Source organism: Lates calcarifer, linkage group LG10, assembly GCF_001640805.2.
Source record: "Lates calcarifer isolate ASB-BC8 linkage group LG10, TLL_Latcal_v3, whole genome shotgun sequence".
In the NCBI taxonomy this organism is placed as follows: domain Eukaryota; kingdom Metazoa; phylum Chordata; class Actinopteri; family Centropomidae; genus Lates; species Lates calcarifer.
This window is the reverse complement of record NC_066842.1, coordinates 4,952,544-5,081,196: the sequence shown is the minus strand read 5'-3', so window position 1 is coordinate 5,081,196 and position 128,653 is coordinate 4,952,544. Positions and strand designations below refer to the sequence as shown.

General features: G+C 40.8%; 8 protein-coding genes and 1 long non-coding RNA gene across 15 annotated transcripts; 2 read left to right on the top strand and 7 right to left on the bottom strand.

Moving 5' to 3' along the window:
- The first annotated feature begins 15,911 nt into the window (after positions 1-15,911).
- Positions 15,912-31,793, top strand: acanb (aggrecan b). Of its 2 annotated transcripts, none has more exons than XM_051073173.1 (19): positions 15,912-16,027; positions 21,684-21,762; positions 22,310-22,693; positions 22,778-22,952; positions 23,260-23,387; positions 23,488-23,781; positions 23,897-24,151; positions 24,463-24,637; positions 24,794-24,921; positions 25,041-25,334; positions 25,585-25,695; positions 25,882-25,983; positions 26,341-27,411; positions 27,504-27,617; positions 27,752-27,910; positions 28,261-28,343; positions 28,504-28,648; positions 28,793-28,975; positions 29,392-31,793. In XM_051073173.1, exons 2-19 carry the CDS (start codon positions 21,690-21,692, stop codon positions 29,481-29,483), a joined length of 3,966 nt encoding a protein of 1,321 aa, XP_050929130.1. In that variant the 5' UTR covers positions 15,912-16,027; positions 21,684-21,689; the 3' UTR covers positions 29,484-31,793. The 2 variants fall into 2 exon arrangements, with proteins under 2 accessions (XP_050929130.1, XP_018541174.1); XM_018685658.2 differs by having other exon boundaries at positions 26,320-27,411.
- Positions 26,870-33,088, bottom strand: LOC108889284 (uncharacterized). The gene is made up of 4 exons (XR_001961952.2): positions 32,989-33,088; positions 30,409-30,487; positions 29,321-29,489; positions 26,870-27,010 (listed from the first exon to the last, which is right to left on the bottom strand). It is a non-coding gene; the product is annotated as an uncharacterized LOC108889284 (long non-coding RNA).
- Positions 33,089-33,902: 814 nt separating this feature from the next.
- hapln3 (hyaluronan and proteoglycan link protein 3) lies at positions 33,903-39,993 on the bottom strand. Its single transcript, XM_018685696.2, has 5 exons — positions 39,836-39,993; positions 38,828-38,983; positions 36,504-36,902; positions 35,722-36,024; positions 33,903-35,636 (listed from the first exon to the last, which is right to left on the bottom strand). Exons 2-5 carry the CDS (start codon positions 38,970-38,972, stop codon positions 35,350-35,352), a joined length of 1,134 nt encoding a protein of 377 aa, XP_018541212.1. The 5' UTR covers positions 38,973-38,983; positions 39,836-39,993; the 3' UTR covers positions 33,903-35,349.
- Positions 39,994-46,683: 6,690 nt separating this feature from the next.
- On the bottom strand, positions 46,684-71,554 carry LOC108889304 (lactadherin). 4 transcript variants are annotated; one of them, XM_018685691.2, is made up of 11 exons: positions 71,341-71,554; positions 61,839-61,961; positions 61,406-61,537; positions 60,449-60,481; positions 54,439-54,552; positions 53,732-53,913; positions 53,477-53,632; positions 53,079-53,223; positions 51,060-51,262; positions 50,815-50,970; positions 46,684-49,837 (listed from the first exon to the last, which is right to left on the bottom strand). In XM_018685691.2, the coding sequence occupies exons 1-11, from the start codon at positions 71,408-71,410 to the stop codon at positions 49,694-49,696; spliced, it is 1,458 nt and encodes a 485-aa protein (XP_018541207.1). In that variant the 5' UTR covers positions 71,411-71,554; the 3' UTR covers positions 46,684-49,693. The 4 variants fall into 4 exon arrangements, with proteins under 4 accessions (XP_018541207.1, XP_018541209.1, XP_018541210.1 ...); XM_018685693.2 differs by having other exon boundaries at positions 51,060-51,244; XM_018685694.2 differs by lacking the exon at positions 60,449-60,481.
- Positions 71,555-76,528: 4,974 nt separating this feature from the next.
- Positions 76,529-86,599, top strand: LOC108889285 (monoacylglycerol lipase ABHD2). Of its 2 annotated transcripts, XM_018685661.2 has the most exons (12): positions 76,529-76,684; positions 76,802-76,898; positions 77,049-77,130; positions 77,748-77,978; positions 78,430-78,605; positions 78,881-79,048; positions 79,642-79,825; positions 79,974-80,066; positions 80,626-80,727; positions 80,832-80,901; positions 81,993-82,077; positions 84,369-86,599. In XM_018685661.2, exons 4-12 carry the CDS (start codon positions 77,767-77,769, stop codon positions 84,593-84,595), a joined length of 1,317 nt encoding a protein of 438 aa, XP_018541177.1. In that variant the 5' UTR covers positions 76,529-76,684; positions 76,802-76,898; positions 77,049-77,130; positions 77,748-77,766; the 3' UTR covers positions 84,596-86,599. The 2 variants fall into 2 exon arrangements, with proteins under 2 accessions (XP_018541177.1, XP_018541176.1); XM_018685660.2 differs by lacking the exon at positions 76,802-76,898 and having other exon boundaries at positions 76,535-76,684.
- rlbp1b (retinaldehyde binding protein 1b) lies at positions 86,357-93,143 on the bottom strand. The gene is made up of 8 exons (XM_018685665.2): positions 92,408-93,143; positions 91,194-91,233; positions 89,916-90,044; positions 89,550-89,754; positions 88,766-88,944; positions 88,475-88,633; positions 88,227-88,337; positions 86,357-87,752 (listed from the first exon to the last, which is right to left on the bottom strand). Exons 2-8 carry the CDS (start codon positions 91,203-91,205, stop codon positions 87,624-87,626), a joined length of 924 nt encoding a protein of 307 aa, XP_018541181.1. The 5' UTR covers positions 91,206-91,233; positions 92,408-93,143; the 3' UTR covers positions 86,357-87,623.
- Positions 93,144-96,070: 2,927 nt separating this feature from the next.
- On the bottom strand, positions 96,071-100,398 carry isg20 (interferon stimulated exonuclease gene). 2 transcript variants are annotated; one of them, XM_018685662.2, is made up of 4 exons: positions 100,289-100,398; positions 98,550-99,220; positions 97,994-98,194; positions 96,071-97,064 (listed from the first exon to the last, which is right to left on the bottom strand). In XM_018685662.2, exons 2-4 carry the CDS (start codon positions 99,189-99,191, stop codon positions 96,864-96,866), a joined length of 1,044 nt encoding a protein of 347 aa, XP_018541178.1. In that variant the 5' UTR covers positions 99,192-99,220; positions 100,289-100,398; the 3' UTR covers positions 96,071-96,863. The 2 variants fall into 2 exon arrangements, with proteins under 2 accessions (XP_018541178.1, XP_018541179.1); XM_018685663.2 differs by lacking the exon at positions 100,289-100,398 and adding an exon at positions 99,335-99,386.
- Positions 100,399-101,301: 903 nt separating this feature from the next.
- On the bottom strand, positions 101,302-108,593 carry pdia3 (protein disulfide isomerase family A, member 3). The gene is made up of 13 exons (XM_018685667.2): positions 108,267-108,593; positions 106,874-106,952; positions 106,641-106,758; positions 106,373-106,480; positions 106,054-106,183; positions 105,773-105,889; positions 104,355-104,480; positions 104,044-104,226; positions 103,629-103,737; positions 102,843-102,971; positions 102,411-102,490; positions 102,004-102,061; positions 101,302-101,918 (listed from the first exon to the last, which is right to left on the bottom strand). The coding sequence occupies exons 1-13, from the start codon at positions 108,398-108,400 to the stop codon at positions 101,796-101,798; spliced, it is 1,494 nt and encodes a 497-aa protein (XP_018541183.1). The 5' UTR covers positions 108,401-108,593; the 3' UTR covers positions 101,302-101,795.
- Positions 108,594-113,889: 5,296 nt separating this feature from the next.
- ckmt1 (creatine kinase, mitochondrial 1) lies at positions 113,890-127,409 on the bottom strand. The gene is made up of 9 exons (XM_018685669.2): positions 127,127-127,409; positions 124,073-124,271; positions 122,360-122,455; positions 122,019-122,240; positions 121,611-121,696; positions 117,904-118,027; positions 116,926-117,060; positions 116,723-116,848; positions 113,890-114,778 (listed from the first exon to the last, which is right to left on the bottom strand). The coding sequence occupies exons 1-9, from the start codon at positions 127,267-127,269 to the stop codon at positions 114,665-114,667; spliced, it is 1,245 nt and encodes a 414-aa protein (XP_018541185.1). The 5' UTR covers positions 127,270-127,409; the 3' UTR covers positions 113,890-114,664.
- Positions 127,410-128,653: the final 1,244 nt, after the last annotated feature.

Here is a 128,653-nt window from a genome sequence, read left to right as displayed (position 1 = left end):
ATGAGTGTCGGGTGCCATGGGCCAGCTACGCTACCCAAAGATAACTCATCATTACTAACCTCTGAGGCGATGACAGGCCGCACTAAACTAAGTGGAAACCCTTCTTGCTGGCCCGGGGTCGAAGAACACTAACAGAGATAAACTCATAAATAAATACCCATAACTGTGGTGAGCTTGAGTTTGTTCAGTCTTTACTACACCAAGGACATGACCTTTACTCTACTGGCAAGGAAAAAATGCTGCAGGATGGGTGGAAACACCTGTATGTAAACACCTCTCACACCAACCGCAATGATTAAAATAACTTTCAGCCATGAACTCAGCTGGTGTCCTGATTGGCTGGAAGGACTAGAACAAACAGTCTTCGCATTAAATTGCACGTGACTCAGCAGCACTGACGGTTCAACTTAAGTTCAAATTCCTCTAACAGCTGATTGCATCTTGCAGGTAGCTAGGGTGTGTACACAAGTTGTGCCACTTTTGCAAAGATGAAGTCTCTGACAAATACAACTAAACAATGGAGCCATATCCATATCAAATACATATGAAACAGATACACAGTCTTTTTGGGTAATACTAATGTTATAATTCCATTGTGTTATACTCGTATTTTGCTAATAGGTGGTTCCTCTATGATCATTACAAGGGCTTGGTACTGGACCCTAATACTTTTTAACCCTCCAACATTCAGTTTTTCTGCTTTTGTTCTCCCTTACAGAACTTTATGGTTGTTAAAATCATCTTACTCCATGAGCTCAAGGTCAAGACATCAGCATGAGAACAGCCTAAATTGGCACTAAAGGCTTTGTAACCCAAAAAAAATCCATGTCATTCCACTCCGTCTGTTCGAATCATATAAAAGCTGTATCAGCTTGTTTCAGTTCTTCATTAAAGGTACATGATGTTCATACTGAGCCAAATATTACAACTAAAGGCTCCATGTTTTTATAGCTGAATCACTAAATCAAATAGAAGTCATGTGCATTCTCTTTAGACACAATCCCCAACATATTTGGTATCTTTGGAAATCTGGGATCTCCACCACTATTTAAATAAAGATGTTGAGTCTGAACATTGTTTGGCTGCACAGTATTAGTTTAAACACAAATGACTAAAGAGTCTGCAGCTTGTTAAAATCTTAGGTATCAGTCAAAATGCATCCATGTAACTGAGAATAAAAAGTAAGTTAGTAATGTTATGCATTTATGAAAAGCATTACTGTCCACCTAAATATTGTGTATATCATATAATATCAGATTTTTGCAACTTTCAAATACCAATGTCAGTATTAATATCAAAGTAAACTTTTATACCCACTGCTAATGATTGCTTTACAAAGTTTCATCTCAAGACACTAAGTGTATAATGAAAGTATGACTTTCATAGTCATGTCCATTAGAGGCCAACATAAGCTGTGCCCACGGCTCAGTGGTGATGTTGTCATTTAGTGGTCGCCAACCGAGGCTAATTAACGTCATAAATGACTTAATGTCCCTTTAACTGAGGATGAGACAAAGGAGACAGACAGGGGAACCAGACAAAAATCATTGTGTGAGACCATCTCCTGCCTGCCGTGTGTATTGTTCTCTCCTAAAAAAAAAAAAAAAACTCTATTCCCCATGAATACATGAGGCAGCTGATTAAAAACATCCCCTGCCGTCACCTGCAGGCCCCTTGTCCACGGATGAGTCACCTCCGTCATCAGTGCAGGGCCGGAGATCAACAACACAACGCCAATAAAAGGATTTTAACCTTTGAGACTGTCTGCGGACTGTCTGAGGAAGCCTGCGTTGTGTTTATGACGGGGAGGAGCTGGTCATTAGATCCTATTCACTATCACCAGTTCCCTGATAAAATGGCAAATGAGAAAAATCAGGCGATTGTTTTTCTGTCAGTTATTGATTCAAACTTTGTGGATGGGCTGAATAAAATAAAGAATTAATGAGTGATATTATGACGTGTATGTTGAAATTTTCCTGTTGGAATGAGGATGATGCTGAATAAATAAGAAGCTTGTTATCTAAAATGAATCTGAAATCAGATTAAATCATTAACAAATCTGTCAATTATTATATCCAATAAAACTTACTGCTGAGGCACACAAAGTTATCAAGATGGGACACTAACATCATCCCTGAAATAAACACCATCACCCCCAGGGGTCAGAAACCATGCTGGTAATGTTATCAGGATACAACAACCAGTGGGACAACAGTTACAGCTGCTTCTACAAGTTTATAAATTCATTATGCGCCGAGCACTCGAGAAATTAGCTTTGTTTGCAAATACAAATTGCCGTCATTACTGAAAACAGAGGCCATAATCGGCTCGCTGGTGTACCGCAGGCTCTGCAGAGCGGCCCCATCACTTATCACTCATCAACGCAAATATTCCTCATGGCAGAAGATGAGGCCTCGGTAAGGTTTACAAGATGATTTATGGAGGGTGGAAAGGAACGTGACTTTATTCTCCTGCCTCTGTGTTTCTGATGAATAACTTTAGTCAAGCGTACAGCTTTCACGGGTTACAATGAAATGAAACTTTAATGGATCCCTTGGGAGAATCTGGGCTGCTGCTGCAGCAGATAATACAAAGATACAGCAGCAACATTACAGATGATAAACTGGATAAATTGGAATATAAACAAGGATATAGTTAATGGGGTGTATATATAAACATGGTGCAGAGTTGACAATTTCCGCACCAGAACATTTTAAGTAGAATTTATGAATGTGAAGAAAAGAATAGATCATACAAATAAATATATGCCCTAAAATAAAGGCTGCACCTTAGTGAGCTTATGCACTGACCATATTACATGGATGTCTGTTATTGAACTTTGTTTTAGATTAACACCATGTGATGTTCAACTTTGCATGTTCTTGTAGTAATTTGATTTATGAAATTTACTTAAATATATATATATATATATTATATATATATATTATATTATATATTTTTTTTTTTTTTTTTTTTTTTTTTTTTTTTCATTTCTTATTTAACTATGGTGTATATAAGTAGCTTTTCATTTAGTCAAGTCAGCAGGATTCACATGAACTGTTTCTTAGCAAAATACCAACTTTTCTACCACTTTGCAACATATTTCTGCCACATCTAATGGTGTTTGTGTTGATGTTGCATTACTGTTTTTATTGTTTCCTTGAATCCTCTGCAAAGCAAGCATTTTTTGAAAGTGCCTCAATGCTTTAAGTATGTTTTCTCTTATTTTATCAGCAGGCACAGGGCCTTTTGCCAGATTATATATAGTTAGATCTGTTCATTGATAAACGTTTAGTTTACTTTTCTGATAATCACTTAGTAACTAAAGCAATATACCAAACATTTCTCTGTTTAGGTTTCATCTATGAGATTCCTGCATTTGTTTGTCTTACGTGATGCTAAACTTAATGTTTAGGGGATTTTTTATTTCAGGAAAATGTGTTGGGCATTTTTTGAGGGTTTATAGACCAAACAACCATTGAAGGAAATAATCAGCAGATTAAACAGATATAATGGTGATTAGAGCTGCAAATCATGATTATTTTATTTATTCAAAAATACCAGTCACAACTTCAGCAGGGCCAAACATGAGGTCTTCAAATGTGTTGTTTTATTTGACGTGAAGTCCAAATACCCAGTGACATATGGCAAAGAAAGGCAGGAAATCCTGTCGTTTTAGGGGTTTGAATCACAAAATATTTGGCATAGGTTCAGCAGTTTGGCTTTAAAAGTTACTAAAACTTTTACTTATAATATAGCTTATAAAAAGAGAAATGAGCAAAAGAGTTTGACATTAAACGATCAGTAAATGATTGGAGGGACTCCCTGAGCAGAAACTTTAAGACATCACCATCAAAATACTGGAGGGAATTTGCTTGGACAATGAGAATGAGATATTTTATTATGCCTTATAAGTGTAGGAAATGTTGCGTCTTAGGTCTGTAATGTATCTCTTTGACATGTTGAAGCAAGCAGGGGTGTAACAATTCTGAAACCGAGACCAACAACCATCCACAACATCATATCGCAATATGGGAAGATGGAACTGTGATACACCACCCTCCGGGTAAATCCATGGATATCAACAACAGAATAAAATGGACATGGAAAGATTAACGTTTACAATCAGAGCTTACACACACACACACACACACACACACACACACACAAAGAAATAAGTTTACCACAAAGTTGGGAAAAAACATTATTTCAATGAAGTCCAAGATTTGCAACAGGTACCCCTCCCCCAGTATCCTTTGATTGTGTTTGGGTCTGTTGCTCATATATGCTGGTTAACTGAACTCATATAACTAATTAAAACATGTATAAAATTATATGGGTGGTAAATCGTAATAACGGAAGCGTTGTTTCATCCCTAGAAAACTCAGTATTGAGATGATGGCAGTTTATGAAGGGGGGAGAGGCACAGTATACTCCCACACTCAGCGGCTATACGCACAATATCTGAACACTTCCTGTCTCATTCATTCTGTAGCATGAGAAAGTAGGCAAATAGGTTTTTGACAACAAACTGATAAGAAATCCGCTGCTCTCTCAGCGGTTCACACAAACTGCACCAGCACCACGCATTACAGGTGTCCGGCAGCCTGTTTTAAGCCACAAAGCGCCTCTCAAATCACTATAAAACACAATGAATGAGTCAGATGGAGGGTTGGTAGTAAAACACGGCTCCTGTGAGAGAAATAACTCGCACAAAAACACGCATAAATAAATCAGTGCGTCGGCCTGCTTACCACACAGACACCACTCCTGACAGACACAGGTGAGTTACAAAACGTTAAAAGCTTGCCTGCTTTTGTGCATTTCCACCTATAAGGGGAAGAAAACCCAGCCAAATCCAACGTTTACCTCCGTCGCAGGACTCACAGCCACGCCGCGAGGAGGAAACACACAAGTCTTCAAATCAACGGGACTTACCGGCGGAAAACAAATGGAAGTCAGTCAGCTGCTCACTTCCTTGTTTCCCTCCTGACTGAACTGGGCTGAAGGGGAGCTGCTGCTGTCTGAGTTTACTTTCTTTTTTTCTTTTTTCTTTTTTCCTCGTGGGCCACAGTAAAGTTGTACGCTACCCGCTAAAGTTCACGTCCGGTCATTACTACTGCTGCCACTGCTGCTGCTGCTGCTAGCTCCCCTGGCTTCCTTCCTTTTCTTTTCTCTTCACCTCTTTTGTTTTTTTTTTTACATAAAGTTTTGGTTTTTCTCTAACGCCGCGTCGTCACTGCCATCTAGCGGCCAAAATGTTGCATTGCAGCACTGCAAGCTTCAAAAAATGCAAAGTTTTTGTGTCATGGATACTTGATGAAAAGAACAATTATGTAAATACATTAATCAGTTAGAGACTCTGTCTTAATCATGTTTAAATGGTTTATTTCTGCAGTAGATGTAAAACTGTGTAGCAAACTAAGAGAGGAAAACAAACACTCAGTTGGCCCACTCAAATAGGAACACCTGGCCAAAACTAACGCAGTCCATGATGAATGAATCATCATCTCAACATAAAACACTTTACATTTGCACTTACCATTAGCGAATACTTTATCCAAACAGACATACAAGTGAGGACAACACTAAAGTAGGAGACAGTAGGAAACCCTAAAGTAAGCACTAAGTACTAAATCTGTTCAATAAGACAAAGTGCAAGGAGATCAGGTGAAGAAGTGTGCAGAAAGAGTTAGTTAGAGGAGTTCTAATGAACTTGTTTTGCAAATTTTATCTGGACACTAACCGGAAATAATGCCATTCGATAAATGTATTTGTGGTAAAAGGTAGGATATTTCACATTGTGTAGTGGATTAAAAGTAAAAAGTTGCAGAAAATTGGACTAATGAGCATTTAGTGTGAAATAGTATTTTGTTATTTCTAAGGTTGTGTTTATGAATTAATCCTAACATCTCTGTGTATCTCATATGCAAGTGATTTTGTCTGTTTCAATAAAGAGGATCATTTATAAACTTGTGTCACAGCTCAGCTGAGGTCTAATTGCTTCCACTTTTCATATCAAGCACTGGTGAGGAGTTCTCCCTGGCTGCAGAGAAACTGTGGCTACTCTTTTGTAAAATAGTTTATAAACAATAAGGAAAGGTTTCTGTACATTACTGTCTGCTTATAACTGAGACAATGTGAAGACAGTCCACAATTTAGACTTAACTTTAAATCAAGCAGAGTCACAATAAAAACTTATGGATGCTGTTGGTGCAATTTTATTTTACAGTCTTTCCCTTGGGTGAAGTATAAAGACTGCAGACTGTAGTCCTCCCACACAAACTCAATATAACTCAGTTCAGGAAAGTAGCAATGGCCTCTATGGCTGGCAGTGGATATGTGAGGGGAAATGCTGTAAAGAGAGCATTGACTATTAGTGTGTTGTGGGCAAAACAGAAATTCATTCTCTTAAATGACAGTAGGCCTGCTATGTGGGAGTTTCTACATAAATATCCTTAAAATGGTGCAGTATATTTGGAGAATCAGAATTCATGCATTCACACTTACATTGTGTGAGGAATATATATAACCTTCATAACCTTGTGAAAACAGCATATGCAGCATATATTCTAGCACTTTGACTTCCTGTTATTTCTTTACTCTGGGTTGCTTGCAAACGTTTGACTTTTTACACGTCCAGCAGATATTACCATTCATTCTGAGCTCTCTTTTTAGATCAGTTTTTGGTCTCCACCAACTCATAAGGGAAAAATCGGCATCTCTATGTTCACCAGTTTGTTGCTAGCTTTGACTGTCTGCTGTTTAGTGCTGCCATCTAGAGGGTTTATTGGAGTCTTTCATTGAAAACAGCTGCCTGCTGTTGCTGAATGAGCTGAAGAACTGCAGTCTGGTGATAATCTGTGGGTTTGTCACTATGACGAACAACTTTAATTTGATCCATTGTTATTATTAAAATATTGATTATAGTCACTTTAAGGCCTCACTCAAATTTCATTTACTATAAGCTTTGCTGCTACAGTGGGTCACTATCGGAAAAAGATGAAACAGGCTCTCAGACTAACTGGTTAACACTAACTTCTGTAGAGGAAGTGATAGACCTAGAGGTACAACATTCCTGTTGCTCTCCACCACTGAAGACAGCTCTTGGCAAGTAAAGGGATTAAGTTTGATGCTGAACATGCCACGTTTCTTCTGGTAAGTAAACAGCTGTTAATGCTAATGTTGGCTATATAGCAACTGCAAATCTCACAAATAGCTTCTTTAAATGAGTCATCATGTGAGCATCTGCTGAACACTTGGTGCATAGAAAGCATCATGTATGAATCAGATTTTTGTCATTGGAAGAATACAACACATACAACCTTTTTATAAGGTGAATTTATTCATCAGCCCTGCTGCCTCACACAGAAACCACACACAGTCATCAGAGGCATGAAACAAGCCTTACATAAATTTCCATAATCCCACAGTTCCCTTTGCTTCCCATTGAGCTGTTCCCAGCATCAGACTGGCTATGGTCGCTGCCAGACAGCCCGGTGTGGCTGATTCTGAGTCTGGCATCCTGTCAAGAAAATGTGGAGTGACTCTCTGTCCCATCATGCAGCAGGACATGAGAAGCTGGTCTGTGCTGCAGTATAAGAAAGTAGTGTTCAGTAAAAACCAGTAACCACCTCTCCCCTCCTTCTCCTCATCTTCTCTCTCTCACCACCTACCCTGCATCCAAAATCTCTTTTTTTAACACTTGGAATTATGTAATGCATTAAAAAAAAAAGAAAAATCTAAATGTTCTCTGAAGCGCTCTGTCCTCACTGATTCAATGGGGACACTATCATTGATGGCCATTTTGGATTTCTAGAGCCTGCTGACAAAGAAGTCTATATCCACTTTAAATCATATTCAGCTTATGTAGAGACAGACAACATTAAACACATAGGTTTGTTAGTAGTCAAATTACTGTAGACACCTATAGAGAGGAAGTAGTTAAAATGTGTCCGCTGTGACCAGCTTAGCTCCTTAGCCAAATAAAAAGTGGGAAACTTTTTCTTCATGTAGTTTCCATGGATGAAAAGTGTGTACAGTCACTAATGATGGATAATGAGGTGAATGGGTTCCTCATGTCTCTCTCTCTCTGTTATACCTTCTCTCGATTTTCTCTTCCTCTACCTGTCTTGCTCACTTTCTCCAAGAGACTTACTGAAAAAGGGGAACATATTTGCTGTTAACATGACTCATAAACTCTGTTGCATTTACTGAAATTGAGATTGATGTTTGTACAAGACTGTGCTGATATTTCTCACCTCAGGTCATGGTGACCGTGGATTACATTTCATTAATGGTTGACGATTAAAAATAGCTGCAGTAATGATAGAGATGCAGGACAATGTGCTTCAGTATTGTCTGCCATTTGTTACAGTGGTCAGAAAGCAAAAACTAATTTTACTGATAAAAACTGCACAAAAATGTATAACTTACATTCTTAAGTACAGTTTTGAAGAAGCTGTACCTTACCTGAGTACAAACATTTGAGATTTCACTGCACCACATTTATATGGCAGCTATAGTTACTATTCAGATTAAGATCAGATTAAGAGAGAAAACTTTTTGTGAGATTATAAAATATGATACCACATTGTTGATTAAACCACCCACAAGTTCACAAAGTACTTAAAAGTTACTCCAGCGTGCATACCTACAACACTAAAATGCTGTTCACAAGTAGATAATATTCGTCAGACCCACCAGCAAACATACCAACAATCAGGAAAACGAATCAAACAATCAAAGTGCACTAAGTGCTAATCATGTTGTTTATCTTGTATTTCTCCCATTTTCATAAAGTATAATGCTGCAATGTATTACTTAGAATAGGTCGCAACAGCTCGGGGTCAAATCCTTTTTTGTGCTTTCTGGCTGAAACGAGAGTGAAACCTGACTTTTCAAGTTGAACAATAGTGACATAGAGAACAGTACAGTGGTAATTTCCTGTTGGATGCAACACCTGCAGCTTTAACTGTAGAACAAATCTTTGATAGAAAAAAAGGCACAGTATATGTTCTTTCGACATGGTGTATATACAGTGTATATTTCCTCTGCAGCTGAGTAAGTCATCAGAATGTATGTCTTCTACATATCATCTACACTGTGATAACACATTAACAGTCCATTAGAGACAATCACAAAATGATGAAAAGACCATCTTCTGTGCATCTTCTATTACATTTTGTCCAGACATGCTCACTAGAACCATCAGTGTGGCTCATATATCCATACATACATTTATATTTAGTGAGTGAGCCCTGATAGCTATAAAGCAGCTATTCACTTCTATGGAGAGGCTGTAAAGAAAAAAAATGCGGCCCTCCCACTTGATAGACTGCAAGAGGCTGTGTCAACACACACACACACACACACACACACTCTATTCCCTTCCTTTAACGGATAGCAGGAGGAGATGTTCAGCCAGGACTGGTTGAAAGAAGGCCTTATGACAGGGAACACACACACAAACATGCACGCACAGTACGTGATGAGCAGTCCTCATTTTCATATCACAACTTGTGTAACAACCATCATGCATAGGGAAAAACTTTATACCAGCACATGTTTTTACATGTATTTGGTGGCTGCAGGATCACAACAGCATCCTGTGATACTATACAGCATGATCTCATTTTAATTCCAGATTAATGCCTGCACAGATCACTTCCTTCTTGACAGAGTTGATGCCATCTTCTGGTCAAGAAGAGAAGTTGCAGGAGTCACTACAAAAAGTTCTTGTTTTATCTTTACAGAATGCACAGTAACAATCAAACCAAATTTAACTAGTTGTGAGAGAACATTGAAACCTAATACCTTTCTTATATAATTTTGTATCCATGGATCTGGACCCTTGTTTCAACATGATATTACACATATTTCCATTTAAGTCAGCATAATACAGACAAACGACAAATGAGAGGAAAGACCTGTGGAAAAGCAGAACAAATGCAGATGTTTCCATATGAACCACAAGGGGTCGATGAATGATTTTACGTGTATGAAAACAATGTGAATCGTATTTTTATGACTTTTACAGTCACCAGATCTCAACCCAGCTGGACACCTGTGGAAGATTTTGGAACCATGTGTTAGATAGTGCACTCTACCACATCATCAAAACCACCAGCCTCATTTGATTAATCACTACTCTGCATTCCTTAGTGTTTAGTATCTCTGGAAAGTTTGGGATCTTTTTTTGAAATTGAAATTCATTTGGGTTTGAACAGTACTTTGGCAAACAAACTGATCTATGTGGGATGAGTCAAACGTCCTGAGGGACTGACAATGAAGATTTGTCTAACTCACAATCACAACAGACAGAGAAAGCTTCATCTGAGTGTATCTGTCGGTCTCATTGTCAAACCTGTCTGCTTACCTCTCTTCTTGTCTGATATTTCTCTCTTGCTGCCAGTATTTATCTACTGACTTATTTGTTTGTTTGTCTAATTGCCTATAATTCGGTCTGTGTGTGTGCAGTGTGTGCAAAATCTGCTAACACAAGTCTTACTCTGTAGGCTTTGGAGGTGTTTTATGTGAGGAGCTTTGATGTACAGACCACAGACATTTATAATATATTCAAATATGAAATATTTGCAAATGCAAATTAGGTGGTTTTGTACAATACATGTGCATATGTGTATTTATACTCAACTGGGTACTGGCTGTATACATTACAGTGGTATATTTATACTTATTCATACCAGTAGCTTCTAAATCAGTAACTTGTAAATCTGTAAGTTGTAAATCTATGTCTTTCCATCTCCTGACTTCCATATTTATAGGTGCTGTCAGGTTATCTTTGACAGATATATGTATATTATATAAGGAGGACTTTGGCCATAGCCATGCTAGCAGCTCTTCAGGGATGCACATTGGAACAGTGGTGGTTTTGAGCTAAATGCTGACACATCTTAGTTTGGTGTGATAGCATGTTAACATTGGCTAAGTAGCACTAAACACAAACCACAGCTGAGGATGATGGACATGTCATTAGTTTTGGACACGTGCAGGAAAAATGACAATTTTAACCCCAAAGATGGAGTTAGAGTTATCCTGCAGGGGTCATGAAGGTTCGTACTAAAGTCCGAAGGACTCATCCTTTGACGGCCATGAATGTCAGCACTAGATTTCAGTTTAATCCATCTTATAGTTGTTGAGATATTTCAGAGGGGGACTAAAGCTGGGGGCAGATTAGCTGACAGACACCAGAAGCACTAAAGCAATGCTACTAGCATAGATTAAAATCGTATATATGCTATGGTTTAGTGTTGTAGTTTGATTCATGTGACCTGAGAGAACAGTCCAGCCTTGAGTCTGAAAACCCATTTGGTTACTGATTAAGTGACTGTCATATGTTTATCTATGTATACTGAATAGTATATGCAAGTGTGTGTGATGTCTTTGTGTATGTGTGTGGGTGGATGCTGTGTATGTGTGCGTGTTTTCCAATGTGTGAAAAGAAACTGCATCAACCCATCAACGGAAACAGACGCCTCAGCCTCAGTCTGGTTTTAGTTGATCCCGTCCGACTCTGTGTCAGCAATATTTCAGCTTGTTTCCAGCGTGCGGCTGCTCATATTTGGCTAATTTGAGCTGGAGAAGAGAGAAAACAAGTGTCTCTGTGTTGACCTCCCTCGTCCGCTCTGAGAGGTCTTTCAGGCAGACTCTCCTGCTGTGTAATGCTTCTAGTTGCAAGTCAAGTCTGAACTCACAGAGACTGTTAATGAGCTGAAACCAGTCACTACAAGCAATGGTTTGGGTGTGTTGATGAAGACATGGATAAACACAGACACACAAATACAGAATAAACTATTTCAGGTGAACATGACTTAACTCAACTCAGGTTAACTCATAAAACAAATGAAGCTAACTCTCTCATTTTTTGGAGGGAAACAAAGGGGTTATTCATGTTCAAACTAGCTGGTTATATTGTATAAACTGGTGGGTAACAGGATATCACAGCCATTTAAAATGTAATATTATTGATTTTGTGAGTCAGCTCTACTCCATATCCATACACACAATCTCTTTACGACCCAGACTGTGAAAACACACTACCTGTCTGTTTCTAGAGACTCCTTGTGTGGCTAAATATATAGTTAGCCCGACACATAAAGCCTATACACTCAACACTATTAACAACCTCGGTGCAATTTCAGGCCAGTGACACTATAACATACTGGAGGGGCTTTTCCTGCTGCACAGACAGAACACAAGACTTGTTCAGTTCTTCAAGCTCCATACGGGTGAGATTTCTTTGTTTTGTGGTCTGACTTTGTTGCAGGAGTGACACTCGTATCAATCACCAAACTGGTGGAGAACCTGCTAATCTTGAATTATACTGGAGTTGATTGATTTCAAAACCAAAACTCTAAAGTACTAACAGCGACCTCTAAAGGCTGTAATGCCTACAATACAAAATTCTCCATAATAAAAGCATACTGATGAACTAGGGCCACACAAGAATTTAAGTTTGTTCTATGGGTTGTGATAGGTCATGAGATAATTTCAGCCCAAAGGATCATGGCAACACACCCGTCAGTTTTTTTTATTTCTTGTGTACCAGAAGAAACTGCCCTAGTGGTGGTGCAAGAAAATGGTAAGGAACTCACACAAAAATGCGCAAGCGTTCATCCCTTACAGATCTGGAATATCCACTGCAAATCTCATGAAAGTACAACCAAAGTGCTGATCAAGAGACAAAAAAAGAGAAGTCCTCTGAGAACTGTGACTGTCTTTACCAGATTTCAGTGGCTCCCTGAACAATAGCTAAAGCAGACATGCTTATAATCCTCAGGCCTTGCTGCTAGCAGGGAAAAAATGCACCTGCACTTGTTAGGTTTGCACTATGAGGATCCCAGAATCACTGAGAAATAACAAGCTGAAATTTTTATATTTTCTTGACGTTCTCAAACCAAAACATATTTACTGTTAGCAGTCAACTTTGTAGTCTTCAAGTATTGATATTTTGTCACTTCCTGCAGTGTTAGAAGTCCCAGTGATTCTACCTGAGAACAAAGATTTGTGCAAACCTATGGCGTTTAGAAATATAAAGGTTTTTCTATTGCACTTTTTTAGGCTGATAATAGCAATAGGTTCATAGCAAATTACCATACTTAACAATGTGAAATTCATACATAGACACAATTTCATTTCTGTAATTTTGACATTTAAATCTGTTTTTTGTAAAGATGAATAACTCTCTTTGTTTCAGAGAAATGTGAGAGTGTAGTCCTTCCATAATGTTTAAAGTGGAAAAAATGGTTACAGTCTTGTAGAAGGAGCCTAGATAGTTTTCCTTTGTCTGACACTCAATTTTTCTGTCATGGAACAGCTGTGGGGTTTGGCTCACCAAGAGTCTTGGCTGTCTTTACCTTGAGAGAGACAAATGCATACTCACAAATCAAGACAAGCCTGTCTGAGATCAGAGCAACAGTAATTATGAGCTACTTTGTGGTTATTGGAGGGATTTTCCTAATAACAAAACTATGAAGGTCACACTTTTCTTTTAAGGTTTGCTTATTAGTACTTGGAGTTTTGACTTATGATACATTTTTAAAGGTGATTAACTGCTTTCCATCGCTTGTAAAAACTACAGGTATATGACACAATTCTTGGGGCTTCCTGCCTAAAGATTTGAGAGGCTTGCACACTTGCAGAGCACCATTTGGAATCCCTGACCCTGCTGGCTTGAACAGTGGGAAACACTTCTTCCTTTTCAGTGAGTCTTGCTGTAAAACTTTTGTTCAACAGCTTTCCAGTGGAGCTCCTCAGCTGCTAACCTTAGAAATCTGTGGTTGTAGAGGCCATATAACTATGAATGTGCAAAAGAATGTTGATAAAAAAAAGGGAATGTGTCACCAGGCAAACTTTTGCTGAGTAAAAAAAGCTGCAACATAAACCTATAAAATAGATGTTTGGAGGCGACGTGGTCTAAAAATGCTCTGGTGACTAACTCTCTGTGCTGCTCTTTCAAATATGTTACCCAGCAACAGCTGATTGACATGAATGATGGTGAGTAAACCTGATGTTTCTATTTCATCTGTGTGCAGCTGCTGAATAAACATGGAGTCTGCAAATAAGCACAAAATTAGAGTAAATCGGCTGTTAATACACTTTCCTTTGAAGATGCAGACGGTTAAGTGTGTGTCAGTGAGTGCACGGAGCACACAGCCAGTATTTACACCTCTGAATAGAGTTTGGTGGGAGACGAACAGGAGATACGCCTTTCCTCAAGCTCAGGCCAACATTAGCATGTTTAACTTTAAACTGAAAGCACACAGACACAAGGGGCAGACACATGTGGCAATATATATATATATGCATATGCAAAGGGCACACACGTGTTCACACAAGTATTCACACAAACATAGCTTTGGCCTTTGAATCAGCTACTTTGCAAACACACAAGTATGCACACAATTACATACACCTCTTGAAATGTTTTGCCTTAAATTTCAACATATTTTTATGCTATTTGAAAGATTTTGAATTGTTTCTTTTAGCATTAAATCACTTTTATATAACACACTTCTTTATCTCATTAAAGATGGAAAACTGCCTTTGTTTCCACCAGTGCATATTAGTAATGTTATCTACAGTATCTATTTATTCACCATAAGCAGCCAAGCTAAGAAACAGCCCAGAATCAATCAATCAAATCCATTTATCTTGCCCAGAACAAATGAAAGTACCACACTTTGTTTGGATAATGCTAAGCTCAAAGGATAGGCAGTACAGCTAAAGGATGGATGGATGATGCAGACAATTTAGCCAAGCAGCTAGCAGTAGTAAGTAGATGTGTGCCAGAGGAGGTGGAGGCAGACAACACGTCCTCAGGTTCTTCACTTTCATCTTGTGTGCTATTTTTGTTTATCGGGACACACTCTTATCCTGCACAGTGTTAGAATAACAAAACCTCACATACACTGAGGGAAGACTCAGCAGACTGATCCATATTCATTCACTACTTTGCACTCCAGTAGCCTGGGCTGAGATATAAAGTTAGTTTTCAGTGATAACATAATGGACTGTTCACAGTCTAGGATAAAAAAAAAACAACCAAATGTCTACAGCCACGTTAGCTGCAATGTTAGTCATACTCACAGTGTCAATGTCATTAGTTTTGCAGTTTTAGTCTTACCAATCTGTATACATCATGACAATCCATCCAGTCATTATGGAGACATTTAACTCTATGCCTCTAGTATGGCTAATAAAAAAGTTACATCCTGTGAGGGCTGAGATGCTCTGCCTCCACCACCAACTGTAATCTATGAGTGCTGAGGAAGTGTCTGACTTTCAGTCGCCTGTAACTGAAAGTCTAGTGAGTGGACCGTTGTGTAAATCCTCCTGTGCTTAAGATCATACACAGCAAGTTCTATTAATCAGTGGTGGTAATGAGTGTGTTGATGAATCATATAAATACAGTATGTGTCAGCCCTGTCTTTGTTGGCCAAGACTGCATGTGTCACACAGTTAAATCACAGAGCTGAGGAGTTAGGTTCTGACCTAAACCATGTGTGTGGATGTGACAACACAACACCTCTACAATCACATGAAGTTTCAACTTTAATTCTATAATTTCATAAAACCAAGTTTCAATGGTTTTATCACTATTTGTCAGGTTATTTTAAACATACATATCTACTCATGAAAGTTTTGGAACTATATTTGTCTGCTGTGTTTATAGTGTCATTGCAGCAATAACCTTCAAACAAACCAATAACTGCAGAAACAATGTGATAATTTGATCCTTTCTTTGGCTTCAGATTTTGTCTGATTCTCATGTTTCAGTTTTGATATTCATGGCTGTTAGTATGACCTCACCAACTGCCTGGAGAGGACCACATCTCTTTCACTCTCTCTCTCTCTCTATCTTCCTCCCTTTCCCTCCCTCTCCCTCTCTCTTTCCAACATCTAAATGTGTGGTAGAGTTTGAATAAAGCTTCTTTCTGCTCTCCTACACAGGCAGGAGCAAGAGGCCCCTGGAGTCGCTGGCACTGGGAGCTTTGGAGCATCAACGGTACGTTTGCAACTCACCACTGGAGTCTCTGACAAGGAATACTGTGAAAGGGTTTTAGGGGATACTCTGACTCTGACTTCATCCTCTGCTCGGGTCACAGGTATTGATTCAGGTACTCAGATGTCAAACCAAAGGTAACTTTTGGAAGTTTCTTTTTCGACATCAAGTCAGCTCTGTTCTTCCGAGAAGTTAACTGTTAACTACCAGAGCTCACAATTGATAAAACGGGTCATAAAAATGTGAATTGATTCTTAGTATTTAAGTCAGTTTTTGTGGTCATTATGTCGTGGGAGTTTTGTGATTCATTTGCTGGAAGGCTGATATGGTTTCTGAGTTTTGCCGAGTTGACTTTCATGAGTTATTTATGGAATCAGCTTCTGCTTTATGGAATCAGTTTTATAACTAACTACTGTCAGTCTGTTGATGTTTAATTTGTTGGTTTAGCACTTGTCCATAGTGATTTCAAAGGTGTCATAATGTGGCTAAAATAAGAGTTTTAACAGCAGAGCAGAAAATTGTTAAAAGTCAATGTGGAGTATGGAAATAAATCATATTTATATGGTCAGTTTGCATTCTGGATTTCTGGCTTCTGTGGATGGAGATGTATGAGACTGCATCTCATTACTAAATCATCAAGTTTACTCTGTACTAGTTTTCTGATGAGCTGATGCCAGTACTCAGTGGACTGTGTCATAAAGTTGCTCTCTTTTCACTCATTTGATCATTTTTACACATTTATTGATCAGTTAGATCAGTGGTTCCCAACACTTATGGTTTATGACACCTTAAAATGAAGCAATGTTCACTAGTCCACAAATTTCGACCACTTTAACCAAAGAGCAAAGGGTTTTGCTTTTTTAAAGGTGTGGCAAGGTCCAATTATCCAGTGATTAAAAGATTATACAAAATAATTTTGTATAGCAAAAATGTGGGTTTATTTGTTTTTTAAATTTAATTCTGCTTTCCTTTTGTGTAATCATCTCACGACCCCTCAGATAAATTATTCAACCCCTTGTGGGGATCCAACAACAATGTAGACCCCAGGCAACTCTCAGACTAAAATACTAAGATGTGCAACAGCCTCACAAATGACTTTATGACTGAGCTGAGTATGATTACAGCTATTTAATGTAAGAATATATTGACAATAATGTTGGATATACAATCAATATATTCTCAAGCTCCGACTTATATGGTTTCCATACTGGAGACCTTAAATGGGCTTAAATCAAGTTTGAATTCTGCGTGGAGCAGCTGAGAGGTACAAAACAGTGTTTGATTTTTGGGAAAACAATGCAATATAAGATGTCAAAGCGTGACGTCCTGTTACTATGGTAACATCAGGCTGTGTGAGCGCATGTTGTGAATTGTAATTCTCAGGTGTTGGAAATGAAAAAACAATCGCCAATGGCTCAGTGGCAAATATCCCCACATTTTTTTTACTGCTATTTCGAATAAACTCAAACTCAAGACCTTAAATAGCCTTATTTAGTTATCGCCATCAGCCTGCTTGTTTATATATTTGATACACTTATTTGACTCATGGGCACATACTGCTGAAGAATGTCTTTGATCTCAGACAGAGTATGAAGGCATGTACTAATGCACTCATAAGCACCTGTGGATATGATTTTTCTCTCCCTCCACCCATCTCACTGTACAAGAGTCTGTGTGTGTTCTCAAACACAGACCTTACAGTATGTGTCAGTACTGACATATGCACACACACTCTCATGCGTTTTCTTTAGCAGGGGCATTGGACGTGCGCTCCCACACATCCCCTCCTGTGATCTATGAGTGTTTGTGTGTGTGTGTGCCTATCAATGTCGACTCTGTTCTGCTGCTCAGGGACTCTAGAGGGTTGGAGGAGAGTGGGTGGAGGGGGAAGGTGGTGAGGTGGTGAAGGGCGGGGGGAGGGGAAGGGGGGGCTGGTGGCCCTCCCCTGGATGCCTGCCTTGTGTTTACCTTGGCAGGATTGCATTCCCCAAGACCCTGCCCCTGTCCCTGTCCGTTGCTGGAACAGACCGAGGCCTTATTGCCCTCCACCTCAGCTGGGAGCGGAACATACCACAGTGGCTGAACAGGGGAGCAGCAGCCACCCCACCGACTGAATGGGCACACTGTGGAGAGGGGGTTGATTGGCTTGACCTGTCCTGGCATGGCTCGCTCGCAAATGCTGATGCACATTATGAAGTGGCCACAGTTTAAATGATGCATTAAAGAGAGCCGAGGATACTGCTCAATGATCGGACAGAAGGCAATAAGGAGGTTTTGGTTGGCGTGGTTAGAGAAATGGGGGAAGGGTTTTGCTGGCGTTCTCTGTGTTCATGCATTATGAGAGTGTGAGCAGAGTGTGATTGCTGGCTCCTTATTGCTGTCTTTATTCATTTTTTGGGAGGCCCACCTTGACTGCAAAAATTTATGGCTCAGTGCTTTCAGGGAAAAGAAAAATGTAGAGTTAATGAATGACCTTTTTCTGATTTAAGCCTTTATCACAAGAACACACAAGAAAAAATACACATTTCAACTTATGTTGCAAAAAGAGTAATTAATACCAGGCTATGAAAGCAGTGTTTCACTGCACTTACTGGTTAAAAGTCTATTGTACCTTGACACCCAGCATCACTGATGGTTGTGGTGGGGTGTGGTCAGAAGGGTGCAGCAAGGTGAACACTTAAATCAGGGGCTTTACACCTTGCTATTGCAGGCCTTGCATCATATTGGTTGATTGTGAGCCTTTTTTAAATACAGTTTCATTTTTGCACAAAGAAAGATAAAGAAAAGAAGGATAATAAGAAAGTGTATATCACTTAAAAAGGCTTCATTCTTGACTCAACATTTTGCACAAACCTTCAACAATCTTCCAAAAATAAATCCATCACTGAAGATGCAGAGATACTGATTTAGCCCAGAAAATCCCACTAAAGAGACATGCTGTAAGACATTGCTTTTATTATTGCAGCACATCCATAGGCAGTGTCTTAAAGGAGAAGTGCAGGGGAGGATTTTGTTGGAAAGTAATTTGGGGAAAACAGAAATGTGGAAAAGTTGGTAAAAATTGAGAATAAGCCCGACATTGTTCAAAAAACCTAAAAAAAAAATCAGGGGTAATCATGGAAAAGTCAGGAATGACTGAGAATAAATGAAATAAGTGAGAAAAGGCAAAAAGTCAGGAATCTCTCCCAAAAGTCGACAATACGAAAAATAACAAAACATAGGTGAGTTACAAAACGTCATTGTGAAGAAGGGTGGACTGAATATCACAGGTTGATAATAAAAGCATAACAGTGTGTGATTATTCTAGGGTGGATTTCTCCATCTGTCTACACATACTGTGTGGTATTTTGTGTTTCCGCCCAAACTGGGCCAACATTCACTCTCAGGCAGATCTTAGACAGCAGGGCAAATATTAGTCCTACTGTACTGCCCTGGATCTGTGGAACTCTGAGAATGTTAGCAGCCCACACACACACACACCCATTCATTTGTAGTACAGACACAGACATGAATAGATCTGTGCAAAGTTATCATGCATTTCTACCATGTGGATATCAGCTTGTATCCATATTATCAGCTTGTCAGTCATTTGCAAAGCACTTTGAGCTGCACCAACCTGTATGAAAGGTGCTATACAAATAAAGTTTGACTGATTGATTGATGTGTGGTAAATACAGTATATGAGATGGTGTTTTTAGTGCTGAACTTGAGGGGCCACTACATTCCTCCTTTGGCCTTTTACCACCAGGCTGTCAACCTCAGTTCAGCCACTGCAAACGCTTTGTGACTGTGAGCTTTAGGTTTATAGATTGTAAATGTCTCTCTGTGGCTGCGGCTGGAATGAACTGGGAGCGCTCTGCAGCCCGTCCCAGGTCTTGTGAACGCAGCACAATGAGGGTTCAGTTGGGACTCGCAACGGTTTCGTATGTTTGACCGTGCTGCACGTCACAGCAATGGAAAGTTGAGAGGAAATAAGCAATGCAGTAATCAGGGTTTGACAGATGTGGGTTTGTGATACTGAAACTCATGTTTTTCGTTTGAAGTCGCTGTTGCTAATAATAAATCAGATTTATGGACAAATTATTCTTGACAGTGTAGGAAATCCCTCAGTGACAGCATTTAGATGATAAGGGCTACATTTTCTTTTTAGGGAGTCATTCCTATGCTTGTAGAGTCCCGTGTTTCCCAGATTTATATGGCACATAATGAGAACATGACTAAGGGTCATATGTTCCCTAGTTCTGCATACATGTTCTCCCAGTGTCCTGGTTCCCCAGCTCTATGTAGAACATAACTGGAACTGAACTTGTTAAAGGGGTTCTCCAGCAGTGCTGTATGGCTCTCAATATAACAGGCCTACGCTTGAGTGAACTTATCAGATGGGTTAGGGTTGAGTTTTTGGTTTTATGTCGCTGTTTTGAAGCACTGTTCCAATAAAAAAAGATCATATTTCTGATTTTTTTTACTTGAACTGGGTCAAATTTGACTTGGACACTCTGTTAATGTGTGTTACTGAAATGGGGGAATATAGGACCCTGGGCTCATTGATACCCTCCCCCTATATTAGCATCTTTTTGATGCTGTACATAGGCACAGTGGTGACTGGAGCTAAATGCTAACAGGTGGTCCTTGACAACATAGCTTAGTAATTTGCTAATTTGCACTAAACATAAAACACAGCTGTGACTGGTGGAAATGTCATTACTTTTTCAGATATTTGGTCATAAAATATATAATTGGACAGACTTTCCTAATGATGCAGATAAAGAAAAGTAAGGGGATCACTACAGTCATTAGGATTCATACTCTGGACACCATAGATATCTGTACGTAACAGCACAGCAATTCATGCAATAGTTTTGAAACTATTTCAGTGACAGACCAGCATCTCTAGAGCCACACAGCTAACATGTCTAAAAAAGGCAAAGGGATTTCAATTTCAGAGCAGGTTTTACTATTTTTGAGAGGCATCCTTAGCATTTCCCTGCATGACACAGACAAAGAGACAAACAAACACACTGTGCACATTCAGAGAAACACTGAAAGGACAGTTAGTAAGCTGGAAAAAAAGTCTCACTTCAATGTTCATTTCTTCATTAGTCTTAACAAATGGAAAAGCATTTGAGATGAATGAATCATACTTCTCCCTTTCTCTGTCTGAACTTATTTTAGCACCAAAGACATTTCCTGTTCCCAGAGACAGAGGGGCTTTCATTTCTCAGTGAGCACGTTCGGCATTTCCAAATGATACTAGAGGTTCTTGACGTCCTATTTCCATTTTAGCTAACGAGGTTGACGTAATAACCGATGCACTGTATATCCTGGATAACGGGGAATATGAATGTAAGGGTACAGGAGTTAAGGAAAAAAACACAGTGGCATACAGAGTTAGAGGAAATTACAACAAATAAAACCACTCATTCAGTCTAACACTTACTTCACTGTTCATTCACTGAGCAGTTCTGGTAAAGAGGATTTAGAAAGTTTGTATAGTTTTACACTCACTGTTTATACTTTGTGGTAATTTTAACCAACTTGTGATCACTAAAGACTAAATATTACTATATAAACATTAAAATGGCTCTCAGCCTGCCTGTCCCTTTTCATAACTGAATATCTTGTCAACTCAAACTTTATTCTACTGTTGTGTATTTTCCAGGTAACGATGACCCCCTTGCTTCTGCTGTGTGTGTCCTTGCCCCTCATAACAGCAACAATATCATTTGAAGATCACGATGGTGAGTGTGCAAAAGTACATCAGCACTAATATTAAGCTGTATCATGCTCATATTCATTAGTCCTGTCTTCTTATCTTGTGTAACCCACTATCTGATCAAAAGAAATTAAATATGCAGCTGATGTATTAGCCAAAGTAGCCTTTCTTTGCCCTTTTGCCCTCATATTTAGAGTTTGCTTCTATCTTTTTTGTCTATTTTTAATCATTTTAATATTGTAAAATTACATTCTTGGACATAAGAGATATAATATTCTCCTGGAAAAGTGATTAACAAGTTTTTGGAGTAAATATTTTCCCTGGCTCCTTTTGTACATGTGCTGATGAGTCTTGAACCTGAACTTAAGCCTAACCTAAGCACTGAACAAGCTCCTGTCCCTTCTGTCACCACCGAAAAACTCTAGCAAAACTTAGTCCATCAAACATTTTACAATGCTATAGTTTGTAGCTCATAAGACTGCAAGAGATTTTGCCAAAACAACAACAACAAATAGAAAACTACAAACAACTACTAACAAAATCAACCTCTTCAAAATCAACCTCTTCCCCAGACTTGGATGGCACATTGCGTGTCAGCATCCCTATGGAGATGCCTCTCCGGCCTCTGCTTGGAGGCAAGGTAGTGGTACCGTGTTACTTCCAGGACAACACCGCCAACGACCCCGGAGCCCCGACCATCGCCCCCCTCTCTCATCGCATCAAATGGTCCTATGTCACCAAGGAGAAAGTCTCCACCATCCTAGTGGCGTCAGAGGGGAAAGTTCAGGTGGACACAGAGTATTTGGACAGAGTGACGATGGTCAACTACCCCCTGGTGCCCACTGATGCCACCATGGAGATAACAGAGCTGAGGTCCAAAGATTCTGGCACCTACCGCTGCGAGGTGATGCTCGGCATCGAGGATAACTACGACTCAGTGGACATCCAGGTTCAGGGTACGCTACAGAAGCATAAACAATGTTATTCAGTAGTTTAATACAAAACAAAACATCACTTTCAATACTTTCTGTATCTCACAGGTATTGTCTTCCACTACCGAGCCATCTCCACCCGCTACACCCTGACGTTTGAGAAGGCCAAGGCAGCCTGTATCCAGAACAGCGCCACCATTGCCACTCCAGCCCAGCTCCAGGCTGCCTACGACGATGGATACCATCAGTGTGATGCCGGTTGGCTCTCTGATCAAACTGTTAGGTAGATTTCATCCATCCAGCCATCCAACTTCTTGTCTCCTGATTTATTCAGGGTCACTGTGGACAGGTTGCAATCAAGGAAACTCACTCTCACACCCACAGGGAATTTAGTTTCCAGTTTCAGCATGTTATTGGCCAGTGGAAAGACACAAGTCCTCACAAAAAGGGCCAGATAATACATTCAAACTGAGGAACTTCTTTGTTGAATGAATGTCTTGCACCATGCCAACAGACTTACAATAAATAACTCCAAAAAACTGATGTTGTTACAGAGTTTTTCTAAAAAACCTCTCTCTTGATCACTCAAGGTACCCCATCCATGAGCCACGGGAGCGTTGCTATGGAGACAAGGAGACCTTCCCAGGCGTGAGAACCTATGGAGTGAGAGACGCCAACGAGACCTACGACGTGTACTGTTTTGCTGAGAAGATGTCAGGTACACTCAGCTAACAAGAGCAGCAACAAAAGCTACCTTACCCACATGAAACTGTTTCCTGTCATGCCAATGTGTTTGTCTCCCTCCTCTCTCCTCCCAGGCAGAGTCTTCTACTCCACATCTGTAGAGAAGTTTACTTTCTACGAAGCAGGAGATCAGTGTGCCAAACTCGGCGCCCGGCTCGCTACCACCGGAGAACTTTACCTGGCCTGGAAGGCCGGCATGGATGTGTGTAACGCTGGCTGGCTGGCAGACAGGAGCGTGCGTTACCCCATTAACATCGCCAGGCCTCAGTGTGGAGGGGGGCTTCTGGGAGTGAGAACAGTCTACTTGTTCCCCAACCAGACAGGATACCCCTACCCAGACTCTCAGTACGATGCTATCTGCTTCCAAGGTAATTCCTTCTGGGAGAGTTGAGATTGATAAAATAGCTCTTTGGTAAGGGTTATTTTAGGGTGTATTTCTCCTTTAAGGCTGACTATAAGGCTGTGTTAATCTGATTTCCACAGCTGGTGAGGATGAAGATGTTGTACCTGCGAGGACCACCCCTTTCCCAGACATCATCCGCATGACACCAGCTCCCGGGGTGTACCCAGAAATCACTCCCTCACCTGGGGGTGAAGAGATCAGGGGTGGAGACGTGGACACCCTCTCCCCACTGCCCGTCCCACCCAGTGTGACAGACACATACACTAGAGTGACTCCTGTTGTGCGTGAGCCTGGACTCGATCTGATAGGCATCGATACCGCCATGGCGCCCACAGGTAAGTTGTCACAACAAAATATACATTTGTTTCTCTTCTGAACGGGACAGCCATGTTGATATATTCCAGTTAGATATTCAAAAAACTTGCTGGAATACTACCACTTCCACAAAATCCTCTCATGCATGCCTGCAGCTCATTTATTGGCCTCTCCTGGCTAACTTGATGTTGAGGGCGTCCAATAAATGAAGTGTTCAAACTATGAATAAATAAAACTAAACCACCTAGGGTTAGCAAAAAGAAAAATAAATCACTCCAAGACAAAACAAGTAAACACTTTCTTACTTCCTTCCTTCCTTCTCTTTTCCCAGGTGTGGTCTTCCACTACCGACCCATCACTGGTCGGTACACTCTGACCTTTCTGGAGGCTCAGCAGGCCTGCAAGAGTATTGGAGCGGTCATTGCCAGCCCCCAGCAGCTGCAAGCAGCCTTTGAGAAAGGCCTGCATCAATGTGACGCCGGCTGGCTCCGTGACCAGACTGTCAGGTGAGTCAGAGGAATGTGTAGGATAGACTGATTTGTCATTATATAAAACTGTAGGGAATAATATCAAGAACACTGGTTAGAAATCGTCATTTTGCATATTGAATGCAGCAAAACAAAGCCTTAATATGTTGTACCATCATCCTCTTTCATGATCAGGTATCCAATCGTGTCACCCAGAGATAACTGTGCAGGTAATCTGCCACACCTTCCAGGAGTCAGGTCTTACGGCCTGAGACCAGCCAGCGAACGTTACGATGTATTTTGTTACGTGGAACGTCTCCAAGGTGAGCAGCATGAACCATCTCACACCCTAAAGCAAACAAATTACTAGAATTTATAACAAATTTTTTATCTCTGTATGTATCTACTGTATCTGACCTGTTTGAGCTCTTCTGATGCTCAGGTGAGGTCTTCTTCACCAGTGACTATGACAGCTTTTCCTACGAGGAGGCTGTGCAGCACTGTCAGAACCTGAACACCACCCTGGCCACCCCCGGGCAGCTGTACGCTGCCTGGAACCAGGGACTTGACAAGTGCCGTCCAGGCTGGCTGATGGACCGCAGTGTCCGTTACCCCATCACAACCCCCAGGTCCCACTGTGGAGGCGGCCAGGTGGGGGTTCACATCATCTACGCCTACCCCAACCAGACAGGATTCCCGGATGAGCACTCACGCTATGACGCGTACTGTTTCAAAGGTTGGAAAGGATTAATTTATATTCAAAGTGAAATAGAGAAGCGTTTAATGACTTGATGCTACATGATTTCTGCTACTGAGTTCAAAATGCCCTCGCATTTCTAACTGTAGGTACATCCAGTTTTCAAGGTGATACAATGATGTACGTTGTTCTGATATTGATATTGGTATACATATTAGCTTCCCAGTGTTCCTATACATTCTGGTTTAACGAATATGTTTTCTAATTTTGTCATTTCCTCTTTTTCCAGCTGAGATTCCAGTTGTTCACATTGAAAATGAAACCAGTGTGAATCTGACAATAGTGACAGAAGAGGTTATCAATAAAACAATCACCACAGTTGATCAAGTTGCTCCCACTGGTAAGACAGATGCATAAAACCTGTTATATTTAGTTATTAATAGTTTGGTTTTACAGCTGTAATATTTGCTCTAAATATTGTTGTAAAATGGCCCATGTCATTTGTTTGTTATTCAAAATTATCACTGACATAAAGAGGTTTCTCAGTCTACTAAATATCCTCTGTTGTTTTGTTTGTGTGTTTTAGTTGAAACTACTGTAGTCTACAATGAAACTGAAATCAGTGTAAACATTACTGAAGTTTTTATCAACAAGACGACGATCACAAAACAGGAAGTTACTCCCACAGGTAAGACCGCAACACCTGTGTGAATGAAAATTGATGAATGAAAAGTGGCCACAATAATAAATGATTAGTTAATTACATTATTACCACTTTCTAAGAACACCTCTTTAAAAGGGTTATGAGTCACAATTAATCATTTACTAAATTTTTTTTTATAGATCACTTATATAGAATTAACGAGAACAACTTTTGGGTTGCCAGGTTGTAAAAAAGCATTTATTAAAAGGTGGTACCAATAATTTCAAATGAAGTAAACAAAATATTTCACTTTGCCAGACAATATATAACAAGTATAGCATCTAATTTATTTTTTGTCCTAATTCTGAATGTTTCCCTCAGTGATACCCACTTTACCCCCAGTCCCTGTTGACGTGTCAGGCTCTGGTTCAGCCGATCATTCAGCCAGCGGGGAGATCTCAGGAGAGTCTGGCGTCTCCAGTACCAGTGGTGACATCTCTGGCTCAGGACAGGACATCACCTACAGTGGACACATTGACATCTTCTCCGGAGACCAGTCTGCTTCTGGAGGTCCCCAGGAGGCAGAGGGAGGAAGTGCTGTCATCCTCACATCTGGAGACCAGGGTAGCGCTTCTGGATCTGGGGAGGGGATTGATGGACGACATTCTGGCTTTGAGGTATCAGGATCAGGTTTTATCAGCGGAAGTGGGGACATCAGTGGTAGCAGTGGAGACTTGATCATCATCATGGTGGACGGAAAGATGGTGGAGGTGTCGAAAACCCACAAACCTGATGAGCAGTTGTTAGACAAGGAAGGCATTGAGTCAATCGAATTAAGTGCATCTGGATCAGGAATTCTGTCAGGGTCAGGTTCTGGTGAGTTTTCTGGCATCTCATTTGTCGACCACAGTGCCATTGACCTGTCAGTTCAGCCATCTGGTGAGCAGGAGGTGTCCGGATATCGTCCTTTTGGATCTGGATTCCACAGTGGCTTCCCCAGTGGTTTTCCATCTGGTGTTTCGGGCAGCGGCTCTGCTTCTGGAGATTCTTTCCAGCAACGTGGCGATGTCATCTATGTAACAGATGATGAGATGATTGAAGTGACCATGCCACCACTGGTACGCCACCCTGAGCAGGGTCGGGGGGTGGTGGAGGTGAGTGGAGCAGGAAGTGGGTCAGGCATCCACCATGAATTCAGTGGCACTTTGGAGCAAAGCTTGCTTCTCTCTGGGAGCGGAGCCCCTCATGATAAACCCCTCATTGAAAAACTTTCTGTCACCCTGCCGCCTGGATCTACCATGACCTACTCAGAGTACTTAGCCAGTCTTGGTCAATCTGGACTTGGGGAGGATGAACAGGAAGGCCACACAGTTCATGTTGTGACTCCCGACACAGCCTACACCAGCCCAACCACAGCACCATCAGTGTCATTAGCAACCCCCTCTGTCGTGGAGAAGCCTGAGGTAGTAGAAGGTATGTGGTTTAGGCGTTTACTTGCTATCACACTGATTCATGATAAACTGAACAAAGTATTATTTTCAAGCGTTTCTCTCTCTAGCTGTCAGCCTCCGCAGACCCTTGTGATCCGAACCCTTGTGGATCAGGATCCTGTTCTGTGCAGGGAGAGCTCGCTGTATGTCAGTGTCCCAACGGCTTCACTGGTGAAGACTGCTCAACACGTGAGTCACCAAACTACAACACACAGCGCACTGGGTTTTTTAGACCACGTCACTGCAAAACTGCTAAGTCCACCTTTTATTGAAACTTGTGTTTTTGTCCAAATGTGTTTTGATGTGTATGTTTGTGTACGTAGCGGTGCAGGGCTGTGCTGAGGGCTGGCTTGAGTTCATGGGCAACTGCTACCTTCACTTTGCGGAGAGATACACCTGGTCTGATGCTGAGCAACGCTGTCAGGAGCTCAATGCTCACCTGGTCAGCATCAGCTCCCAGGAGGAGCAGCAGTTTGTCAACTGTAAGTAGCTGTTTGATTGCTGATAAAAACTAAATTACAGTGTTAATATTGATACATGATTGTGATTTAGTTTTAGTCTTTTGATGAAAATTTGTTTAGTCAGATTTTAGATTTAGATGGTTGAAGAACTGATAACATTACAGACAGAGATAGAGCATTACTGAATGCCTGATGCTTCTTAGTAACAGTAGCACAATAGGTCAACTTCTGTGCAAAAGATATACAAGGATATTTTTTTCTAAATTGATGAAAATGTTTTACATGAGTTCTGGTTTTTGAAAGATTACTTTTTAGTTTAGCTTTAGTCTCAGTTGTTTCAAAGCAAAGATATCTTTCTCTTTGCAATACAGCCAATGGTCAGGATTACCAGTGGATTGGACTCAATGACAAAGATGTGCAGAATGAGTTCCGCTGGACAGACAGAAGTCCTCTGGTGAGTTTGGTTGGAGATTGTTGGCCACAGTCTATTCAACTGTGTACTCAGGAGGTCAAGCTGGTGCTACTACTACTACATTGTAGAATTACCAGTTTTTACTTTTTACGTCAGCGGCTTAATGAATATTGTAGTTAATAATGTATAATTAACTGCTCAGACCTTTGAGAACTGGAGGCCCAACCAGCCGGATAACTACTTCAACTCTGAGGAGGATTGTGTGGTGATGATCTGGCATGAGGGCGGACAGTGGAATGATGTGCCCTGCAACTACCACCTTCCCTTCACCTGCAAGACTGGACCAGGTAGGCTCACTAGGTTAAAGTACACGTCTGGCCAAGAAGTCAGAATTCTTGAAAGATCTTAAGTGGGGTTGCGGGACAAAAATGAACCATAAACCTCTATCAAGACAAGGCTTTGTAACCACCAACTGTCACTTGACATTTCAGTCATGTGTGGCGCTCCCCCTGAGGTGGAACATGCCCGACCAATGGGCAGCAGCAGAGAGCGCTACCCTGTCAACTCTATAGTCCGCTACCAGTGTGATGCAGGCTACACACAGCGCCACCTGCCGGTCATACGCTGTATGCCAGACGGACAGTGGGGGGAACCACAGGTGGAATGTACAGAAGGTGAGCTTACAGGGAAATGCTGCAATATGAAACAATGGTTTTTATATCATAAAACAACAGCATGCAAGTGTAAGTCACATTACAGCTGAACTTTGCAGGTTTAACCAAAAACCAAAACAAAGTAAGACCACATACAATGTGAAATAATAAGACAAAACAATTAACAAAACAAGACATTGTAATGATGTTATGTAATTGTAAAACATGTGACACTCAGTATCACTGAGGCAGAGGTAATACTTTGTAGACAGAAAAACCAGCTCCTGCAGAGCTAACATTTCAACAGTACACTGATGTAGAGCCCATGGCAGCTCCTGAAATAGGTCCTTTAGCCACACCACTCACCTCAGGGTAATTTATAAGTCCTTTGGCCACTTTTCATGATGTCATCAGTATGCGTACCTTTTCTCCCTCAGCCGGCACCAACAGTAACAGGCTACACAAAAGATCCCTCAGGAGGAGAAGTAAAGGGTTCAGCAGCCAACGGGAACAGAGGAAGTTGCTCTGAGCAGGACTGAAAGGACATACAACAGAGAGCCACAAAGGACCCCTCTTGTCAAGAAGCATGGACACCAATGCAAATGCCTGACCAAAAAGATAGCATTCCCCTCTCATGTATACACATACTAAAGCACATTTAGACAGTGATAGTGTAATTGACTGACATTTTGGATGCTTGAGTGTCACTCTGCACCTTCTGAAGGAAGTTCCTCTATGTATTTATAGCATCTAATTTATAGCTGTGATCCTGTATTTGGAAGTAAGTATCTCAGTGCCCAAGTTGAAATTTTCTGCAATCAGTTGCCAGCACTGCACACAAAGTAAGGTAAGATTAAAATCTGTTGTAACAGCGATGAAAGGGTGACACGCAAAGTCCAAAACAGTCCAATAAAAGTGTTTTCGATTGCAGCTGGATTCTCTGAAGTCAAACACATTGTTACATAGACTTTTGCTATTTTTTTTAGGATATTTTTCTAGATCTGTGTTTCTTAGCATTTTTCATTTCTTTTATTTTGTCTTAGATTACAACTGTGTGCTTCAGACTGGTGGAAAAAAACTGTTTCTTACATTGTAGGCCAAGACAGTGATTCTCAAGCTATTTGGTTGTGACTCCTTAAATTAGAGAAATGAGTACATGTTCCCGCTCTACAATATGGAGAATGGTGACGTTGGGTCTTTGAGGCTCAGTAATTCAATGTGGCATAAAAGAGGAAAAATACATTCTAAATATATTTGTGCGATAAAAGTATTTTTAAAAAACCATAAAGTATCTTTCAGGAAACCCAAATTAAATCTTGTCACAACCTCAGGTTTGAGAACCACTGTGCAGCGACACCACCACAGTATCAGATATACTGAAATGATTGTGCTGTTCCATTTGATGATGCATAGAAGTCCGAGTTCAAGACGTGATTAAAGTCACTGCAACAAACCTGGATTGAAATAGTCAGCACTCATGCACTTTTGGGAGATTTCAGTCACGTTTGTGTTTATCATCTGAATCCAGTGCACCTTAAACAGTAAAAAAATAAATAATTAAAAAAAAAGAAAGAAAAGAAAAATAAAACAACAACAAAAAAAATCCTCATCTGTAGCTGACACATGACAAAGAAACTGTACCGAGTTAACAAGTGTATGACTCTGAACTGGCTGGCTTTTTTTTTTTTTTTTTAGCCAGGAGGGGTCTCAAGGATGGTGCAGAGCTCCACCTCATTAGGGTCATTTAATGTAGCAAAAGATGCACCTCCAGTTTTTTATGTTGGGGTTTAATATTTGTGACTTCTCAAGAATAATCCATGACCTCTGTCAGCTCCGTCTGATGTGAGAATCATGCCTTTATGCGATTCAGTGTTTGCTGAATGATGAGTTTCTCACTGTAAATGCTCTCACAATTCTCTGAACAGCAGGATCTGTCTATAACTTACACAGAGCAGACAATTTAATTGTTTGATTAATTTATCATCAGCCTGTTTGTTGATTTGTTAGTTTATCTGTTAAGTCGCAGTCGAGAGTTATCTATCAAATGGGCATGACTGATTTAACAGCCAGCTGTAGAGAAGACAACACACCTGGATTTTCTATTCAAGCCTTAGACATCTTTGTGGCTGTGTTTCACGTGACAGGGTCTTACTGACGGAAATGTACTTGAGAAATAACACGATTGTAGGGAAAAGAAGCTGTGAAAGCAGGCAATTTAAAAAAAGATAAGAAAGGAGATGAAGGAGGTTGAGGTGTAAGAAGAGGTTATAAAATGCTGACCATGACCTTTTTAAGGTCAAGATTAACTTCAGCTCTGAGAGCAGATTCTCGTGTCCACATCTGACTTCTCGCAGAACAACTCACAAACACTGAAGCAGCAACTACACACACTTGCACAGTTAAACTGGTCTCATGGACACACAAAATTCAGTAAACATACAACAGAATATTATAGTGGATGAGTGAGCCTGACAACGCCACAAAGCAAAATGTATTTTGTACGTTTTTCTTTTTTTGTTTACAAGTAAATGAATTAATTAAATTGCTGGAATTTTTGACAGAAAATGCTCAAATTTCAGCACGAAGGCAACACATGAGTGATGATGTGGAGAACAGTTGAAGAAAATCAGTGAGCTAGATAAAGATATGGGTCTAAGTCAGTGTTTGTGAAACTCCTGATTCTTCAACAAACTGAAACATCTATTAACAGATAAACCAAAACACGTGTAACGTTGCACACAGACATCACTTCTGTTGTGACTTTGTTCAGATCCCGAATCCTGATGTGAACATACAGTATACTTGTACTGTGCTGTACCAAATAAAACTTGGAATCATCTGTCTCTGTGAACTCATTGTCCTAGTGTGCAAAGCCTATTAGATATTAAGCAGTAGCACCGGGTTCTTGGCATTGTGCATTACCTAACATATGAAAATCAGTTTTTTTTTTCTTGGTTTTCTGGAAACATCATCTTTCCCTGGAGCAGTTAAATTTGAGGTGAACTCTCCGAGCCACAGGAACAAACCTTGCATTTAGTTTGTTTTTACCTTCCTGTGGAACTCAGCCGTGAAAAAACACACAGTAAATAGCTCCTTCATCAGCCTGTACAGCGGCTACCTTCATCACTACAGTCACTGCAAACAGATCTGCTCTGTGTGTGTGAGTGTGTGTACTAGTGCATGTATAATGTTTATGCATCTATGCGGTGTGTTTGTGCAGCTCATGCCTCTGCAGTAACCTGATGTGTATGTGGCAGTGTGCGTAGGCATGTAAATCTGTGTGTGTGTTTGGCCAGCAGGTGTAAATAGGATGTGTTTATAAAAACCTGCTGGCCATATAATCACTGGGACTTCTGTTTGCAGCCGGATGTAAGAGGGCGTAGCAACGTGTTCGACCCCACTCATCTAAAAGTGCATCGTGCCCAGACAGAGTGGCGCGTGTTAGCTTTACATACAGTGACTGTTTTGTGTGGGTTGGTCGCCCATCTCACCTTTCTACCCTGGCATTCCTGTTCGAACAGTAAGTGAAATTGTACTTATGGTGGTGGTTTACATTCTGTAGCAATTAAGAAATTCATTGAATAAATCTGAGAAAGTGTTTCAGGGTCAAAAAGGTTTCTGAACATGTTATCCATTTAACTAACATATATTCAACACATATTCCCAGAGCAAGTATCTCATTAAGAGCTTATCATCAAATTTGATACAGACATTCATAGATGCCAGAGGAGGAACCTAATGATCTCCCAACTTCTCATGAGTATCTAAAATCTTTCTAATGTTTAGTATCTTTGGGTGTTTTTTTTTCTGTGAGTGAGGAGTTTAGTTGTAGGCCTCAAAATCAGCGTAGTACTGTACTGTACCTAAGTATGCTTTTGAGGAACCTGTACTTTTACTTTCCACTTCTGCGCCACGTCAGGGGTAAAGATCACTATTTACTCCACTACACCTAGGTAGCTGTAGTTACTTTGCAGACTAACATTTTGTGTAATGGCCACATCCACAGCCACACAATGAACATGAGAAAATGTTACCGTGTCTACTGCATCAGGCCTTCCTGGTTCTGTTCTTCCTGGTTCTGGCAAAAGAGGAGGCTGAGGGTGGAGCTCACTTAAATATGAAGGCTCAGTAAGTGGACCACGCCATCAGCTGCAGCAACATGGGGGGAATTTTGCTTCTTTGTATCAAGTTTTACTTAATGTCTATGTCACATCTCCCCTTTTCATTTAAAGTGGTCTGATCTGCCTACTATATATATATATATATAGTATATATATATGTATATATGTCTCCCTCATGCCTCATTTTGTCAGGTCTGTTTGTTCTGTTTTTGCTTATTTGACCTCTTTTAAGGGTCCACTTAGTTGTTAAGGATGCATATTTTCATTTATTTGTATTTTTGTATGCTTTGGGTAAAATAAAACCCATTTTCTCAAACCTGTGTCTGGCTGCTTGATCCCCAACATTTTGCATAAAAACATAAAGGCTTGTAAATTAAAGATTTACAGACTAAAACCAATGGATCCTAAACTTTTTGACTTGTGACTCAGCAGTTTCGACTCACCGACAGCTGCAAGACTGGACTCTGTTTCACCCATGTTGAGCACTGTCCTCGAGGTTGGTGGTGATAGTAGCCATCTGCCTTGCAGGCCATATTTGGCAAGCCTGCTCCTCTTTTGATGTCTGCAGCTCAGGTTTTATTTTATGGATGCATTTCAAACTTTCCAAACTACTAAACAGTCCTAAACAGTCTCCACATGCCCTTATAGTGTCTCCAGGTGTGTTGAATCAGTGGTAATTAATGAATCAGAACTCTTGTGTGATATCACTGCTGACCCTCCAATCTTTTCTAACAGCAGGATTTGCAGGGAGTTGCTTAGATTTGCTTGGATGTTTATATTTTTAAAATCACCCAGTTTTTTTCTAACAAATCTCCTAAAAATGTCTTTACAGTAGTGTTTTTATTGATTTGTAGAAAATAGTACAAATGCATTGACATATATAAAGAAAAACAAAAAAGGTACATGTGTGTAATTTCTTCTTCCACAATGGATGTAAACAAGGTAGTTTAAATATTACAACAATACAGAAAAATACAGAGTACTACTCTTAATCACCCTTCAGAAAAATGAGTAAGAGATGCATTATACTTTATGAGTGAGATACACAAACATTTCAGGAGACGAACAAAGACTCTACAGTATATTTCACAGTGTTAGAAAGACAGAGAGAGTCTGTGGTGGAAGTAAACTACAGTGAAAGAGTGTGCAATCATGGACCGATGAGAAAGATCTGACACTGAAAATAATGAGAAACACTCTCCACTCCCTCAAAAATCAAGGTGCCCTTTAGCAAGGCACTTAACCCAAAAGTCTGTGGTTGTAGTATGAAGCTCCCAACAGCGAATGTTAAAACATTTGTTACTGTTTGACTGTAAAGCTCTGGATGTAAATGTTTTTGCTGAATAAATACCAGGCAGGTGAAGGACTGAGGTGTGGTTGGAGAGCACTCTGAATTACTTTGAATGTGAAGAGGTTGTTTTTCTGAGTCCAAATGCCTTCCCTGAGCGTGAAATGAATCGTCTGTGAATTAAAATCAGTGCTGGTGGTGGATCAAAGTCAAAGCTGTTGACCCAAATTTCAAAACAGCTGCAAAACATTTACAGCGAAATTAGCTTGATCTGATCTGTGAGGGGGGAATTGCAGCCAAAATAACTGAGGGCAAGAACAAACCATGGGAAGATGTTTCTCTAGGCTGCTGTTGTGGTTGGGACGTTACACACTATATGGCCAATAGTATGTGGACATTCCTGTCCTTATAGTTATAGATACTTTTTGTCTTATATGAGTAAGATTCTTTCCTGTTTCTACATGATAATACTCCCTTGTACAAAATGAGCTTCTTGTTGAAGAACTGCCTGACCTGCATAAAGCCAACACCTTTGGGACGAACTGGAATATCAACTGTGAGCCAGGCTAATCACCCAACCTTAGCAGCTGACTTCCTGCAGCCAGGATCCCAAATCTTGTAGAAAGCCTTCCCCAGAGAGTAAAGGCTGTTATAGCAGCATATTAATGCCCTCTGGTTTTGGAATGAGATGTTCAGCAATTACACATGGATGTCATGTCCACATATTTCTGGCCATATAGTGTGGACATGTAGTACAAGTGCAAAAACAGTTGTTGACTAGTAGTAAAGTTCAATACTGAGACGTGAGTTGTAGTCTTACAGAGGTGGAGAGTGATTAACCCAAATGGTCTCACTTTAAAATAGCTCAGAAATGAACAAACTGGCTAACTGCTAATTTGCATCCAGGCTACAGCTAATGCTAACCTCCCGAGCAGAGGTCTGGACCAGTGTGCTGTTAGGATGGTTTGTTTTTGTCTCGTGTTGAGTCAGAACAACAACCGATAACAGTAGACACCAAACTTTAGGTACAGAGGGGGGAACCCAAAGCTACGCACCCCTGGTTCAGGTGGGCCGCAGTTAGCCCGGGCTTTTGTGATAGGATAACGCACACTCTCATCAGCCAACCAGCCGGCGTCACAGCGGTCCAACCCCATCAGCCTCCAGGCGGCGTACAGCTGGCCCACTTTAGCAATTTGGCTTCCATCACTGGCACAAGCCTGGACCGCTTCAGTGAAGTTGAGCCTGGTCGGGTGCATTAAGAAGTACACGGTCCCTAAGGTAGGAGATAATCCTGAATAAAGACACTGCCATACTTTAATAAACTTAGGTTTAAAACATGCACACATCCCTGTACTGACCTTTGACAGAGGCGGAGAAGCAGAAAGCATCATAGTTGTGGAGAAGGCGATGGCGTTGCCCGTAGCTACGCAAACCGGGAGCTAAGTCCACGCCCCCACAGCCATCGCGTGGGACTGTGATTGGATACTGCACCGTGCCATCAGCCAACCAGCCGGCATTACACCAGTCCAACCCTTCCTCCCACGCTGCGAAGAGCTGCTCGAATGTAGCTAGAGTGGCGTCCTGATCTTGGCACGCTTGTTGGGCCCCAAAGAAGTTAAAATGGTAGCGTCCTTTCTGTGAGTAGTAGGGGAACACCACGCCTGGACATGGAGGAGAAGTGTTTTACGACAGTTTGTACAGGCATCCAGCATATATGGTGTAACATTATTTTTCATTTGTATCCATCTGGTGAAAGTTAGTCCATTATTCACTCATGTTTTAGCTCTGTTTTTGGTCTCATCCATCCATTTGGTGTTGGCCAGATAACAAACAGTGGGTTTATTGTTACTGAAAACAGCTACTTGTTGGTGCTGGAGATGATGTTGATGTGGTGAGACTGAACAATACAGTAAATGCTTACTACAAGCAGAAAATGTAGTTGTTTGACTCAATATAAGGCGTATTAATTAACTGACTACACACCGGTCATTGATACACCAGGTGTGTTTTTCTATTACCTGCTGTGGTGTCAACCCATGGAGAGCAGCAGCAGTTTTCTGCCCAGTTTGATTTACTATGGCTTTACCAAAAGACTTCATCAGTTGACATAACCCTTCTCACACACACACTTCTTTCCCACCTCGCAGCTCCAGCTCCACCGTCACACTCTCGTCCTCCAGGCCGTCAATCACCTCACAGCGATATCTTCCTGTGTCGTTGAGTTGCAGCTCATTGATCACCAGAGACATGTCCCCTGGCGCTGAGCGTCTCAGGCGCACGCGGCCCTGGAAGCTGCCGTAGCTGCGGTGACGGTTGCCCATGGCGACCATAACCTCAGTCTCCCTGGCAAGGGCTTCGGGGGAAGCAGGTGCAGTGACAGTGTTGGCAGGCAACCAGGACCATTTGACCCGGGTCCTGCGCGGGGTGGTGAGCTCAGGCTCATAGTGGTAGTGACAGGGGAGGGTGACGCTGCTCCCCCTGGTGGCCGACACTGAGGACTGCGGAGATTCCACATGGAGCCGAATTCCATTGAAATAGACTAGAAAAACAGAAAAAAACAACGTCTTTTAGTTGGTAGAATCCTAAGTTTAGTCTCTGCATTGGGTATTGATGAGATTATTCACAATGTTGGTTAAAGTGAAATCTCTCTAGTCTGTGTCTTTAATCTGTGCTGTGTGGAGAGGTGGTACTGAAGTGGTCAGGTAATGGAGCAATTAAGCAATTATTGATGTTATTAGCAGCACCTGTGCTTTCCCTGTTATTTGTTAAAATGCCTGTGGAAAACTTCACTGTTACATAGAAACAGGAAACAACAAAATAGAATCACAGGTGGGTGTCAGTAACTTTTAAATGCCTTTGCTAATTATACTTCATTCAGAGAAAGCAAAGTTCCTTTCAAAATATTTAATGTTTTATTCAAAGCAAAGCCTCTGGTGAAACACATTGTTTGTACAGTTGCACTTATCATTCAACTAATAAGCCTCTCAGTGTGGAACGATTAGCTGCATGAGTCCTGTTGTTGTTGGCACCTTGGAAGGTATTTTTTTGATGCTGCACACAAAGGAACCGTCCTTTGTTGATGTATTTAAATATTTCATTGTTTATTTTTCACAGTGTCCCTGGATCTGTCTCACCCTTGCCACAATTTGTATAGAATTTTCCAGGAATGATTTATTCCTTTGCACTGAACTGTGGGACATTAAGAGTAAATTCAGAAACTGTGCCTCAAAAGTGAATTAAACCTGCATGCTGATGTTTGACCACAGTAACTATTACCACTTTTTTAGTCTCGACTCACTTCATATTCAAAACCCAAGTAGGATCAGCATGTAGAATGAATATTAGAATATTTTAAAGCAACAAAATGTAACTTTTGCTGGGCAACAGCGCCCTCTGCAACCACGAGAGGTAATTGACTCTATTAGGCTCTGAGTCTGAGTGCTTCACTGGCTTTCATTTACAGAAAACAAAGTCTATCAATCACAGATCTCTGACGGCACAGTCCCACTCACTGAACGGAAACACTGCCGGATGGTGTATATTCTTCATGACCCCTGACAATTCATACTGTCATTGTAACAAACATGCCAAACTCTGTTTAAAATTCTTGATATTTTCAAAGTTTCCTTGCTGGATATTGGAGATGAACGCTAGTTTTTAAAGACTTCTAAGTCTTGTTAACTGATCTACAGTTCGACTCTTGAACTTGCTGGGCCTGATTCTAACAGTTAAAGATGCTGACTATCACTCAGTTGATGGAGGACTGTCAGTCTACCATCAAAATGATTTTGAAGATGTTATTCTAAGGTAAAATAATAACATAATGATGCTTTAATGTCTTTCTGGCAATGCCTCACTAGCACACCAAATTACACATGTGCTTTTCCTTCTCTTGTCCTGACATGCCAAACTCCCCCAGTCTGTTCAATCATAAACTATTCACCCCTATTTTAATCAAACACAGTGTGAAAGTACTTGAGGGTCAACTCTACCTTCTCCCAAACTATTTACATGAATGACTTTATAGTTTTACAGTAAAATAAATATCTCTGAGGTTCATCTACAAAGTCTAATTGAATTTGTTTGGCTGAACTGATATTTTATGTTTGGGGGCGACATAAACATGGATATGTTCACTTCCTCTATGCTGAGGTAAGTAGACACTACTGATGAGTATCCTAAACACACACACACACACACACAGGACTGGGCCTCCGGAAACAGAAACCCACACCAATCACCAGCAGAGTCTGTTTTTATAACCCGGTTGACTGCGTAGCCTCCATGAATTATAGTTGTCTTCCTCCCACATCATCCAGGTGACTTCCAGCCAGCTGTGTTATCATGTACACAAATGATGTATGTAGTTGATCTGTGTCTCACACACACACACACACGAAATCTACAAAGCCCTCCCTCTCGGATCTACACAAACAAACAAACACACACACAGAGTGAACTTACTCTCTCCGTTGCCGTTGCCGTTGCCATTGCCATTGCTGATATCCTGGTAGTGAAAGCCGTTGCTGTACCCGGGGAACCTGCCCTGTGCGCCAGGCAGCAGCAGGTACAAGCAGACGGCCAGTAGGGGGCGCAGTAGACTGAGCATGACGCTGTCCTCTGCAAAACAATACAGTCCTCTTTTTTAGCTCCCTCCTCTAAAAACTGTCATAAATACCAGACACACACACTGTGAAATAACAGTCTAGTGATTGAGCATTAATTTGGTGAGTGCTACAATTTAATTCAACCTCAAAACAGTGTGCCACACCGGATTAAAAAATCAAGAATTAAAAGTTCCCCAGATGACTCCCTTGTCTGTGCATGATGAGATCAGTGACTCTCACCTCTGGTTAAAAAGCAAGCCAGCAGTTACTAATGCATTTAAAGGAGACACAACGTTTAGTTCTGAAGTTAGCTTAACAAATTACACCGTGGAAAAAATTCTGAATAGTTTATAGTTATTGACGGGAAACTGCTTTTTAAAATGCATTTATTCGACTAATCCCATAAAACTGAATGAAAATAATCTTGCCACAGCCAGAATCTATGAAAACTGCGTACCAGGGTGAATTATAGGCTACATTACATCGTTTCTATGAACTGTGGAAACAGGAAAAACTTTTCTCACCTCAGACATTTCACAAACGTCGAGAATGCACGTTTAATATCTTTTCTTTACAGGTTCTCCTTTCCCCTTTCTCTCACCTTTAAGTGTTCAACCCCTCTATTTTTCATTAAGCAGATATCATAATTTTAATGTTTTGTGTCTATTATCTGTCTAACGTGATAATGCAGCCAGTTCCCAGAGGTTTCCTTTAACCAGCTGAATTATACCACTGCTCTAAAATTCAACCGCACAGCCCGTTTAAGACATAAAACACGTGAACTACCTCCGATTTAAATCTGTTGTATGGGCGTCTGTTCGTGGGAAAAACGGCTAAAGTCGTAAAAAAAACCCAACTGACTCACAGATAAGCACTTGTCCGCCCGGCGTGTCTTCAGTTCATCTCCTCCTCATCCTCTGCTGACTCTCTACTGTTCGCAGAGCAGCGCCGCGTTCAGAGGAGCGCGCGGCGACGTCACGAGACAAGGCATCCCCTTTGAAGTGAATGGAGCACCGACAGTGACGCGTCCCACACGAGCCCACCATACAATAGATAAAACAGTGTCAGTGCTAAATACCAATAGACCGGTTTATACTGCCGGTAAAACCACCGTGAACATCTCAACGCCAAAACCTGTAAACTTCTTTGTTTGTTTGTCTCCTCCTGCATGTTTGTAACTCAGAAGAACTGATGCTAATATGAGGCTGCAGCATTATAAGTTAGAAAAGTCAATGGAATATCTTCTTAAGTTACAGAAAAATCCCTGTTTCTGTCTCCAAGTGTTAACTTGTTAAGCTGCAGTAAAAGCATTGCAACAAAAAGAGTGATTTTTGTAATAAAACACCAGTAACTTTGATTTATCTGACTAAAATTATGAATATAATTAGTTTAAAAGAATAAGAAATCTCAGTCAGAATTAAGATACCAAAACTGATTGGAATATCAATCTGTTGCCTTTTCATAAATCAATCAAAAGAAAACCATGTAAATAACTTAACCTGATTACTTCCTGTTCCTGTGCATGCCCTCCATTTTGATTTGAATATATGAGGACGTACATTTCTCCACTTCCCAAAAAGGATGATTTCCAAGCTGAACTGTTCCTCTGTGGTGAGTTTGTTTTTAAGAACTGCACATTGTTAATAAGAAATGACAACCTATTCAAACAAGTATTCACAGAGCATGTGAATATGATAAGCATTCATTTAAGTATTCATAAGTAATCATCACTTTGCACAAGCCACGCAGCTGTTCTGTCAATCAGTGCATGTAAACAGACCATATTAAGTCACATCCTGTGTAAACAGTTGACTCCAAATCTGTAATCAGAATGAAAAAACATGTGCATGTGACCGCAGCTACAGACTATTGAAGCCCCATATTAGCTTCAGACAAACTTCTGAATATGTTTTTGCACAGAACAAGGACTGTGGGCACCTGACTGATGTTTTAAGATGGACCTGGAAAATTGTGAACCTATCCTTTAATATTCCATATAAACATCGGTGGGAAACAACTAAGAAGAAGCAAGGTAAGTATAAAATATTACTCTGATACGTGTCACCAACTAGTAGAAACACTATGAAAACTAATACTAAACATCTAAATGTCAGTAGCAAATTAAAGGATATTACTAGAAGTGATTCCTCTCAAACAGTCACTCTATACAAATATCTGCACGGATGCCACATCACCACATCTTGCACACAGATGCGACCTGATTGCTACTTGCATCGCTGTTTAAAATTAACAGGGGTCAGTTCAACCTGGTCGACCCCTTTCTTGACCTCATCTTCACCTCATGCTCTTTTTCTCAACCTCTGAACTGAAAGGGCGGCTGCATTATGACAGATAATACCAGCTTTATCTGTACAACACATTAGTTATTCAAAAACTTGCTCTAGTTTATTTCACACCAACAGTCATAAGTATGAGAAATTTCCTATGTCTGAGTCCATTCAAAAGCAGAGGAAAGTCCTCATTAACATTTAACAATGCAGGTGTATTTTAAAGACTTTTCCCCAGATGATGCAACACATCATGACCTGCCTCTGAACCTCTGGAGTTTGAAAATATAAGTCAGTGATATCAGACAAAAATAGACTTATTTGTCATCGTAAGCTCTGGATAGAAAATCCTGAAAATGTACAATCTCATGCATGTGATAGAGAAACTCTGTAACCAAGAAAAGCTGCACATTTTATGAGCCGCATCAAATAACAGATATTTACAGCAGTTTATTTGTAAAACAACATTGAGTGTGAAGTGTAAAACTTGTTCTGTCTCTTGTCTTTTTTAAACAGCACCACTGTCACGGGCTGCCAGCTGCTCCTGTGCTCCTGATATGTTGAGGCTGACGGAGCATATTCCATGCTCCTGTTTTGCCATGGCCTCAAGTAACACAGCAAATATTGCCACACAAACTCATATTTCAGTCATTAGCTGAAATAATAGAAGCCTTGGTGAAAAACAAGAGCAATTCCAGTTCTCCGCTGGGGCCCCTTAGAATGTGCTGGTCCTGCGCCACCGCCTGAATATCTGAGTGAAGGCTGGTTATCACGGTGCAGATGGAAGCTGCCCTCCTGACACTGGCACGCAGTGAACTCTACCGCTCTACTAGATATTATTGTCTGACACGACACTGCCACTCCCCTGAGTCCCCCAGCTAAAGAGTCTTGAACCTCTATGAATCCTGCACGCAAAGCTTTCCTCTGTGGTTAGCCCCTCTGCAGCCACTGATGTTTTTCTAGCGACTTGACTGACACCCAGCCGACTTAACAGAAACCCAAGACCACCACTATTTCAGCAGAGAGGGGGTGCAGGGGGGTGTTGGTGTGGCGCTGGGTTTGGGGATGTTGAGGAAAAAGCTGCTCTAAGCCCCTAAAAGACATTTAGCTTCAGTTTGTCAGTTTGCTTCATCCTCTGACGATCATAAATGTCTAGAAAATGTTACAGCAATCGATCCAATGGTTGTTGAGATATTTCAGTCTGGAACAATGTGATGGACGGACCAACAGACCAACACGTCTGTTACAAAAGGATTTGAACTTCAGTTTGAGTTTATGCGACCTTGCAAACTGTCTAGCTACATTCGTGTCACAGTAACAGCTAAAAAAAAACGATAATCATCTAATGGCAGAAATCCCAGATCCGGATCACTACCAACATTTCATCAGCTGTGGTTTACCCAAAACTGAGCTCCTCATGCCAGTTAACCCTCAATATCCATCCTGTTCTGCTCCTTCTCCTCCCTCCTTTCCTACTTTCCCCTCTTTCTATCTACAAACTCACAGCCACTCTGTGTTTACCCAGCACTGTGAAGGCTGCTGGAACTCCTACCCCTGCTGCAAATAGAAGTTTTATAGTGGTCTACCCAGCAACGTTAGAGGGTGAAGAAACTCAGACGATGATGTGATGATTCATGTCACATTATTGGACAGGGTCATGAAACAAAAACATATTTTTCACATTCGTCACAAGAAATGGTTAAAATCATTCAATTAAACCATCTCTGGTTAAGGTTTTGGTTAAGGTTTTTCATATTTGCATCTTCACTCATCACCACTGATGCTGAATATCATGAATCACAGCCTATTATTTCAGTAAATCCTTCACTTTCACTCCCCTTTCTTTCTCCACCACTCTCACCACTTCCCCGTGTGCTGCCGTCAGTACCAGTATTTATGTTGGGCTCTTTTCCTTGCCTGCGATTTCCTCTTTAAAATGCACATGAACAATACGAAGAGCCACACTAGCAGCTTTGAGAAGGTGATGATAGCACTGTAACATGATCAGAATGACAGCGCTAACATGCTGATGTGTAGCTGGTATGTTTACCATGTTCATCATCTTAGTTTAAAGTAACATTATGTAAATATTGTACTTTAAAATAGCAGCTTCTTGCACTATGTAACTTTGGTGAGTGGGTACGACCTCCTGCTAACTGAGTGATAGCCAGCAGCTTACACTGCTGGAATTAGGCCCAGCAAGTTACAGAGTAATGTCAAACTCTAGATCAGTTGAAAAGAGTTAGAAGTCATTAGAAACCAGCGTTTATCTCAGAAAATTTCAAGAATTATAAACAGAGTTTGGTGTGTTTGTTACAGCGATAGCACTTCTGGCTCCAGGAGCTGGGAATCATTAGGAATACATGACAGGAATGTCATTAGTTTTACAGGTGTTTGGTCATAAACTAGAGAATTGGACAATTAAACTTTTGACCTGATGATGGTGCTAGATGAGGAGTTCGCCAAAGTTGCCACTTTATCTTGAGGGGAACATGAACATCTGTATCAATGTATGTGGAAACTTTAACTGGCTCATATCACTACAGGAAAATTCAGAGGATCATCATAGCTGGGAGGCTTCATCCTCTGTGGACTATGAATGTCTGCACAAAATTTTATGACACTCCACACAATAATTTCTGAAATATTTATATAATATATTATTTCAGTCTGGAGCAAAGTGGTGGATTCACAGACTGGCTGACAGGCAGTCACTGCAAACCACAGAGCCATGCCACAGGCACGGCTAAAAAACTGCTTCAGTCTTGTTTCAAAAAGATCAAAGATCCAAGCTCATTGTTTTCTCAGAAATGTCTAAAAATGCTTGGCTGTCTTCAAAAAGTTTTCATAAAGTGCTTACAAGACAGAATGTGGTTCACCATGCAGACCACAAGTAATGAATGATTTATGAATTTCAGTTAAGCAATGAAACAGTTTTATTCCTATATTAAACTATTTTCATAAAATGTTAAGAGGCAGTATGATTGGTCATCAGGAGTACTAGCTCCTAAAAACCTGAAACCTCCCCTCAGTGTGTGTTAGTGGCTGCAGCCCCCGCTCTCAGCTAGTGTGACAGCCGCTTCCCCTCCCTGTGTGTCTCCAAGCCATTATCTCTCGGTGTGTTTGAAGAGACCAGATCGGTGCTCTTCCCAAAGCCTCAGATGAAAGGTTTTGGCCTGGGGCCCCAAATACCAGCAGCCCCTGTGAACTGCTGGGCGACTGTGGCGGTGGAGGGGTATAATTTCTGCAAAGGCAGCGACATTCAAGGCCCAGAAAGGTGAACGGAGCTCGGACCTGGAGTCCGGAGAAAGACAACATGAAAGAGGAGGAGACGACTGTGTGTGTGTTTATGCTTGTGTGGTTTGACTGAAAAGCCAAGCAGTTGATCATGTGCAGTCACACACTGTCATTAGCAGAGACTCCTCATAGAAAGGGACGGTTAGTCACAAAAGGTGTGTGTGTGTGTGTTTGTGTGAGAGAGTGGTTTCAGTGTGACTGTAGTGATTAGAGAGGAAGGCTTCAATAAAAGACCAACAAGAGAGTGAACTGCAGGGCTCAGGGTGACGCTCTCCAGCCTGATTAAAAGATCCAGGGTAAAATGAGCTGTAATAACAAATAAACACTACAATTTCCCATCTTTTTGTAACTCACTGATGTAAGTTTAGCCCCAGCTAAACATACAAAATGCCAAATGAGGGGTATAGTTATGAACATCACTGTGTAAAAGCCACTCATCAACCATCAAACCAACACTTTGAAACATTTATTTGAGCAGAAATAACATAGGTTTTCCTCTCTCTGAGATGACGTCCCTGGAGATGTTGTCTGTGTTGGTACATACCTGATTTAAAATAGCAGTTGTTTTCAGGAGCGGATCCTTCCTGTTCAAACCAGCCGCGGTGCCTCCAGTTTCCTGGCTCGATGCCTCCGTCCGTCCCTGGCCAGCTGTCATACCAGGAAACCAAACAGAGAAAGAAGCCCTGCACAGAGCTGATGGCAATGCTGTCAGTCAGGTTAAATGCTCATATTTTCCAAGACAACTCTGGTAGGTATTACGCTGTTTACAGAGAAGAGTTTGTGTTTAGTGATCCTGTTGATAACTTGATTTGTGTAACACTTCAAGCTTGGGTCATAAAGTCTAGAAAATGTCACAAAATTTGATCAGCAATCTAAAATGCCTGAAGACATTGAATTTACCATCACATAAGACAAAGAAATCCTTTCATCTCAGGGGCAATTTTTTGCTGTTTTTGCCCGACTGAAACAAGTAATCAATTATCAATTAATTTTCTTTTGAGTGACTTATTGTTGCAGCTTTAATAAAGCTAAACCTCTAGGAATTTTCTCTATGTTAAAAATAAGTGTGAGTGTTGGATGTTGGATTTTAAAATAGGATTGCATTTCAGATTCATTTTGTCAAGCAAGTATTTTCATATTCAACAACTGTTTTTATAGTTTTTAACATTTTGCAGTCGGTCTGAAACCATTACATTCTTTCACATTCGTATTAATACTTACATTTTAATAGATTAAATTAAATTTTACAGTGTTTCTGTATCTAGTAATGTTTAGTTGTAATCCTTAGTCAGTAACGTCTATCTAATGGTCGCACACACATGCCTACATTAGAAGTGCAAGAGACATTTTTCAGGTGATCTCACTGTAGGAATTAACTAATTATTTAAGGGTCACTTAATCGCAGCAAAACCTAGAAAGGCTCATTTTCCTCAGGTTTCTCTAAAAAAAAAAGAAAAAAGAACAGCAGTGGGGAAGACAAGATGGAGAAGTGGAGAGTTTTGTTAAAAGGACACACAGGAGAAAGCTGTCATTAGGTCTTGAATGCTGTGACCTCCTGCATCTCCACAGGAGAAACAGCTGGTTTAATGTGGCCGGTGGTAACGAGACAAACATTTTCCTGCTGGCTGTCTCACATGATAATTAGCTGGTATTTACTAATTGAACACGAGGTGACGTAATGTGGTGGAAGTACTCTGAGCCGAAATGCTGCAGCAACATTAATCCACTCAAACAATACGCTGAAAGACAAGAATTTAACCTTGACAATGTCACCGTGTGAATGTATTTTCATATTATTGAAGGATTTCCCCTCTTCACTGTGACCTCCACACACTGTAATGAGACCGAGAAGAGGATGTGCCCTCCCTGGGTGAAGATATCTTTGGAAGATTGTATGGTGGTATAAAGGGAGATTAGGCCCCTGGGGTGTTTAAATGCTAAACAGGCAAAACGACCCTCAGTGCTTTTGGTCTTTTGATCCTCCACCTTTTTAAATGGAAAACAGCTCCAATGAATTCAGCATTATGATTAATAATATACCCTAAATATTCCATCCAGTGATATACACAGAGGTACAGACTATTGCTGTGCTATTCAAGCCATGCAGAGTCAATTAAAAAATGTCAGCTTGTTCTTTTAATTCTTTATTTATTCTTCATTTTAAGATACAAAGGCCAAACATAAAGGAATCCTCTTAGAAACACAATACTGGAATAAAAAAAGCTCCAAATCCAGTCAAAATTCTATGAGGTCAACAGTCAGTATAGCAAGAAACAAACTCATATAATACCATAAAAACACATCAATGTCATTAATGTCTTTTTCTTTTTGATCAATCATAGAAAACCTGAACGGCGGGGAAACGAGATCTACGATAGTTCAAATGTCAATGAACATCTATAAGAAAAATGAAGCTATGTCACCAATGTGTCAATAAATTCAGATCGGTTCAACTTAAACTGAGCAACACTCATAAAATGCATGCAGACGTGGGTAACAGGGGCGACTGCTTATGGAATCGTCTGCAACAATAATAAATATTGTACAGTGTTTGACACCAGCATCCACCCTCGACCTCTCAGTGGCACCGCTATCCCCTCATGCATTTTTAAGGATCTTGAATTAATATTCATTGTTATCAAAACTAACACAGTATAATATTGCACAAGCCCATAATTCATAATTCATGGGGTGGAAAGGTTTAGAATACTGTGACGGGGGCGGCAGAAGCAGATGATACGGCGGGTCGTGTCACATGTCCAGTGGAACCGTAAAAATCAGTTTTAATTTGGTTTCTCTCGTACAGTCTTATCAGTGGGGCCACAGCTTTCAACTGGAGGCGTAATGTTGGACCCTAAATAACTGGTCTGCAGCAAATATTAACATCTACTATGAACAGATTCCAGAACAAAAATACTGTATATATGCATGTCATATGTTAACACTTAACAACCAAAGCAAGGGATTCCCCCAGACTTTCAAAACTCTGCTTAATCTAATAAAGAAACTGAACCGCAAATCTGTTTTCTTTTCTTTCTTTTTTTCTATCTCTACATGTCATATGAATATGTTTACAGTTTGTTCTTCAATGCACAATACTGTTTTTTTTTGTTTTTTTTTTCATTTTGGTTGATCGATATTTCAAATATCAAAATACAAACATCAAAGTGCCATAAAAAAAGTGAAACTGGGTGAACACAACTAGAAGCACAGCTGAGTGAGAGAGTGAGTGGATTAGTAGCGTTTCAGTAGCCTTTGCTGTACATTAGGAGCACATCTGCTTTGACCTGAGACGTCTATCATTAATTTTAAACTTGCAGCCTCTACATTGCTGTTTAACTCTCGGTTTATGATGTTAACCAATATGTAATATGCGCAATACTTGGATGGTTACTGATTTATTACTGTCTTAATAGCACAACACTAGCGTGATGTTAAAGTACATGTTGTTCCAAGAATCCTGTCAGCAATAAAAAATGGATTTGAAGTGTCCAGCTCTGAAGTTGTTCTGAAAATCAAGACAGTGACACAAGCTTCCTTTGATAATCATTCCACTTCAAACAGACTGTTAAACACGAGACTAATCAACTATAAACTGAGCATCAATGTGATTTTTTGAAAAATAAACCACCTTGTGAAAATCGATGCTGTAGCAGCCAACATATGAATACTGCAACTGTCACATGTAAAAAGAAATGTGATTAAGCGAGTAAATAATATTGCAGCCAAAAGTTGAAGTAATTTTCTGAATAAATGATGTAAGACTTCAAACATGAGCTTTTTTTGGCTGAAGATGTTACACCAGCTCACGGCGGCAGCATGTGTAAATCTCAGTCAACAGCTATTTGTTTGTTTCCTCAAGAGCAATAAAGTTTCTCTTTTCTCTTTCGCTAAACAGAGATTTTGAACTCTTTTTGTTCTTTGTTTATAACATTCTGTCTGTCAACGAGGGCGACTCCTCTGGCTTTGAGATCACATCTGCTTGGCTGCTAAACTGACGGACAGCGGTGAATCATTGACTGCTTATGTCCCACAGTGACAGAGATTTAATGTGTTCGATTCCTCTTTTGTTTTATGTGGATCTGCATTAGTGCACCGTACTATATTTTTCTACATAAACCCACAGAAACGAAAACCTGAGGGTGTGTTGGCACAAAGCTTCACCCTGATTTGGTCAGATGCAGCCAAATGAGTTACTCTGTAAAAGCTGGACCACAGTTTTACACACAGGTTCAGTAAAAATAAGGGTCTGTAAATAGTGGGATGTTTGCACTCCTGTTATTGGCTACTACACATATATGTTTTACCAAAGTGAATACTGTTAAGTTCTAATGTTGCCCTCTGAAGCAGTTCAAACTGTAGAAAACATGAACTGCAAGAAAATACTGGGAATACTGTAGCACACACAGAGGGACACTTTGAGATTTTTAGTCTATTATTTTTTTCTAAACAAACACAAAAACTGTGGCAATAAGAAAAATAATCAACCAAAAGCATCAATGTATCCTCTAAAGATAATATATATTCTGTGTGTCTTGGGGGGAGGGAGGGGGGACCAAGTGTTTGGATATAGGGCGTGTGCAAGCTGTTAGGTGGAGCTTATGTACATCACCAGCCGTGGGTCTTGGAGGTTCATCGTTCCAGGTAGAACTGATCTAGGATCAGAGTCCAGGCAGCACCAACTGATACAGCAGCAGTGTTGTTACCCCTGACCTCTGACACAGTGATGAGGGATTTGCCACCTTTAATGTAGCCAGTAGGTGGGATAAAAATCTGACCCCAGCTCAGCTTAGTAACAAAGAAGATACTGTCGTCTCCTGAAGTGATCACAGATTTGGTTCAGGTGGAAAAGATGAGTGATCAACTCAGGAAAGGAAAAAAAGAAGGGACTAGTGAGCTTAACTCGATCTGGGCACCGGTGACAATGGTTAGGGGTAACGTCTCCCTCCTCCAACCAGCCAGGGTTGGGGTGGTGAGGTGCTACTCTGGTGTTTGCTGCCCCCTAGGGCTGAGAGCAAGGCAGTGCAGGTGTGGCTCAGGAGGGAGAAGGAAAGGAGGGAGGAGGAGGTAGGAAGGAGGGAAGGAGGTAGAGAGAGGAGGATGAGGAGGAGGAAGAGGGAGGCGGGTACTGGGCGGTGCTACTCGTCACAGCCCAGGAGCTCCATTCGCAGGGTGATGCGCTCGTGCCACTCCCACGGCAGAATGCGGACATATCGGGCGTAAAACGGCGGCTCAAAGATGTTCTTTTTGTGGACGTTGTTGTCGCTGTTGCCTGGGAAGATCTGGACAGAGAGCAGCAGCCAATCAAAACAAGGCACATCAGAGCTGCTGCTTGTTTTCTTAACAACTCATGGAAAATACTGGTGTCAAGTCTTCAGTGGTGGACAGCTCATTTACTTTTTAAATATTATTTTCCATGACTACAGCACACCTGAAAACAACAGGGGTTAAAATTAACTGCTCTCCAAGTTAAATAAAGACAAATATGTATGACAATAAAACGTGTATAAGGAGTTATGTTCTGTGGATTCAGATGACTGAGTATGACAAAGAGTGAAATATGAAAACATCTCTGGAACTCAGGTACAAAGACACAGGGATAAAAACTCATGTTTCCCATGTGCAGGTTCGAAAGACAGACTGTTATCTGACTGAACACAGGCGCCAGATAAAATCACGTAAAAGGAAGCTTGGCAATTAGAACAACCTCAAAAACAAATGCCAACATTATCCCATAAAATACAGATTCAAGGCATAAACTCAACTTCAGTCATAAACGTTTCATGGATTAAGTCAGAGAAACCACTGTCAGTGTTCCACATCCTTCATTTGGTTGTGCTTAGGTGCACATCTGGCAGGTAAATGGGTTTTTGGATGCATTGTGAATGAATGCAGACAGGAAACTAATTAGGTCCAGTGTCAACATGATTGGATCCAGGTGTGTAGACGAGGACGTCAGACACAAACTTTACTCACTCCATCTTTTGAACATTTGAATAATAACAACCCTCAGCAAAAAACATATATTTTTACTTTTCATACAGAATCCATTAAGGTATTCTTTATTTTAAATTAATCCTGTGTAAACTCATTTCTTTGTATGCACTGCAGACATTATTTAATTATCAGATTTTTAAGGTGCAATTTCCTCTGTTTGAAATGTACTTTCTCCTTCGTGCCCTGTGCTGTAGTGTTGTTTTTTATCAGTTCAGTTTTTTCACTCAACATTTGTGACTGTGTTTCTGGCAGCTGGACTGACCTTGTCTGCCTTTGTGGTCTCGTCCACCACGATGGTCCAGGACTGTCCATCATTACTGTGAGCCACTTTGAAGGCCATGACAAACTGGATGGAGCCAAAGTCTTTGGCCCCCTGTGTGATGATTCCTGTGATCTTCTTGGGAGACAGCAGGTCCACCTGAGGACACAGAAACAGCTTCACTTTACAAAGGCATCTCTGGGAAAACTGAAAACAACATGCAGCTGTGTTTTGTGCTCCGTTCCTACCTGCAGCCACTCAGATCGGTTGTTGGTAGCAGCGGTCCAGGCGTTTGTCTTGCCCTGTTTGTCCAGCCGGGCGTAGTGAGGGTGCCAGGTGAAGGCCTCGATGCCCCAGGTGCGGAAGGTGCTGGAGGCTGTGATCTGACGGTCAGACACCAGTCGGGACTTCATGCCCATCGGCTCTGAACAACCTGAAGTGTTTGAATACACTGTGAAGGTGAGACCAGGCAGAGGGACAGAGGAAGAGACAGAGAAAAAAGAAGAATGGAAAGAGAGAGAAAGAAAGTATGATAGACAGGGGACGGACAGGAAGCGGCCCGGGCCAGCCAGTGATGTAAAGCAGCAAACAGATGATGACGATGATGATGATGATGGAGAATGAGAGCAGCAGATGCAGTGGGCAGAGATGTGGCATACAAGTCAATGTGCAGGTGTGAGATATAATGGTGCAATCTTTGTTTCTCTTTGTCTTCTCTACCAACTGTTACACCCACATTATAAAGGTATCCTTCACAAGTCTGCAGTTTAGAGAATTCAGTTCATACTGAATATACAGTATGAAAAGACACAGAGAGGATGAGAATGCCAATCCTGAAACAGAAACAAACTTGTGAAGCTCACTGTTTAATCTATAAAGTCTGGAACAGACTTTTTAATGAGTGTGGTTTAGTGAAGCAGCTGAGCATGCAGGTCAGAGGAACAGAGTTAAAGCAGCATGAAAACTTCTCAGAACTTCAGCTGTACTGTTGCTGTCTGGCACCACAGAGAGTACATCCATATTTTCATTACATCATTTTACACTTCAGTTGATTCACTCAGTGGAGTGGAATCAAGTGAGTTTGAAATACTGACCTACAACCTTGAAGAAACAAACTTTCTTTCCCAAATTTCATGATGAGTGTGTTGCATTAGGGCGACATGCACTTTTAGCAGTGAAAACTTGTTCCTCTGCGTTTAAAAAAAAACACCTCTCCAGACTGACAGGTGTCCTAAAGACAAAACAGCCCACAGATAAAGCAGTTTTGCAATCATGCGCAATCTGGGAAGCACAGCTGACAGAAGAACAGACACTGATCTGACAGATGAGACAACCATCGAGAGGGATGAACATTCAACAGTGTAATGAGGCCAGCGAGTTCCAAACCCCCCCCCCCCCCAAAAAAAAAAAAAACACACTGGCTCATGATAAAAGGAACAGCAAAATGAACAGACATTTGGTGCCATACAGAAAAGACTTAAAAGACCCTCGTATTTCGTTTGACTGATGGGGCGACAATTAATTTTCAGATGATTAATGTGACAAATGTGCTCTCTGCAATAAAAAGTCTCTGAATCATCAGCATCTGATATCCAAAGAAGGTTTAATCGAAAGCAACTGGACTTAGTTATAGTCTGGAAGACGTTTCACCTCTCATCCAAGAGGCTTCATCAGTTCGTGTTCGCATCTGACCAGGCTGGGACCAAAAAATCAGTTGGACCAGTCCCAGCCTGGTCAGATGCGAACACGAACTGATGAAGCCTCTTGGATGAGAGGTGAAACGTCTTCCAGACTATAACTAAGTCCAGTTGCTTTCGATTAAACCTTCTTTGGATAACTATGACCTGGATGAATGAGAATATTCACAGAATTGAATCAGCATCTGATGTAAGTGTGCTGGTGTTATTATAGTAATATATGATCATATGGTTTTGATAAGAGCTTCAGGGATGATCTTTGAGTAGACTCATCAGACAGTGTGCGTCTGTGTTCAAAGTTACTGAGTAGTACAATCCTCTGAGTAACATCCTTTGAGATATGATCAGTCACTGAGTACAGGACTGAAAATAATTAGTGAGGAAAGATAGGATATAAATACATCTGGGAATTTAAATGCTAATTCCCTTTCCTGGTAATAATTTCTCCCACCTGGAGTTTGAATAACTTAAGCTTGTTTCAGTCACTAACAAACATCAGTAAAGTGAACACCAACAGTTTGTGGATGTAGATGTCGTATTGTTGTATGTTCTTGTCTGTGTTAAGTTTACCATTGAGCTCACAGCCCACCAGCTCCATGCGCAGGGTGCAGGCCTTACGACACACCACAGGGACGATGCGGATGTACTGGGCAATGATCGGGGGGTCAAACAGGTTGGTCTTGGTGCCGTCATTGTCCACATTTCCAACAAACACCTACAAAAGACAGAAGGATTAGTAAATCTGTTATGTACTGTTTTTTTTATAACAGATAACACACTGTGATTACTGTGAAATATAGGATGAACGTCGCCCTCTAGTGGTTCATTTCTATCTTTAGGACATCTGGTGTTGTGGTTTGTGTGCTGACATTAATGTGTTTTGACTGCCACATATTTCAATATGTCAGAGGGAACAAAAAAGCTGTTTAAAGCAGAGTTATAGGCTGTGGAGCATTTTGTCTCCTCACATGGTCCTTTCTCTGTCCGTCTGTTCTGTACATGGTGTATGTCTTGCCGTCCAGGCTGGAGGCCACCTTGAAAGCCTTAATGAACTCGGCTGTTCCCATGCGACTGGCACCTTGAGTCACGATACCAGTGAAACGCATTTTCCTCCTCATGTTGATCTGGAATTGTGGAGCAAGGAGCGTACATATTAAGCATACATATTATTAGCTTTCTTTTTAAACATATCAAAAACTTATCTACTGTAGTACTGGTCTCACCTCTATCCATGGGTTCTTGTCGTGTGCAGCAGCACTCCAGGCGTTTACCAGTCCCTTGTTGTGGAGGCGGGAGAGCTCAGGTCCCCAGCGCTGCAGACCCAGCAGGCTGTAACGGACCGATGAGGCTGAGATCTGGGATTCAGCGATGCCCCCTCCCTCCATGCCGAGCAGAGAAATACAGCCTGTGGAGGAGAGGTGAGATTTCCCACTGTGGCACTAATGCAAATTTGTCTTACAACATCTTTATAAAATCTTTCACATTTCTTCAGTAAAAACAATCTAAACTTTGCTACTTACATCATTTTTAAACCTCAAATTCTGCCATTGTCTGAGTTTATGTTCACATACTCAACAGGACTAATATACATTCACTCAAATATCTCGTCTGTACTACATTTTCACAGAGCTGTGTAAACCATTAAATCATTAAGAATGCAGAGCACTGAATCAGCCTAATTGAATAAAGTATTGATTCTTCATTTGGGCCCAGGCTCTCTATATACTGCCTATTGATCATCCTAAAAACCAGCAGCTTGGCTGCTTTCCCACCCCCATAATCTTTAGTGTCTTCCCTCAGTTCAATCAATTACTATGTATTACACCGGCAGAGGATCGCCAACCCCAAAAAGACTAATCGATCACATTATGTCTTTTTTAGCCTTCGCCTGAGAGCGTGTTATTGTAGAGTGTGGGCCTGTTACACTTACGCAGTTGGCAATGTTTGCCCACATAAGGGGAAGGGCAGTGGCATTTGAAATCTCCATCCAGGTCCCTGCAGGTGCCTCCATTCTCACATGGCTGAGCGGCACAGTCATTCACGTCTACAGAGAGATACACCACATCGTCACTAACTGAAGTCAAACACAAACAGCTTACTGGTCAACTTAAATCAGCCGGTCTGGAAGTAGATCACAGTTAGAAGTGTGAGTGGAGCTGACATGTCATGCTTGAGATTAAGTTTTGATATTTTTTGAACCGGTTAGTTGAAGCCATGCCAACAGGACTAGTGCTGTAGCAGAGAGAAGGCTAGAGACAGGAGATCATTTCTCATCATCAGAGTAAAATGCAGCCTTGTTTAGGATATCTATTTACAAAGAACCTGCAGATCATGTGATCAGGATGTAGAACATAATCGATGGGTCATAGGAGTAAATGTGTTTAGCTGGGTGGGTGTGAAGATTTTCAAATCCCTTCATGATGAATGCTAGTTTCAAAGAAGAGTTGTGTATCAGAAGTGCAATGCCTGTGTAATTTCCTTGTAATTCTTTTTGCTTCCTCTTGATGGCACCCTCACCAACGCTATCTGTCCAGCTCAAAGCCTGTGTTAGGTGACACAAGGAGGAAAACGAATCTGGAGAATAAAGTCAAACTTCTTTTCATCTCTCGCCCACAACAACTGTCAGTGTGACTAAACCAACTTTGAACACAGTCTGTATTGACCACATACACAAGGAACAAGGTTCACATTTAGCGTGTTGTACAGATGACTGCACGACAAAAGGGGAATTTCAGTCGATCTCTGGAGCTTTAATCCTTAACAGTTGTTATTATGGAAGAAAATACACGCAAACAACCCGGGCGCACTGATGTGATGTTTCTAACCAACAAACACACACACATGGCAGAATCTCCCTACCCACATGCTCTCGCCATAAATAGCTCCGTGTCCAAACATTCATTTTCACACAGTCACAGGAGGAATACAGTAATTCTGAAATGTGCATCCACAAAATCTGGATAATGAGGTCTGCAGTCGTGACACTTCTGGCTCTGGGAGCTCAGAATAAAATCACATAAAAAGACTATTTCTAGCAGCACCAGCAGCAGGAGAATATTTTAAACATCAAGCTCTCTACACTTTGTAAATAAGCTCTTTTGATCAAGTTACTGTGGCACAATTTGATAGCAGCTACCTCTGTCTGTATCCAGAGACGCTGTTAGATTCATCATATCAGGATCTTCAGGTTTCCTGGGAGAATGTATAAAAGGCTCCTTTAGAGGAACATGCACTTAAATTTATTTTTTAAAGTATTCTAAGTTATATAACTGAATCAGATAAAAGGAGGTAAAATACAGGGCTAGTACAAAATATAGCAAAGACTAAATATAAAGTCAACTGGTAGATGGTAATGTGTGTTTAGTTACCAAATATAGTTGAGGCAGGTAACAGTGAGCATTATCCACCAGAAAAGGTTAAAGGTTAATCTTGTATGTATTTATTATTTATTTTTAGTTTATAAAGCATTCCTAAATTCAAACTTTAAGGTGAGTTGAGAGGCTGACTGGCCAAAATGTTATCAAGCTCCATGAACAACAGCCAACCACGAGTTTTCACCTGGTAGCACAACATCTGAGATGTGTCACACCTACAAACCAGAGACCTACATATCAGTAACTGATGACGGACTGATGGAAACTCTGGTCAAGTCCTGACGTGCGTCAGCTGGTGGCCCTCTCTCCAGTAAGAGGATTGGGCACCAGAAGGACCACATAGCCTGGTCAGCTTCAGGCTCTAATCCATTTATCTGACAACCAGATTGGGGGGGGGGGGTGTCAGTAGAGGGAGGAGCCTGATGATCACGCAGGTAGAGTGAACAGGTGGGTGTGCTAACATCGTGAGAGCATGTAGGTTTGTTTACCACTCGAGCTCTGCATGCCTGACATGCATACACTCATCGTGATCCAATTAACTGTGACCGTAGCAGACGTAAAGAGATGCTTCAGGGTAAAGACCGTGTAACTATAAAATGTTTGCACTGTTTGCATATGCATATAGATTTTTGGGGCAGTGCATGAGCATGGCCCGTGTCCAATAAACCCTATAGCTTGAAACAGAAACAGCACACTACCACAATATTTAGAGTGTCAATATCTGTCTCAGCATGAAGCGAAAACCAATGCAAATCACATGCGGCGTATTTGAACCCAGATCCTGATCAATGCAAAGCCAAGGTCAGCTGGGAGTGAATGATCAGCAAAGCATAGTATCTACGTCCAGGATCTGCACTGCAGCCAGCAGGATTTGGGCCTAAATAAATGTGCGAGCCTGTGTCTGACAGCCAAAACCTGCTTAGATGGTGTTTTGCAATGTGTTATGTTCTCCAAACCTCACAGTGTGAGGCCTTAGCCCACAAGGTACTCAAACTGAGTTTTGAAAGTAAACCATCTGTGATTTTCATGGTTCGACAGCAGCACTTCCCTACAAAGTCAAAGAACAGTAACTGTGTGGAGTGAAACTTAGAAACTTTCTGTCCCCACAAAAGTATTGTCCAATGCTGTATTGAAGTACTAAATGGATTTTGGATTAACCTTTAACAACCGTCCACCTTTTAGACTTTACAATGACACTGTTGCACACAAGTCTTTTTTTCCAACTAATGACAAAGTGAAATAAGGAAATTACATATTTTAATCACCACTCCCACTGTTGCCATGGTACAGCAACCAAGTGGGGGGTGCTCTAAATGCATTATGGTCACCAGACAAAACCACAATGGCATTATTAAATGAAAAAAGACTGAAAGGTTTCCAGATGTGTAATTTGCTGTGGACTGGACAGGCTGAAGTAGACCAGAGAGCACAGCAGGAGTAGCCAGAATAGCTTTAAATCGGATCTCTGCCATGGTGTCACTCTGCTGGAGGGATGCACAGCTCCAAGTTGAAACTTCTGATGTCATAAAGTATATTTACAGAGCATATTATTTAAAGCTGTGTTTCTAGGCGCTCAGTCTGAGATTAAGGCACAGTGACATCAGATCCTGTGCACTGCTAAATGATAGCTGTGGTTCTTTAAAGTGCAACGTCTGCTTCTTTTTAATATCTAAACTATTGCATTTCTGCTGTTCGAACTTCAAAAATGTAATAAAATATCAACTTTTCTTTACTCAGTGCATATTTGTTTAGCTTACTTGTGTATTAAATTACATTTTTATCATCAGCTCTTTTTCTTTATTGCAAATATACAGAGGGAAGCTAAAGAAGATCTTTGTCAGTTTGATGACACTTGTTTTCTCTGATTAAGTCATGACTTCATGTCCTTGCAGCTTGGATGAATAAAAGTCTTGAAAGTGGAACAATGGATTTCTCCCTTGCTCAACACCACATTATGGCTACATATTTACATAAATGTGGTTATTGTAGTTTCTGAAGGATCTCAAGCAAAGCATCCAACCCCAAACTGCATGGTGTGGTCAAAAGAAGAGATCTGGATGTGAATATATAGTACTTAACTTTATGAGTGAATACCAGGATGCTGAGGAAACAGAGCACACTTGCTTTACTGTCCATTTTGAATCAAATCAATATTTTTTTATGGCAGAGCTGGAAATTCAGAGCTCAGCATTCACCAAGCCTGGATAAAATCTCTCAGAGCGTGTCTTTTTACAAGACCATTCCTCTTAATTTATCTTAGTTTACACTAAAAACTGTCCTTTTATATCTAACTCAAATATCATATCAGCTGCACTGGTTTTAGTTTTATAAAAGCTGTGTTAAGTTGTTATTCACCTGTGAAGGTTCAGCCTCTCCAATAAAAACACAGAGCAGCTGCTTCTGTTACTTAAGATAATGTTGTGATTTCAGGTAAGCGGATCTAGTCAGCCGCTTCAGCAGACAGTAGTAAACCAGGAGATGCACACCAGACTTAGTCAGATCCATGACAAAAACATGTATATATTCTATGTATACGCGCTCCCTGCACTCCATAGGGGGCATGGAGCCCAGTCTGCCCACACTACCACATCCTGGGAGGAGCTGAAAACTCAACTGAGAGCAGCACACTCATACACACACCCTCTGGCGACTTCCAAGAAGCAAATAACTGCCTTAATCTGTTATGAAAATCTGGGATTTAGAGACTGTTAGCAAGAAAAAGACTCCTCCTTCCCTCACTGTTTCCATCCATCTGTGTTGGCCCAAAGTGAACAGCTATCGACATTAGTCTCTCTCTCTCTCATCTCTGCATCTCCACACCCCCCCACAACACACTCCCTCTCTGCAACCCATAAAGGCTTTTAGGCCAATTTGACAGGACACTCAGAAGAGCTGCAGTCAGACCTGAGTAGCGAGTGTGACATTGTCAGGAGGGCAGACTTAATTCACCGTTCCGCCTCCACGTTTACTTTTTCGCCCGGCAACAGTAGCAGCGCTGACGTTGTGAGCACTCAGCGTGGACCGCCACTTTCTGTTGGCTAGACTGGCACGAGGGATAAACCATGTGTGTATGTGTATGCTAAACAGTCTGTATATGAGATCATGAGCTGTGTGTGGTTGTTCATGTGGGATGTGATGTGCAGCGCACACGTGATTAAGCCCTCACCAGTAGAGACTTTTTTCTTTTTTGCTCCTTTGATCAGTTTCTCGGAGGAATTTTCCTTTAAGGGAAAATATATTCAGCAATGAAATAATACATTTGAACAACATATTCATAAAAAAACTTGTTTGTTCCTCCTCTTGCTGTTACTCTCTATCTGATAACTCACAGTGAACCTTAAAGGAAGGGATGATGCTATTTTCAACTCTATTCTTTTCCCAGCTACTCCATCTTCCACATGTTTACTGTTGCATTTGCTATTTATATTTTTCTAGATGCAGTAATTTGTGTGAGGACAACATATTTTTCGACATCTGGCTCCAATTTCCCTACACCTACTTTTCAGACTCTGCATTTGGCTATTTTCTGCTGCTATGCATCCTTACAACTGACCAGTGAGGGGACTATAGCGACATTCCTCAACTTTTTAAATCAAATGCTGCCCCAAAATATCTGTCTCTATATGTGTTTCCATGTGTGAAGTGAGCGTGAGGATGTTCGTTAAATGTTTAACAACACTACGCCTCTCCAGGTTCGCCACAGTCACTGGTTTTCTACAGCCCGTCTCTTTCTCAGTTTCACACAAACCATTGGAGCTGGCTGCTGTGATCCTCATTTCTTGCCCACACACACAAATTATACAACACTTAAACTGTCACAACACAGTGATCAGAGGCTGTGAATGGAGGGGTTTCTCCCTGACCCGGACAGCCCTCAGAGGGGTTCTCATAACCAGCATGGCCAAATAAATTCTCCTCATCATTATCCTTGAGGCATTATCTAATTAGTGTAAATGCCTGCTCTGCAGAGGGCTCTTACTCTGGCAGCTAACTTACAGCACCTGCCAAAGGACTTGTGATTGTATGGATTTGATGAGCTGTGATTTGTAGTTCTCAGGGGTAAAAGAAAAACACAAGCTGATGACTTGGCCGGTATTTTTTACATTAAAATATATACTGACATTAAAACAGCTTGAAAAAATTGGCTCAGAAGGTATATAAATAGTTTCACTAACTTTTGATATATCAGTGAGTTAAAAAAACTAATCTTTCAGTATGAAAGGACGTCTTCCTGTCAGGGTGGGTGAACTGATAGGCGGCGTATCTAACACTGACCTGTCCTCACTGCTGCTTTTGCTGCTGGTTTTGACGCAGAGACGAGAAGAGATAGTGCTGATCTCAGCGGTTCCCTGACTGTGACCGAGTGTGTGTATGTGGGTGCATATAGTGTATGTGCACGTTGTGTATTTGTGTTTGTTGAATTCCTTTGCCTCCGCATGCAGCCAAAGGAACAGAGAGCACCTGGATCCAACAAGGAAAAGAGACCACAGCACAAAACACACTCTCTCTCACACACACACACACACACACACCATTCTCTCCTTAAGTCCCAGTTTTTACTGTTACCTTTTTTCGAACTTAAATCTGCCCCTTGGACACCTAGGATAAAAAGGCATACATGATCAAACACAAGATCCACTTAGGCTTTTCCTTAAAGTCCCACTTGATTCCTGCTAAATTAGTTCTTTGTGCACACTTGGCCACTGTTATTCTGCCGCCTTCTTGTGCAAACAGTAGCCATCTGTCTCCGTCTGCAGGGCTGGAGGCAGTTGGAGGAGCGCAGCACATGTTCCCACCGTTGCCTCTCTCTCTTGAGCTGACCCTGACTAAACCAACCTAGTCTGAGTGACGTGTGAATGAAGCTCCCATAAGGACGACAGCTGTCTGTCTGGTGGCCAGCACTCGCAGCAGCTGTCTCCCAGTTAGTGCGCCAGGTTAGACAGATAAACAAGGACCTCATTAGACATTAGACTAGACCAATTAATTGCATAGGAATGCATATCTACAGTTGGTAAAAGAAGGCAGCACTAACACTTACTTTGGTGTGTTGCTATGGCTGAAAGCAGTGAAGTACTGTAGAGATTGGGTACAAAAATAACAGTGTTTTCTTGATTTGTTTAAGACTAATGACCATGATTAGTAATTGTGTTTTCAATACTTCAACAAATTATCTTAATTAGACTTTTAAGAGATGTTTTGTGAGTATAAAATGGCGTCTAAGACAAACCAACTAATCTTGACATTTTGTAATGTTGTAATGTTGTCAACCTTTCCATGTATTTTTTTACACCAGTGGTGGCTCAAGACTTTTGGCAAAACAGCCAAAATGTAAATACGCGGAAAAACTTTCCATGGATCATGATATAAATATTTAAATATGACACAGTGGAAATAATCTTGAATTGCTTCAGAACCAGATGATTACCCCTGATCTCTGGATCATAACACAACTCTACAGAAGACACTGATAGTTACTGAATAGCTACTGATATAATCCTCATAAAACTATGAGCACAGACTTACTGTTCTGGCAGTGGACTCCATCAAAGCCCGGCTGGCACTTGCAGACGTACTCGCTGAAGACGTCACCTCGGCGGGACTGGCCTGTCACCTCGCAGATGCCGTCATTCTTGCACGGGTTGGGGTTGCAGGGCCCTTTTGGAGGAGAAGATAGACACACAAGATAGGAGTCAGGAGGTGACAGCCAAGTTAAACAGAGGCTGAGCAGCACTGTGCATTGTAACTTCTAATAAATATTTATTTTTCAGGAGCTGGGTTAGGTAAAGGACAGGTTTGATCCATGTAAATAATAGAAAACACAATTAATCTTCTAGCTCTCATTTAAAATCCCTGACTATTTTTGAACAGATTACACCAAGCACCAGTTGTTTATTTGTCTGTATTGTCATTGTTATCAGCAAATTAGAAAAAAGAACTCCTCAGAGGCAGGGTTTACCAGTCTCAGTCTCGTTGCAGGTTTCTCCAGAGAACCCGTCAGGGCAGATACAGATGAACGGAGCTCCTGCTCCAGTCACACAGGTTCCACCGTTACTGCACACATTCACCTCACAGTAATCACCTGCAGACAGAGGAGGGAATGACAGGTTGAGTACTAAAGAGCTTAGTTTTTCCCACTGTCTTAGCCTTTACATGAGCAGATAGTAGGGGGGGGGTTGTTTTTTGGATGAGTGTTCATTGAAATGTGTAGTGTGGCAAATGAAAACCAGCAGCAAAGAGTTTGATCCAACTGTGGTTTGTACTCGTCATTTCATAAATGTCATAAATGACAGCTCAGGATTTCCTGTCGACAAACATCTCATATTTCCAGGCCCATATTTCAGGACAGGAAATATCAGATTCAGCAGCAGTTGGGACCTGAAAGTGGTTTTATGCAGAGTAGTTTATTAGCATTAAAACCAGTTATGTGAGAGTTTTCAATAAGAAAGTGTCACATATGTATCATGTTTTCTTCCATTATTACATTTGCCATTCCATTCCCTTGTTGTGCTGCTAAATAAAAGAGTAAACAGCTGGCGGCAGGTTGGATGTGATGGTCTGAACAGCTGAGTAAGCCATCACTACACTGTAAACACAACACAAACACTGGATGCTTCCACCAGCTTCATTGCTTCCCAGCCTGATCCTGACAATCTGGCAGCTCTCTGGGCACGAGGGAAATCATGTCAGTGAGCACTGGGTGGAGAAAAAGAGGAACCAAGAGGCGTGTGGTGGTTTTCAACAGCACAGACTGAATGAGCTATGATTTACTGGCAAAGGGTTTTACTCCAGAAGGACATATTCTTTTCTATGTGATATATCACAAATTGAAAACTTAAGTATAATCATTTCAATTAGGTGCCATAGATGCTGACAGAATAGAAAGTCTAACGGCTCTATATATGGTGTGAACAATAAACCACATGTAATTACAGTTTTCTGCACATGGATACATAGCAATGAGGAAATGAAGTTTTAAATTATACCCTCATATGACCATTTTGTCACTTAAAATATGGAGGAAGTAAATAATTGGGAGCCGTTTAACACCCGAGAAGACAGGGATGGCATTTTCAAGTTAACACTTATCATTTGGATAATTGTTAAGGAAATTGAGGTTGGACCCCAAGTGTGAAATTGGCAGTTCAAGAACCAGAGTGTCTGCAGTACAGGCTAAAAATGAGCTCTGACCCCATTTTTTTTCCACTGTTTCAGCAGGGTACCTCTTCCAACCTCAACCAAAGTGGACTCGTGGGAGTAGATAAATACTTTTTTTAGACTTCTACGGTAAAGAAAAATGCAGTTTTAGTGCTGCTGATGGTATAATTCTCAAGAGGCCACAGGGCCGCAGCTGAAAATGGCATTTCAGGGAGACTTCTAACTTCCTGTGCATCGCTGTGTCCTCTCCATCTTTCTAACCTCACATCGCACACACACACACACCTCTTTTCTTTATGTTCAAAACATTCAAGGTTGAGAGCCACTGAGAAGTTTATTCACAGTGAACTCCGGCCTAACTAGCTGGTCCTCAGAGAGATGAATAATTTCAAAAAAAACAACTATTACAAATGACTACAGTATAGTTTGCAGACTACAGTTCTATTTTTAACCGCTGATGTACAAAATCTGGACCCCATTAATCATCCATTAGCAACAGAGGAGATGCAGGGTAGATCTGTGTCATGTTTACCGAGGGGGGAGGGAGAAAGAGAGAGAAAGCGATCCACTTTGCCAACATCCTGTTTGGCTGTTTATCCACTGAACTGCACTTCCCATGGATGTCCAGTGTTATCAGGGTTGTATCCAGTGTCATGGTTTTCAAGTGCTTTCACATCTCACGGGACCGTTAAGCAACAAGCTTGGCTGGCACCGCCAACGCATCCTTATCCAAAAAGTTCCTGCCTTTTTATCTTAAGGGGAGGAATGCAACCTCCTTTCCTTACCCTGGCAGACGGCTCCATTCAGGAAATAATCTTAGTGCAGAGAAATAACAACGGTGAACAAATGACCTTCTGAGATATGAATAATTTCATATCTTACTGGAATAGTCTGACTGATGAACTCACAATGTTTAAGAAACAAATAAAAAGAACAAAGCTGTAAACGTTGCTTGTGGTCTGCCCTGACTGAAGGGTAATTTCGTGGGGAGACTGCCTGGGTTTATTGAGGAAATGAAATTAGTGACGTATTAGCCAAAGTGGTCAGTGAAGAGACAGTGGTCAAACCACCAGAGCCTCCTTGAAAATCCCCAAAGTGATGCCACTGTCAGTAAAAACCACATCAGTATAAACTTACACAGGAATGAGGAAAACAGTGCTTATTTTTCCCCTATCCGCACAGAACACATGAAAAAAAAGATGGGATTTTAACAGGTTTTGCATTACACAAAGGTCACAAAACAAAATCTGACTTTGAATTCAACCACTTAAAGAAAACACTCAGTTATGTATTTTGTGGTTTCCTCCCCACATACACTGTAAGCTGCTGCTGTTTCAGAGGAAAGAAGAGACTTGTTCTTCTCCATTATCTACATGAACAGCTGACAGACAAATACTGTTTCAGATAAGGATACGTTTATATTTAGAGGGAAATCTGTGGCTGAAGTTTCAGTTTAGTTTGTTGTGAAATCCATGAGGGAAAACAAGCTCTGGCTTCTAATTAACCCACCACAGTTTCAAGGGTCAGTTCACTCATATTTTGAAGCAGAAAAAGACATTTCCTAACAAACCTCCAGTGATATCTAATCAAGGAGAAGAAGAATTTTGTTTTTATGGGCTTACGTTATGCATTGTCCATCTCTGAGATTTTTGCGTTATATTCCAATACAATGCTGGTGAATGGCATTTCCTTTGTGGCGTTCATTTCCAGAACAGTGACATCTCTTCCCAGAATCACCATCTCTGGTGCTCAGTTTTCATTGAAAATATTCTCTACTTGAGATATAGTCCCTATGAAAACTGCTGACAGACACAGAAATAATGCTGTTTAATTTGGATCCATTCATCTCCACTGTACTTTGGAAGCAACGGAAATATGTCATAACTTGGACAAAGAAAACTCAAACTATCTGCATGGCTAAAAACCATAGATGTAAGTGATAAATGGTTATTTGGATAAACCAACCCTCTACACTGCTGCAGCTGCTTATATGAGGAAGAATTCCCAAAACTAATCAGTTAAAACATCAAGCATGAGTTTGTGCTGTTTGAGGTCTCACTACTCTCTACAGTAACCCTGTTTATGCTGCATCTGCCTGCATGTGCTGAGGTACTGATTCCTAAATTCCTTTATTAGAAACACAGTCAAAACAAGCCTTAGCATCTTGTCTTGATATTCAATTTAATGTGGGTGTGATCCTGCAAACACATCCTTAATGACAATATATCAGTTGTCTTCATTATATAAAACACACTGATACCCTCTCATAAATCAAAATAACTCCCAAAGTCATAAGTCATCTGAGGATACAGCCACAAACCGATTTATATAGCATTTAATAATGTAGTATAAAAACACATTAAATACAAATTAAATACACCAGTGGTAAGAGCACCCAACATAGTGCCCCACTTCCACTTAACCACAGTGACAGATTAGGAAGGTATGTGGAGTTATGTTTGGCAGAACAAGCCATTTCCACAGGACATTGTGCTTTCCTCCCTCCTTATGAGTCATGGTCTGTGCCTTTCCCATGATGCCTCAGCCCAAGAATGAGGTTCGAATACCAGACCAAAAACACTGAGCAGTTAAAACCAGCAACACATAATGATTCAGTCCCTAGTGAGACCCACCAACAACAGGGTGGGATTCTGAAATAGCATGTCAGATATGAGGATGTGGCTGAGGCTGTTTATCATATCAGTTCATATCCGTTCATTAATGCAAACATTTCAAAAGATGTCAAATATCCTGAAGGCTGAATTTAGGTGTTTTAGTACCTTAGTATCTTGTAGGATGGTCTGATGACAGCAGCTACTTTGTGTTAACACATCTCTACCAATTAAGGGAGCCTGTGCAGACAAGTGTCAGCCTATTTTTGCGTCTGTACATACAGTGGGTTTTACCACTTGCAGCTTGGCTAAGTAAGCCTTCAGAAAGCCAGGCTCGTATCTAACATGATTACAGTGACTGTTGTTTTGCTGCAGGAGGGCTGAGTTTGGCATGAGTGACCATGACAAGTCCTGTGTTTACTTCTTGGAAACAAATGGGCGGCAGCACAACGCACAGCGCACATGTTCCCTGTAGAAGCTTCACTGAAGAATTACGAGTTGCTTCCTGCTGGAGCTGGAAGGATCTGAGGGATCCGAGTCCACACACGTGCCCTCTGACCATATTAGATCCCAGGTGAATGGACCAAAAGGACACATAAGCCCCTTTACCTGCTCTGGGAAGTCATATAAGGGCTCTGCACTATTGCTGTGAAGACGAGGGAGCCATTTCAGGACACAAGGGGTGGGAGTGGACTCTCTGAGGACACTTACTGCAGCCCTTATTAGAGAAACAGTTACTGGTCACGGAGATAAGCACTTTGGAGAAAAACCACCTTGACATAAATGAGCAGGTGAATCTTAAACCAGTTTGATGCGAAACAAAATCAGTTCTGGGGGCTGCTGTGTTTTAGAGAGGGTTCACTGACGACAAAGAATGCCATTTCCTGTGTTAAGAAAACACACACAGTGCACAGCCATGGGCGAAAATCTCTTTCATCTCAATTACTCTTATCGAAGATGACGTGGAGATAAGCGGCACACAAAAAACATAATACACCAAGACAGGGAATTTGAAGGAATTAACTGATTAAAACTATGAAAAGAGGCAGGTTTGTTTGAAGTGAGCTTACAAAGTCAAAGCTCTAAAGACTCCATACATCCGCTACAAACCTGCTGATTGTGTATAAATACACAGGAAAGGATACATATGAATGAATAGACTGCATGTGTGTGTGTGGTTACGTCAGTGCTTTGTGTCCTGAGGCCTGAACACAGTAAACGCTCTGCCCTCTGCTCTGTCACGCACACACTGGCACGATGGAGCATATAGGCTGGCAGGCAAGTGTGGGAACTCAGTGTTCCAGAAAGTAAAGGAGAGACGCCTGCGTCACACTCACACACACAAGTCGAGTCCTTGTTAAAGCTGTTAAGGATGTGCTGAAGCATAATAAGAAGGCTTGAGACCTGTGTAGTGCTCATCAAGTCTGATGGCCTGCCACTGCCAAATTGCACCTGCTGAGTACTAGAGACATAAGGAGAGGGGAACCTGGACATGTGTAACAGGAAGTGGATTTATCAAGGTCAGATCTGCTCGAGTCCTTAAATAACCTGAACTGTTTAAATATGAAGATCAGCAGGACTCCAGCTGCAGGTGAGCTTTCTGTAATCCTGCAAGTGCTACTCCAGAGCAGCACAGCCATCTGCTGCTGCTCCCCAAAAAAATAAAAGACAACGTAGCCAACTGCTAAAAATACACTCGAGTGTCACGCACCATCAACAAAGCAACAAGCTTTTCTCTGAAGAACTGCCACTGAAATAGAGCCTGGAGTAACAACAACATCAGTCTCAACTGACTGGATGTGTCTACATGTCAATACTGTGTTCATACGATCACAGACAATTTAGTGACAAAGATCGTGTGTAAACATTTCCTGTTCTTGGATTCAAGCGGTGACGATTTTGTCCTTGGCTCGGTGTTTAAAGTCACATGACAGCGTGTAAAATATTCAACACGGCAGATTGGAAAGTGGGGAGAGAGACACTAATAAAGTGGCCCAAATTAGAAGATACTCCATATTGCAATGAAACATTGATTAAGGAAGCTATTCAAAATTCAGATGGAAGAATAAGAGCCCATTCTGTCCTGAGGGATTTGGTGGGAGAAGTAATAATAAAGTCATCAGTGCTGAGGAGGACAGACGCCTGAAGGGGAGACCGAACACAGGCAGATGGTGAGAGCTGAATTTGACAATGAAACGCACACATTCACAAACCTTCTGACACAAGAACTCAGGGTGTTAGCACTCAACCAAAAACAATTAAATAAATAAAAACATTCAAGGATGCAGGATGCAACTAACAATCAATTCATTATTAATTAATCTACCAGTTATTTTCTCAATTGACTGATTTGGAATTTTGTCTTTAAATGATGAAAAACAATCCAAGAGCCCAAGAACTCATTCAAATGTCTTGTTTTGTTGAACCAACAATCAAAGCCCAAAGATATTCAGATAATATTTGATTAATTGTCTTTCAGTGGACTTATCGATTAACTGACTTATTGTTTCAGCTTTAATGCCACTTCAGTTTGGCTGTTGTGGGCTTTTAAAGTCTGATTTGACATGTTTAAAATATCTGATACCAGACTGTACTGTGCCACTATTCAATATCTAATCTAATTTCATCTCCAATTCTAGCATGCTCAATCAAAAAAGATTTGTTGTAATTGCCATTTTCCAGAATCTTGTTATTTTCAGGGTACAAAGTATGGTGGCCAAGAGAGCTCAGCTTCATAAAACACATGCAGATTGACAAAACACAAGCAAGTTAAAAAAAACATCTTCATCAGTTTGACAACACATGCACTGCAAATACACACAACACAACCAAACAGACAAATATGCTGCAAACAGCTCAGACAACATAGGACACAAAAATGGATCCATCACTTTTTTTGTTTCCCCTGGAAACACCTCGATTGTCATCTACTTCACTGCATGTTTCTGTATTTTGTTGTATTGTGTGTATTTGCATGTGCACTGAGCTGTGTCAGCCACCAGAAGGAAATCTTATAAAACACTTTATAGAAACCCACTTAAATGGAATTTTGTAAGGCAGTGAGCTGCAGCACCTGTTTGGTAATAATAATCCTCATTACTCTGAAGATACACTGTGAGTAGAAACAAGGGCAAGAAGAGTTTACCAAAAGTACAAAGTATAATTCATCAGATGACCCTAAATAAATCATGCAAAACTGTCATTACATGATGACCTCCATCATATTAGCAGGAAATTAAATTCCTGGTTAAATAAGTCCAATAACTGCCTGATATACTGGCAATTAAACCCTATCTTACTCCCACAAGTAAATTTGCACTAATGCTAACTGCAGTGTGTTTTTATGCACCTGCCTACATCCACAAATTATACACACACACACACTCCTGCCACGCCATTGGCCCAGCATCTGGCTATATTTAGCCCTGGTTCACTCAGCTGCCCTAAGTGGTCTTGTGAGTAGAGATTGCCTCAGCCCTGACACAGAACACCATTTTCCACTTCTCTCTCCTCAGCAGCTAACAGACAGGACAAGTGAGCTACAATCTGCTGAATTGAGCCTAATCAGGTAAAACACAGGGGGGAAAAATCCCTTCTCCCCTCAGCTCTTATTCTGCCCTGTAAACATTTTGCATGACACAGCAGCAACAAGTCCCATCCCACCCCTCACAACCCCCAACAAACTCCCTGACAGTGTGGAAAGGTCGCAGCAAGCGAGCGAGTGAGCGCTGTTGTGGGTGGATGTTTGTTGGCATGTCTGTGTTGGCGGCTGCATCCGGACTCAGTGACTCAACGTTGTGGTCAGGGTAACCACACCTATTCTACACGGCCGGCCTGTCCCTGAGCCTCGAGGAACAAACACGCTGGGACGTAATGCTTCTCCACGGCCTCCAAATGTTTAAAGTTTCAATCCAAACAAAAAGATGTGGAAAAAAAGAAGTGATTCAAACATTGATGTGAGTGATGCGCCAGGGGAAATGTAGCAGCCTGTCTGTCACACAGGTCTACATAAAGATGTGACGGGACAAGGAATGAAAGTACAGTCCGAATCGAGATTCAGTAGTTTTTGAGCAGTAGTCATCACGATTGGCTGGCCAAAAATGAAGTATTTGTATAATCTACAAATTGAGAAAAGCCTCTGAAGTCACATGTAGGGCTAAAAAGATCATCTGATTAATCAGTTAGCTGCTTTAGAAAAATAATCTGCAACTATTTTGATCAAATAATAGTTTGAGTAATTTTTTGTCTACAGGAAATCCCAAACATTCCTTTGTTTCAGCTTCTCAGTTGTGAGGATTTTCTGCCTTTCTTTGTCTAATGAGGTGGAAAACTGAATATCTTATTGTTGTTGTTTTGGGCTAAACAAGTTATTGGAAGACATAAAGACGTCATCTTTGGCTTCAGGAAACTATAACAGGCGTTTTTTAAAATCAAAATAATCTGCAGATCAATCGATAATAAAAATAATGTTTTGTTGCAACTCTAGTCTCATGCTTGCATCTGCAGCCTTCAGTGTATCTGTCAGCATGGCGGATCAACACAAGCAGTGAAAACCATGAGCACACGACTCATAATTAAAAAAAGATGCAGTGAAATGCAAACTTTGTCAACTACTAGGGCCTAACAAGGGTTTCCTAAACTGATGTAATGCTGCATTCAGACTCAATAAAATGATTCATGCGCAAAGGGGACTATTTAAATCAGTGTCTGAGGTAATACTATTTGATACAACACTTTCCTGCACATTTTCTAATAAATCCATGAAAGACTGAAAAATGCCTGACCTCTGGTATCGAGCACTGATCCCTGAGGCCCGGAGGAAATGTCAAAGGTTGACTGTTTGTCAACTGGAAAGAGTCAAAGGTTCGAATGTTTTTCGCACAGCACCAAACCAAGTTATGAATTCTCCTCTTTGTCAGTGTGCAAGGAGTGGAACAGGGACATTTTCACATTTGGAAAATACATCATCATACCAAGGAAAACATTTGTGTGACATGTGATGCCTTACCTCCGAGCTCTGTGAGCAGAAATGAAGGCAGGGAAATCAGGCCATTTTACCCTTTGTCCATCGGCCTAAATGTGTTTGATGCATGGAAATGCAAACAAAGCCAAGCGCCAGTGGCACGAGGTTAACATTGGAGAACTATAATAGCCAGGCTGTATGTGTCGTGCTTCTTTAAAAGGGTCACTCTGCACAAATTTGCCCTTAGGTAACCATACATTCAGACTTAACAAGAGACCAAGAAAACTTGAAAAACATGCACATATCCTCGCCTTATTTTTAATGTCGTGGCTCTTAACATAACAAATGTCTAACCTTGCAGTTTCAGAGCCAAACAATGGCTCAGTCTCCACATTCCCACACGTCCTGTCTACTTATTCAAGGATCGCTTGAACTTGTGCACCTACAACCGCTCCGTTACTTTGGTGATGAATTGACGGTGCAACACAATTGTGCCAGGCTGAGATTAAATCATCACATACCAAACGCACTTCCTGAATTTATAAATATGTAAATAACAAATGAAAACGAATAAATAACTGTAATTCGTGTGGGTGAATTAAAAAGAGAGAGAGAGAGAGGAGAGAGCAACTTAACAGCTACACCACCAACTCAACTGAAACAGCAACGGTCCGGGGACGTCAACGGCGTCGGTTTGAACTGTAAACAAACACAAAGAGGCAACTTACCGTTCACCCCGAGCACCAGACAAGCTGTGAAAAGTTGCAGCCAAAGGAAAAACCGCGTGTGCTCCTTCATGGCTGCTGTTTTCAGTCGCTGGTTGAGTGGCTGTAGTTGGTTTGAGTTAAAAGGACGACCGGGAGCGGTTGGAGGACAGCGGCGCTCTGGACGTTGTTGCTACCGAAGCTCGGGCTTGTTGTGCGGCTCTAAACTCCCAGGCAGCAGGCGTAGAGCAGGAGCACGTGCGCCTCCGCTCTCAGCCAATCCCAGTCTGGCCTTTAATTGTAGCCACGCCCCCTCCTTCCCGCTGTTGTTGATGGAAAAAAAAAACACACACACACACACACACACACACACACACTCCGAGGGCAATAAATTACCATGGAAACACAAGGAGCTTTTGTAGCTAATGTGCTGCATTAAATTGAATGTCTTGATTAAGACCTTTAGTTTGAAACCCCTGAGAGATGAATAATCGCTCCTCAGTTTTGGCAGTTGCAGTCATATTTAACTGTGACCTAATTTACTGTTTCCATGGAGGGATTATGCCACAATGGGCCCCTGACACATAAAAGGACCCCCACCCCTCCTGCATAGCAGCTGGACCCCCAGACCAGGGACATGGACCCTAAATCCACATAGCCATGTCAGCTGTGGATGGTTTGTGTCTTAAATGGTTATTCTCTGTCTCTGTGTGATGTTTTGATTTTTCTCTGGTTATTTTGTGCCTCTTTGTTGTCATTTTGTGTCTGTCATGGTCAATTTGCACCTCTCTGTGGTTGTATTGGGTGTCTTTGTGCTCTTTTTGCATCTGCTTGTGGTAATTTTGTGTCTTTTATGGGTATTTTGTGTCTTTTTGTCATTGTTTTACATTCATTTTTCATCATTTTGTGGTTGATGTGGTCTTGTGGTCTTATGGTTGTTTTTGCTTCTGTTCGTGGTTGTTTTGCATCTTTTTGTGGTCATTTTTTAGCACAGCCTATATCATACTGCTATATCATGCTCATACACGGATAAGCCACAACGTCAAAACACTTAACTTGTTCAAATGTTGTGGCTGTGATCGGTGTATAGCATAAATAAAGAACAATTATGTAAAGATATTATATAAGGATGTTATATAAGGGTGTTTTCATAGTCTAAATACTTTCATACATCTTGCATGTCCTCACAGTCATTTTGTGTCTCTGTCCCCTGACCCCTAGAGGTGAGACAGAAAACAAAACAGAAAGCAGCATGTTTGCTTAATTCTGTCAACACAACTAACTAGCAATGTTTCAGAATGGTAGTAAGTGCTTTTAACACACTGTAGACTATTTGAAAAATGTTCCCAAGGTGTGTTCATTTAGGAAAAACAAATACAACCCTGTTTTTTCTGTGTAGCAGCCCATTAAGACTGAATTTGCATGTGTTTACTCGGTTTAATTTAATCAGAAAAGCTGGTTACATCAGTGCACCTTCAATCTGTAATGTCATTTCTTGGCTGAGCCTGTTTGGACGATGTTGTTGCATATTCTTTAACAGTTCTGGGAAAATTCCCATGATGGTGCCATGCATGAAATCCTCCTCTGAAATGCAGATTAGGGCCAGTGTTTTATTGAAGGAAGCTGAGAGGTTCATCCGTGGGCGTTTCTTGCGCCGAGATCCAGCAGTGGGTCAGAGTTGATTTTTGTGCTGTCAGAGGGAGTGGGTGTGAAGCAAAGAATTGTTTTTAATGGGTGTGACTATGAGCAATGTCCAAGAGAGTCAGACCCTTTAAATCTTTGCATCTTTCATCTCATTCCTGTTGCATGGATGGATATGATTTTGCTGGGATGTTTTTTATCCTGCTCAAAATTTGGGATACAAACACTTTAAAAGGAGGATACCTGCTTTATGGCCTGGGAAGTATCTTTTCAGTTCACATCTTTACACTGTTTCCCTGTGGCATAAAATGAAGCACATTCTGCAACAGCAGCAACAACTTTCTCAGATGAAGTCTAACCATTTTGATTGGCAGGGTAAAATTTACCCTTCTGTAGCCTAGTAACAAGCCAAGGCTTAAAATGATCTCACGCTTGGCGATTAGCTCAAATACAGAAGAAAAAAGGCTGCTGCACTTTGATGGCCCGTTCTCATCACATGTCTTGTGCTTGGTTTACCGCTCTCTTCGGGGATCAAATACAGCTGAAAATGTAGAGATAGTCCAGTCTTAAATGTGCCTTGTGTGAAACCTATAGACCTTCTTCTCACATGCAGGACCGCAGAAAAAAAAAATCCTCCTCCCACATGACCTTTCAACATCAAAGCTAAATCTCTGGCCGTATGCAGTGATACCAAGTTCCTCTTTTACTCCCACTCATTAGTTTGATGAGCAGTGTAGGTCAAACAGTGGGTGAGTATACTGTACTGTGGGAATTAAAGGACTCCCTGACTTCAACTCTTACTTGATAAGATGAGGAGCATACAAATGAAGGAGAAATGAAAGTGCATCTTTCTCTGTAGGGAGTTAAATACACCTGGGAAAAGCACGTTCTTCTTTCTATCCTTTAGAAGGTTAGTTGGGGTATTTTCTATCAAGTCAAACCAATGATGCACTGGGAAACTTGCAGCAGCAGTGTCATCACAGTACATTCTTCCATTTATGCACATTTGTGATGAAAAATGAGTCATTAAGACGTGGTTAAAATTTGACTTTTAAATGGATTACATACAAGATAAAGCAGGCACACTGACCTGGGGCCCCCAGGCTGTGTGGTACACATTGGGGTTATTTGATAATTGATTGAAAATCTGTTAGCATAAGTATGGCTATTTTAAAAAAATGCCAAATGCTCTCATGACGTAAAAGTATACTTCAGAAAAGATATTGGATCCTTTTTTTTCTTTCAGAAAAAGCGCATCATCAAAATCCCCGAACTGCGAGAGAAAAAAATGCTTTATACAGTAATGAAACCATCAGCACAGATCAGACAGTCATGTGCATTGTGCGGCTGGGTGACGTGGAACAGCGGTCAAATGTGGTGAGACTCTACAATGGCAGCGACCTCTGATGTTCCCCTTCTATCAGACAAAGCCTCTTCTCATGACTGACTTTTACTACGAGTCTGAGCCAGAGGAGGAGGTTAATTATCACAAAATGATGGTTCGATGGACCCTCAATGAGACAGAAGCCTGTTTGATCCTAATCCTCAATCTGGAGTGTAGCATAATCCTGTAAACTCAAACTCTGTGAACATGTGGAACAGTTAAAGGGGAATGTGACTCATGACATTTGTCCATTTGTTCATTTATTACTGAATTTTGTGAAAGTAAAACTAGTATGAATCATTTGTTTATCATTTATACTGTGTTTTTGTTCACTCTGTTCATATGCTTTTACCTGAGGAATGTTGAATGAAACCAGATGTTGTTTTGTGAAGATCCCTTTTCCTGGAACTGTAATATAACTTTATGTGTGGACAGCTTGCGGCTTTTTGCAAAGTGGTTAATATCTTCTTGTTTTTGGGTAAACAGACAATCATATTCTAGTTCTGTGCCTTTAGGAAAGGTAGAAAAGTTTTATTTTCCTTTATTGGGACTTTTCCGTCTGACTTCTTGTGACAGCGCTTGTCTCCTATATTATACGGTATATTTTACTCCTCAACCTGTCAGTGTTTTGAGTGTTTATGTGTGCTGAGTGTTTACTGGCAACATCCACCACAATTTCACTTCTGTGTCCCACACAAAAAATAAGATGAATCAACCCAGCCCTCTTTCACTTCTGTCTCCCATCTGGAAACAAGAGTGAGGAGTCACACGTAACACGCAAGTGAAAATGATTGAAGATGAGGTTGGTTGCTGTGGTTTAATTTCTTTGGAAGTAAAACAGTCACAATTCATCTGAAACCCTCTTTTGACAGTCACAGTTCATACAGCTGCTGATGGGACTGGGAAAGATCCACAGTGTACGATCAGATATAAATGGACTCATTAGATGCCAAAAAAAGTAAAAACATCAAATAATAAATCAAATATTTCCTCAATATTTCCTTTGAGGACATGTGGCTTTATTTGTAAAGTATCCCCACAGTTGTTTAACTGTCTATTTCTCATACATTTTCACTAAATTTTAAATAACTGCCAACAGCAGAGAAACAATGTGATGGGTCTGTAAAAATATTCACATATAAATACAGTATAACTATGTCATAAATAAATTATAATAAACCTATAATTAATTTTAGAATGATTGTACACAAAAATCAGTATAAAACACATTAAAAGTACGATTAAGTCACTATGAGTAAATGTGTGGTACCACTGCTACTGTATGTTCCACTAGTGGATGGCGCCCTCCAGTGGTTAAAATACTCATTGAAAGAAGGTTTTGCTCTAAATTCTGTTAATAGGAATTAAACCTGCTTTGATATACATACAAATACCAAACAGGAATCTGTTGCTGTTGTAGTTTTTGTTAAAGGCCTACCATCAGTGTATGAGAGTGATGTATGTATAATTTGTTAAGTTTATATCTGATTAGAGGTGAAAAGAGTTGAAAAAGTGAAAAAAGTGTTGATAAGAACAAGTACTCGGCTAGAGGTAAACATAGTCTTGAAAATAATTGCTTGAGTAAAGAAAAGCACCTTGAGTTGTGGTAGTTACTACCCACCTATATATCCAATATAATGTGTTTGACATGATATGGATTATGTGTACGTTTTGTTTTCCCTTGCCTCTGAATGTATCATTAACAGTGTAACACTTGAATAAAAATATTATTATTTAATTTATATTAACCTGTCTATTGGTGTAAGAACTGAGTACCTGGTAGTCTACTGTAAGTTTATGTGAAGTTAATCAGCTCTAAAGCTTTTAGGTAGTGGTTGATAAAGATTAAGCCAATATTCTCTGTCTACACGTCTACATAATAAATGTCTGTAATTCAATATGAAAACTGCAGCTGGTAGTCTACATTAGTCCTCTGTTATAACTAACAAATGTTATTAATGCTGTACAGCTACTGTTTTGATGCTGCCTTTTTGTGCTGTCGGATTTTACGCTTTCCTCAGCACACACTCGCCAAAGACGGAAGTGGACTAGTACTTCGAAAGTGGGACTTGTACTCATACATAAACTGTTATAACCGATTTAATATGTACGTGAAAATTAACGAGCTAAAGCTGCGTAAAGAATAAGATAAAATATCTCATATTTATACTGTTTACTGTATTTACGACTTTTAAACTCGGAGCTTTGCCAGAGCACTTGAACGCACCCTGAGTTCCCTGCTGGTCAGTCAGCTCCCCCGTTGTAAACAGACGGTGTTCAGAGACGGAGCTCAACTCTGGGTGGTTCCGACCAGAACCGGGACTGACTCGAAAAAACACGATGGTAGGACCGGAAATCTTCTATTTATAGTTTTTAAAAAAGTTCTGTACTTTATGGGAAGTCCGTCTTGTGTTTATGGGTTCGCTGAAGTCTTAAGATTCACTTCGACCTCATATACAGGAACAGTTTTACCTGAGTGAGAAAACAAAGAGAACAAGAAACTAAGCCCAGGAGAGACTTGTTGGGACTTTTATTTATGCCAACCAAACACAACAAGGTGGTATCTCTACTCTCTTCTGTTATATTCTAGTTTGTGTCGGTCTTGTTTTGTCGTACATGCATTATTAATGATGTTTTCTTTTATTTGCTCTTGTTTTTTCCTGAATTCAGTGAGTTATTAAAAGTTGTTTAACTGCGTGTTTTTCAGCACTGAGTGAGCATCAGTAGACTTTGGGCTCAGAAAGCAGGGACTGAAACCACTTCACTCTCTTCAACGTCAAGACAGTGAGGTGGGTAAAACAGTGTGAATCAATAGAGGCATCTCTGCTGGTTAATGATACTGCGAGGAAGAGGAAATTGCTCAGTGTTAAGTCTCTGGTGGTCATAACCAGTATCTAAGCTTCCAATGTCTGGAAGCCAGTTTTTCTAAAGCTTCAGACAGTCTGTTTACAAGATGAAATTATGTCACAGTCTTTTGACCATTAGGAGAAACCAACACTTTCCACTGACACAAGACTGCAGACGTTATTTTCAGGACTAGCAGCTGTCAAAAAGAGAGTGCACATGCTGGGAAAGGCACAAGAAACGTCTGTGTGTTTAAGTGGACTGTTCCCACTTATTCAGTGGAAAAGGGAAATGCAAAAGGGAATTTACTGACTCATTCGTGAATCAGCGGCTCCAAGGACTTCAACAGGCATAAAGTCCCTCCTTTATTCTGCCTGTGTTGCAACTAACAGGCAGTAGTTTACTCTGAGGTAGATTAACACACATATGAATGATAAATAACTAAAAGCTTTAGGGGCTGTTGTTTTAGTGGAAATCTCTTTTTTACTCCCAATTTTTAAAAATCTACTAATTAAACACCGTATAAGTGAAATGATTTCCTAACTCACTGTACACACTGCAGGTCCTCTACTATATCTACAATGACGACCCTCGAGGATGGCGACATGCACACCCTCAGCTCGGAGCTGCCTGCCATGTTTGATGGCATGAAGCTGGCAGCAGTGGCGACGATCCTGTACGTCATTGTCCGCTGTCTGAACTTGAAGAGTCCCACAGCTCCACCAGAGATTACCTACCAGGACACACTGCTCAGCCGCTACCTGCTCAAATCCTGCCCGATGCTAACCAAAGAGTGAGTGTTTCTGAGTGTCTGGATTTTAAAACACTGATGACTTGGATTTAGATTGAAGTGGTAGCTTGGGTCTTAATCATCTGACATATGAGAGTCTCATCTTTTTTATCTTCATTCACAATACACAAGTGTACAGATTGCTACAAACTTTAAGTTATGCTCAGTCTCATTGGCTCAAAATCACACAGGAATAATGTGTCTGGAGTTGCATGATCTAGTGAGATGAAAATGTCAGCTACAAATAAGCACTCCTCTCCAGCTCAGAGTTCAAATCCATTTCTGCTGGCCTGGCGGGTCAGTTAATGACTGCAGTTGTATGCCACCTCTTACGGTCAGAGTGTTATGTGTGGCTGTCTGTGGGCTGATAATCTTTGCTAAGACCGCGCTGAAATATCCTCAGGGTTGAGTTTACAGCCGTGTGATATAATATGGAGCTCATCCTTCTCTTCAGATACATTCCTCCCTTGCTGTGGGGGAAGAGCGGTCATCTACAGACGGCCCTGTATGGCAAGATGGGACGTGTCAACACTCCAACGCCCTGCGGGGTCCGCAAGTTCCTCCCTATGCAGGACGGAGCCACGGCGACCTTTGACCTCTTTGAAGCACTTGGAGACCACAGCACAGGAGGTCAGAAGCGGATACTAGCCCATCTGGTCAAGTAGCAAAATGAAGACATTACTGATCATTATGTTTTCATTTTTTTGGATTGTGAGCCTCTAGTAACAAGCAAGTCATACTACAGTATGCACAAGCAGAGAGACCACTAATGAGCTCCCTCGTGGGAAAATGCCATGCATTTCAGCAGCCAATTAAATCAACACACACACGACATCCACTTTTACACCCACACATGACTCCACTTTGTATGTTTGTGCATGTGCTCCCCTTTGTGTGTCTATCAGATGACATTACCATGGTAATCTGCCCTGGGATCGGTAACCATAGCGAGAAGAACTACATTCGGACCTTTGTGGATCACTCCCAGCGGCAGGGTTACCGCTGTGCCGTCCTCAACCACCTGGGTGCCCTGCCCAACATGGAGCTCACCTCGCCGCGCATGTTCACCTACGGTAAAGAGGGAATACCACATGGTGGTTGGTGACTCACAAATAAAGAAACGATAGTTCCCTTTAGCTCAAATTTACTGGGGGTTGCTGAATTAACAAAATGTGACTGATAAGACTGAGGTTTTTAAACACAAGAGTCTTGGTTCTGAAAAGAGTTGTCTGTTTGGAGTCATTAAAAAATCAAGATCAACATGTTGAATATAATTAAAAGAACCAGTCATTTGTAAAAACCCCTGGACCATATTAATGAGATAATAAAATTGGTAAAACTGTGTGTGTGTCATCCTGGGAAGTTGGAGTGTTTGGCAGCTCAAATCTCACTCCTGAGAAACAAAATTAGCGGATGCGACAAAGCAAGACAAAATGAAAAAAAAAAAACAGAGAGGCCAGTCAGAGCTGCAACTCAGACACAAAGTGAGAAAAGCTAATTGTCACGTTACAGGACTTGTGTAGAGAAAATGACTGGGGGAAGTTTAGAAGATCCTTATTGTGAGGGAACGGCAGTAATGATTAAATTAATTGTCCCTCTTATCTAATGTCATACTCAGGTATTTATCATTGCTACTCAGTTGTAAAAGTGTCTGTCTTTCCCTCAGGTTGTACCTGGGAGTATGCAGCCATGGTGGGCTACATCAAACGGGCCTTCCCCCAGACGCTGCTGGTGGTTGTGGGCTTCAGTCTTGGTGGAAACATCGTCTGTAAGTTCCTGGGTGAGAACCGATCGAACCAGGACCGAGTGCTGTGCTGTGTCAGCGTCTGTCAGGGGTACAGCGCCCTCAGGTTGGTAGCCTGAAGGAAAAACCAATGAACAAAACCAGGACTGGATATGATTGAAAATGTATAGATAAGGTGCAGTATCTTAACGTTGCCTGGTGTTTTTCTTCCATAGTGCAGTTCTTTGTTTGCATTTAAGCGTTTGTTTGTTCAGGGCTCAGGAAACATTCCTTCAGTGGGACCAGTGCCGGAGGCTCTACAACTTTGTGTTGGCGGACAACATGAAGAAACTCATCCTGTCACACAGGTAAAACAGTTAAAAGATGGTGTTCAGTCCATCAAGTTTACAACAGTGTCATTCTACAAACAGCTGCTTCAGAAGCCAAGAAGCACTGAATCAAGGGCAACTTGACCTGATTCAACCCTTCTTGGATAACCATGACCTGGATGACTGAGAATCTCCACAGACTAAACTCTAAACATAAACTTTGACTTCCTGCTCTGACTTCCTGTGTGTGTGTGTGTGTGTCTGTCAGAAAGCAACTAAATCCTTTCTTTTAGATGTATTGAGTTGTTACAGTACATTAATTTCTGCATTGGGTTTTGCAGCAAGACAGGTTTGGTTGTCAACACACCAAAATTAACATCCACAAAAAGCAGTATTTTCCTGACCTCCAACATCTGTCTGTATACAGCCAAGTGCTGAAAAATTCGGGTAATGGTATTAAGACTGCATTGCATTAGCTTTGATTTGGTGAGTGCGCTCCATTGTTAAAAGGATCAGGTGGGTGTTAGGGATTGCCAGCCACACAAAGATTTAGCCACCTGCCCTGATGTCTGAATACCTTTATTGTTGTGTTAAACAGGAGCAGTTTGCTGGGCATGAGCTCCAGCAACATCGGAGACGCAGACCTTAGCAGGCTGTATGCAGCTACATCTCTGATGCAGATCGATGACAGCATCATGAGGTGAAATCCTCTTGGATTTATATTTTAATTGGGCTACAAATGGCTACTCCAAACTCTTAAAGATTATCTCTGACACTGACGTAATCACACGATTTGTGCTGCAGGAAATTCCACGGCTACAGCTCCTTGAAGGAGTACTACGAGAAGGAGAGCTGCGTGCACTACATCCACAAGGTAAGTGACCAGTGTGTAGATGTTTACAGCTGTAACCTTGATGGATATAATGTTTAGTTCAATTCAGTTTGATCTACTGCTAATTTTACTTCTGCTTTTATCACCTCCGCCATGCCTTCACTTACTACTGTTTCTACATCCATCTTACCAGTACCACAGTTACAGCTACTGCTACTTTTTCTGCTGTTTCTGCTGCTGCGTATGCTACTAAACTTCTACATCGTTCATCAGGACTCTGCTACTGTCCTACTATTAACCTTTGCATTGTTAGAACTACTAATGGTGCTGCTCTTACTACAGTTACCACAACTGCTTCTACTATTACTACCAACTGCTGCGCCTTCTGGGAGGTGATTAGCTTAGTCTCGCTTAAAGACCAGAACAGGAAGGAAGCTTGTCTGTCTCTATCCAAAACAAAAAAACAAAAAAACATATCAGCACCTCTAACTCTAGTTAACACAGCGTATCTTGTGTTTGATCGTAACACAAAAAGAAATAAAGTAACAGAGTTTATGCTTTTACAGGAAGTTGTGTCATGTAGCTGTTCTCAGAACAGCACCTCTACACAGTGTTTTTGCTGGTTGCCTGGCAATGTTACTACTCGTACCACCAAAACATTGCTGTTACTGAGAAATGTTATGTAGTGATATTCATAGGAATGGGGAAGCATGTTTTCTTTTACTTTAAAAAGAGCCAGGCCGGCTGTTTGCTTCTCTTTCAACATTTTATGCTAAGCTAAGCTAATCACCTTCCAGTTGTAGCTATTACTCCATGAGAGATATGATATCAGTTTTCACATTTAACACTCAGAAAGAAAGTGAATAAGCATAGCTCCCACATTGTCAAACTATTCATGTGAATGAGTGAATTAAATATTTCAAAATGCTACTTTTGCTACTGCTGAAGTTATCTGGTCTACTACTGAGACTACTATTCTACTGCTGACACCACTACTATGACTTCTGCTTCTACAACTTCTTCACAGACTAATCCACTACTGAAACATCTACTAATCCTACTACTGCTGCAGTAACAGTGTGTGTCCCGGCCTTACAAAGTCCTTTATAAACAAACTGTTGTGTCTTGTCCAGGTCACTGTGCCTCTCCTCCTGGTAAACTCCTCAGACGACCCACTAGTTCATCAGTCACTACTGGGTATTCCACGCACACTCTCAGGTTTGTGGTTATCGACAGGAGTCATTCGTCAGTGGCCATTATTGGTATTTAATTAGAAGTATATGGGGTGTTACGTCATATCGCTATGATACATTGCACTGGTCATAATGTAAAGAGATTCATCATGTGGTTTGGGCTACAATTGGACTATATCAGAAAGTGTTTTGGCAGAAAACCCTTCATCATGGGTCTTGTGATAAAGTGACAAAGAATGTTAAACAACTTTTCAAAACATCTGCCTCAGTGAACCAATCAGAAAATAGGTCAGCATGTAATAAGAATGTAGTTAAATATACTGTTGCTATGCAGTTATGTTTTGTTTCCTAGAGAGCGATGACCACAACAGTAAAACATTGTCCTCACAGTGATATAAACTCAGACCAGTGGAGTGAAAGAACCCGTTGTCCTTCCTCTGGAGCTGGACGCTGGAGCCACAGTCTTAAGTGTTGATAAAGTCTTGTCGGAGCTATCTACTCAACACCGCCCAGACCAGACAGTCTTGTTGAATTTTTCAGGGCCATGTGATCTGCCTGGGCTGTTGGATTATATATATAGAGCTGTGTGTGTGTGTGTGTGTGCGTGCCAGTGTGTGGCCACAGCCTGCTGCCTTGTCTTGCCTCAGTAGGTCACATGCACTGGCCGCTGTGTGAGTAATGACTCAGACCTTGACAAGTGAAATACTAAACCTGCCCTCTACTTCAAGGAAACACACATACTCAGAATTTTAGAGTTCTTTTAAATGTTTGTTTTGTTACTCATCGCTGTGTAATCTCAAGTCTCAGCTTTATTTTTAAGTTTATTTAAGGGTTTTTCTCAGGATCAAAATCATCCTTAGTAGTGACGATGGTCACGCTTTCTGGTGTGTGTGCACCTACAAGAAAAACAGGTAGGAGAGTAGGTGTGTGGGTGGTGTAGAATAACATGAAAGGGAAAGGAGGATGGCACATATCTGTGCGGAAGCCGAGTGTCTTGACCGCTGACCGCACAGTCTGTCAGAGCCATTTTAATGATATCCCCTCTTTCTAAGTAAGAGAGTTTAATTATTTACCCTCACACCAACAAGATCGGGGCGCCTTTAATTACCAAATGGGTGGAGATGCTTATCAAGGAAACCAGAGTGACACAATAAAGTGCAAATAGTTGCAACCTCTGAGAGCTCTTAGCATGGCAATCATGACAAATGAATCAACTGTGTCATTAAGAATTAGCACTCAGTTTGAAGCTCTCTGTAGCTTTTAGATCATTGCACTGTTCTCTGCACATAGATTTGTATTGTACTGTGACATTTGTCAGAGTCCAGACCTGATCTACAGGAGAGTAAATATTGGACTTACTGGATGCTAATGTTGCTCAGTATCTACTGGATGTGCAACTAAGTAGTTGTTTGCTAACATGTTAGCAACTGCAACTTGATAATCCAGTAGTACAGGCTGTGTTTCTCTGAGGGCGGATATGACCATTTCTGCCTTCTGGTGATCAAAAAACACTTAATGAAGCTTTAAAGCAGCAATGAATAATAATTAATAATAGCAATGCATCAAATGAGTGACAAACCCACAGATAATTATCACCTTACTCTATAGCTCCCTTCAGCTTTACAGGTAGGTTAAGCCTACCTGCTTGTTTTTGATTCCCAGCCCACAGCTTCCTGTTTTGATTCACTGTCAATAATCTCACCAGGGTTGTTTTCATTCACAACAGGCAGCTGTTTTTTTAATGAAAACCTCTATCAGGGCTCAGCACCAGACAGCTCAGACCAAGTTAATGTTTAGCTGCTAAACATAGTGGAGCATTTAGCAGATAAAAAAACAGATATTTCTAAAATAGAATCAAAATGGTGGTGAATAATGGATTCACATTACTCCAAATAAATGCTTATGTTGTGCTTCATCTTGTACTTACTTAACATGTTTCTGCTGCTTCCAAGTGAAACAATAGTTATTGCATGTTTAAATAGGCTCTTTGAGAAAGTTTGTTAAAGATTGTGTCAGGAGCTGTACACTTAATTAATGATTTGTTTGTCTGGGGGCTTGTTGGTGAAGTGAAACATGACACATATGAAGTAATGATGACGACTCACTGAGGATTGGTTCATGACATCAGTAGATTAAACAGCTGTTACACAGAAAACTCAAAACTTTTCCTGTGACAAACACTGTACTTCTATGTATCACAAGTCTCAAAGGATGAATGGGCTGGTACTAAATAATTCCACGCTTAGAGAGGAAATACTACTGAGGAAAAAAGGAGTGAATCATCTTACCTCTCCCTCTATCTGTCGTCCTCTCCAGAGAAGATGCCCAATGTGATATTTGTCCTGACCCAACACGGAGGCCATCTGGGCTTCTTTGAGGGAGCCGTGCTGTTCCCTCAGCCCCTCACCTGGATGGACAAGGTCATAGTCGAGTACACCGACGCCATCTGCCACTGGGAGAAGACCAGGCCAGGCTGTCAGACGACAGGCCAACAGGACATGAACTCCTGCCTGCAGAACACAAGGGTAACACTCAGTGGGTAACACATACTGTACATGTCTGACAGACAAAACGATAGACCAAAACCATGAAAGACGCACAGACACATGCGCAGCCCTTTGTATTTGCTCTATTTTACTTTGGTACTAATGGCCTTACAGTTAACTAAGTCATTCTGGGAAATGTAGGAGACCACTAGATGGATTAGACAAAGCAGGATGATTGGAAGTGGGTAAAACAAACCAGAAATCAAAACTTACAGATCCAGTAAAACCCATGAGAGTAACATGACCCCATGCTGAACTGCTCCTTCCTCTTTTGCTCTCAGTTAACCTCCAGTGAAATAATAGGTCGCCCTCTGCTGGTTTTTGGCAGGTGTTGGATCTTGACTGGACAACAGGGTGAAGTAGTTGGCAAGCAGGTGTGACCTTTGACCTCTGTGTAGAGAGACCAAAAAACAGGTTACTATTAAAAGCTGGAAAATTAAGTGTGAAGCGCCCATTGTTTTTGGCAACCAGTCTGAGGCCTTACTATACTGATGCCCCACATCAGGTTATCTATTTAACTTGTAAAGTCCTGGACCAGATTTAAGTGCCTTGTATCAGCGTGAGTCTGCAACAGATTTGAGTTTTGGCTTCTGATGAATCATTGAGCTGCCTCTGATGAGCAGTAGTATGACATGATTCATGGTTTACAGTGGTGATTTCCAGCTCAGCATAACATCTGTTGTGTTCAAACTGTGTTAAAAGTCGTATTCATTTTAACTGTCCTTTAATATGATCTTGTTTATTTCCACTGAGAGAACTCTGCTGTTTTATTGAAGGAAATTTATGTTAAATAACATCTGGTTTGGTTTATTTATACAGAGTGAGACTGCATTTTGCTCATTTTGACACCAGTTTTTCACTTCTAATTTTCATTGGGTGAGGTAGACCATCAAGCTACACTCTTGCTGCTGACCTTCAAAATAAAAGAATCGGGTCACGTCAGGTTTAGAAGTTACAAAAACTCTTCTTAGTTTTTATTTAACAATGCTTTTCTACCAGTCGATTCTGTGTTGTTGAACTAAAACCAGCTTTAACATTGAACTCCAGCATCTCCAGATCAACTTGTCTCATTCCGTAAGTTGCCCTGCAAAACTCAAAAACCAGTAGATGACAGCAGCTATCACAACAATGCCTCCTGCCATTGGATGATTGAAAGAGATTTCCTAAATGCTGCTGTTTACATGGGTTATTATTATCACAGTAAATGTCCTTTGACATGTTTACAAACCAGGGCAGGAGATTCTCTGAAAATATACTGGACTGAAGGGCTGTTTAGCCTTTTTTAATGATCCTGCTGCATTTTGGCTACATACCTGTTAAAGGCACATGGCTTTGACTCAAACACAGAGTAGTCTCTTATTAGACAAAGGCTAATTGCTGAGTTTCATAAGTAACCACAGTTATTCTGGGTTTATTTTAAGCTGCTTATTGCTGTTCAGCAGGTGGGTGGAGTCTGCCACATAAAAAGAAATAAATAAATACAGTGAACTGAGGAGTAATGACGATGACAATGTTTCTCTGTGTCTCATGAGGTGAATTTTATCTGCAGGAATTCTTTTTGTTTTCTGTGGTGGCCTTTTCCATTTCCATTTTGACAAATTCCTGTTTGATATTAATCAGTTTCCTGTGAGTAACATCCTGTCAGACACTGTGTATGTGTTTAAATGCAGTGGACTCCACCTGAGCTCACATGTCTTATTATTACTCAACATGTCAGCCATCAGATTTAACACAGCCTCAAGCTGAATCCCAGCTGCAACAGCACCACTGCTCCGCCTGTATGTGCAATATGTCCTGACTGTTGAAGATATGGACTGTTCTGCCTACACTTTACTGTCCATACAGTTCCTGTTGTACTGTATGAACAATATCGTATGTATCAGCTTGTGGGTGTAGCATTTGTAATCTAATCATGATGTGTTTTGTTCTCATGTGGTACACTGCATTGACTGATTGGACGAATTTGAACTCACCCATTAATAAACATTTTTCACAAATCTGTTTATTTGAATCTGATCTATTTTCTTTTTGTGGATGAATACGGAGACTACAAATTATATTTATATACAGTTTATTGTACATTTATTGACATTCTTATTGGTGCACCAGGTAGCACAATGGGTAAAACTTCATAATATTCATAATACTGAAGAACAATCTAAAAAACATGAGAGACAGGCACTTGTTGGAATATGGGCCTTGTACTTGAAGGAGAGTGGAAACCGAGAAATCTGGGGCGTGCCAGTGTTACAGCAAACTGTGTGGATGAACTATGGTCCAAACAAAGCACAATTTAACAGGAGAGAGACAAAAAAAATCTGTTGTTCAAAGCTGGTGATACTGGCTGTGTGACTTCACTGACCTCAATGTATATGGTCATTTTCGCTCATTAACTTCAAGTTATGAGCATGTTACAGTAATATTGATTCCCCAAACCATTGCCGTTTAAGATGAAATATGACACAGCTGTTAGCTTTCATTCATGTGAGACTGGTATAAAATCAACCTGCAAAGATTTTAAATCTGCTTACAACAGGTAATTCACCATCATGAACATTTGGTCTTCTTTATTTTTTGTTCAAAGTTACAGTGAGCAGTGTGAGGATGTAATGTGTTGAAAACTCTTCCTTGTTGGTGACTTTCAGGAAGCTCTCAGTTCTCATGTTTGGTTTTGTTTGTGTGAGTGTGTGATAAAAGTACACACTATATTGGTGTGAAGTGGGATCTTGAGTTCTGCAGCAATGGGTAGAGAACTGGCTTTGGTCCACAGCCCTAAAAATGGGGAACTGTAGAATGTATATAGTGTAAGTGTAATTGAGTGTAATTACCTTGTTCTTGTTTGATTGTGCTTTGTTGGGTCCTCTGGTAAACAACATCTCTTAAACTTCTCACACACTCATGACTTTCATTCATAACTTCTTTTTCTACAGCCACACAGCTAGATTGGGCTTTGAGTCTCCACAGTCTATGGGGGTTTGGAAATATATAATGCCTGTTGCCTGTTTGGCAAAGGGAGGGAGGATGTTTAGTCGAACAGCTTGGCTGCTGTGGCCTTGCCGTCGTACTTGGAACCTTTTCCATCAAACTCAGATGGAAGGATGTCGGCGTCAAACTCCTTGTAGTAGTTTTCCAGCTCGTCCCCGTGGACAAACACCTACAGGGCAAGGACAGCAGCTGTTAGAGTCATCTGAGACACTGCATTATTTGCTATTTTGCAAATTGCTAATCATAACAAAACACAACATTAATATCAAGTGTGTGAAAGTAATGTTGCATCAAAGGTTTTAAACCAGCACATTATCTTACATGGAAGTAAAAAAACATTTGTATTAAATCAATTAGAAAATACTTTAACTATTGGAATCTTTTTGTTTCACATCTTCCTCTGACAAAACTTGTTTTTAAAATAAGTGATACCTGATATCAGCATAGATACAACATCAGGAAGCCTTTGTATTTTATATCGTTAGTTACGGAAGTGCTGCACTGAAACTCGTTCTGACTCACTTTTGACTGTTTCCTCTATCATAACTGCATCTCATACAACTGAGAGAGGATGTAGGAAGAAGCAGCAGTAGTTGCAGTTGTATTATTATCATTGTTATTGAATCAACTTTGTGTAACTCACTCTCTCTAGCAGCTTGCTCTTCATGAGTGGTTTGACCACGTTGTAGGTGGTGGTGAAGTACCAGGGCTGGTGGATGAAGTGCACAGCTTTGAAACGGGCAGGGAATGAATCCTGGTGGAAAAGAAAAAGTCACAATTTGGAGATATACTGTACCTCGCCCTCAGTTAGAATGTATAATGTACGCATCTCTACCTCCCTCTAAAGCCTGTAGTAACCAACTACTCCAGGGCAAGAATTTGATTTCCCACCTGCAGCATGTCTACCATCTTCTTGAGCTCAGTGGGTTTGATTCCTGACGCCTGCTGCATGGTGAAGCCCTTGAAGTTCTCGATGATGCAGAACCCGTTGATCTGAGTCTCCTCGTTCTCCAGCAGCTTCTCCAGGATCACACAGTAGGCACGTAGGATCTGAACACACACAGACAGACATATGCCGTGTTTATCAGCTAAATTCATTGTAACTGTTACGAGACAAGAAAATACTGTACCCAAAATAAAAAGGATACTGTTCTGGATTTGGGATCACACATCACTTCTCACCTCATCGAAGGTGATCTCCTCGTAGTCCCAGTTCTCGATGTTGAAAAGCAGAACCACGCGGCCGTACTTGTCTCTGCTCTGCAGGATGCCGGGGTAGCCGGCCTCGATGGTGCTGCGTACGGCCTCTGGGGTCAGATTCTCAAACAGCTCGGGGTACTCCTTCCTGAAGCGCACGTAGCCTGGATAGAGACGGAAGCAGATTCTAGGAATTTGGGATTTTTTGGTATCAAACACTGTGAAATGATAGAAGTCCCTCTAGCAGGAAAGAAATAATTATTTTCATTTTAATTAATGACAAATTTATATATTAATTCATTATATAAAAGCCAAATTTGAGTGTTTATCCTATGAATAAAAGGGTAAGTTGGGCTCCACTGTCTTCAGGCACTGATATGACTCCTACAACTATTTAACCAGGCAGAATTTTAGTGTCTCATGACAAAGGGAAGGACAAATATCTGGAAATTTTTGGCATGAAAATTTTCAGCTAAATATTAGCATTGGTATAAGCCTTCAAAAGCTTGTGTCTTTTGACGTCTCTTTTCTTTGCAAATGATCTGATGTTGGAGAGTTATAAAGCAGTGTCTGTACCTTTTATATGGCTGTCAATCATATTTACAATCTCTGACACCACAGCTAGACAGATTTTGACAAAAAAAAAATCAGAATCATCTACTATTTACTGCTGCTTTCTCAATACTGGCAACATAATTACAGCATGTATGGACAAAGGAGGTTCTGTCAGTAAATCTGCCACTTTAATCTGTTAATTTTCCTGACGTACCCTTCATAAGCTCAAAGGCTCTGGGCACGTCGTACTTCCTGGCGCGGATGAAGCGGACCAGCAAACTGTCTGGTTTCTCCCCAAAGGTGTCCTGAACCCCCTTGGCCAGATCATCACCTGCGTCCGCCTTTTCTTTGATGATTCCTCGCAGCTCCTTCACAGCAGACACCCGCTTCTCATCTGTCTCATTCAGCTCGTCCTTGGCCTGCAGGGGGAGCCACACCAGATAGTTAGCTCACAGTTATTCTACTAATCTGGATATTTGCATCTCCACCTGACACATGACCTTCTTGTTACCCTTGTACTATGGGTGTGTTTGAGGCTTTAACTGTACAATGTCCTGGTGTGTCTGAATCTGATGAGTACCTTCTGCCTGGTGTGATCTGGCAGGTTGGCACAGGGTCCAAACACTGGCCCGTGGTCCTTGACGGTGAGACGTTCCAGCTTGGCCCTGAGAGCCTGCTCCTCCTCCGACACCATGCGGTAAGTTCCACTCTGAGGAGAGAGAGGATAGCGATGTTTGATTTAGAGTTTCAGTCACAAATCACGTTTCCTCACAGGTGCTTTGTCTGCATACGTCACCCTCTGACCCTAGACCTTCAAACTGCCTGGGAAAAAGGAAAGATTTCCCCAAAAAAACCCTATAAACCAAACTTCTCAAATAGTTCATGTTGTCTAAACCCAAACAGTCATACAAGACTTGTATGGAGCTACAGATACATTTCAATAATCACCAAAAACTCAGGTGAGTCCTGGTGGTTAAGATCCAGATTCCTGCTGTGTCTGAACAGCTCTCTGTGGACTGGAAACTCACAGTATGCTGTTGCCATTTTTACAGTTGACATCTCGTCATAGTAGGAAAAGGTAGGTAATTAATATCATTAATAATAGATGTGTTCCATTGAGCAGTGTCCAGGGCTTTAATAAGTGGCATGGCTGACTGACAATGGCACACAAAACTGGAGCAGATCCTTCATTGTTTTTTCTGGCAAGATGTATGTTGTGAAAAAGACCAGTTACTGGTGTCACACCATCCACTGCCCTCCTGACAGCATAGAGACAACCACACTTATTTGTATCTGCAGATCAACACTAAAGTTCCTACTGACTGTTCGTAAAGTTGTTTTGGTTAAAAGCTAAATGCCTCACTGTGTCTGTGTAATTCTCACAAGACTTGGTTGTGCCTGTGTGAAGTTTAAAACATGTCTAATCCACGTGGAACAATATGCCTGTCCACCAGTGTTGCAGGACCACAATGAATAGGCCTCAGTGTTTGGTTAATCTGCCTCACATGAGTCCAGTAAAGCCTGTAAATACATGGTGGGGACTACTAGCAGGCCTGAAGCAGGGATCAGAGATTAGCAGCTAAGGCTACTGTAGCTGTTGACGGCATCCATAACAATGAGCTTTGGTTTTGAGAAATGTTGAGCTGCAGCTGAGTCCTTATAGTTACAGGAAGATGAAAAGGTATTTGTCCCGGAGGACGTTTTTAATGACGAGAATGTGACTCAGTCTCTGCCCTTTGGCTCCTCAACACCACAGCTTAGTTTGAAGACACTAGTGTAAAATATTGGTATTAATTAGTTGTCTTTGAACGAAATCTGATCAAAACTGCTTTAAATAAGTAGAAGTACAGATACTTACAACCACAGCCATGTCTTCTGCTCTTTAAATCAGCTTCGTACTGTGTGGAAGAAAATGAAAGAGGTCCCAGTTAAAAAACAACAACAACAACAAAAAAAAACAAAAAACAACTGACACACTGTACTCCTCAGTAATGCCCCGTCATCCCACCCTCTCTCCATCACAGGATACCCTCATTCTACTATATTCAGCAGTCACCCATTCCTGATTGATTTACCGGGAAACAATCTCATTTCATAATCAACAGGCTCACACTCAATAAATTCTGTATAACCATATACTGTAAATTCATTGTTTTTGTGGAATCAGTAAAATATACAGTCACTTCAGTATTACTGTTTCATGAAATCTGCAGTTAATTTAATCAAACATTTCCTCCGGGTGTTTTTACTCTTGACCTGAAATAACCAATTAATAGAGTAGTCAGCGGCAAGAAAATTAATCTGCAACTATTTTGATGATCAGTTAATCATTTCTCAAGCAAACACACCCAACAGTACCTATTTCATCTTCTCATCTGTCAGTGAACTGAATATCTTTGGGTTTTGGACTGTTGACGTTACACTGGGCTTTGAGAAAATATGACCATTTTCACCATACTAAACTAGACCAAACTATTAATCAGGAAGCAATAGGGAGGTGACTCATTAATGAAAATAATCATCTGATGCAGCCCCAGCCTAATTAAAAACATTGTAAGATGAAGTATTCAAATCCAACATTATTTCAAAAGCAAATTCTCAAATGTCTTGGCATCATTTTACAAACATTTCTTCTCATTTGACATGAAATATTTGATATCTATGATAACTGTTATTGTGGTTTTGATATGCCCTCAGTCAGGAGAGACTAAAACATGTCCTGCCTGTTATATTGTACCTGTGTTACAACTAAAGACCACTGCCATCAGATTTACATGCCACTGAGTAAGTGGTTGAATGCAGAGATACAGCTGATTTCTGTAGCTCTGTAGTTAGTCCCATGGTACTGAGCAAGATTTTAACGACAGTCCTCACTCAGCAGATTTAGCACTCCAACAGCACAAGAAAGAGGAGAAAGGGAGTAATATTCACATATTTAGGTCTCATGCCACTGTATGTTACAACATACAGTAAGTGTCCCCTGGTCAAAGTTGCTGTTCAACAAGAGCTGTACAACATCTGAGGCAGAAAAGAAGCTGAAGTAGCACCTCAGCACTGGAGGCAGAGTCTTACCTGAGGCAGACGTGAAGTTGCTGGCGGGGAGTCACAGGGGTCTGTGTGGAGCAGAGTGGACGGGACCTATGATTTGTAGCGTCAGGATTAGTGGCGTCACACCAGATTACACCCAACAGATTTCATTCTCCTTTCAATCAGCATAAAAGTGGCAGAGGGTGTGAAGAAGGGGGTGAGGGTGGGGGTGCAGTGGGGGGAGTGATGCTGACGGTTTTTGGCCAATGGTGGAGGTGCTCCTATGATGAAAGGCAGGGTCAGGGCACATTTCGGATGATGTAATGTTGAGCAGACACTTAAGGTAAGAGTGGTTTAGGAGGTGGAGGGATTTGATTACATTCCAAGGAGACTTGGGTGGAGTGAAAAGTGACCATTGTGACTGCTGATTGATTCTGCCACGTGAACACACTCTGGGTGAGAGGAGAGGTGGAGTCTATATTCAGATAGTCTGTTTCACATGCTCAGAGGCCTGACGGTGGAAAAGCCTTCAGTCTGGTTCTGATGTTCTCATGTACCAGTAATATTTTCTTAAAGGCAACAGGTGTAACTTCCTGGCAGTATAAATTACTTTATTTTGAATTCAAAGACATAATTAATATCACATGGTAAGCTTATGTAAGGATTTGTAACCAGGGGTCTTTCTAAACATGACTAAATATCAATTTTCATGAATTGAAAGCATCCCAGACATCTCTTGGAATAATTATATATGTTCTGAAAGCACATAAATAATGAAAACATGCCACATTTTAGACCATTTATAACAATCTTTGCATGAACTCTGCAGTTTAAAAAATTAAGTGTAGTTAAGTTCTGCATAATTAAGTCTGATGCTGCCAGATTTTTGGCATCCACTCGCTCTCATTTTTGCAAAATGAATGGTCTCAAATTCAAGCTTACATTTCTACAAAGGAAAAACAGTTAGAAGCAAGAGGAAAATACCACAGAGAAAGAAGCTAATTATCAGGCTGAATGTGTAACAACAGTTCTGTGCCTCAAATCATCACATCTTTGCTTTAAACCTAGAAATCCTACACTGTAGCTGAGGAGGAAAGCTTGGCTTTCATAAGCCAGAAATATCTACACACACACAAAATACCACAACCACCACCTTCATGACAAGGATTTGGATTTAGACTTAGGTGCATTCATATCAGTAAACATGGACCCTAAACTATCCACAATTCCCTGTGATCAGATTAGTTCTCACACACACACACACATTATATCTCAGCACACGAAACATAATGACACTGTGCACATGCCAGTCACCTTGATAGTTATTCTGTGGAGTGTGTGTGTGTGTGTGTGTGTGTGTGTGTGTGTGTGTGTGTGTGTGGACTATGCGCATTAGGCGCTGAGAGTAATGTAAAGGTTTTATATAATGTGATCAGCCCTCCATCACATCACACACATGTACTCAGTCTTCATGTCTAATCACAACTGAGTGAGGCTGAGTAAAAAAAAACAAAATCTCTAGATTAATCTCAGTTGAGCAACAAAGGTGTGTGTGTGAAAACAAATTAACAAAGAGCCACTGGATGGTAAAACACAGCAGCACTGTAATCATGGTATTTGCTGTGGTGGAGGTGAAATATTATTTTGATCATTTTTCAGTTTTATCTTTAATTCAAAAAACTTACTGCTGCTTCATGTGTTGAGAGGATTTTACAGCCTTTGTCTTACTGTTGTAAAACAGTGGAAGAAACCCAGACTCATGAGGCCAACAGCAGGGGTGTAAATAAGAATTACAGGGCCCCCACTGTTTCCTCTGTTCCATACATGACAAATATCTGTGCCTCCACACATTAACTTACTCATCATCAGCACACAGCTTTACTGAAGGCAGCCCTGTGTTAAAACACAAGGGGCTGAGTTGGTAGGGCGTGCGGCTTGGGACAACTGAGTATGATCCAAGATTGTGCAACTTTGGACAGTTATCATGGCAACGATGACCACAAGGTAAACAGCAAAATACAGTGTTAACATTACAAAGTAATCTAGCGAGAGGAACATGTGGTTGCATGTATGTGTTAAGGAATCTGTAAATCATAAAAGTAAAATATTTTTCAATCTACACACAAGAATTCCCACTACCCAGCTTACAATGACTGCTGCTGAAAGAGTTTTCCTCTTTACTTGGTGTATCTAACCATGTGTGGACTCATTGCACCAGCAGCAGGTTGTTCCTTTGTGTTGTGTTTGATATTTGGAAGATGTCCATTTTCCTCCCTCTGACCCCGGTCGCACCAACGTCATCGACACACGTTTTCCTCCTGATGCAACGATGAAGGAGCAGGCAGCCGACCAGTAATCTGCTAAATCAGGCCTGATCTGCTCAAGGAAGCGATTTGGGGAACAAATTTAGATGGATTGGGGCAAACAATGCTCCTCTCTGTTCTCGCCCTATAGCCTGAGCTGCAGGGCCAAGTCCAGGGCTTTGGATGTGTGTTCATGGGTCTGAGTGAGAAACAAAGATGTTGAGGACAAAGCCATTCATGGAGCAATGGAGCATAACAAAATGTAGAGCTCCACCTGCAGCTCGCTGCGCTGCATGTAAGTAAAATTATAAACTCCAGTGCATCATAATCTAGTATCAGGCCACATCTTTAGACCTGTACCTAACATAAAACAACCACATGAGGCTGTGCAGCATTTCAGCTCAATGACTCACATGGATTTAAGTATTTCAGTTGCTGGATTTAACTGCTCAGAAAGCAGAAAAACAACTTTAACTCTTAAAAGTTAAAATGGTGCTTTTGTGTCGCTAAGTATCTTCTCGCTGTAGTGACGTGTTAAACTCTCGTTCTGCCAAATTAAACGAGCATACCAGGTCAGCTCACCTTGACTGTGGTGGATTTTGTAACCTATTTGGACATGGTGCCATTTGATGATTTCACAGGCTGATCCAGTGTTTGTGACAGACTCTGACTGGTCTGGACGATCCCCAAAACATTTCACCACAGACAGATCTGTGGTTTCATCCATTAATTCTACTCCTGCTGGCGAAGCTGCTGTTAATGCTGATCTGGCAGTGGATCAAGTAGGATGACCATAATGTGGAGTTTTTCCACTGCAATTAGCAGAGACTACATTTATATTTAGAGATGATCATTGATCACACTGCAGCTGAGAAGATTCTGACAAGAAAGTGAAATCAAATCAGCAGGTTTTCATTTAAAAGACACATTAAGATGCAATTTGTGCTTTCTATTTAAAACTGTAACTGACACTTAAAAGTTTATCACTTAAGCTGCAAACATGACCGTGACATATTATCACATGCACAATGAACAGGTGCTTATTAACACATCCAACAGATTGGGAGCAGAATGATGTTTGTGTCCACCTGGCTCTTTAGAAGTTTTCCCCCTGTGATTGGAAATGCAACTAAATAGGACCTTTTGTTAGACCCTCCTTAACTGGTAAACATCCAATTCTTTCAAATTCCACAGCTCCGGTTTATTACAGATTTTCCATTTTTAGCATCCAAGCACAGATCAAGATAACCTTCCAGATCTGACGAAACTTCTTCAGAGCCACGGTTGATATTATACAACTGTTTTCATGAGCTTTATAGTTCTCTGTATAACAACTCAACTGATCCTCGTGTAAAAGTTTTCAGTGTTGTTGCATTTACTCACTGAAATCAAGCAAAGTCAGGGGTTTATTTTAACAAGATGCCATTTTATTAGGACATTTAAGAGCAGCTTGCAGTGCAAGGTAATGAACAATATTGTATTCTTACAATATAAATACCTAAGGCCACATAAATATGGAGGTAACTGCATCACTTTAAAACTTGTCCTCAGTTTATTTTAAATTTGTGTTCTTTCTTTTGCCTTGTAGACAGTGAAAAACATGTTAAGAGCTGCAGCTTCTGCTGCTTTTGAGTTTGCTCCCAGCAGCCAAATGTGCATTTGTATGTGCTCGTAAACAGAACCATTTGAAAAGAAAAAAAAAAACTAAAAACAAAAACAGCTATATGTGTGGCCTTAGAGCTTTGTGCCCTATTAACAGTTAACCTTTTAACCTTTCAAGTAAGAGCTGAGACTGTCAGAAAACTCCAAACTCCAAAGTTAGACATTTTAAAAGCACCAACACTTTTCACACTATAAACATTATCAAGTCTAGAACAACCATCTTGATTCTTATCAACTCTGCAAGCAAATATCACAGCAACTATATGCTGTTAGGAACACAAACCATGTTTAACATGTTTAAAAGCAATAAGTTAACAAGTGTTTTCATTCAAGCAATAAAGTTATTTTCCCTAAAGTGATACAGTTCATCTCCTCATGAGACAATGTGGATAATTTTAGCTCCTCAGACTTCACATAATTTATATCATCACATTATTTATAGTTCTCTGAATCTACTCTGATGACTAAGAATACCAAAATCTAACTTAGGGACTTTCTGAGGTGTTTCCACTGAATGTCTCGTGAATACTTTCCTCTTATTGGCTGTCAGCTGTGACATCATCTGGCCAGTACTCGTCCTGCATGTAGTGGTTTGAGGAGGCGAAGCTGGGCTCGTGTGGAGCGTTGTCGTCCCTCAGCTTGTTCTGCAGCTCCTGCTCCCACTCGCCCTCCACCAGCTTGTACAGGTCGAGGGCGGCCTGAGCGTCCTCCACTGAACAGTGACCTCTCTTCCCAACCTGGGCGAAAAAACACAGACAGGGTCAGTGTGGTAAAACCAGGTACTACAGATGTACTACGAACACTTCAGTTATATCTATACAGTATTAAAAGAAAGACAAAAATGTATTCTCTCTTACTCTGTTTGGTGAAATCTGTGAACTTTTTGTGACCATGTTTTGTTAACATTCTCTTCTTCAGCCTGACTGATGTTGGATTTTATCATTATATCTGCTGATACTTAAGTAAATAAACATGTTGATTGTTTATTAAAGAGCTGTGACTTTAATATGTACTGAACCAGGGCTTTTTACAGTTAAAAATAAACTTTTCAGTGCTCCCTGGTGGACAAACCTCATGGTGACACTTTTTAAACTGCATCCAACATTATCATTGACACTTGTGTGCTACAGTTTTTATTTATCAGCTTGCATATTGTCATTGTAGGGCAGAAATATCCATATTATAGCTTTTTAAGAAAATCTTGTGGTGTTAAATTATTTTTAAAACATAGTTTATTTGAAAAACAACACTTTTGGACATGAAAGATTTCCACCTGACAGCAATGATATGTGCCGAATCATCTGTGTTGGAATAATATTGAGCAGTAACAGAACAGTAACCTTGACTTTCTATTAGTTAGATTTCCAGGTCCACTCCATTTTAACTCTTCAATTTAACTTAAATTCATTCATTTCCCCAAATACATACGGGACATGTTAAAAAGAAAGAAGTAAGTCTTTTCTTAACAATGTTTATGACACAAAAACTGCTAAAAGACATTTTGTAGATGCCTTTCTGCAGTTTCAATAAAAAACTCTAGTTATCATACAACATGAGATATATATATATATATATATATATATATGCTACAACAAATAAACAACAAAAAACCCCCTACATTTCCCCCTGAAGACTGAAGAGGCCCGTGGCACTCATTAGGTCTCACCTGTATTTTCCTGTTCAGCAGCTTATTGGCCAAGATTTTGAGAGAGGGGCAGCGCTTGCGGGGGAAACCGGCCAAACGGCTGAGGAGACGTGTCGTACCGGTGTCCCTGACCATGTGACATGGATGAGGAATGTCCAGCGCCTCAAAGTCGTTGTAGATGGAGTGGCCCACGACCACTTTGCCCTCAAGTATACTGAGGATCTACAGGAGAGAAACCACGCAAGTGCAGAAGAAGATAATTTACCTGTAATTACTGATCATTAACGATTTGGAGGGTCAGCTGGGTTTACTCAGTGTTGACAGCTTGACTGGGTTGACTGTTCAAACCGCTTTGACCTATATGTCACGAAGCCTTATACTGGTTTTATAATGTACAGACAACACAAGGTAGATTTCTGCTTTTGAGCACTTGCTATTTCACCTGTGCTGCAGCTGCAGGTTGGCTGTTCAATAGTCTTGGCTGAGATTTGAGTGTATTTATAGTCACAGCTTACACTGATTCATTCATTGTATACTAAGAAATCAAAAGTGACAGAAGATGATATGCTGGTCTCACCTCCTCCCTGGCCTGAACGAAGGGTGTGGCGTTGTGCAGATGATGCCTCCGGATTCCACTCCAGGGGGTCCTGTAGTCTGTGACGCGCTGACACGGCTGGACGTATTTATCATACAGGACGTTACCATGATAGTCCAGGATGCTGCAGCGGGCCAGCTCACTGCAGCGCCCACCAGGCCCCGTCCCCACCATCTCACAGTCCAACGCCACCACTGTAGTCGAGCACGAGCTGAGGCACGGTGAACTCCGACCACTGGCTGGAGGACTGGCCTCAGAGGAGAAACCGCTGTCCACCTCCCAGCAGTCTCTGAGGGCTGTGACTAAACTAGTGTGGTCAGACACTTTAGGCACAGTCACAGAAAGCCCAGGTTTAGATGCATCAGTGTTGTTTTCAGAGTTCAGACTGCTTTGACTTTCCTGCTTTGTTTCACTCGATTTCGTTTTTTTGACCAGTTTATTTGTATCCAGTGGCTCTGCTCTTTTCCTCTTCATGTTGGCGATTACTATCTTCTGCTGACATTTATTCCTAGCTCTTGCCTTCTCCACGGTGTGAAGCATCATGGCTTCTTTGCACAAATACCGATAGTTGCTGAGAAGCCCCCAGGAGGAGGCTTTATTCTTTCTTGACACCTCTGCCATCATCAATCAAGGAAATTGGCCTTGAAGTCATTCTAAAGAAACAAAAAACAAATTTTTAGAGTAGGTGATCACTACTATCCATTGTATCCAAGATCTTTTTTAAGCTACACACTCACTCTGAAAAAAAAAAAAAGACAGCGTTGCACCTTTTGTCCTGTAGGCTGTTGCATAACTTTGGTGCTTATCTCACTGCGTGTGCTTGCAATGTGAGAACAATAAAACAAAATAATAAATTTCTTGTGAGACCACATTTGGCCAATACAACCAACTCTGACATTATACACGAGCTACAGAAACGTTGTTAACAACTTGCAAAAATACCACTGGTTTGAACGGGTAGGTGATTGACGGCAACACATTACAACACGTTGCAGCAACTGTGTTGTGCAGGTTGTGCGACTCTTGGTGAATATAACAATCAATTGAGCGAACTCACAGTTCAAAAGGTAAATTATGAACGTTTGGGAAAAGTCAGAGGGTCTTTATTCTGTGAGACTCCGTTCAAAAATCCGACTGTTTAATGTTTCTTCACTGCCCGCCAGGGATTTCTTCTTACTTCACTCGTACAGTCTGAACGATGTTATTTTTCCATCATTACTAGTCTCTAGCAGTGAATACAACATACACTCAGCTGTATGTACAACCCGATAAAAGTTCATGAACATCTTATTTGGGTGTCTGCTTCTTTTAAGAGGCCTTGGTCGACAATAGTGATCAGTGACCACTCATCAGCTATCGTTATTTCAGTTGACAATTCAGCAGGCGTGCTTGTTTGGTCAGCTGTACATAAGCCGTATTGAACACTGCCCCCCAAATGTTCAGAAAAAGAGGGAACTCATGTCTTGTGCGGTGTTAAACTTTGTCGGTAGTCAAGGCGAACTTAAACTGCCAGATATTTCAACGGAGTCTGCCGTTCGGTCCAAAAAAATAGCTAGCTAAAGAAAGCCACGTCAAACAAGCTACAAAGGATCATTCCTCAAAGGAAAATATCACGTAAGATTATTGCTACGAGATTAAAATGTTTGTTAAGAAGGTTAACAAAATATACACAGGAGATTACACGATATGAAAATAAAAAGGTGGAATAATTTGTACGTTACCTTCCGAAACAGCACGTGCACCCTCTGGACATGCCTGTACAAGTCCACTCTGCTCTTCATCCTATTGGCTCCTTCTCTTCTTCGCTTGTTATTTCACAGGAGGCGGCTAATACACAGCTGAGTCGCCACCTACAGGCTGAAGGTGACATTGCCATAAGATCGCTTTCAAAAAGGAAAAGACACTAAAAAGTTAAAGGAGCATAACGAACGATTGGTAATAAAACCACACATATAAAATAATATTAACAATAATAATAAAAATTGTTGTTAGTAACTGGGTTTTAATAATTAAAATAAGGTTAACTACTGTAAAATGTATTTAAAAATGAATGACAGTGACTATAGCTTTATGTTGAAGATTAATCTACAATTTATTATGTTGTAGAAACAGTGACATCATGAGGAAACATGATTCAAAACTAAACTACAGAAAGTAGACAATAGATTTCATATTGTTGAAAATCAATTATATCATTGTCACATTGTTGTTTCCTACTGCTGTTATGATGGGACTAACTGTCCTTTCTGATGTGTTTTTCTCATCCCAATTGGTGTAATTTTCACACCAAATAAGCTTCAGTTTTACTCAGTCTTTGCATCCATTTGGCCCAGTTAATTTTTTGAAAACAAAATAATTTCCAATTCTGAAAACTGAGTATTTATATTAGTCAAGAAAAAATAATCCCTAATATTTTAAACTTTTAATATCTGAGGAATGTCTACTTTTCCTTGTTTTGTATCTAAATAAATCAAATATATTTAGGTTTTTATATTGTTGGTTGAACAAAACAAGAAATCTGAAGATGTCACCACAGATGGTTGAGGGCGTGTGTCTCTCAATCACTAAATGCAACATAGAAATGCAAATACAAATGAGGTGAAAAATGTCAGTTAACTTCATAAACATTATTGTAATTACTAAAACTGTGAATTACAGGAAAGTGTTTAACTGAGGTTTGGAAAGCAGAATGTTTTACCAGCCATGACATTCATGAATGAGATCATACAGTTCATTTTGGTTTTGTGGGCCTTTTTATTTCATAATCCTTCCAAATGTACAAAAACAAAGACATGTTACAAAAACAAAAAAAATTCACCATTACCATTATCCCCTGTGACGACGACAACAACAAGAACCAAAGCGACAGATGACAGGAGACTGGTGTCAAACCAAAGTGCATCAGCCTGAGGTGTAGTAGACAGACCAGGGGGAAATAAAAATCTCAATTTTTCAAAAGCTGTCCCCTCTTCCCTAAAAATTTGTTTTTGTTTTTAAACATCGGGCAGGCCCTGGCCACCACCTCTCCACCTTCCACGGTTTTCCCAGAGCAGCGGAGGACCTAAAGGGAGGGCCGAGTCTTTTTGACTTGGCTTCAGAGCATTCGGTAGTTCACTAAGAGAGTGGAATATAATTTAGTTCTTTCTCTGCACAGATTTCCCCAATCCTCCTCCTCCTCCTGTCATGGGGGGGGGGGGGGGGGGGTAGTTGAGTTCCTGTTTGGAGCTTTTATAGCTCTGTCTTGTCATCATCCTTCTTCTTCTTCTTCTTCTTGGTCTCCTCCTGCATCACCAAGGGGTTGGAGGCCTCTCTCTTCAGGTAGGAGATGAAGTCGCTCACCTCGCGACCTCCCTGGAACGAGAGCAGCGAGACGGGACGATTAGCAGAGTGAGAGGACAGACATGAATTCACTTTGTTTTATTGATCGCTCACTCACCTCGTATTTCTTTGGGTTCATCTTACGCCCAGCTGGGGAGAAGTAGATTGTGGGGAAACTGAAAAAGAAAAAAGAATTCATATTGTAATTTACCATCAGACAGTGTTACTTGAGTGACTATGCAGAGAGTTTGAAGTTTATTATTTTTGTGGTATTTTCATTTCCAGTCATTGAAAATCTTAAGTCAGCACTGTCTGAGAAAATGGTCGCCACTGAGCTCCTTCTTCATCTTGGGGAAGAGGTAGTAGTCTGAGGGGGCAAATCAGGTGACAATCAGTTCAAATCCACATTCAGTGGATGACTGCACGACGGCCGATGACGTCCATTTTCTCAGACAGTCTGACTTACAACAAACCACCAAGGCTTGTCCAGGGTCAGGGGAAGCTTGAATATGACCCACGACTCACCCGCTGACTTCATATGGAGATGGCACATCGTTGGCTGTGGCATCCATCTTGGCAATGACAACGTTGGGATCATCGGCCAGCTTCAGGAGCAGAGGAGAGAAACTGTTAACTGTCGGTTTTATCTGGGCTAGAGCTGAAATGACTGATATTAATCTTTCTGATAATTAATAATCTGAGTCATTTCATCAAGCAAGAATATCAAACATTTGACCTTTACAGCTTCTCCAACTATCATTTATATATATATATATATATATATATATATATAATTTTCTTTTTTTTTAACATATAAAACTCAAAAGATTAATCAGAAACACCAGGTTCTCTTCACCGTTCAACCTCAAAATATTTCTGTCAAATCATTTAAACCTGGTCTCTGCTGTTATCCACAGTATATCAGAACAGCAGCAGGTTAGGAGCCCATTCCCTCACCTTCTCTCCCAGCTCTTTGTATTTGGGCTCCAGGTTCTTACAGTGTCCGCACCACGGAGCATAGAACTCGATCAGCACGTCTTTGCTGTCGTCGTTGACGATGGCATCAAAGTTCTCAGCCACCACAACCTGAAAACAAACGGTAGATGTCACAAGTTTATTATTTACTGACAAGTAGGTGTGAGTATTTTAATTAAGAAAGCACTTTGAGTCATGAATGATAGTGTTGCATTTTATTAAATGTTCATTCACATCTATTACATCTGACCCTGGACAATATTACAGTTAAAATGTTGTTAAACTGTGTCTAATGTTTGAATATATACATGAAAGATGTTGTTTACTCTTAGTAGCAAGAGTTGATTTTTGTTTTTGTAGATTTTTATTGTATTTTAAATTCTGCAAAACTTAATATACTTTTAATACTTGTAATACTTTTATCAAACAATCACTCCACTTAAGTTGGATATTTTAGTAAGTGTTCCTCCAGTGGCTGGAGAGAGTCAGACAGAATATTTGGGTATAAAATCCCCCTTCAAAACAAATTTAGACAGTCTAAACCCTGAGCACACCTGAGGGTGGGAAGTGTGAGCAAGACACGATCAGACTGCATTGAAGAATCAAGGATTTGTGTTTATTTTTCTATTCCTTACATCTATTAATATCCATCAGTTTTAACATAGCAGGCAAAATGAAGGGGGCAACTTTCAGAATAACTGAACAAATACAAAACCCCAGCAGACGTTAAGTAGAAATTTATGACTCCATCTGAATGTTTCATCTTACCTTGACAGGTCCGTCGTTGTTCTCTGGGATGGGCTCTGATTTGAGGTAGCGCTTCAACTTGCCATCAAAGTAGTCCTGCAGGAAACGCTCCAGAGCTTTTCCATCACGACTGTTGAACAGAAAATGAAATCATCAGAGACTCTGAGTGTATGGAAAAAGAATACAGATCCAACGTCTGAGTTTAGGCTTACGGTGGAAGCAATTAATCAGAATTTAAAAAGGAGAAATTTGTCATTCCCTAGTTCCTTAGATATCTGTTCATCTGTTTAACGTGGCTATGTGCAAGTACAGTGCGCCACACATCTAAGAATTCTCTATAACCAGTGAGAACTTACATCAAAATAACACCAGAGAATCTGATTTCAGTAAAGTCTACTCATGTTGAACAATAAAAACAAAAACTGTCTTGACTTACGAGAACTCCTCAGTCATGACATATTTGTCTCCCTTGGCGGTGCGGATGGCCACCATAGGCAACTCTCCTGAGCTGCCGTCCATGCCGAACTCGGACACATCATGGCTGAACATGTTCTTGTTGGCCACAGCGAAGTTCAGCTTCTTGCCCTGATCCAGGAAGCCCTTTGCCACCTTCATCACCCTGTAAAATGAGAGTGTGGTCTGTTTTAAAAGATGCATCTTAAATCAATGGCAGTATTTACATGACGTTTTAGCTCAAACTGAAAGAGTCAGGAGCAACTGCAGTGGTGCAAGTTTAGAGACACCCACCTGTTCCTCCAGTAGTTGGAGCCCTTGGGGTTTTTGTCGTAGTCAACGTCATAATAAGCCACCAACAGGTCTTTACCCCTCAGCTGGTCTTTGTTGTCGTCTGTCATGTGCGGGCAGATTCCAAAGCTGAGTGAAAAGAAAGAAAGAAAAGTTTAGAAAGAAAGTTCAAACAAGAAGTTAATATACTCTTTTAGTTTCTCTAATGTCTTATGCCTCGCCTTTAACATCTACACGGTTTAGATCTTATCACACCACTAAAATCTCCAAAAACTGTCTGATCACAACACATTGAACATACTGATATTTGGCAGTTAGAATTTGAGAAATAGGCTGGTACCAAGTGAAAGCAAAACAAATACATAGGGGTATCTTTTCAAAAAAACAAACCAAAAAAAAACCAAACAAACAAAAAAAAAAACCTCAACTGCCAGCTTTGTCACGACCGTTAGTGGGAACACTGGTAAACCACATGTAGAGGAGACGTTCGTACAACTACTGTAATCTCTTTTGTTTCGATTTCATCAATAACTGTGTTGAACATTAAAAAATAAAATTCTTGTGGTATCTGCCCTTAAATTAATAATATAGAAATAACTGCACATGTTAACTCTGTATGCCAATTACTTTTCAATGTAGGAATATATGGAAGTCAGGTCAAATCACATTTTGACTGCAGTCTACTGGATTATATATACATAAAAAAAAATTTTAATGAGCAAAGAATTAACACAGGTATGTTAGTGAGATTCACACTCCTGCCCAAGCTGTGTGTTATTAAAAACCTAAGTGAGACAAATATTAAAAATATTTTTTAAATATGGTGCTGGGTAGATCAACTTTTCAATATGAATACAATAAGTGGAAAAGGTTAGCTGTGCTCATGAGTGCCCATTTGTTTCAAATCACATTGCACAGTATTACACAGGTGGATCACACAGATTGTCTATGGTCTCATCTGCACAGTATCAGTCTGTATTGCTTTGCACAGACTGCACATCGCATCTAATCTATTCAGAAAATGGAAGACCCACTATCACACTAGGATCTAAGATATAAAGAGATTATGAGTCCAATCCTTGCTCATCACAAGTACCAAAGACTTTTTGTTGGTGCCTTAATGCTTTATTAACCATACTACCAGAACTGAGTGAGAGCCGACTCTGTGTTTGCAGAGGACAACTCACCTACGACAAAAGGTCTTATTGACACTCAGCCATGTGTGCAAATATACTGTTGCCACGTAAGATGTTTTACCACATCCAACAATTCCTACAACTACTGTAAGCAGATTGTGCTTTGCAAATACAGTGAACCATCATCTCTGTTGCCTAACTGGTTGTTAGGCAGAAGTTTCTAGATGTGTGAAAAAGGAACATGGACTAAGAAAACTGTCTTTACTCAAGAAAAACAACACTCACATGTTGTCCTGGATGAACCTCTTGATTTTGCTGCTGGTGAATTTGTCCTCTGTGAATTTGACGGAGCTGTCTTCAAACTTGTTGTTAAGGCGTGGTGGGCGGAACAGGACGATTCCTCTGCAAACAAACAGAGAAAAGGTCAGTTTAGTCCAGATCGCTGGGACAGACCTGCTGCACTACTGGTGTGACTGTCCAGGTGTGTGTGTAAAAAAAAAAAAGAAAAAGAAAGAAGAAGTCATTCTTAGCTGAGGATTAGGCCAAATGCAGAAAGATCTACTCACTCTCCGTCAATGCCTTGGCTCTGGAGAAGAGCTTCGGAGTTGGTGTGGGCGAAGCGATAGTTGTCCCTCAAGGCGCTGGCTGCTTTCAGGAACTCAGCCTGTGACGAGCTCTTCTCATCAGCAAAGAACCCTGGGAACAGAAGATGAATCATTCAGATCAGCATTCATATACCCTCAGATTACCTGCAGTTAAAATTTATCCAAACTGGGTTCACATAGACATCTCATGCATATTCATGTTGCTGCTAAGGGACTTAGTAAACACAAAAATTCCCTGCTACAGGGCTAGTAAGTGGCTAAAATTTAAATATGAACTCACCAACAACACTTGCATCTTGATCTGCAATAAATTTCTCCAAGTCTGCGTCAGCCTTGAGCTCCACAGAAGCTGGGCCAGCCTGCTTCTTAAGGAAGCTGACAATCCCATCTACAAAGAGAGAGAGGGAAGCAGAGGAATGATGCAGGCAGAAGATGAAGAGGCAAAAAAATAAAGATGACCATGACATGCCAGAAATAAGCAGAAAGGGACTATTTGAACAAATGTGAGGGGTACACCTAAAAAATAAAATCATATTTCAGACAAATACCTGCAGTTCTGGGACCATCATAAGGACCAGATTCCTCTCCATCCCTGAAGATCTTCAGGGTCGGGTATCCACTGACACCATATTTGCTGCATGTGTTGCTGTTGGCTGTGCAGTCAACCTAAAGAGGAAAGAAAATCATTCACTTTCTAAAGAGGCACAGAGAGCACTAGAGTACAGAGTGCAGAGAGCCATGCAAAAGTGGACAAAGTTAAGTTAACTGCATTATGCAATACCTTGGCCAGAGAGACGATGCCTTTCAGACGTGTGGCGGCTGCCTCGTACTCAGGTGCTAGCCGTTTACAATGGCCACACCTAATGGACAGAGGATATGGATCAGTCAAACAGTAGAACAAGTTACACCTCAGCTGCACTCAGGTTTCAGTTCAGCAAAGATCTTGAGGGAGATCTACAGATTTCACAGTGTGGAACTGGAAACCTCTGAGGTAATTGAACAGGGTTTGTAAAATACAAGTTACATAAAATACAAGTGGTGTTAAAGGAAAAAAAAGTGATTCACCAAACCTAAAATCATTTCTGTTGCTCATGCAATTAATTGTTTGGTCATGAAACGTGAATAACAAAATGAGGCATATCACTATTAGAGCTGCAACTAACAATTAATTGATTATCGATTAACCTGACAATTACATTTTTCAATTACTTGTAGTTTTGTCAATACAATGCCAGAAAACAGTGAAAATACCAGCTGTAATTTCCCAAAGACCAAGACCAAAAGTTTGTTTGTGGGTGGGGGGGTTGTTTAGCCTAAAACGATTATTGTACTATCAAAATGCATACTTATTGATCATCAACTAAATGTTGCAGCTGTAATCAGTATTTTGTGTCTCAAACTGTTCAAAATCCCAAAATACTTAATTGAAAATCAGAGACAACTAAGAAACGAGCAATTGTTCACATTCGAGAGGCTGCAACCACAACTTTTTAAGTAATCTTTACTAAAATAATGACGCTTTCCCTCTTTCTCTTATATTAAAAAGTTATGTGGTATTTTTAGCTAAAGACTTTGACAAATACGAGCCCGATAATCCTTTTTTTTTCAAGTTTGGTACCGTAGGCCCACGTCATATTTCCTCTGGCCCAATCAGAGGTGGACACCAAAACTTCTCTGGCCAATCAGAACGTTACAACAACGAAAGGACACGCCTCCAACTTCCTCGTAGCATTAATTCGCACGTAGTTTCCATTGAAAATGATAAAAGGCAGTTTAAAATAAATCTGCAATGAACAAACGTGTTCTGTTTTACAGTTTAATGTATGGCCAAAGTGTGAGAGACTCAGAATCTTTACTCCACTAAAAAAATACCTACAAATACAGCTACTTAGCTTGCACCTTTTCGCCCGTAGCTAACATGCTAACATTGGTCACTAGCCAATAAACCACAGACAACTTGACAGTAACGGCTCTATTAATATAAGAAGCAGTCTCAGGTGCATTTTAAACTTGTACAACGACTATGTTCATTAAAAAAACAAATCCCGGAGAAACATTCACAATGTTATAAGTTCTGTAAGTGAACGCCAGTTAGCTAATCCACGAAGCAAGTTAGCTCATTTAAGGTTTGCAAATGACTTCAGCAGCTCTGCACAAAACGTGAAAAGACTCACCAAGGAGCGAAGAACTCCACAAGAATGAGGTCATGGTCTCCGATCTTGCTTTCGAAATCGTCATCCGTGTACTCCAGCACATCACTGGCCCGGGTGAACCCGGCGAGGGCGGCCAAGAAGATGAGCCTCAACATCGCACACCGCGCTGGCTAAAAGCCTCTTTACTTTTTGTTAAACAAAACAAAAAAACTGTGTTGCAAACTGTGTCCGTGCCAGCCCCCCTTCTTCAGCTCTCTTCGGCGACGCGAAAGCCAACGTTGCTGCAGGATCCTCGGTCAGGGCCAAACGGAGAGTGGTCGGTAAGAGAAAGAGAAAGAGACGGAGGCGGCGGAGACGTTCAGGCAGCGGGACCGCTCCTAACCACAGTGTGGCAGCCTCCCATTGGTCCGTTCGACGCGTCACTCTTCCCGGATCAGCCAATGAGAAGCAGGCAAACGAAACCTCATCGTCTCTGAGCCAATCACGACTCGAGAAAATCAAAACTCCTCTCTGTCACACGCCCAAATGATTATGTTGAAACTTCACCGCTTGATATCATGGCCTTTTAATGATCTGCAAACGACTTTAATGTGCTGATTATCGTTTTTTTTTATTATTTCTTTCACGCACTAAGTGCCAAGCCCATGCATTTACAACACACCTAATATACCGTTGCCGCGATCAAACAATTGTCAGACAAAAACAGAACTTTTAACTTTGGAGTACAGCAATGGAATAAGATACTCAGTTGTGAGTTTAGTAGGTACATCTGACTAAAACTAATGCAGTCTAGTGCAACAGCTCGGAAATAAATCCTACCTACCTACCTTATAATGTTCAGTTCGTGTTGAAACCGTGTTAAAGAGGTGTTGATTCAATTGTATGATCATTCTGGAGGATGTAATCTGTTGCTCTATGTTGACAGGTGTTCCTATTATTGTATCACCCCCATTCAAATAAATGAGACTAGGCTAAACAACAAACATTTTATATAATGCAATACAGTTCAACAGCAGCACAAAGTGTAGCCTCCAAAATAATCATAAACGCCTCTCTAACACAATTTAAATAAAAAATGAAGTTGCCACAACAAAACTAACTGGTGCATAAAAGATAAAAGAACTATAATCTTTTGGGACCGAAGAAAATTCCATGATTTAACACTAACCAGGGCTATTCTGCAAAATGAGTTCTTTTACTTTTGATACTTTAAATAACTAGCAACTAAAGCTGTTAAACAGTAGTGGTGGAGTAAAAAGTACAAGATTTCTCTGTGAAATGAAGTGGAGTAGAGCTGTATAGTGGCATGAGAAGAAATACACAAATAGAAGTACTTACTTCAGCACAGTATTTGAATAAATGTGATTTGCATTATACCTCTGTCTGAGTCAAATGTTAGGAAAACAAATTATAAACAGCTACATACAAATGATTAATCAGAAGATAATCACTCTCAAGTTTCCCATAAGCCAGATTTTGACCTTATTTTTAACTGTGGGTGTTACTTTTGTTTTTAGCTGAGATAATATATTCCAAATCGCTGCACCACAGAACCTCAAGAAACAAGTTTCCATGTTGGGCTGCAGCTAATGATCATTTTCATAATTGATCAACCTGCTAATTACTTTCCTGGTTAATCTATTTATTAATTGGTCTAAAACATCAGGACAAGCACCAAAGTATACCCATCACAATTTCCCAGAGCTATAGCAATGTCTGTTCAACCAGCAGCCCAAAACAGAGAGATATTCTACTTACTCTAATGTTAATTGTCTCAACTAAGAGTTTGGAATTAGAGAACATTTGCTATTTTAACTTGAAAAGTATTAATATCAAAAATATAAATCTTGTGCTGACTGATCATTGCAGCTCTAGTTGGTGTCCCAGAAAGCATAAGTCAACACTTCTAGGTCCAGTCCAGTGTTTGTGAGTTCCCCAACCCTCAAAGCCTGTATTGATCGAATCTACTGTAGCTTCATTCACTTTACATTGACATTAATCCTATTTTGAGATTCGTCTCCAGAGAAACAGCTGGCTCCCACTTTTATCATCTCATAGTCCTAATGCACCAGTCCCCTGCGCTTTTAAACCAAGGTATAACTTTGTCTCAGATGTCAGAGGGAAGGTCAAACACTCTGATCACCATGTTGATCTGCAGGTCTCTCTATTCTTGTGTTGCAAATCTGTTGTGGAAAAACCAAAGCCCCCAGGATAAAGTGTGCTGGAGCCATTACTGATATAACAAATGCTACGTCCACGCTTCCTGATCCACTAACAGCCTGAGGAGGCCAAAATTTGTGCCTTCTCTGTTGCTCTCTGTTGCCACTGCACCACAAGATCATTATGTAGGTCATATATTTGCTAAACCACAAGTAAGCAAACTCCCTGACCTTGTTACATCAACAGGAGATACTTGTGCTTTAAAACAATGACAAATGATTTGTGTCAATTTTGATTACAGCTGGATTTTCACCTGAGCAAAGCAAAGTGTCAGCTGTTTCTGCGAGTTGAATCAGTTGTAAATAGGTTGGGGAATTGCACCACTTAAGAACAGTATCAACCGAGGCAAGTTCTGTATTATTAAAGTCTAATGTAAAATCTTTTAATACCATTATTATCTCAGTTTATATACTGTCCACATGGTACATATTCTCAAAAGAAGTTTTGATTCGTCAGAATTACCACAAATGACGTGATACACAGGAGATCAGTGGTCAGGTTGTACTCTGCTGGTTGGTAAACAAGGAAGGGTAAACAATGAAGCTGCAATGTGTGGTGTTGTGCTACTTAATGGGAAACTGGAGGCATACTCACTGTACAGAGTTTAGGAGGGTATATGTGAGATAACAGGGGCCCAGCAGCAAATCTTGGTCCTTAACAGGTTAATCTAGCTGTGGTGAGACAACTATTAAAGGAGCAGGTTGATTTCATTCTTGATTTCTGAAGATGTTCAGGCAAAAATAGTCTAATTCATATCTTGACTATGTCTGTCATAAGCTGCAGTTATATGACCATGCCAGCAGAGGGAGCTCTTTGGCAGCAGACTCCTCAATCTCTGGTCTGAAGCATTCTGTGTAGCTAGGGAAGTTACTCAGTTGGTAAAGGTATTCTCTCTACTTTTTCTGTGAGTACTTGTACTCAGAATTTATCATAATACAACTTTAAAAGACAGACTCAATTCCTATCCACAACCTGCACTTTTACATGGTACTTTGGTGGCTAGTGAGATGTCCCAAAAACAAAACTAACATGTCTGATGATGCCAATATATCCCTCTATGTAGCTTGTTTGTGCTTGCAGGCAGTTGTCATTTGAATTCTGTAGTATAGGCATATGATTGAAGGAGACAGGTACAGTCTGATTTGCATATAAGATCAAAATGTTCATTTAAAATAAAGATACAGAACACCTGGCACTACTTAAAGAGCTTTCTGATCCTATTTTAGGTAAACAAATATTTGTATTTAGAATATATCACATAAGATGTTAGTACTCAACACTGCTCTTCACATGTACAGATCAGATAAAATAGCTGAGACCAATCAATACTTCTTATCTGGTTGTCTGACTGTACTGTGGTATGGAGTCAGTATGCATCTTAGCTACAGTGCAGTTCACAGTTACAAACCTCACCTACATAACAGACCAGCAACACCTCAGAAAGTCCCCTCATCTCTGTGGCTCAGACTTGCAGCTCTGCAGTCAACTGTTCAGCCGCGCTAATCCTTTAAACCAGAGCTGCCTTCTTCCAGACCAGCCACTGTTTACTGTAAACTCACAGCTGACGATGGAAAAGGCAGAATTAAATGGATATAATTTAGGGTCAGTGGAGCTGTGGTAGAAGTGTTGGTGCTTGTGTGTGTAGGTGTGTACAAAAATAGAACTGCACCACATAGCACTTTGTAAAACATCTGTACTGTTTCAAGGTCACTTATAGGACACCCGCTAGCATCTCAGAATATCCCCTATACACATCACAATAAATATGGTGCAGAGACTACTGCATTTAGAAACACTGACTTGTAACAGGTGAGTAAGCTGTAAACCTTTAATTCTGCACGAAGGGAAGACACAGTATTTACATATAAAATATGTTCTAGTTAGTCTCCTTTAGTATATCTAATTAAATGCTTTTTCTATATGTTAGCATTTGGCAGGACTAGTTTATCTGGTGTACTCTTCATTATGATTAATTGTAAGATTTAGTTAGTGTCTTATTTATTCAGTTCCTGGAAAAAATGGGTAAATTAGCATTAGCTAAAGCTATCTCACCAGCAGGTCTTAATTAGCCAGAATACAGCCACTACAGTTTGGTTTTTACCTCATGAATTTCCCATGATGTTTGTTGGTGGTATAATAATTTCTATGGTAAGGTAAGATGTGAGAGAGGCAGGTCCTGGTCTTAACTCAGTGTTGACCAAATATATAATTACTGCATTTTGCCTTTGCAGAGCAGAGTGAGCTAAAGCATCATCATCATTATTTAATCACCATTTTACCCCATTACCACAGTCTGTTATAGGTCTGTCATCACTGTTCAACCACCATTTTATCCCAGGAACCCGTGTTCATTTCAGTGTGTGGCGGTGTGTTGTGCAGCACTCCCCTGCACTGTAGAGATTTGTTTTCTGTTACCCACAAAGCCCCTTTCCTCCCCCCATCAGAGAGAGCCCCCACTGCCTCTGTGAAGTGGTTGCCACAGCAACCAGCTTGCTCCTCAGCCATATCTGGAACAAGGAGGAGGAGAGAAGAGGAGAGGAAAGGTCTGCAGCGTTATGCTAGTGACATGCTCTGAGTACTGTGAGAGACAGGGAGGGAACGAGGAAGAGGATGTGTGTGTGTGTGTGTGTGTGCGTGTGTGTGTGTATTCAGGATCAGACCCTTCCTCCAAATCCTTGAAGAGAGAGGAACAGATTCCTCATGCCTCACAACACCAACACTCGACGTCTCAGCTGCGTCTCCTCAGAACACTGAACGCCTTGTTGTCCTGACAGCGTCCAGACCAAAACACTGGAAAAAATGCTGCCTTTTTCATCGGTGGAGAAAATAAATATGCATTCATTCACAAAGGGACAAAGCATTTGTTAGAGACTTCCTGCACTGCAGAGAAAACACTGATGTCTTTGCATTCGCTTTGGAATAAACACAAAGTCAGATTTAACATGAATTCATCACAGAGCTTAAGAGATAGTGCTGGTGATATATTATGTGTGTGTGTGTGTGTGTGTGTGTGTTGTGTTAGACTTCCAGGTGCCAAAAGGTGGAGTATCACCAGCCTTATCCTCTAACTGATTCCTACTGCATAAGACAGCCTGGGCAGTATAAATATCAGACCTAGAATTTTTTATTTAGTCAAGAAATTCAGACACTTTCCAGATTTAAAAGGTCTTGGCTCTGTGTGAAAACAACAGCTCTCTGTGTCAGCCTTTCAGCAGAATACAGTTCTGTTATGCTTCTGACTAAACACTGTCACATGACACTATGCAGCCACGCTGATCGCAATCATGCTCCTCCAGCTTGATTACCATGGTTACTTAAGACTTGCTCAGGCAAAATCCTCTTGGATACCAAAGAATTACGTGTATAGAAACTAAAAAAAGCAACGCTCTATCAACAAATGACAGACAGACAGAGGAGGGGGACCTACTGTTAAATAGATGACTTCTTTAATAAAAGACATTACAGTGACATTCAGTAATGAGCTGGAATGATATTGCTTCAGTAGCTTACAGTACAGAACCCAGCCCGGCCAGGGTGTGCCATAACATTACAACCTCAAACGTACAAATCCACGAGTCTCTTCTGTTAATCTACATTCAAAATCCACTTGAAATGGTTAAAAGAAACTATGTACACACAATCCACGATGGAAGAAAATAGCACAAATGGATGGACTATACAAGCACCAGATAATAGTCATGACCGATCAACACACAGGAGTGAGGGGAAGAGAAAGGCTGTATGAGTAAAGGACATGCGGCGGGAAGGGGCTGAGGCAGGGTAAAGCCAGGTTTGGTGGGCTTAGGAGTGGTTTGAGAGAAGAGCCATAGATACTGTTTGGCCATGCAGAGACGGGCAAACTGGCGGCCATCTTTGCTCCGTTTGTGCATCCTTCATTAATCTTTGCCGCCATTTTATAGCCAGGTTTGAATTTGAGTTTAAACTTCAGATGCATCTGAAACACACTTAAGCCCAATACAGTATTCTGGGACTCTGGTTATTTTAGCCAGATAGCTGCATGTGATATATGTAGGTTATATTATAGAGATATATTGTGGGGCAGGGAGAGGTGATTAGATAAGTAGTGGTAATAAATGAGGCAATGACATAGATATTTATCATATCTATGGGTACAGAGCAGGGTGTTTGTGCATATGTGTGTGCCCAGAGGGTTGTGTGCGCAGGTCAGGGATCAGTGTCTACTTGAACTGCTTGATGGGTGCGGGCACCTTGATGTCCTGGCCTCTCTCCAGTCTCTTCTCACACTCGATCAGGTAGTTGACGCCATCAATCACTGTCTGCACCAACTGGACCTGAGAGAGGGACACATTACATTTTAATACATTTTTCACATTTACACAGAAGAAAAATAATCAACAGAATGTAAATAAAGTACGTGAGAACATGTTATGTTTCAAACACCATCTTTTATCCCTAATTAAATGGAATCTCAGTCAATTTTTTACAAATAAAGGTTAGTTTAATAGTCATGTGGAGAACTACTCAGCCTGAAAGCAATTTATTTAATGTTTTATAATGTCTTCTGGGCTCTGGAGAATTTTGTTAAGTGTGAGAAATTATGACATCAGGTTTATCTTGATTTAGGCTTAAAGACTACTAATTTAGAACAGAAAGTCAAGTTAAAAGACATTTACCAGGCAAGAAGAGTCTAACAAAAATAGCTAGAATTTGACTCATATTAGGGTTTAAAAGTCAGGATATAATTCTTTTAAAATCTGGTCTTAGTGAGTTAATTGACTTTATGGAAGTTTAATAATAACTCCTTAGGGTATCTCTTTAAGGAAATAGACATTTTGGGAAAATATGCTTTTCTCTTGCTGAAAGCTAAGTTAGAAGATTAATATCACTCGTATATCGTCTGTAAAAAAATTCTCAGTCTTCCAGGTTTCACCTCTCATCCAAGAGGCTTTCTCAGTTGTTGGATCACTGTTACATACTCTACATACTCACACAAAAGTGCCATCAATCTTCTCATCTAAGTCTTGGTAAAAAAAATCAAACAAGCATATTTGCTTTTAGCTACAGACACAGAGCAGCCTGCATCCCCAACATCTGCAAACCCCTTGCATCCGATCTACGGACACTACAGACATGACCAATTATAAACACTAGCAGTCTGCACTCATAACAGAGCCGCGAGAGAAGCGTCAACTAGAGGCCTATAACCTTTTCAAGGAATGCCTCGTCTAAACTATGGTCAAAGATACAGCCGACCTTGAAAACAGACACTTTCCTGCCTCATTTGCAACAATAACATTTGGTGTGTGAACTGTGAGAGTTGAACACTACAGTTACAGCTGCACGGTTTGAACACAGAGAGCACAGGACATCCTCACAGTTGAAGAAAACTCCCGTTACTCAAGCTCTCATCATGAAAAGCTGCATGCTACAACATTATTGTCCTTCTGCACTTCTTCTCTAACCATCCACAGTTCACTCATCCCTCCATCTCTTAACTCTTGGACCTCAGCCTGAGAGTGCTTCTCTCCTGAGTGCTCATCAGTCTGGATGATGGAGGACCAAACAGCGCTGTGCAGCCCACGCTCCCAAAGAAACTTATAAGAGAAGTGGAGGGTGGAGTCAGACAATGTTATGTAACAGTAAAAAAATTTGATGAGTGATTCTCAATCTGCATTGAATGCTAATTAGTACACCGCACTCCACCCAGACACAGTGAAGAGCCATATCCAGTCTCCATGTAATCTGAATAATATATGCAGCCACACACTCACAACAACAGAGAACAGCTCCATTGTACTGTATGACTCTGTCACACAGGCATGACAGCATGACCAAGGACATAACAAAGACAAATTACACGTACAGCTCGGACAAGAACGCTACTCTCCTCTCCTCCTCTCTATTTGGTCTGAAATAATAACAACTCTCTCACTGTGTTGTGCCATAAATAAGTTCCAAATCCAAATCACAAAACAGTAATTTGGCAAGAGTCTGGTTTCTGTTGCTGTATTTTAAATGCTACACCAATAAAACTGTGATGCAATAAATACTGTTGAATATTTGTTTAGTCAGGGAAGATTTACTGAGAACGTTCCTGCAACACCCTGTTTGTCACGGATGCAGACAAGAGGCAACAGACATGTAGTAGTTGCTACACCCTAGGTGAGCAGTCAGTAGGTGGATACTGTGCTCTCTTGATGAAAGGTAAGCAATTACTCACAGGGTTCATCACCACTCAGCCCCATCTCTGTGTCTTTCTACCCAGGTTTCCCTACCTCAGACTGTCCCAGGCGGTCCAGGTTGGAGATGTCGAACACACCACCCACGGCAGCAGTGTCTACACCACCTGTCCCTCGCTTCTGCAGACGCAGGTTGTCCAGGATCTTACTGAAGCGGGGATCCTGGGAGATGGGGGAGAGGAGTTATTAAAGATAGTTTCAATGAAATTTGTAACAGAATTGTGTTACTGTTGTGTTACCTTGCTCAGCAGGGGCAGTTTGACGTGGACCCCGGCCCTGAGCCCTGTGCCCAGGTTGGAGGGGCAGGTGAGGATGTAACCGAGCCTCTCGTTCCACATGAACTCCCAGCCTCTCTCCTGGATCAGACGCTCCACCTTAGGGGGAGAGAATCAGTCACAACACAATGAGTGTGTGTTTCACTCATACAACAACCTTCGACCTTTGGTACGTTTGATGGATGTGTACATGCTGTTCCTACATAGAAAACTGTTCATAGCTGCATATTTTTATCTGAGCTGACAAGTAAAGAATTGAGAGTTGTTAGCTTTAAATAAACTTGCCAAGTGTTGGAGATGAATCATCCTTATTGTAGCACTGAGGTGTGCTGTTCAGACTTGTCACGCCCTCAGTGTGCAACACTGCCATACCAGATGTTGCACTGCTTGTCCTTTGCACTTTCCCTAATGGGGAACTGGGACTGCTAGGATAAATAATTTATGTTTGCATGGCCATGTTTGGACAGTGTGTTTTTGTGCCTCTGTCTACAGGCTTTATTTTCGTGACAGGATAAAGACTAGTGCAAGCTTTTTTATCGTTCTGCAAGCATGCACCATATGCTTTTAAGACTGTTTTAATTCCCTTCTCTTTGGCTGATTAAATCTGACAGTCGTCTGAAGGCAGCAGGATGGATATGTCTGCTACAGTTGCAGTCTCCAACTTAAAAATGCTGTGTCCAAGTGCACAGTGGTCCACTATGATCCAGTACCTTGGTTAAATCAGGCACAATTAATACCAGACTGCTGCAAAACAACCACACAGTGTATGTGCTTCTGTGCACATCAGACTGGTTGGTTGTAATTCAGAATACTCCTTATTTATATGTGACATCCTGAGATGCATTGGGAAGGACACATATCAAAGTGAGGAATCTTAAAACAAGTAAAAGTTCGGTCTACTCTTTCTCAGTAAACAACACACATACACAAACACAGTCTTACCTCCTTGAGGCCTCTGCAGAACCTGTCAAACACTCTCTTCATGTTGCCTCCCTTCTCCATGGAGATGACCCTGGTGTGATCCTCCTCATTGATCCAGATCAGGAATGTCTTCTCGTTGTTGTGCCTGCACACAGAGAAATTACACTGAATTAGTGTATTGATCCCTGTTGTTCAAGGTTACTTGTCCTCTGCACTTTCCCCATCATAGCTATTAAGGAGCAGCAGAAAGACAGCGTGACACCCAGAGCAGGAGTAATTTGAGACTAGCACGCAGAGCTGTTCTTCCTTTCCTATCCATCATCTATCATGGACAAGTTTTTTTTAACTTTAGCAACAACTTCAATATATTTACTTTTTCCAAATATAAATATATGGTAGTCGTAGACAGAGAATCAATATTTGAATAGTTTTTTTCCAGACTGAATCAATATAGAAGTGGTACTTTGGAGGCCTATTGTGAGGACGTGTGTAGGATAAGTTAATAAGAGGAGATCAGTGATGGGTTTAAGGGAGCCATATGATACTGGTGAGTAGAGAGAAGGCCATTAACCATCAGTCACTGAGGATAATGCTTGTTTCTGCCGCAGGTCATTGGCTCTTGTGTTTGTCAGAGTGGTCTGCTACTCTGTGCTTATAAAGCCTTGCAATGTGGTTGTGATTTCTGGCATATTTAAAGAAAGAGACACCTGACAAAGCAGACAGCAGAAAATAAAATATGTCAGATGAAAACCTCACAACTCACCAAGAACAGTTTGTCAATAATAGAGAAAACAAGCTGACACTTTCTGGCAAGGTGCAAGAAAAGCATGTTTTTCTTTGACATTTTCATTTCCTAAACATAATTTAAACAAGTCAATTTGTGATGAAGTGTGAATCTATAGATGGTGATGCCAGTCGGTTTGTCTGTTCATTGAGTCCCCAGAATGAAAAATCTCAGCTATTGGATGGATTAAATGGCACAGACATTCACGATCTTCAGAATCCTAATGATAAAATCGATGATTTTTTATCTACTGCCCTTAGCAGGTAAAAAACTCACTTGTCTCATGCTTAAGCCCTTAAAACCTTTTTTTGATCAGACAAGTCCCACTGAGATTACGATCTCATTTTCAGGGGAAGTCTGACTGCATATAAATGCACTTAAGGTTAAATACAGATGACAAGATACTGTTAAAAACAAATGACAAATTCCAATTAATTTCATTGTAAATATTCATGGCATGCAATACATTAATCGCTAAGATTTTGGTGACCCTCTAACCTTGTGCCACCATAGGGCTAAAATTTCCAGTTATAAATAATATCATTCAAAGTCTGAGAAGCAAAGGACAGTAACATTTGCTGAACACATTAATGCTCCTCAGGAGGAGGAGGATGGATTTCGATGACCTGATGACACATTCAAAGCACCAATCCCAGGGCAACTCTTAAAATTTCCCACACGATATTTAAGATTTTACAGTGCACAAAGCCACTGGAGGCCTCTACAGAAGCTTTTTGTCCATACTGACCTCCTTATTATTGTTAGAGAGATTTAATAAGGTAATGGATAGGTTGCGGAGGCAGCAGGTTGGGGAGGGATGTTGGACAAAGTGGACAGAAAGGAAATGAAGAGGAAGAGATAAAGAGAAAAAGGAGTAGAGAAAACTAGAGCAGCAGCACAGGATACGTGAACCGCAGGGAGAAATAACATGAAGGAGGAGTGAAACAAAAAATCATATTTGAAGGGGGAGGGATGATAAGAAAAAATGAGAAAGTGGAGCATGACATATGGGTAGTGAGAAAAAATGAAAGGAAAGAGGAGGAGAGAGCCAGAGAGAGAGAAAGCTGCCAGTGAACCTGAAAGACGAGATGATGGAGGGATGAAGTGAAGGTGAATTATTAAGGAGAGGAGAGGTTGGCTGATACGACTGGCAGAGGGAGAGAGAAGGGAGGCTGGTGATTGATTTTGGCTCGCTGAGACTTGATGCTGAGGGAGCATTGTCCGCATTGCTAATACACCTCCACTGCAGGCTCAGCAACGGGAGAAATGACATTACAGCTGCAACCATGCCAGGGAGGAAATTGATGGGAAAGTTCATAGAATGGCTGTAAAATTAAAGACTTTTCTCCAACAACTAAGCACATAAAGATTGGTCCGATTTAGGACAGAAGGATGACTGCAGTTAACTAATTGTTTGTATTACTCTCTGTCGATTTGCATTAAGTGAGGAAAAGGTTCATACATAACCTAGTGGATCTAACTGAAAAGTAATTTGTCAAAATGAAGAGAAAAAAATTGCTCCACAGCAGGTTGTGTTGAAGTCGCAATTTAAAGCTAACACATGGGTTACCTTAAGATCAACACTGACTCAAAGTTCATTTTTATTTTAGTTGTGCTGTCAATCCAACCAGTCAAGGCAGATGGCTGTCCACCATGACCCAGGTTCTACTCAAGGTTTCTGCCTGTTATAAGGGAGTTCTTCCTCGCCACTGTCACCAAGTGCTTGCTCATGGGGGAAAGTTGGGTCTTTGTAACTAATGTTGCAAATATGTGGTCTAGACCTGAAATAAAATTGGCTTGACTTTACTTGTTTTTTGACTTGTGCTTTGTGCTCACACATCTCACTGATGCACAAAAGTACCTGGCACAGATCTGATGTGAATTGCTGAGTCTTCCACAATAATTCTGTTCCTACGGTTACGAACTCTCACTCACGTGCCTGCATGCACATGCACGCATCTCATGTCACGTATCTCTCCATGTCAAATGAAGAATAGCTACTCTGTTGTGGGTTTGCTGCTTCTGATACCTAAGTAGTCTTTTGTGTTGAATTACTTTGGTGGTCACAGCCTTCCTGTAGCTCTGCGTCACCCAGCACATAAAACTATCTCAGTGGTTCACCCTACTCATTTCTTTCTCTGTTTTTGTGAATAAATAAAAGGTGCACAACCATTTCTTTCAACATAATATATATTTTTCATTCACAAATAAAAGAGTAATTCAGAGTACAGTCTGATATTCAGATGAAAAAAATGACAGTTGGGTTTGATGAAACTGTCCTACTAATAGAGGACAGACAGTCCTAGACCTACTAATAAACAGAGAAATCTGTCTGTCTGTATTTAGATTTTCTTGACAACTGCTCATCCAATCAGCTTCAAACTTCAAAGGTGTATTGCTGAGGACCTGAGTAAGTACAGTGCTGACTGTCAAGTGTTTTGGATGAGAGGTTGTCGACAAAATCAAAACACAGAGATTCCTCCATTTATTTTAAAATGCACTGCACTAACAATATCAATGAGTTGTGGTGCAACTTTTAAAATGTAATGAATAGATATTGTAGCAAGTCTTCAAAAACAGATAAGAAACACTCGAAGTCACTGTCTCTAAAAAAAGACAGAACAAGACTGAAGCCTTTATTTGTTATTTTGGATGCTGAACTGAACTAAAAAGCCAAATAAGGTTCTTAATTTGAAAAATATATCCAAGAATTCATATCCCAAAGTAATTCTGAAATGTTAAACTCCTGTTGTGCTCTTGCATTTATGCTGAATAACCAAAAGAAACAACAGAAAGGCTCTATACACATGATTCCCTCATGCTGTAAACTTAGATCCTACTGTGCTTACTTGTATTGAAATGCACAACTGCAAATAATATTACCCCGCCTTGTAGTAACTCAAACAGCAGTCAGAAACTTGTATCACCAATTAGTTTCACTTACCAAATACCGCGGGCATCTGGCCAGTCACGAGCCATACCTGCACACGTCAGGAGGGGTGACACAGGCTTGTCGAACAGGAAGTGGTCCTGTTGTAAATACAGAGAACCAACGTTTTTTTTTCATGGCCAACAGTGGTTATGACTGAAGTGGTGAAAAGTTAGATTGGATAGTATTGTCACAAGGAGACAAAAACGAGGGTGCGATGCTTGAGAATTCAATAATCTGGTAAATCTTTCTCATGGTAGGGGGAAATGCCATGGCAGGCAAAGTGCCACACCCATTTCTGATTTCATGTGATGAGTTTTTCTGCTCCTTATTCTTTCTAACTGGTCCACTGACAGGCCATGTATAGCCACTGCTGCTATTGTATTAAAACAACTGATTATAAAATAGGTCAGCATCACTCACATCAATGAGCTGTTGCTGCTCCTTTTCTGTCATCTGGGTGAGACTGTAGTATTTCCCCACCAGGTCGTCCTTCAGGCCACTGAGGGCATCCACCACCACCCTCTCCACTTCCCTGCGCTCTGCCCGGGTGCAGGCGGGGGGAAGGCTCAGCCCTCGGATACTGCGGCCCGTCCTCACCCTGGAGGACAGCACGTAGCGCTCGTCAAATTGGCCCGACTGGATCTAAAACAAAGACAGGTACAGGAAGATACACATTATAATAAATGCAGCATGCCACCAGCCCAAGGCGTGAAACAGTCTTTCTGACAAGAAGAAGCTCTGTGTTATGAGTGTGGTTTTACCTTGCTGGAGTCCAGGTCGGTGGGGTGCTTCATGGTTTTGGGGTCGTAGCCATTATGCCTCTCTTTGATGACGGGGTCCAACAGGTCTGCAAATACCTGAAACAGACCCAGAGTTTGAAAATATATAAATACAAGACTTTTTATCCATTAATCACCTGTGGGCTACAATCTGGGCTAAATACGCAACATCAACCTTTATCCACATCCACATAGGCAGAGTATGTTTCTCAACTAAAACTGTTATTATATACTACATATTATCACAAACTAAAACTGCACCTGGCCTCTGTGTGGTTATTTCCAGTTTTATTTTGAAATCATTTACCATATGTGTTTTTGTATTTGCCAGTTTTTGTCACCTTTGTCTCATCAGTCAATTAGTTTTCTGTATATATATATATAATATATATATATATATATATACACATACATATACACATCAAGCCAGCCTTTCCAGTTTCTGGCTGAATATTCTTTGTAATTGACTTTTTGTTTCTCCATGCCTGCTTTGTTTGCCACACTGACTGACATCTTATGTATGATCACCGGCTTTCTGGTGAAACGTTATTAATCAGACAGAGGCCTTCTCTTTTTACTTACTCAAGGGCATCTCAGCAGGTCATTTACAGGGACTATGACTAAAATCTTATGACACTGCTTTCTTGAGGTTTTTCTACAGGCTACATACATTATATCATTTGACTGGTATAGTTGGAGCAGAACAGTTACACCACATATAAACACATGTAGGTTAATTAATTAAAGAGGAGGAGTCCCTGATGTTTTGTAGATACAGTATGTACCTGCATGTCTGAAATACTAAACAGTCCGGTCAACTCTTTTTGCACAGTGTGGGTTACCACTCCCTGAATTACGGTCTTCTCACCAACACCACACCCAAGTGTCCACAATGAAAAGAAAACCCCACATGTTTAAACAGCAGGGAGAAAGGATGAATCATATATTACATTACATTTTTGTGATACTGTCGGAGAAACATTAGCTAATGTCTTGTAATGTACACTGGTGCATTTAAGAGTGAAGCAACCTTGCGTCTTGACACATGACACAATCTTTGACTAAGCCTTCATCCGTCTGCAACCTTAACACTCACAGTGACAGGTTTTCTCATTCCATAGTTAATTTAAAAACATACTGACTACTGTAAGAAGTCCAAGATATTTTTGTGGCCTAAATGAAGTAGGCAATTATAATGGAAATGTAGTTAGATCCTCACTATAGATAGATTATTAAACATCCCAGAAGAGATGACCTAGCCTAAAACTCTCCCTCTCCTATGCTGTAATACTCCTTCCTCTGAAACAGGACAGGGAGGATTGGTTACTAAATCCCCTGAAGTTGCTGCATGCAAAAAAAAAAAAAATCATTTCCTGCTCAAGTCTGATGATTAAAAGGTTTTTATCTGTGTTGAAATCTTGAGAGTTAAAGGAAGTTGTGTTGGAACTGGAATGCGACTGGAGTTTTCTTAAATAAATACAACTTTCCACAATTTTCTGCAGTTTCCTCCCTTTTTCTCTAAGTTTGGACTTTATCAATGTCGCTCTTGTCACCTCAAACTGCGACTGGTGGCCTGGGGAGGCTACGAACAGCCAGGACTCTGTGCAATACACGTGGAGGTGTGGCCAGCCCCTTCTCTTTGCCTGAATGTGAGGGGCTTGTATGCGTGTCTGGAAAAGTACAAGGATGTCTGACCTCATAAGACTCCTCGTCTCCTGCCACCATGCCAACAGTCTTGATGAAGGGGTGCCCAGGGTTGTCCACGCCCGTCTGGATGGCCATGTCCAGTGTGTAACCATTGGGAGTGGCTTTATCACACAGCTTGGCATAAATGGCAGGTGTCAGGTTACTGGCCATGCAGTTGTTGTGCTTGCGCAGGTCAGGGAACTCTGCACTGTACAAACAGAAATGCAAGATAACATACTGCCGCATTGATCTTTGAGAGAGAAAAAATCTTTTTAGCAGTGTGGGCACAGGTTAATGACGGAGCTGTGCCCTTAGAGCAGGTCAGAGTGAGTGACTCACTCAAGGACACTTCCTCATGGCACGTACACAGGTAACCCAAGATTAAACCTGTGCCCTCCTGGTTATGGGACACCCTGCTGCAAAAGATCCTTACTAATTTAGACACAGATCAAACAGGGCACATGGGGACATGAGGCTGGTACCATGAGTTACCCCGGCACTGTGAAAAATAAGACTGAAGCTGGCTGACTGTTTGGCCAAGAGGCTGACTACCATCAACACTTAAATCTTCATGACATGTTAAAACTGCCATTAACTTTTTATGCTGATGGAGATTTTAGTAAAATGATTCTGCTGGATTAACTAATGACTAATTCATCTCTATGTTCAAATGAATTATTTAGGCTTTCATGCCGGCTGGTATGGAAAAACAAAAAGGAACTGCTGTCACAGACGGGCTTCTATCCAAACAATATACTTAGAATGTCAAAAGACTAAAAGTGCAGAAGCAGCACAGACTAAGTAGTTTATGGCTTTCTGCTGATAAAAGATCAAGAAGGCTAATGCATTTAAATCTAAAATGATAAAGTAACTGTAATTTATGACAGTGTAGGTATACAGTATAGACCCTAACAAAAGTCAGTTTTGCTTGCTCCATCATCACACAGAGAAATGTCTCATCTTTTCTTGTCTAAATGGTACAAGCACCCTTTTTCCATAACAATACACTGAGAAAATTGTTAATGTTATCAGTGCTACCACACTGTCCGCTATTGCAAATGATATAATTTTTGGGGGGCATGTATTCGGCAGCACCAGTAGGGAGATGACAGGAAGTGAGCGAGAGGGCACCTCATTACGTTTTCAGAGCCAGGAAAACACAGATGGCCACAGACACAAAGTGCGGGTCCAGAGCAGGCAAGTTGTTCCGGTCAGATTCAAATAAGTATCATCCAATAACATGTGCATATTGCATAACATGCATTAGATCTGTATTCATGGCAGCATTTAAACAAGCCTGCAAGCTGCATGTTCAGGGTTCTTTAAGAACACATTTCTCCTAAAGGACTGAGTGATGGATGAATGTATGCTCACTGATGAACCACACAATTTATTGCTAAAGGATTACTATAATCAATATTGATATCAATCAAAAGTAAATCTGCACTTTACGTCCTAATCAGTGGTGCAGAGCAACTAATTGCATTTATTCAAGAACTGTACTTGAGTACACTTTTGAGCCAGTTGTTCTTTATTTTCATTTTCTGCTACTTTATACTTCTACATTGACTTATAGTTTAAGATAAGACTGATTGTTTATTAATTATTGAATTATAATCCAATAATATTCATTATTCTGAAGTGGGCCCTTATGCATTATGAGTAATAATTACATTTACTTCAAAATGTTAAAGATCTGAGTGCTCTTTCCATCACTGGCACTAATCCTATTTCAGCTTAAACACAGGCATTAGTGCTTTTATGGCCTGATTTAAACAACACAGTTATAGGCTCTCCTCCTCCCATCTTGACCCTTCCACCCCACCATCAACCACAAAGTCAAATTCTCTGTAGCTTTATCTTTCCCTAACATCACAGGAAATCAGTGGTAATAATTGATAACATAAAGCTGGGTGTGTCCCACTGGCAGGAGATTATGCCTGTTATATCGACACGGTAAACAGCTGCCAGGGTAACCACACAGCCACTGAAACACAACTGAGTCAACACCTTTTACTGCTATAGTAACATTTGGCGGGTAATAGATTACTTTTCTCTGGCGCTGTAAGGTGCTCCTTTGATGTGACCATTATGTAACAACCATAGGGACATGGTTTTATATCTGAGCAGCAGATAACGTTTCACTAATCTCTCTATATGCACTGCTTTATAATGCATGCAGGCGTGTCGCTGATCACGTACGCGTCCTCCCGCGGTCTCTTACTCATACCGTAACACATGTATCAATACAGTGTAGCCCAGTTATGGCGCAAACCATCTGTTCTCCTCTGTTGTCAGCTGCAGGAGACGTCCTTCCAGTTCATTCTACAGGAAAATTACACACTATATAGAACATAATATTTATATCTACGATTTTTTATCAGCGAGATTAAATGTAAGCTTTCTTCAGTTTCACACTGAAGGTGCATTATGGAAGTATTTTGTATGTGCATTTTATACTGTAGGAGGAGTTTAGGTTCATACACCACATTTGCTTCTTCCTGTGTTTTTAATTTTGGTTGCTCTGATAAAAAAAAAACAACAAAAAAAGGCACATTTCACGCAGTTGCTCCCTGCTAAAAAAAATCGTTACACCCATTACACACCAAGAGGAGAGTCAACCTGTGTTCTTTCTACACCATAACGGTGTTTAAAAGCTATTTTCTGCTTTATGATTTGGTTAATCTCTTATTGCATCCATTATTAATATTCCTACTGTGATATGATAGTCTATTAACGCATGTAATTGTATTAAAATAATCACAGGTTGCACATGTCTTCACTTCAAGGTTATTGAACTTGATAGGGCGGGAAAATGTCCCTTTCTAAATATATTTAACTTGCCAGGTTTGTTTGATGTTTTACAGTCACAGTTACAGTTGTTTTTTATTTAATTGCACAAAAACCCTGATTTTAATACTGAAGATTATGACTGCGCCTAGAATTTGCGTCGATAACATGAAATTGTGACTAATCTGGATTTCTTAATTAACGCACATAAAGATGTGTGATGTGTGTAAAAAGCCGTGTAACGTCCACACAGGCCAGCTGGGGTATTGTTACCTGGCGGGGTACCTCCTGCGGACATGTTCGGCGCTGACATGATCCCGGTGCAGCAGAAATCCTGCCGTTACCGAGCCTCCCACCAGCGACAGGATCCCGATATTCCGTTTGGAGGACAGAATCCTAGAAAAGCTGCTGGCCATTTTGATTCCTTTCTTTTAATGTGTTAAAAAAATAACTGTCTTATGTCCACGTTCGCAGGGGAGGGAGGCACAGGTAGATGGGAGCGCCGGTGGAGTGATCAAGTGCCTCTGATGGAATGATAACGCCAAGATTTAACCGGAGCGGCGTCAAGGTGGCGGCAGAGACGCAGGAGGAGACCGGATATTTACCTCTGGCTTCAAAAATAGAAGCACAGGATTACACACGGTCCCTGAAGGGTTGAGCAAATGACCTATTTTGATGATTTTGGAAAGAAGAAAAAAAAGAAGTAAATTCAACCTCTGCACCAAACAGACATTAAAAATGAGAATTTCTTTTATGATTTGTTTAAAAGAGACAGAGTTTGGTATAAAAACCAGTATGATGAAGTCATTATAATGAGAAGCTTTTCTCAAAACAATGAATTACATAAAATAAATAGAATTAATTATACAATCTGCTCTGACACTGATGTCACATTAAAACAGACAAAGCAGCGTTCAGACACCAACAGAAATATCACAAAAAAGGAAAAATTCTGTACCTAGATAAATCTAATTATTTCTAAAGCGGCAGTGGTTTCAAATTATGTTTTATAGTTATCCTTTTTTTAATGCTCTTTCCACATACTCACACTAAAATCAACAGCGATGAGGGTTTTATTGTGAAATTTGCTTTGCACAGGAAGCATTTCTTATTTTGGCCAGCTTGACAGCGGTGGAGGGGTGTGTGTGTGTGTGTGTGTGTGCGTGTGTGTGGTGTGAATACTGAAGGACATGAGTGAATGGGGCTGCAGCACTGGTGCTGTAGGTCTCACATCGCACTGAGCAACAACACCGGGTTACACCTCGGTCCCAAAACCCACAGTGCAGTCACCCATGCTTTCTTTGTAAAAAAAGACCAGTACAGACAGGCTTTTTTTTACGCATGAAGACTTATCACGAGGTTAATCTCGTCATTCATACCATAAAAACTGCAGCAACTTCCTCATAGGGATACGTCATGGCTGGTATGACTTTAGTTAAGGGAATACTAGGTTCCTTTAGTACAATGAGACATTGTATGCCATTTTGACCTCCAAGCAACCTTCACCAATATCTAAACCAATACCTTTTTAAATCCCTTACAAATATCAGAGCTTTATCTCCCTTTATTTTCTATTATACTTGATGTCACACATTTATGTTTAAAGTGAGGTTTACATGTTTTCTGATATAAATCTTTATCATATAAATGTTTTTAAGTGAGCCACAGTGGCTAAATTAAACCTAAAAACTACGACTATTAGTCTGTGGGGGATAAAACAGGCCTCTAGTTGGTTTTTCACTGGTAGCCTGTGACTTTATCTGACTTATCTAGACTTTTTGTTACATGTTTGATGCATGG

Coding starts and splice junctions, on each gene's coding strand:
- rlbp1b (XM_018685665.2), bottom strand. Junction 89,755..89,915: donor CAGATCACACCAGGCAGAAG/GTACTCATCAGA, acceptor CTCCCCCTGCAG/GCCAAGGACGAGCTGAATGA. Junction 88,634..88,765: donor AGGAGATCACCTTCGATGAG/GTGAGAAGTGAT, acceptor GTGTGTGTTCAG/ATCCTACGTGCCTACTGTGT.
- isg20 (XM_018685662.2), bottom strand. CDS start 99,191: ATGATGGCAGAGGTGTCAAGAAAGAATAAAGCCTCCTCCTGGGGGCTT. Junction 98,195..98,549: donor TCGTTCAGGCCAGGGAGGAG/GTGAGACCAGCA, acceptor TCTCTCCTGTAG/ATCCTCAGTATACTTGAGGG. Junction 97,065..97,993: donor TGCTGAACAGGAAAATACAG/GTGAGACCTAAT, acceptor TTTTTCGCCCAG/GTTGGGAAGAGAGGTCACTG.
- hapln3 (XM_018685696.2), bottom strand. CDS start 38,972: ATGCTCAGTCTACTGCGCCCCCTACTGGCCGTCTGCTTGTACCTGCTG. Junction 36,903..38,827: donor CGGCAACGGCAACGGAGAGA/GTAAGTTCACTC, acceptor CTGTTTTTCTAG/TCTATTTCAATGGAATTCGG. Junction 36,025..36,503: donor GGTGGAGCTGGAGCTGCGAG/GTGGGAAAGAAG, acceptor CTCCATGTCCAG/GCGTGGTGTTCCCCTACTAC.
- LOC108889285 (XM_018685661.2), top strand. CDS start 77,767: ATGACGACCCTCGAGGATGGCGACATGCACACCCTCAGCTCGGAGCTG. Junction 79,826..79,973: donor CAGGGGTACAGCGCCCTCAG/GTTGGTAGCCTG, acceptor TTGTTTGTTCAG/GGCTCAGGAAACATTCCTTC. Junction 80,728..80,831: donor ATCGATGACAGCATCATGAG/GTGAAATCCTCT, acceptor TTTGTGCTGCAG/GAAATTCCACGGCTACAGCT.
- ckmt1 (XM_018685669.2), bottom strand. CDS start 127,269: ATGGCCAGCAGCTTTTCTAGGATTCTGTCCTCCAAACGGAATATCGGG. Junction 122,456..124,072: donor GAGACGAGGAGTCTTATGAG/GTCAGACATCCT, acceptor GGTCTGTTTCAG/GTATTTGCAGACCTGTTGGA. Junction 121,697..122,018: donor AGCAGCAACAGCTCATTGAT/GTGAGTGATGCT, acceptor TATTTACAACAG/GACCACTTCCTGTTCGACAA.
- LOC108889304 (XM_018685691.2), bottom strand. CDS start 71,410: ATGAAGGAGCACACGCGGTTTTTCCTTTGGCTGCAACTTTTCACAGCT. Junction 60,482..61,405: donor TGGAGTCCACTGCCAGAACA/GTAAGTCTGTGC, acceptor TTTTTATCCTAG/GTGTCCAAGGGGCAGATTTA. Junction 54,553..60,448: donor AGATTTAAGTTCGAAAAAAG/GTAACAGTAAAA, acceptor ATCTCTCTGTAG/ACGTGAATGACTGTGCCGCT.
- acanb (XM_018685658.2), top strand. CDS start 21,690: ATGACCCCCTTGCTTCTGCTGTGTGTGTCCTTGCCCCTCATAACAGCA. Junction 24,638..24,793: donor CTCCGTGACCAGACTGTCAG/GTGAGTCAGAGG, acceptor TTTCATGATCAG/GTATCCAATCGTGTCACCCA. Junction 24,922..25,040: donor TTACGTGGAACGTCTCCAAG/GTGAGCAGCATG, acceptor TCTGATGCTCAG/GTGAGGTCTTCTTCACCAGT.
- pdia3 (XM_018685667.2), bottom strand. CDS start 108,400: ATGTTGAGGCTCATCTTCTTGGCCGCCCTCGCCGGGTTCACCCGGGCC. Junction 106,759..106,873: donor GCATCGTCTCTCTGGCCAAG/GTATTGCATAAT, acceptor TTTCCTCTTTAG/GTTGACTGCACAGCCAACAG. Junction 102,972..103,628: donor ACAACGACGGACCTGTCAAG/GTAAGATGAAAC, acceptor GTTTGTTTTCAG/GTTGTGGTGGCTGAGAACTT.